Source organism: Esox lucius, chromosome 22 (assembly GCF_011004845.1).
Source record: "Esox lucius isolate fEsoLuc1 chromosome 22, fEsoLuc1.pri, whole genome shotgun sequence".
Taxonomy (NCBI): Eukaryota; Metazoa; Chordata; class Actinopteri; order Esociformes; family Esocidae; genus Esox; species Esox lucius.
The window spans coordinates 13,273,542-13,417,720 of NC_047590.1; the positions used below are offsets into that span (position 1 = coordinate 13,273,542).

General features: G+C 43.2%; 5 protein-coding genes and 1 long non-coding RNA gene across 40 annotated transcripts in view; 3 read left to right on the top strand and 3 right to left on the bottom strand.

The window, feature by feature from the left end:
- Positions 1-9,104: 9,104 nt before the first annotated feature.
- Positions 9,105-33,358, bottom strand: LOC105019790 (poly(rC)-binding protein 3). 22 transcript variants are annotated; one of them, XM_013139846.3, is made up of 15 exons: positions 33,205-33,358; positions 29,765-29,877; positions 27,651-27,775; positions 17,824-17,998; positions 17,643-17,666; positions 17,502-17,543; positions 17,272-17,388; positions 16,997-17,128; positions 16,180-16,308; positions 15,290-15,433; positions 14,164-14,205; positions 13,343-13,421; positions 12,775-12,830; positions 12,372-12,541; positions 9,105-12,038 (listed from the first exon to the last, which is right to left on the bottom strand). In XM_013139846.3, the coding sequence occupies exons 4-15, from the start codon at positions 17,902-17,904 to the stop codon at positions 11,984-11,986; spliced, it is 1,071 nt and encodes a 356-aa protein (XP_012995300.1). In that variant the 5' UTR covers positions 17,905-17,998; positions 27,651-27,775; positions 29,765-29,877; positions 33,205-33,358; the 3' UTR covers positions 9,105-11,983. The 22 variants fall into 22 exon arrangements, with proteins under 22 accessions (XP_012995300.1, XP_019897768.1, XP_034145709.1 ...); XM_020042209.2 differs by lacking the exon at positions 33,205-33,358 and adding an exon at positions 32,918-32,933; XM_034289818.1 differs by lacking the exons at positions 27,651-27,775; positions 29,765-29,877; positions 33,205-33,358 and adding an exon at positions 24,719-24,948 and having other exon boundaries at positions 13,343-13,418; positions 15,359-15,433.
- Positions 33,359-37,580: 4,222 nt separating this feature from the next.
- slc19a1 (solute carrier family 19 member 1) lies at positions 37,581-44,264 on the top strand. Its single transcript, XM_029116571.2, has 5 exons — positions 37,581-37,979; positions 39,682-40,477; positions 41,537-41,729; positions 41,906-42,047; positions 42,143-44,264. The coding sequence occupies exons 1-5, from the start codon at positions 37,719-37,721 to the stop codon at positions 42,338-42,340; spliced, it is 1,590 nt and encodes a 529-aa protein (XP_028972404.1). The 5' UTR covers positions 37,581-37,718; the 3' UTR covers positions 42,341-44,264.
- A 154-nt stretch (positions 44,265-44,418) lies between these two features.
- LOC105019789 (collagen alpha-1(XVIII) chain) lies at positions 44,419-92,043 on the bottom strand. 6 transcript variants are annotated; one of them, XM_020042190.2, is made up of 43 exons: positions 91,762-92,043; positions 62,048-62,592; positions 61,341-61,421; positions 61,151-61,207; positions 60,939-61,014; positions 59,925-59,978; positions 59,227-59,369; positions 59,061-59,078; positions 57,043-57,249; positions 56,901-56,927; positions 56,653-56,715; positions 56,479-56,562; positions 56,328-56,381; positions 56,068-56,211; positions 55,890-55,946; positions 55,208-55,252; positions 54,933-55,010; positions 54,439-54,570; positions 54,218-54,271; positions 54,103-54,129; positions 53,913-54,011; positions 53,763-53,798; positions 53,181-53,264; positions 52,731-52,760; positions 52,581-52,616; positions 52,238-52,297; positions 52,072-52,149; positions 51,931-51,966; positions 50,933-50,986; positions 50,756-50,809; positions 50,519-50,584; positions 50,308-50,344; positions 50,146-50,199; positions 49,993-50,027; positions 49,765-49,890; positions 49,501-49,660; positions 47,700-47,764; positions 47,441-47,569; positions 47,300-47,332; positions 46,903-47,214; positions 46,624-46,821; positions 46,428-46,537; positions 44,419-46,261 (listed from the first exon to the last, which is right to left on the bottom strand). In XM_020042190.2, the coding sequence occupies exons 1-43, from the start codon at positions 91,847-91,849 to the stop codon at positions 46,048-46,050; spliced, it is 4,140 nt and encodes a 1,379-aa protein (XP_019897749.2). In that variant the 5' UTR covers positions 91,850-92,043; the 3' UTR covers positions 44,419-46,047. The 6 variants fall into 6 exon arrangements, with proteins under 6 accessions (XP_019897749.2, XP_019897744.2, XP_019897748.2 ...); XM_020042185.2 differs by lacking the exon at positions 91,762-92,043 and adding an exon at positions 72,758-73,175; XM_020042189.2 differs by lacking the exon at positions 91,762-92,043 and adding an exon at positions 72,131-72,698.
- Positions 92,044-97,476: 5,433 nt separating this feature from the next.
- obsl1a (obscurin like cytoskeletal adaptor 1a) lies at positions 97,477-115,248 on the top strand. The gene is made up of 25 exons (XM_010868188.5): positions 97,477-97,999; positions 99,279-100,752; positions 102,667-102,936; positions 103,110-103,370; positions 103,527-103,832; positions 104,079-104,345; positions 104,501-104,776; positions 105,520-105,634; positions 105,817-105,977; positions 106,761-107,033; positions 107,210-107,485; positions 107,720-107,995; positions 108,140-108,415; positions 108,714-108,989; positions 109,171-109,440; positions 109,669-109,935; positions 110,109-110,378; positions 110,625-110,891; positions 111,438-111,704; positions 112,553-112,665; positions 112,746-112,902; positions 113,162-113,323; positions 113,423-113,527; positions 113,630-113,896; positions 114,080-115,248. The coding sequence occupies exons 2-25, from the start codon at positions 99,294-99,296 to the stop codon at positions 114,349-114,351; spliced, it is 6,909 nt and encodes a 2,302-aa protein (XP_010866490.4). The 5' UTR covers positions 97,477-97,999; positions 99,279-99,293; the 3' UTR covers positions 114,352-115,248.
- A 19,967-nt stretch (positions 115,249-135,215) lies between these two features.
- LOC114830041 lies at positions 135,216-136,489 on the bottom strand. Its single transcript, XR_003777776.2, has 2 exons — positions 136,443-136,489; positions 135,216-135,398 (listed from the first exon to the last, which is right to left on the bottom strand). It is a non-coding gene; the product is annotated as an uncharacterized LOC114830041 (long non-coding RNA).
- Positions 136,490-137,077: 588 nt separating this feature from the next.
- The window catches only part of LOC109614907 (collagen alpha-1(I) chain-like), a 7,565-nt gene continuing 463 nt past the window's right edge, over positions 137,078-144,179 (top strand). Inside the window, exons 1-13 of one of the 9 annotated variants that reach the window (XM_034289680.1) lie at positions 137,078-137,209; positions 137,501-137,619; positions 137,961-138,005; positions 138,852-138,889; positions 139,274-139,697; positions 139,809-139,907; positions 140,041-140,094; positions 140,257-140,310; positions 140,442-140,495; positions 140,591-140,644; positions 140,887-140,931; positions 142,571-142,673; positions 143,732-144,179. The exon at positions 143,732-144,179 is cut by the window's right edge and continues 463 nt beyond it. In XM_034289680.1, coding sequence (XP_034145571.1) covers positions 139,545-139,697; positions 139,809-139,907; positions 140,041-140,094; positions 140,257-140,310; positions 140,442-140,495; positions 140,591-140,644; positions 140,887-140,931; positions 142,571-142,673; positions 143,732-143,772 — 657 coding nt within the window. In that variant the 5' untranslated portion in view covers positions 137,078-137,209; positions 137,501-137,619; positions 137,961-138,005; positions 138,852-138,889; positions 139,274-139,544 and the 3' untranslated portion in view covers positions 143,773-144,179. Of the gene's footprint in view, positions 137,210-137,500; positions 137,620-137,960; positions 138,006-138,284; positions 138,890-138,930; positions 139,698-139,808; positions 139,908-140,012; positions 141,332-142,570 lie in introns of those variants that run through there. The other 8 variants (XM_034289682.1, XR_004575148.1, XR_004575149.1 and 5 more) reach the window with 8 other exon arrangements.

The window sequence follows — 144,179 nt, forward strand, 5'->3', positions numbered from 1 at the left end:
ATAATTGCAAGTGAAGGCTAAACAATTGATTGGGGTTTTGAAAGTAGTCTGGAATTTTCTGTACCTTATGATTTGACCAAGGTAGTATTGGAAATACAATCGCCGATCTGTTTGAATAAAAGGGTTTGAAAAGGCTTATCCTCCTATATACTGTATTGCTGCCTAGTACATAAAATGGTTGACACTTTGGCCAAAATGAAAACAAAAATAGGATGCTGACATCTCTATCAATCAATGGTCCTTATGTCTGAAAGATTTACCACAACTTATCTAAAGAAATGGGTAACAGGGTCACACGTGGACATTATCCACAGTTGGCTCTCGACACCAGATTAAATTTAAACCAAGTTCTTTTTGAATTAGCTGGAGATGCAAGACACAGGATCAATCTAAAATATGTTATGGTCATGGACTGAACACTTGTTTCTCAATTACAGAAGTTAAATAGTATTATCCATGTCATCAACACGACCAGCCATAGCATTATGACCACTGAAAGGTGAAGTGAATAACACTGATCATTTTGATATCATGGCGCCTGTTATTAGGTGGTGATATGTTAAGCAGCAAGTGAATACTCTTTACTCAAGGTTGATGTGTTAGGAGCAGGAAAAATGGGCAAGCGTAAGGATCTCAGCGACTTTGACAAGGGCCAAATTGTGATGGCTAGACGACTGGGTCAGTGTATTTCCATAACTGCAGCCCCTGTGGGGTGTTCCCGGTCTGCAGTGGTCAGTACCTATCAAAAGTGGGCCAAGGAAAAGCGGTGAACCGGCGAAAGGGTCATAAGCGGCCACAACAAATGTATGCACATGGAGAGCGAAGGCTGGCCCGCGTGGTCTGATCCAACCGACATGTTGCTGTATCTCAAATGACTGAAAAAGGTCATGCTGGTACTGATAGAAAGGTGTCAGAACAAACAGCGCATTGCAGTTTGTTGAATATGGGGCTGCGTAGCCGCAGACCAGTCAGGGTGCCCATGCTGACCCCTGTCCACTGCAGAAAGCACCTACAATGGTCATGTGAGCATCAAACCTGGACCAAAAAGCAATGGATGGAGGTGGACTGTCCTGATGAATCACGTTTTACATCACGTGGATGGCCGGGTTGCGTGTGTCGCTTACCTGGAGAACACATGTCACCAGGATGCACTATGGGAAGGAGGCAAGTCAGCAGAGGCAGTGTGATGCTTTGGGCAATGTTCTGCTGGGAAACCTTGGGTCCTGCCATTCATGTGGATGTTACTTTGACACGTACCACCTACCTAAGCATTGTTGCAGACCATGTGCACCCTTAAGATAATGTTGCTTTGTGCCCTGTTGTTTTAGTCCTAGACCAGGCTTAATCTGTGTCTGTGAAATGGGGCGTTTCCAGTTGATGTTCAGAAAAATGTAACTCCATATGCGATTGAATGTGTGCACAGGAGCATACACAGGAGCAGCGCAGCGCAGTTTTCACAAAGTCTTACTTTTAAAGTTCCATCGTACAGCAGGTGGCCTTGGAATGCGTCTCTGTGTTGCCTCAGCAAGTGTCGCAACATGTTTTGGGGTGCCAGAGGAATAAGTGGCAAAAGGTGGCAGTTAAATCAGCAAAAAACACCTTCAGGATGTTCATCCTTGCTGAACAAAGTTGCTGCAAGATCAGGTTCAGCTGGTGAGCATAACAGTGAACAAACCGGGCATGTGGGTATATCTCTTTCATTAGCGTCTGTACCCCTCAGACGTTTCCACTCATTACAGCCGCACCATCATAAGTCTGAGCGATCAGCTTTTCTCCCTGCTTCAGTGGTTCCAGCACACCTTTGATGCTATTAGAGAGGCAGAGTCCAGTTTTATCTTTGACTTCCACAAACTCCAAAAACCTCTCTGTCACTGTATTGTCAGGCAACATGTATTACAACACAACCACCATTTGTGATTTACAGGAGACATCAGTTGTCTCATCTGCCCGTATGGCAGCAAATGATGTCTCGTCCACTTGCTTGGCTGTTTCCTCCCTGAACACTTCATACATACAGTCTAACAGTTCACTTTATACAGTGCTAGATGTCCCTTTGAAGATGGGCATTTAGAAGATGGGCTGAGCGTCTCTGAAGTCTCCAATCGCTCTCACACACAGTCTCGAAAATGCATCTGAATAAGCATCAGGATTCAGGGAGTCCACCGACTAGTTGTGCCCCCGCAGTGCAGTTTCACATTTTCCACACAGTTTAATACATGTTATGATCCGACTGAGAACGTACCTGTAAACATTTACCCTTCCAAGTGAGCCCAATTTAACAGCATTGTCCAGATGACTCCCGCTGCTCTCATGTTTTGCAATCCTCTCAGAAAGATGTTTCTAATCTTTGTAACCCGTCTTCGACCAAATACCATCTCCATCAAATAGCAGACATGGAAAACAGAAGAGTGCTAACCGTTAGCCACCTTTTCTTCATAAAACACTCCATGCTAAACCCGCGGTTACTTTTACCAGCAGTTTGAGTGATGACAATATCCCGTCACTTTACTTCAAGTTTCTCCTCCAAATTAAGGGTTTCAAACCAGTGATCAAGTATGAAATTAACTCATGTTATCTGGCGTTTGTGAAGCTAACAAGCTAGCTAAGACAATCTACCCTCCTCACTCTTCTTGCCGACTAATGTTGGCGCCAGTGTTATGGAAATGTTGAACTAAGGTTAATTTGAGAAATGTCTGTCTTTCCTTTGGTTGGTATGTAAAGTTTTACTTTGATTGTGACACACATGTCTGTATAATATCAAAGGATTATTAGGTATTTGGGCCATGTCCTCCTGCCTAGATAAAGAAGGGTGTCAGTCTTTTGTTCCTCAGGAATGTGGTCCTTGGGGGGAGTAATGTCAGTTGGCCCCTTTAGGTAAACACAACAGTAAACATTATGGCAGGAATGATAAGGTGGGGTGACAGCCCGCCCTTTGGGTAAAACCTATGTGACACAAGACAGATGGGCAACAACTTACCACACCCCTTTTATATGTAATATATATTGTTGAATGACATGTTTTGAGTCAGAGACTCTTTGAACGATTATGTTTGTAAGCAGTTGACGTGTCTCTTATTTGCAAATAATTAATAAACTGTTAATTGTGCCAAGATAATTTTGTCTCTGTTTCTTACTCCTTTAAGAGTGTCGATCGATGGAATTGCCATCACACCAGACAGACAGACAGCCAATAATGTCTGAAATACGAAATTATGGTTTAGTGGGGCTACCGGCTGTCAGGCCCACTTGGCTTCAAATTCGTGTGATTGTGTTATCATGCGTATTAATATTTTCACACGTACAATGTACATTGCACTTTGAGAGGGGGGCTAGCCCCACATTCATACTTAGCCTATGGCCTACTACTGCAAACTCGAATTGGCAGAATGCAGTCTGAAGCAGCAAGGCAGGGACCAGTGAGCATGAAATAAAATCCTAACATAAATGATATGCAATTTAGGAAGATGCTATATTCATAGATAGTAAATTATAAGAAGTAATATTCGAGAAATAAAAATAACATAATTTTGTTGCAGTTCTTTCTGTTGAGAACAGGTGGGGCACAGCCCCTATATGACCAGTCGCCCCTGATTGGGATATATTGCCCTGTGTTGGGAAAAGTACCAAGTATAATATTTTTTGACATTTCAGTGACTTGTCCATTGGAATGATCTGGTACAGTACAAAAGGAGAATAAAGGAACCTTCAGCTGTCTTTAAAGTGCTTGTTAACGTGACATCAAGTCTTAGTTATGATCACATGATATGTCAGTTGATCCCCCACCAAGATATGGACCAAAAAATGTAAAATAACTACAGGAAAATATAAACTAGTTTTTAGCTTCCTTGCCTCTTCAGACAATTATGCAACAGCAGGTGTGCACTTGGTCCTCATTAATATGCATAACCAATATGTGTCAAAACATTGCCACTGAGATTATGGAAATACACATTAATGATCACTTTTGTTTTGATTATTGTACTTATCGAACTCCGGAAATAAAATATTTTGAAGAGGATTGCAAAATTAGGTTAACCTCCCTTTTAAACCTCTCCACTTGCTACATTTTTCTTACTCATATTACATCAAGCAGAGGTGAGTATGGAATCAAATTGGAACGTTCCCTAGAAGAGCTTCACGCCACAACTTCTCTTACATGATGGAAAATATTACCTCAAAGCCATGAGGTGTCGAGAACAGAACAGAGGCAGTGAGGGAAGAACTAGACAGTAAAGTGAGTGCCAGCCCTCTGATTGCATTCGATTCTGATCTGACAATTGCCATAGGAAGCTGAGGCTTCATTTTGATCAAGCTGCTATCATACAAGTGGAGAGCCTCTGACTGACGTAGTGGTTGCCAGTGTCAACAGAGTTTGGCCCAGTGGAGGGACTCTGGTTATTTAGCGCGAACAATGCAGAGTCTAATTTTCATTTAGGGCAACTGATTTCCTTTTCATTACACCTGCGATTACTGTATTCTTCCTTACATTCACTCTTCGTTAAAGTAATTATAGGAGTCAGTTGAACAGTGGGACTTTGCTGCCTTTGTCTCACTGGGTTCTCCTATTGAAGCGTGACTGTGGTGAGTCTGTCTTCTGTGTATGAGGGCCCTTGTTTCCTCCCTTGATGAAGCTTCATTGACTGGTTGTCGACAAAAGCGGTTGCAGAAAGAAAAACACCAGCAAGGCCTGTTCATGAGATATCATCATATTCAATATTCATCAAATCGGCTCGCTTTGCAAATGGATTTTCCAGACACATTAATGTGAAGTGCAGTCAACCATAACTCTATCTTCTCTATCAAAGTCATCTGGTTTCTTTTGGCTTTAAATATTTATCCGTAAGCCTCTCTTTTGTTATACACACAAAAGACGTAGATGTAAAAATATAGTAGATATATTCTATTTAAAGTTCTAATTAAATTCTACTTGACAGATTTTGTGGGACCACCACAGATTGTAGCCTGTAATTAAATTGCTTCGTACTTCACCTTGGGAGAACAGAATAATGACAGCAATCATGATCGTCTACATTACAACATCTGCATCTGTCTACTTCCTACCCAATGCAAATAGAAATATGCTCGGGCAAAGTTCACAGAATATCTTTTAGGCTGCAGCGACCCCACAAATGTCCTGTTGTCCTGGTATTTATACAATGTTGGCATTAAACATTTGGTTGACGCTGTAAGAATGTACCCATCATTATACTCTCGCATTTAGTTGCAGGAGTATCAGTCTCAACGCGTCCAATCGCGTGTCTGGTAGGGAGTAAGTCACTGTCAGGGTGACAGTAACTTTAAAGCTGCGCTGAGGTCACGTGGTCATCTCATTCAATGGTGACACTCTTGCAAGAACACGCTGTTCTGAAAAAGTGAACTTACCTTGTTTAAATTTGACCTCACCCTGTCTCAGACATCACCCCAGCGAGCATGCTTTCAATGAAAATGAGGATCAGGTGTGCAGCAGATTGTTGTAAAGTGGGTAGAATCAGGGGTCTCTCTTATTCCTCTTTCAAACCAATTATTGGTCTGCCAGGCGGGACTTTTTAGCTGGAAGATTTCAAGTGGAAACGGTTGTTTGACAAGATTGGCTCCTACATGTCCCACTGCAGTAAAATGGCTGGCACTAGCAGTAACAAGGCAACAGTAAACATGTCATAAACATCTCTTATGATCGATCCACCATCCTCCTCAGCAAATCAGTGCAGTTATTGTTGATATTATTGATCTCTATATAATGATGCAGAAATCAGTTTAGTTTTGTCAAAATCGTGCCACTGGTGTCTGAGATATCACATGGTTTAGCTAGACGGATGTCCATGAGCATTTGTGCTAGAGCTGACCATTAGTTGAGGTGAAATTGTTGAATAAATCATGAGGTCTGTTGATCATTGGCCTGCTGGAACACCCAATGACTACCCAGTATTAATCTCCTTCCAGACAGAGGCAGAGTTTGGTAAAATCTCTTGGTACTTGACTAAGTCCCTGATGCCATGTATCATAACATGGTTTCATGGGGACTTTGGAAGCAAAACATTATGACGGCTCTCTGTTTTCTATGCCAAACCCATCTCTGTTTTTGGTCTTATCTAACCATAAAACCTGGTTACACTTAAAGATGTTGTTTAGCAAACTCCATGCGCTGACATTTATGTCTTGATAAGAGAGAATTTATTTTGGCAACATGTCCAAATATCTTGTTGATAGGAGAAAATGTCTAATAGTTTTTTTACACATCCAAGATTAAACTGAGAAATATTTCTTTGAATTTTATCTCAGATAAAAATGTGTCTCATATGTTTACTATTAGATCAAGCTGTTGAACAGCAAAGCCATTTTCAAAGCCATTTTTCTGCTCTTCACGAAACCAGCCAGTGAGGGCAGTGAATGTACCAGATTTCCTGACTTTAAGTTAAACAGGGCATGACCATGCAAAATCAACATTTTCAATTGTTTGTTTTAGCACCATCTGACCAACAAGTGTAATTTTGCAAATGCTAGATCTCTTTTGCAATATGCGTAAGTCACCTATTATTAAAATGCAGCCAGTGGTAGGAATAATGTACACACTTACACACACATGCACACGCACACTTAAGAAGATCAATTGTGGTATCTATTGAGGTATTGGTCTTTCTCCTCTAGTAGTCCTCTGACAAGAGCGAAAGAGGAGAGATTGAAAGAGAGATAGAGAGATGAGAGTATAATGAGAGAGAAAGAGTGGGTGGGGATGCGCTATGGATTACAGAGAAAGGGAGAGAGAGAGACAAAGGAGAGAGAGAAAGACCTAGTACAGGAATACCATGAAAGTTTAAGAAACAAAACCAATTAAAAAGGAATCCCCATGAAGATCGAAGGACAAATGTGTAATCAGGAGTTATTAATTAATGAGTTAACTAACAACTGGTCTGAGAGTTGAATTGTATGCATATTCATTTACTTCACTTTGTGAAAGGCAATAATTGATTACAATTTAATTACAAGATGGGGCTCAAATAATAAGTACTCTTCCAGCCATCAGAAAGAGTGATGGAGATAATGAGATGTGATAGAGTGAATCAATGTACAGTAGTAGGTCAATGAGCCATAGTTGACTAAGAATATAGTAGACTGAGAAAACAGAGTGAGAATTAAAGGAAAGCAGGATGTGAAGGACAGAGAGAGAGATAAATGAGAGAAACATAGGGGACAGCGAGAGGGAGAAGTAAGGGAGAGTGAGAGCCAAGTGAGAGTCATTTAAAAAAGGGGATATATAGGAAGCAGAGATGAGGGCTTAGATAAAAGTCTTTTGTAGCATGGGGGATGGGTTGGTGCTGACTGGACAATGCATGCTTCAATTGACAAAGACCTGAAAGTGGATTTAGCTCCAGTGAGTCCCCCGGACCCACCAAATTGTGACCGGATGTGCTTTCTTGAAAATGTCGTCATTTGTTTGGGTTAAAAACACCCATTAAGCATACTTCCACAAGGTGCATGCAGCACTCACCTTTCCTCACTTGGCCAAAATCCAATCCACACCACAAGTCATTGCGCTGTGGGTGAGGGTTTCTGCTTTTATCATGATGGGAATAGAACATGGTAAATATACACCCGAGGACTTTGTGCCAGGTCTGTTCCATAGACTACATTCATTTCTGTTCCTTGATGCCATGGATGGGTGCCAGAGCCAGACTGACGGCAGAGTACACCCAGCGTCGAGAGGCTGTCCTTGACTCTGACTGTGGGAGGCCAGCCAAGTGTTCCTGTGTAGCAAAAACGTTTCTCCTGCTTTTGTGTAAAGATCAATGTCCAAACCCCCCCCCCCCCCCAGATAATAATACGCAGTATTAGATTGTGTACAGTCAAAACCAAGGCCGGTTCAAGGCGTAAGTGACATAAGCAACCGCTTAGGGCCCCAGACCACTAGGGGGCCCCCACTGCCTAATCAAATTTTGCTTAGGGTCCACAAATGGGTAGAGCCTGCACCAGTCAAAATGTTACATGTTACCCCGGCAATGGAAGTCAAGGACCCAAAAATGTAACACTGGTAATTCAGGAGGCCTTGTCACCATGCATGGTTTGCCAGTGAACCAGGGTATGACGTGAGTTGCTGTGATGGTGAGAAAGAGATCACATGCTAACCATGTTATTCTCTCTGGGCGCCTGTCCACGAGCCCTGAACCTCTGGTGCAATGGGATCTTTTTATATTGCCCTCATCTATCACAGCAATTAAGCTGATAGACATACAAAAATACCTGTATTACTGAAACAACTAGCTTGAAACTTAAACCCAAAGGATTTAGTGTCAAAACTTGAGAGAAAAGTGTCTCTCCGCGTTCAAGAATCTTTTGGCGCTCTACACCATTCATTTCTTCCACTGGGGATTTTTAGATATATTTCAAATAAGGTCTGTGTTTCATGTAAGGTTACACCACCTCAGTGTTTTGATAACTGTGTAGATAGGACCAGGTGACTTTTACCAATATATTTGCCTATATTTACTTTAGTCAATACTTACTCCAAATCCCTTATGGGATGAAAAGAACCAATATCACATTTTGCTTCTAGGTTTTATATTTCATAATATTTCAGTGATGATTATGAACGTAACCTCTGTCATGATTTGATGTTTAATGTTCAGTCTGGCATTTGGATGTTTTCCCTGCATCATTGGGACCTCTAGTGGTGCATCCTAGTCATTAAATAATGTGCAACATGACAAACTACAAAATGAGACGCCCCAAAACATACAGCAAAATACGTTTCTCTTGTTATCAACAGGGACATTTTAAGTGTCTACACAGAAATAACCTGTCACATTTGTTAACAAAACTCCCACCTTAAACGAAGCACAGCCCTTATTACAAGTGAATCCAAAATCCCTTATGAGATGAATGAATGTGAAAATACAAAAATAACCAATATCCCATTTTGCTACTAGGTTTTATATTTCAGAATATTTCAGTGATGATTATGAACATAACCTCTGTCAGGATTTTATGTTTAATGTTCAGTCTGGCATTTGTATGTTTTCCCTGCATCATTGGGACCTCTAGTGGTGCATCCTAGTCATTAAATAATGTGCAACATGACACTACAAAATGAGACGCCCCAAAACAATACGTTTCTCTTGTTATCAACAGGGACATTTTAATTGTCTACACAGAAATAACCTGTCACATTTGATCTAATTCCAGATCAAAATGATACAAAGCTACCTCAGGTTTCCACGAAGAAAAAAATCTTTATTTATTTTCATACTTACAAACAATTTCAAAAGTAACCTAAGTAATTAAATTACTTCAAACTAATATAGATCTGCACATTGCAAATAATCAAGCTGAAAATATATAACAAGCTCTGTTACATTTTCCAAACAAGCAAAATATACAGGAGCAAAATAGAAGAGAAAAAACAAAGGTATTTCTTCCATTTTGTTGCTGCCACAGCCCAGAAAGAAACTAAATCGAAAAGCAAAAATTAATTTTAAATATGTGACATACTTTCTGTATATTATATGCACAAGAAAAAAATGTAAATAAATAATTGCACGTCATACCCCTATTATTGCATTAGCTGCATTTGAGTCTGTTTCAGTGGGTGTGTATACTGAGGCATATACACAGGTGGAAATACAGTTCAATACACTGTCACAACATATGGATATTGAAGTTATTGAAATCACACGGACATCACTATTTCAACAATTCAATATTCCTGCCTATTCTGAATGCAATACATGATGAAAAGCTGAACAGTTCTAAAAAGCGAGCTTGCCAAAAAAAAAAACATGAATTTAATATTGTTTAAATGACAAACATTCCATTGAATTACAAGCTATGACATTTTTTTTTTTAAATTAAACGAATAACACAAACCCATAATATCAAGGCTAGCACTACAACTTTAGTTTAACATCAAAATTGTATCATTATTGCAGAATAATAATCCACTATGCATCTTTCTGTACTTCAGTACAACATTTGGTCCATTGACATATCACGTTTATATGATCAAAGCGGTTTAAATTAGACCCAAAGTCAGGCTCAGCACATTGAATCCAAAACTTAGTTAGGCTACATGAAACAAATAAATTTTACAGAATGAAAATGCATACAAAGATGCTATTTATTGTATTTGATACCAGTTTGACAGTGAGTGAATGATCTATGTTGAGAGGATGACATTCAACGGCTGTTCATTTGCATCAATGCTGAATATAACCTCAGCTGAAGCTTGCAAACATGACATGTCACAACCGCCTATACTTAGAATAAACTGGAGAATTGTTGTGAAGGGAATCTTACATTTTCAATCAAAGCAAATATAGCCCAAACCTACCCACCCTGAAATCAAATACAGTACAGAAAAAACAAATATAGCTTAACATGATCAACCAAGAGTTAGACTGCACCAAGAAACCATAAATACAATTGCAACTGTTTAAAAAAAATACTTAAAATGAGCAAAATGACTTGTCATCTAATCTGCTGACGTTGTCATAAAAGCATAAGACATTCAAAACCTATAGCATTAAATAATAAACAATGTTATAATCAAAATAAAATGATGGATGAACAATCGCAAAAGGGGCAGCATGGGAGTAGTCATGTCCGCCCAGGCCCCATGGGTTCCCGCCATGAACCCCAGAACATTCCATGGCCCAAATATATTTGGCTCCGTCCAAACACCTACGGCCACGTCTCAACTATTTCAGATAGCTTCTTCCCCGGGTCTCCTTTCCTTCAACAGCTCTCTCTCACTGTTTCCTTGCCTTAAAGGGTGGTACATTAGAACTTTTTGAATCTCTCAAAGACATGAAGTAAAGAAGACGAGGAAAGGAAGCCATCCAAGACAATTTGGACACAGCAATAGTCTTAAGTCCAACAAATTCCTCACACACTAGAGGCAGTCCAGAGTACAATGAAGTTGAATTGTCTATTGCATTAGCATAGCATAGCTGACTATGTGGTCTCCCACAATAATCTTCGCTAAAAAATCGAGTAAACAATCATTTTAGTTTTCAGTCAGTTAGGATACAGTTTTTAGCCACTGATTATTTTTTTCTTAAGTAATTTCCTATCGTGCTTCTAAACTATTAATAATAGGGTTCTTGGAGGTTGTGAAGGAGAGTTATTCATTTGGGATAGTTGTAGGACTAAATGTGAATGGTAAAAAAATGCTAATGAAAATACTTGCGGAAAAGGTTTGGAGCTCTAACATACCCACACCATATGTAGGAACACTTACACTGAACTGGAATACTCAAATACATACAATACATTATTGAACACATGCAGTAAAAGTCATAATATAAAATATAGGAAATTAACATAGAAAGGAGGGCTCTAGGAGTGATACCATTGGCTCAAAAGGGTCATGTGATGCAGCAAAGAGTTATGGGTAGAGATCGGATTAGTAAGTAGATCATTTTAGGATCCGAATAAGGGTAAAAATAGAATCGTTTCATTTTGTTAAAAATACTTATTTTGAAAATAGCATAATAAAGTAATAATTAGGCTACATCCCACCACAATGTGCCGATAGCATCACAGAGCAGCTAGAAAATGCAATAGTAGCAATTTTTTTTCTATATTTTAACACTTTTACATTTTTTGTACTTTTTTTCAAACTGATATTAAAATCCTATGTTGTAACACTAACAGAGAGAGAGAGAGAGAGAGAGAAAGAGAGAGAGAAAGAGATAATGCAGAATAACACAATTCGATCCTAATGAACATTCAACATGCTTCAACACTTGTCTAAAAGTCTAAAAGCAATGAAAACAAAGACATTTCATATTTTTTTTCATTTCTCTGAAAGCAACTCCCTAATGAGAGAGTTGTCATGGTAGTAAGCTTGGAGGGTCAAGGGAGTTTTTTCAGAGCCAGATCCAGTCATCCAGAGGGCATCATCATCAGGGGTTCAGTAGAGGTCATCAGGCCTGCAAGGGTCAGGGAGAAAAGGGTGCAGCGCATGGTGGAGGCTGGCCAGGCTGGGTCCTCAGGATGTGGTCATGGAGGATGGGTCATTCCACATGGCCGCCACATCTCTGAACCTGCCAAAGAGCACCATGGGATATTAGTTCATGTTAAATAAATCACCAGAAGAGGATAATGTTATTGCATCAAAGGGGAAATGAAGAAGGGTAAAAAAGTAATTTAGGGAGTAAGCCAGTGGTGTAATTGGGGGATAAACCAGTGGTGTACTTGGGTGGTAAACCAGTGGTATAATTGGGTGGTAAACTAGTGGTGTACTTGGGTGGTAAACAAGTGGTGTACTTGGGTGGTAAAAAATGTTTTTCTCAAATATTACAGTACTGACATTAGGTGAGTTATTAACCCCTTCATATTCCTAATTGATGTGTTTTATTTTTTTTTCAGACACTGACCTTGCGTTGATGAGGTACTGGGCCAGGCTGATGTTGGCGGGGGTTCCTGTGATGGTGATCTGGCGCTCCGATGACCCTTCCATGGCGTTAGCAATTTTGATCTGCGCCCCAGACATCTGACGGATCTCGTTGATTTTGGTGCCCTGGCGCCCGATTATGCAGCCTATTAGCTGGGAAGAAGAGGCGGAAGACTTAAAACAGGGGAATAGTGAAATCTGCACAGGTTGAACACACACCCATACACAACACCAAACACACAGTGGCATTTCTATTTTCTCTTCACTTTTCAACCTTTTTTTCTCCAACCTTTTTGACCCACATTATGTATTTATTTCTATGTTGAATTCAGCTGGCTTTAGATGACACAAACCATATGAAAAAAATCTATTGTCCCCATACTCACATCATTGGGAATGGTGAGTTCATGAGTACTGGCCTGGTTACTGGCATCCAGACCTGCTGTACGGGTTAGACAGACAAAAAGGGGAACACGGCATAAAATAGAGTTTGCATGGGAGACCGCGGCCGGCTGAGTGACAGTTAGCTCTGGGGACCTACACTCTGAACCCCGGTAAGAGTTCTGTACGGGTCTTGAGACAGCAGGCGATGGCCTCAACTTCAATCTGTTGAAAAGGGGTTCGTTTTCAAACCTCCAGAGCTATTAACCACCGGCCCAGATAAAACTAACTTGGAGGGACGAAAATCTTTGAAAAAGCAAAGAAAAACATTAAAATAAATAAACTTGATTTAAAAAAAAAAAAGAAAAAAGACAAATAAAACCTCAACGTCAACAACAGCAACCACCAGGTGGCCATGTCATTGGAAGCACGGCACAAAGAAGGACAGGAAGAGAAAGACCAGAGAGATAGAGGAAGAGAAAGAGATAGAGAGGAGGAAGTGTGTGTGTCTCTACAGGTAAAAAAGAGAAGGAGATTTGGTAAAGGGTGGTTCTCGTGTAGGTGGGTACGTACCGGGGAAGGCAGGGGTGGTCTGTCCAAGGGGGGTAAAGGGGGTTTGCTGCATAGCCAACTGGTGGAGCTTGGTCAACTGCTGAGGGGGGTAGGAGGGACAGCAGAGCTATGAGGTCATCGTTAAAACACACACACAAACACACGCACACAGACGCACAGGTCAGGTCTGTCAACAAGAAACGCTACGAGAAGAGAGAGAGGATTTCAGGAGAAGCAGAGACACATAGGTGGTGGAGGAGGAGAGAGAGCGCCGTGTGGCCCGAGAAAGAGAAGAAAATAAACTCATAGAGGACTTGGCCTGAGTCAATGGAGAATGGGTCTCTGTGTGTTTGGGATGAGCTACGCTAATGTACTCTTTCCTTAATGGATTAGTGTCGGCAACACTTGGAGCAAGTGAGGCTTTATAAAACATACCATCTCTATTGGACTAGGTTGAGTTATTCCTTCGAATGGACCTCCTCTTTCCTGAATAAATATTGTATTAATATGATTTCATTTTCATTTTTCTTGATCGCTCAACCGGTCCACTCATTATTCAGAGTGGCGGACAAGGAAAAATATGAATATAATACTAACAACTAGAATAAAAGTTTTCAGATTTTTTTTTTTCTATTCTGTTTTTCTACAGGCCGAGTCCCATGAAGTTTGGCTCCAAACAGACAACAGAGGTTGTGAGTAATTTCAGAATTGAAAGAGACAGAAATTACATTTCAGAAATGGTAGTATTAATATTATGGGTTAATATTAATAGGATAGGACATCGAGAGAATTGAGTGTGGAGGCAGAAGAAAGAAAGACTGCGCCACAGAATTGGAACTCACATCTGGGTGTGGGATGGCGTATTGTCCCTGAATGGTGTAAGCCTGGATGGAAAGGAGAAAAATATACAAGACTATTAGGATACGCTGATGGACGTGTCTCAGTCCATGGGAAGATCTACATTTCATACTCTTCGCATCCCCTCTCTTTGGCTACTTCTTAAATCCCATTGGAGGAGATCGTCAGAGGGGCACGACCTGGGAGAGAGGACGTGAGAAGGTTGGAATTGAGATTTACCCATGCACCTACACTATACATCCACTAGGGGCGCTAGTTGTCTATATCCACGATGCCATGTTTTTCAGCTATATTCCCATATTCATTAATCCCCAAATAATCTCTTCTTGTCAAAATTAAACATACGATGCAAGTCAAAACATATGAGCAACTTTGAAAAACAATGCAGACAACATATCCCTTGTATTGATTTGAATATTGAACATAAAACTGAAAAGCTTGCAAGTCACCATGTGAGATTTAAACAATACTTGCGATGATCAGGCATAAAGAATTGGTGACAGGGATATTATATCTGTTTGGAGGGAGTTGGAAAAGCAATTTCAAGCTTGTATACTAAAGGTAAGTTACTGAGGCTTTAGTAGACGGGCTGTATTAAAAAAAATGTGGTATGCATAAAAGTCATTTTAGCATTCTGTTTAGAATAATAATTCCCCTCCAGACTCCCTTTCTAGTTTTTCAGGCCTTGCATCAATCAGGTCCAGGTACATTCCACTAGCAGACAGCCAGGTGGGAGTAGCTACGGTAAGGGTTGAGGAGTGATGTGATTGGAAGAAAGATTCTAAGGACCCGCTTGTCAGGAGAACGTGATTGGACCTAATTGACATGTGCTCATCAGGGTTCACAGAGTGGTAATGGCAATCAGCATTGGGCCGGATTTCAGCACCAGCCAGCACAGGAAGCGCAGTCCGACATTCAATTCGAGTCGGGGAAGAAAAACAGAACCCAACACCCTCCCGTCCGAACTCGGCATTTTGGATGAAATCCTGCGCTGACTGGCGCTGAAATTTGCCCAGTTCTGCTGGTGGAATTGGTGATGGCAGTGGGGTCATGCTAGTGGTGGTGATGGCGGTGAGGAGGTGTGTGATAAAACCTGGAAGTGAAACTAACAGGCAGTGGCTGGTGCTGCAGTAAGAGGCTGAGGTTGGCGGTGGAGGCCCCCAGCGGGTCGGCTCTTACCTGGCCACCTGAAAAAATGACGGGGGTGGAGGCAGGCTTGGGGCGGTAGGGGATAGTGGCACCTTTCGGTGGGGACTGAGAGAAGGGAGGAAAGGGAGGGGAAGAGGGGTAGAGAGTGTTAGAATAGCGAGGAGGAGAGATGGACAGAAGAAGAGAGAACAAAAAGGGAGGGAAAGAGAAGACAGGAAGTGTTTTTGTATTGACTCAGGGGCAGTGCCTTGGGAGAAAACAGCTGGGCACACTACATTACAGGTGTCCTTTATCGTCCTTTATACATGCTGGGATAACAAGTGCTCAGGTGTCTATAGGGCACGTTGACAACTGGAATCACATTTTACCATTCAGCAATCACATTTTACCATTCAGCAATCACATTTTACCATTCAGCAATCACATTTTACCATTCAGCAATCACATTTTACCATTCAGCCATCACATTTTACCACTCAGCCATCACATTTTACCATTCAGCCATCACATATTACCATTCAGCCATCACATTTTACCATTCAGCCATCACATTTTACCATTCAGCAATCACATTTTACCATTCAGCAATCACATTCAGCAATCACATTTTACCATTCAGCAATCGCATTTTACCATACAGGTATTTCATTGTTATCAGAACAGGAGGACCAGGACATTGATGCGGTCATAAACAAAGACTGACAAAGATGTTAATTCCTCCCTGAGATGTCACGTACTGCCACCTGGTGTATTCTAAATGCCTCCTAATGGCTGGACCAATTAGTTTTTCCACATGCACATGGCACGGTGAGGCTGAATCGGACCCCTCCATCCATCCTTCCATACTCTACCTCCAGCATGACCACACAGATCTGCTTGACACACTGGATGATGGCTTCAGGCGCTCCCGAGATTGTCACTGCTCGTTCCGTGGAGTTGGGGAGCATGTCCCCCGCCACCTGAACCTGAGCACCTGTGGACTGATGTGGGGGGGGGGGGGGTCACCAAGACTCCAGACCGTAACATACACTATACTTAAATCTTGTTCATTTTCTGCCCTCCTCTATTTGCCTTAACTGCACATTTAGTATTGCCATTTCTACTGGATTTACCTTTGCACATCTATACATTCCACTTGTAATATACAGAAACAATGAAGAGACCACTACACCTTTTTATTTCCTTTCCAAAAAAGGAATGTTTTGAGTGAGGAACAGAAGCATTCAATTTGCAGTGGTCTATTAATTTTAACTCTTCTGTTCCTAACTCAAAACCTTACTTTTTGACTTTTTTGGAAAGGAAAGTAAAAGGTGCAGTGGTCTCTTAATTGTTTCCAGAGCTGTACATATACTTAATACTTGTAAATACTTCTGCCCTCTTCTATTTGCACCTCTGGTTAGATGCTAACTGCAATTAGTTGTACTGTACTTGTACTGTTCAAAGACACTAAAGTTGAAACCAATCTAATCTAAACTGTGGGGAGCGGAGAGGAAATGCATGGTCTTTCCATCCTCGGAGGAACTGTTTGTAAACCAGTGAATGTCATGGCTCACGTCATCTTTTTATTTATTTTTTTGGGGGGGGGTTTAGATGATCAAGAACTTATCATTGATCAAACAACGCTGAAATACATGGACCATGGTTATATTGTGTTGTAGGGGCCTTTACCTCTCGCATTTCTTTGATTTTAGAGCCTCCTTTCCCGATGAGGGAGCCACATTGACTGGCTGGGACGACCAGGCGGAGAGTGACAGGAGGCTTGCTGGTGGCTGGACTGTTGCTCATGGAGTTAATTATATCCTGGGAAGACATGAAGCTTTATATTAGCACCCGCTGCACTCATCAACTGGCCAATTCCTACATCAAGATATTAGTGTCCATGACAGACTGTGTACTGGAGTGTAATGCTAAGGAGGTGGAAGGAAATACGCATCGCAACATACTTCTTCAAACTTGTATGCGATCATGGCGAAGGCCTTGAAGATGGCATCTGTGGGTCCGGTGATTGTGACTATCCGTTCTGGACAGTTTCCTTCTGAGATGTTTATGCGGGCTCCACTCTGTGGATCAAACACACGGTTAGATCAGTGAAGTAGATAAAAGTACTGGCTAAAGTGCTAACCACTGAGCATGCTTTGTTTAACCTGGGTAAGGTACATAATGGGATACATACTGCACTTACCTCTTCACGCATCTTCTTCACCGTCTCTCCTTTCTGTAAAGATAGAATCACAGGGGGACAAATGTGGTGGGAAACCAGTCTGGAGATACTGACGTGAACGTGATTTTAAGGATTTACGAACACGAAGGTTACCTTTCCAATGATGCTTCCAACCTCCTGCAATGAAAAAAATGTTCAACAACAATTAGAACGGACAAAATATGTTGCTGGTTTAAACTTGTCTTCTTTCCCTCAGTCATCAGTGGGCATGAATGAATGAATGATGAAAAGGCAAGGAGGTCGGTTGAGAGGATTGGAACGGTCGGTTCTGTACCTTGCCATGCATCAGGAGTCTGATGGTTAGGGTTACGTTGAGGCCTCCTTCGCCTGACTGTTGCACCTTGGGTGGTTCCATGTTGGGATTGGATGTTAAGGAAGGGGCGTGGTCACGTAGAAGAGGAGTCCCAGGGCCAATGAGAGTGTGATGGAACAGCCAGCCAACCAGTCACCTGCAGGAAAAGAAGGAAGACACATCCACTCAATGTCAGACCAACTGCAAGCAGACTAACCAAACAACTGCTGGATAACATTTTAGCATCTTTGATCAATTCTGGTCATATATACCGTTAATGTTCTGTTCAGACAGGCACACATGTTTTATAGTATGGGGGAAGATAGTGGATCAGTCAGAGAGAGAGTGAATAAGTGAGAAAGAGGGGGAATTCGTAAGAAAGTGAATTGGAAAGACACTGAATCTGTTAGAAAGACAATGAGTCGGTCAGAAAGACAGAGAGTTTTTCAGAAACCCGGCGAATCAGTCAGGAAGACAGCAATTTTGTCAGAAAGACAGTGAATCAGAGGTTGGATGGTAGGCCTAACAGAGTAAGAGATTCCACGGAAGGCAACCAGCTGTCCCTCTCCAATCTCCCAGAGGAGGGCAGATTACATAAAAAGCTTTAATCCGGGTTTTAGAAGCCTGCCAGCGGTTCAGGTTTGCCACTGGGGCCAGGGCGCCGACGAAAATAAACCTACTAAGACCAAGTGGAGGGGGCAGGCACGTGAAGCCAGCGGTACCACAGATATCTTGGAAATACTGGTGATGATAGAAGGAAAAACCATACTCTGGTGTACTGTAATATTGCCGCGGGTATGTATTTAGACATCATGTTTATTCGTTGTGAAGGGTTACAGTAGAATCAGTTTGCCTTCAAATAGAGTTTGGCTTTTCAAAGCCATTCTTTATCTGATTGGAAAAGGCAATTTAAATTGTATAGGTGTTACCAGTCAGTACGTCCTGGGTTTTTACATATGGAAATGGTAAGTTCCATTCTGTTGAGTGCCTTGTGGTGTTTATGAATGGCTCATCTACCACCTCCCTTTTCCACTGTAGCACAATAGAATTAGGTCACAGCCCTGTGATTCATCCAGCCCTGTGAAACAGCCATCGAGTCAACTTGTCTTCTGTTTTAACCGCATGAAAAAATAACGACACACTATTCTCAGACCACTGTTAGAGTTTTTACATTGGCCGAAACTTCCAGTACTAATCCCTGAAGTCCAAACAGGCCAACCATGTCTCTTTGTTGAATGACAAATTTGGTTGAATCCCAAATGGTCGACTTATGAATCTAAGCGCACCCAGTCATGTATTGTATGTAAATATGTCGATTAGGACTCATGACTAGAGTTTTCAGTAGTGAGCCATCAGAGAGGTAGGAAGTAAGTGTTTTATTATCGAAATCAGTATCTGTCTTAGACAAGTAATCTTTTCAAGTCAATACTCCAAGTTGCTTTGGCCCAGGGTGAGTTGGCCATGCTTAACTTTATTTGTTAGTGCAGTAATTACATCAAAGAAGCAGGAATAAAGATACAGAAAGAGTGATGCAGAGAGAGAGAGAGAGAGAGGATGTGCTAGAGAGAGAGAGAGAGAGAGAGAGCAGTATTTCTCGTGACATCTGATGTAGATAGTAAGTGGGTCAGAGAGCTGCGTTGAGCTCAGAGCTGCCGGCCTCCTCCTCTGTGGCGCTCTGCTATTGAATTAATCACGCTTTACGCTCGGCTGGACAGCACTGCAGACAAAATGGCTCTTCCTTTCTTCCCCATCTCCCTTGGTCCGCTGCCCTGCCTTCACTCAGCCCGGTACAGAAAAGACTCCAAGAGAAGAAGCCCCACTTAACGTCTCAGTCTTGCCTTTTTATTCCTTAGCCCTTCTATGTAGTGCATACAATGGAGTATTACTCCTGTTATGTAGGCCTTCTGGACTGTGAGTAATCCAGAACACTTTAATAAATAGTTGTCTTCTCTATCTGAAGAAGGAAGGAGAGAGTTTTATGTTAGCACAGTGAAAGCCCCTCCCACACAGGTGAGTTTTTAACTCCCATTACTGATTATCTTGGTAGTCGTTAGAGTAGTCACCAAAGTAAAGACCTTCGGGGGAATTGGCAAACCTTAAAAAGGCATGACAGAAAGACGTCAGGCAGATGTCTTGAAAATTACTGGGGTACAGAATGCAATGCACAAAAGCTCTTACCATTCTGTGTATTTGCTCAAGCTTAGGCCAAAGACAACACATAATCAGCATCTCTAATATTTCCTTCTGGGAGATTGGTTTGAAAATTTTGTTAGAAAATCTCCACAAATTCACACTGATTATTGTGAACATCCCAAAAGCTCATACGGCAAGCCCAAGAGAAATACTGAAATCTGTAGGAATGGGAAAATGGAGGACAGGACATAATCTAGGCCAAAGCTCTGTCATCTGTTCAATTTTAATCCGCCCAGCTACAGATATGTCATAATGACATTCTGATATAAAACCTCCATAAGCAGACACGTGTAAGCCAAGGCCACAGAGATAGACGGAGAACATTCTGAACTGTCTCAAGACATTGTCTCAACGGAAGAAATGCTCTCACACGCTTTAAAACGTTTTCTTGAGGTACTCTCTGATTCCCCATATTAACATTGAATTGGAGCAGAAGGTAACACAAATGCAAATGAACAGAGGCCGAGGACGTTTCACAGACACACACATCGTTGATAGTGTATATTCTCTGTGCTTGGTCGTGTTAGCTGGTAGAGATGGGGTGAAGGATGTAACTTTATAATATGTTACGAGGAGCCAAGAGAATTGCTATGCCAAAGGCATCCATCCAGAAGGCATTAGTACATCCAAAACCTCTAAACTGACTTTTCCTTATAGCTGCAACAAACCACTCACTGAGAGCAACTTGGCTCCAAGAGCATGGTGTCCTCTCACCTTTGACCTCCCCCCCCCACCCTTCAGTAATCCTATGTTGGCCAAGATCCGAGGGTGCTCTGAACAGGATATATACCACAGAGATTGCCACTGGAGGAAACCCCAAATGATGAACTCCATCTGCTTTAATGACTCAAGCAGAACCATCTCCTACATTACTGAGCGTGTCTGTAAAATCACCATTCTGCTTCTAAGATGTTCTAATGCTGAATGTAGAAAGGTGCCTGAGGTCAGCAGCCCATAGAGAAGTAGATACTGATATGAGGTATTGGACTTGAACTTGTGTTGCCCTTGGAAAACCAAATTACCTAACAGCACTCTAAGGACATAGCAGAGACCTAAGTGGTCCAACATGCCTTTGGTAAATAGTCACACACAAGAAAGAATCGAACGGAATACATTTGTATTGTACATGAAGGCCACTGAGATGTGAGCAACAACCCCAGTCTCGTCTGGAGCTAGCTTGGCTTTTGTTTCAGTGAAGTGGGGGAGTTGGGGTCGGGGTGGTGGGGGGGGGGGGGCATCTGTGTTGCTCAACGAACGGCACTCCTCTCCTCTTCCCCGGCTATGACAGTACGCTCTAGAGCTGTCAGTCTAGATCAGCCACCCCCGCACTGAGACCTCAGCCTACATCACAGTCAAAACGGGGGCAACTACTCACTCCTCGCCAGTGCCCTAGCCAGACTAGCAGGAGGAATGGAATGGGGCGCATGCCCCCCCCGTCCCCGTCCCCCCCCCGAAAGAAAACTTGCCTGTATTCCCTAATAAGTATAAAATCACAAAATGGAACGGTTAAATGTGCAATTGTCTCAGATGGGATTAGAACCCGTTTTAACATTGCAGCGCACCCTTTTGTACTGTAAATGTGGTGATAAGAAGAGAGCATGAGGTCGGCCATCTTAGATTTCCCACAAATGTACATGAGATTACAGCTTGTCACTATACGGCTCCGCTAGATAAGCATGCTTTTGTTAACAGATCAGGTCCTGCTAATATGACCGAGAGAAAACACTGATATTTTTTTCTAAATTACTACATTATTTAATATCCATTTTCTTTCTAGTTTTTTACTTTCTTGATAGACGGCAATTATATTAATTTGGCTAAATTCTAACAGAAATATGGATTTGTTATATTTCTGAAAATATTAGGATCATTTGTTATTATTGCTTGAGATGCCAATAACCATCTAAACGTGATCTTTTAAAACCTTTCCTGACCATAACGAACGAAGCATCATTTGGTGCTTCCTTGTTTCAATGACACAGTTCACATTAATTAGAGATAATGCCTAATGACACTGACTGTTCCTGCAGACCAAAAGGACCATTTACAGAGCTAATGTGATTGTGAGGATAATTGGGATAATGATTGTGAGGACTGGATACATCCATCACATTGGCTGTCCGGTTCCTTTACCAACATTCACACAGCGGACAAGGTCAGCCAAACCTAATCCCTCGCAATGCGATCGTTCTACTTCTTATCGGCGTAACGTTACAATGTCATTATAATGCCATAAAGGAACAGTTAATCGATAAGAAAATTTAACAATTTGCCCAAATTTACATTACCACAGTGTTCGCTCAATAGCAAGGAGCATGCAAGACCCCAGAGTGGTCAAACCAACCAACCAACAAGCCAAATTGGTGATTATCAAGAGAATGCAATGATACTTTCACAGCACACACACGGGGTCGAGTCGCCCATTGTGTTTGCCTAATGAGGGGCACACTAAGAGCAATGGCTAAAACAATGGAGCTGGATCAAATCCCATTGTATTTGTAATAACTAAGTATGGGAGTTTGCAATAACGAGGGATCGAGATAATGACCTGGTAACATGTCAGTTGCTGCTGTTCCAAGGCCACTTCACTATGTCTAGAGAAATGCATTAATTATTGAAGACATTTGCCAACTCAAGATTGGTTGAAATCTCCTGCTTCAAGTTTTAAGCCAGGAGACTACCCATAAAGTCTGTTTTAAGAATAGCTCAACACTAGCTCCTATGTGGGTATGTAATACAGCGATAATGCCATTTTTACCACATCCGTTTGTAAAAAAAATAAATAAATATTTGACTATTATCTAAATGACTATTGGAATCAACAGAGGCCTTCCCCAAACAGGATCTATAAGCTTAAATAGAGGTATTACCTTCAAGCAGCGAAAAACAGATGGCGACCACTTTCGACGTTTCGCAAAAGATTGTAAAAAACGTGTATGAAAAATATTCTTTCCCCTCTTGCCTTCGCTCTGCCTGGTCTGAATCGCGACACCCGATTGGTCAGAATGGCTCCGTCACATGGGCGACAAAGAGAACCCGTGACCCCTCTCGAAAATGAAATGACGAAATGAAACAGCACCCTAGCCGAATCATTTCTGGCAGAGCAATACCCAGATAACTCTGACTGTGTTGTGGTCTACTGTAAATAGGCCGTATGAAGAGGCGGGACGGGGGTCACCAACCCCACCCCCCTCCCGGCACCCAAATGGGACAAAGGGAGATGCCCAGTGAGGCACACTGGCATTAAGGCATGCCTACGGAGGGTGCCATGGTCCACATCGCCAGCCTGAGGCACTTAGTCGCACCGTAGCTCTACTGTGGGCCCCCTGGAACCAATCTGGACCCCGACTTGTTCTGTAGTTTCTTATGTGGTAACCTGGCACTGAGCCCCCCACCCCCGATGCTGGTGGTCCGAAAGAACCAGAACCTCAAAGGTGGTACCTGGGTGTCTTGGTCGGAGTGGGGGGGGGGGGCGGGGAGGAGCTCTGGGTGGATGAGGTTTATGGAGGGATGAAGATGCAGAGGTCATACCACCAACGCTTGTCTGTCGTGACATCCAACCACCCTCCAAACACCACTGTTGCCTCCGGCTGGCTTTTAATCTATCGCTGTGTGTGTGTTTGTGTGCGGAATTACTGTGAGCTTTAGAGGCATCCCGTCTAGATTATCCAATCCAGCTCAAATCCAGCCCTGTGTCAGATGGACAGTTGTACAGGATTTAATCCCAGCACGCTGTTATGGCTCGGACCCTGGCAGCACTTACACAACAAGAGTTTTTAGGGGGTGTAGCGCTTGAGGGCGCCGACCAGGGACACAGAAGTACAAGCATTGGATTAGGGCAACAGAATAAACAACGACAGTGGAGTCCTATTCCCACCCTAATTTCAGTTGTTGGCCTTGGGGGGGCTGGTGATCACAACAGATGCTAATATCCAGGTTTAATGTGTCCTGTTCAGCACACATCGTCTATGAGGGTCTGCCTGAGAGGATACCCATGTGTGTAAAGATATGTGCATTATTTGCTCTTAAATTACCCCCCTCCCCAAAAAAAAAACACAGAAGGATACACACAGCCGCCCCGTCTGTCCAATGGCCTATGGGAGTGTACCACAAATAGAGCATTAAATTTGCTCCACATTGAATCATAAGAGGCTGAGAGAGGCAGGCATGAGTGGGGCTGAACACTACTCATGTCACAGGGAATCTGCTTTATATTTAAACAACGCTGCTGGCTCACCTTCAAAACCAAGAGTACATGGTGGCGGCCCCATAGACACAGACTTGAACTTTGCACGGTATCCTCAAGTAATTCCTAAGGAACACCACGTACCAATCGTTTTAGACAGCATCGCCTCCTTGGCCAGTTCTAGCGCTACTGATCTGAGGTGATATCGTGGAAGTGGAAATCTTTCCCAGTCCCAGTCCCAATCTGTCATCAGTGCTCAGGCAAGCAAAGGACATATTTTGGAAAACAATATGTTTGAGAGAATTGGGATGTGGCCAAAGAATACCTCCACTAAAAACAGCGTGTTTCAATCTAAACGCGTACAGCCCCCTACACTAGTAATGCACTCGAGATGGCAAGAGTATTCAAAACGCCTCAAGTTCATGCAAAAGGTTTAGAGCAGGTCAAAGAAGGCCTTCGTAACCAGCAGCATTCACATGGTCAGGCTGAATATCTTACCGGTTAAGATGAAGGGAAAGTTCCAGAGGAGGAGATGGAGGTTCAGTTTGGGACCAGACAAAGACGGAATACAACGGGCACACTGAGCTAAGGGCTGGCATGCCCCCTTGTATATGTAAACTAGCCCTCATAGCCTGCAGCAAGGTGACCAGCCCAGCCTAGACTAGCCCTTGGTGGGAGTCGAACCCTCCCCATACCCAGTACTCCATCAGAAACAGGCAGGGCTGATGCGTGCAGAAGGGCGTGAAGGAGAGGGGGAACGAGGCAGAGGGATCCAAAGGTACAGCCGATCCCAGTGGTGACGGGGTGGGTGGGGGTGGGGGTGGGGGGCGTGATTATCTAACCAATCACCCGCAGCCGATGACGGCTGCATTATATCAATACTCAATTCGTTCTTACAAACTCAACGGAACCGGGCAGCCGGGATCGTGCACAAAAAAACAACAACGATTGATTCCCGACAGGCCACCAGCTGCTTTCACACAGGGGAAAACACAGCGAAGCAAAGCGACGCTGAAGAAGATTCCAGACGCACCCCTGCCACGGCCAGTTCTGGCGTGTTATGCCGTCTTTTCATTCCCAGAGTGCACCGCCCTACCTATCGTCTCAGCAGAGCAAAGCTCCGGTGGGCAGCTTCCTCTCGCTCTAAAAGCCTCCCACCCCATCCTCTCTGAGGCCCCACGGTCCCATAATCCACAACAACAATCACAGCCCTTAATGGAAAATATCGCCTGACCCTCTCCACTGACATGGTCAATACAGACAGTAATGGCCCACGTTGCCTTGGGGCTAAAGCCAATAATGAATGAGGTTGGATGCTTGAAACTGAACTTCCACTGGGTCTGTTTGGCCGTCCCCTCTCAGTTCTGACCTCACAGCATGCAACCTTCTGTTAAGGTTGGTGGTGTCGGTATGAGGAGGTTTGAGTGAAATAGAGGCTTTAGTGTCTAATCGAAAGCAGCATTCGTGGATTCTGTTCAAATCCTCAGTAGATGGTCGTTTTAATAATGTCTCAGTGTTTAAGAATATTTAGTGTATTCTGTCCCTATGCACTGTCCAGCGACAGGAGCACCTTTGAGACCAAGTACAATTCTGTGTGTGCGTGTGTGTAAACATACTTAGCAAATAAAGACAGTGTTCAATTAGACGTTAACACTAAATGCTATACGTAAATACTAACTCTATGGACACAAATCAGACGTCAACAATGATAGGAAATCCTTTAACAATCCAGGGTCAGTCTTCGGAGTATTAGGGCTACAGTGACCTGATATCAGATGTGTGTTAAACAGGTCAGTCACACAGGGAGTTGGGGTGGTATTCAATGAGAAAGATGACGTGGCCTCCCATGCAAAACAACCATCATGGCTACAGGACAGGATTAGAAGCAGCCAGGGCTATTCCGCACAGGGCACAGAGGAGAGAGGGGACTTGGTCTCCCTTTGCATTAAGATGGATAAAGTTATATGTACCATGCTTTAGGGTCTTTCTGTCACTCTCTTCTCTGTCTGTCTCTCTGTGTTTTTCTCATTCCCTCTCTCTCTCTGTCTCTCACTGCCTCTCTGTCTTTCTGTCTCTCGCTCTGCCTCTCTGTCTTTCTGTTTCTCTCTCTGCCTCAGTCCTTCTGTCTCTCTGCCTCTGACTTGTATCTGAGGGTTCCATCCCCTTGGCCTGTGGTACGAGGATCACTGGCTGTGTGCCTTTTCCTGGTAGTGTCTGCATGGGATTGCTAGTTTAATGTGTTGTTTGGTGAAGCAGGGGGCTACAGAAAAGATTTGATCACACTGCCAATACATGAGCGTGATACAGTTGGAACCTGACTAGGCCAGTGGCTTGTGTGAGCACCTCACCCTGTAAACTGAGGCAGCAGGTTTTTATCCCTATGATGCCAGCGCCTTTAAGAAAAGGCCAATATCATAGCAGCTTAGCTGTGTGCGTTTGTGTGTGTTTGTTCGTGTGAGTATGGGGGTACTATGTGTTGTATAGTTAAAGAAATGTTTTCAAATATAATTATTTATATAACTACGCTTGTTCTTTCTTTTCACTTTTGGGTATCTCTCAACCATTGTTTTTGCCATTTCCCTCTTGACATGCATACATTATTTCTATATGACTGCATATAAACTAGTTTTCATCCTTTCATTAAACATTTATTTTTAAAGCAGAAGTACATACATAAAGGTTGATCACCGTGCATCACGGCCTTAGTATTATTTGACAATTATTTCAAAGACTTTTCCAAGGCTTTCAAACCAGAACAAAGTATTGCCTAGATATTTTGCTCCAAGGCTTTGTGTGGCACAATCAACAGCCGAGACGTAATTCTGAGAAACAGGCTGCGTACACAAATGTGCCAGAATATGGCACACGATGCTCGCAACCTCCCACTAGAGCTTTCAGACAACTTCTGGACACTTGTATGTACGCGCACGCACACCCAGTCACTTCAGCGGGCTCGCATGTATGTTGCTGAGTCTTCTTCGCGGATTGCCTGTGAGCTAAAGCTGCCAGTGTGGCGGTGCCAGATGCTGTGACAAAGGACACCAGTTCCCCTGGGTGTCAGAGGGACTGTGGCCCCAGCCCTTGTGTGTGTTTGCATGTGTGTGTGTGTGTGTGTGTGTGTGTGCGCATGCTTACGTGTGCGCGTTGGCCTGTGTGCGTGTTCGCCTGCGTGTGCATGTGTTCGCGTCGACAGTGAAAGCAAGCAGATCGGGGAGAGAGGCAAAGAAAACCACCAGAGCCTCAGAGATTGCCCTTTTCAACCTTGGCATTCCACATTAAGCTCTGCAACAGCTTGGGTGTAGGCCTTTGGACCATACGTCTTTAACTGAGCATAGCCTTAGTGTTAATGTGCCTTTAATAAACAACTAAATGAGAATGGACAGGGGAGGGGATGTGGGGCTTTGGAGGACAGGGGTATTGAGGGACTTACCACAGACAAGCTGGACCACTGAGATCAGGACATGGGCAGTGTCTGCAGGAGGGAGGAAAGGGGTGCTAGCTGGCTGACAGACAGGGTCAGATCATCGACTCCAGCAGGACCAACATCAACCCATTCTAGAGGGAGAAGAACCAGAAGTAATACAATTCCAACCATTAACACATGTCTTACAGTCCAGGTCATCTGGATTCAGCCTGGGTGTTTTGTAAAGGCACTTTGTGACAACTGTTGATGTAAAAAGGGCTTTATATTTAAATTGGATTGATTGATCTGAACTGGAAATGAAGGATTGAAATACAGGGCTGTCGGCAAAATGAAGCTTCACTATCCTCTTCACCTCCACAAGGCTGACTATACAGCACTCTTTCAGTAAGGATGATTATACAGCACTCTTTCAGTAAGGTTGATTATACAGTACTCTTTCAGTAAGGTTGATTATACAGTACTCTTTCAGTAAGCTTGATTATACAGTACTCATTCAGTAAAGTTGAATATACATAACTCTTTTAGCAAGGTTGATTATACAGTACTCTTTCAGTAAGGTTGATTATACAGTACTCATTCAGTAAAGTTGAATATACATAACTCTTTCAGTAAGGTTGATTATACAGTACTCTTTCAGTAAGGTTGATTATATAGCACTCTTTCAGTAAGGTTGATTGTCCAGTACTCTTTCAGTAAGCTTGATTATACAGTACTCATTCAGTAAAGTTGAATATACATAACTCTTTTAGCAAGGTTGATTATACAGTACTCTTTCAGTAAGGTTGATTATACAGTACTCATTCAGTAAAGTTGAATATACATAACTCTTTCAGTAAGGTTGATTATACAGTACTCTTTCAGTAAGGTTGATTATATAGCACTCTTTCAGTAAGGTTGATTGTCCAGTACTCTTTCAGTAAGCTTGATTATACAGTACTCATTCAGTAAAGTTGAATATACATAACTCTTTCAGTAAGGTTGATTATACAGTACTCTTTCAGTAAGGTTGATTATATAGCACTCTTTCAGTAAGGTTGATTGTCCAGTACTCTTTCAGTAAGGTTGATTATACAGTACTCATTCAGTAAAGTTGAATATACATAACTCTTTCAGTAAGGTTGATTATACAGTACTCTTTCAGTAAGGTTGATTATATAGCACTCTTTCAGTAAGGTTGATTGTCCAGTACTCTTTCAGTAAGGTTGATTATACAGTACTCTTTTAGCAAGGTTGGTTATCCAGTATTCTTTCAGTAAGATACTGTACTCTTTCAGTAAGATACTGTACTCTTTCAGTAAGGTTGATTGAGCAAGTCTGTTTCAGTTAGCTTGATTATACAGTACTCATTCAGAAAATATTGATTATGCAGTACTGGTTCAATTCGGCTGATTATACAGTACTCTTTCAGTTGGATTGATTGTACTGTTTCAGTAGGGTTGAATATACTATACTCTTTCTGTGAGGTTGATTATACAGTACTCTTTCAGCCAGGTGTGGTCAGGCACACAGCAGCACCTTACTGTGTACTAGGAGAAAGACAAACTGTCAGACAGAATGATAGACAAGTTATCCTGGATGCCAGGGGGAAGTTCTTCAAAGCTGGAAGGCAGCACAGGCACCATATGTGGACCTAACATCTTAGTGTACGCTATGCTGGCTTTCATCATTAGGAAACTCAATGGAAACTCAAATTAGTAGCTCTACCCTGCAGCAGAAAACAACAGTCTCTGTGTGTTGTTTGAAACATCTGAATGTGAATGTGTGTGTTTGCTAAGGTTTCACAGTATAAATGGGGACAAAAAAAATTCTTAAATTGTGGTTAAATCTGGAAAATACACTAAATGGGGGGATTTAGAAAATCATTGTTTTGAAAAGAGTATCTTTTAGCGTAAGTTTTTAGGTTGACATTTATTATTGTGGTTAGAATCAAAATTAGACTTAGGCTTTGAGATTAGGATTAGCTATTAATGTTATGATTATGATAATGTTAAGTTATAATTAGAGTAAAAGTTTTTTGGGTTATGGTTAGGTTAAGGATAGGGTTAGTAAAATCTTATTTTTAGGAAAATGTAATTTGATGTTCCCATTTGTATAGCAAGGTTTGACTGTTCTCTTCTTACCAAATAAGGGTCCAGGAACGCTAGTTGATTTTCTTCTGCTGGTCATGGGATGCTGTCCTAGCCCACACTTCAGAATACCACAAAAGAATCCTTGCTGGCCACTCCTGATAAACCTGGAGAAAGCGTTAAATGTTTTAGGATAGGAATTCAATGTTCAATATGATCAGATTTGTATTGAACTATGGCTGACCCAGTCAACTGCCGTTATACAGACACTTGAATTGTCTCTAATCCTTGGTTAGACAGGTTACACTGTGAAAGGTCTGTGCATATCATCAAGGGTAATGGCCCATTATATAATGATAACCTCAGAGTCTGAGGATGGTTTAGGACTAGTTGTGGTGTGTTCAACGTTCCAGGCTCCTCAGCATGTTGTGGTTTTTTTTACGACACTGGCTGCCAGTTAACTATGATAACAGTGCCCTCTCTTGGTTGCTCTATCCAAATACAACTTATGGAAGCACTGTATCAAAAATGCTCAGACAGCAAAATTATATTACATCACATCATGCACCTTAGCAAAGACTATATGGGTGAATTAGATCCTTAAATATTTGATAAGCTCTAAAAGGAAATCCAGTGCTGTTTCTGCCCTATTTTAATCCTCCACCTTTAATCCTCTGCATCTCTCCATTCTCTCTTTCCACAGGAGGCAGGATAGAGGAGAACAGCTCAGAATATTGGTTAAAACACGGACAATCGTGACACTGAGTGTTTCTTTGTTAGAGGCCAACGTCCTGTTGCATTGCCTCTGGTAATTATTTCATACATTCCTACAAGACATAAATACACCATGTTTCAGCCTTTGCTTCTGTGCGTATGTGGTCAAAATATGAGGTAACAAACCTGGAAGTCCATGCCCTTCGCAGATTACCTTTTTAAACAACGTCTTTGTCAACCAACAGGGACAATCCATCTGTCCAAGAACCCCTTGTGTACCAAACAGGGACAGACAAAGCCTAGACAAAACGGTACCATGGGTTACATGAACACAAATAAGACGCATCGTCTGAATTATACTTCCAAGCCAACGGGATAACAGACGACGCATGCATCCATCATGATCCCTCCAGATACCTTTGCTTTTTACTAATCTATATCCCCTCTGACAAAGGACAGAGGAATCAGGAAGTGAGTGATGGCTTTCTGTGTGAAGCTGCACTGACGAGAATGTTTCCCAGATCCTACCTATGAACAGTGGGAGGCTCTCTCTCGCCGGCCTCATCAGCCCCTACAAAACATCCTGTTACCAGAGGGGCTTGATTTAGAGAATAAAATGCAACCTCATGAAGTGTGGTTATGTGAAGCCAGTGTGCACTGCTGTATCGTCACTAACTTCCCATCAATGGCTAAGATAAATCATTCCTTCCCTACTACCTTTCTGATGACAGGATCATAGACATTTATCAATGTGCCATCCTACTATACACGAACAGGTGCTAGCTCATACGCACACATTCACACACCCCTGTGTACACACGCCCACACAAACACTTCAAATCTGCCAAATCTTCTCCAAATTCCATACGGCTGCGTTTTATGTTCCATTTGGGGCCTGCCGTTTTATAAGCCATCATCAGTTTTTCTCCCTACACCTGTTAAAAACAGCTTATGTCAGCTATTCATTTAGGAGCCATATGGGAGTATATGGACATGCCAAAAGAATCTAAAGCTTGTACACAGCAGTTATGTTTAAGAGTACCTCTATTGATGCATTGAACCAATCAAATTAGATTTTGACATCTTAAGGCAATGCTGCATGGCGCCAGTGTAAACACGTGCCCACTTGAGAGAGTCATTTAGAGAATAATATTATTCAATCTGTATTTAAAAAAAATCACATTATCGAAATGCATTTCATTCACTTATTAAAAAAACATGAATCATCCCATTGAGAGATGGCTCAGGAAACGATAAGAGCTATTGCCTGAATGAAAGGTTTTGGATATTTTGTGCAAAGCCAAAGTGGTTCTTTGAAATCTTATGAACTCCACAGAAAAGTGTCCTCCTGTACTGAGTGAAAGGACACTCAGAGTTCAAGCACACAACAATAGTAACCCTTTCACCAAAGGGTTACTATTTAAAAGTTCTGCACAGTCACATGCTGTGAAGATCATAGATAACTATCAGTAGTAATCAATGGCTCCTTTTCAATTCATCTGTATGGAGTTGTTCCTTCCCCAACTTTTCAAGCTATCAAGAGACACTGCAGCAATATGTTCTTATTCCAGACAACAGTCACTTGTATATAAATACTCCAGAGGAAATGGCGTGAAGCTTTAGAGGATTTTTTATTTTTTTTTACTTTCCATCATCTAAAACAAATGCATCTAATAAGATTATAGCCTGTAATAACCATTGGTTTATATTTAATTTGATAGATAACCTGAACCTGATTGTTCACCGATGTCTTGAATTCAGTGGGAGAAATGTAAAGGATGCTACTTCATTGTAGCTACTCCCACAATGTATTTCTTCTGATCAGTATTGACTTTTTGGTCTACAGTACGTCAACAGAGCCAGCCTCAACTCTGAACCAGATTCAAAACAGGAAGTCGAACCAGACAGCCAGGAGAGCACATCCTTTCCATCATCAGTGCTGTCCTTCTAAATCCTGTTTACGGTTGGAAAGGAGGGCATGGCTGTGATTTAATTTAACAGGTAATTACACTATGTGGTAAATCAATTATCCTTTGTACAACGTAATGACATTTGTTTGCTACTGGTGCTCCAACAACCTACACAGCATTGAAGCCAAGGGCTTTCTAAGATTTGAATTAGGGATACATATTTGTACATACTGCTGGAGCATGTGTGGAATAATTAGGTCAAAGCTTATGACAACAACAGCCTAAAAGATCAACAAAACATGAGTCAGTGTCTGGGTAAAAACAATTACCACAGTACCCAGTGGCATGAATTTCCCTTTTACTCTAGACCATTCCAATGAGGTGGCCTTGCCATGCAGTGGCAGAGAGCAGGATACTTAAGTTTTCGAAAGTGGAACAGAGAGAAGAGAAAATCACAGAGATAAGGGACTTCTTCTGGAGTGAGCTTAGTCTGGGAAGATGATGAAACCCATGTGGTCTTGCTGGCTGATTTTAATCCCCTGCTTCTTTCTCTACCTCCCTGCCACCCTCTGAGCTGACTTACCAGACCCGTGGTCTGCATGGGAGAAGAAAGGCCAGGCAATCAGGCATCTTAGAACAGCCGCCAAGGGGGGAAAGGGAGGACAGCTTCACAGAATGACTGGCTGTGCGCAATCCGAACTGCCTCGAATCTTTGCTTCCTTGGTTTCCCTCACAAATCACAGATCTGACAGCACTTGATAGGAAACTGCACTGTGTTGTTAACTTATCCTGGGTGGTAAATTCATCAGACTTGGGATGGAAAGGAGCGAAAAGATAGTCCTTTTCTGAATATGAAAGAGTTGTGCTTACCTTGAACGGGGAGAGGGAGGGGTGGAGAGGAGAGTCAGAGGGTCCAGGCAGGGAAGGGTTCTGGGTAGGTCCCAATGGGCTAGTCCAGGAGAAGGATCAAGGGAGGAGAAAAGAGGAGAGGAATGACAGGGAACAGGGAGACAGGGAGGTTAGACGTAAAACGCTACTCTCTCCTTCCTTTCTCTCTCTCTCTCTCTCTTTCACACACAAAGCCAAACACACACTCACACAGCCCCACAGACAGTCAGGAACTAACACTCCCAGAATGGGAGAGAGTGTGTGTTGCCCGTCCAAAGCCACTCAAACACAGAGAGCAAGGAGTAAGACCCATCCCACTCTCTCTTACTGGCTAATAAGAGGCAGCAGTAGAACTGCACGACCTGTGAGAGATGTTGAAGGCAGGGCCAAACTGTGCAATGACTCATTCAGCCAATCAGAGTAATTGCTTCTGGACTCTTAGAACTTCCCTCTCTCTAAAGGACAGATACAGGAAGCTGCACTCAGCCTTTAGGAGTGATTTAAGATGCTGGCCTAGGACACATTAGAGAGATTAGATTCTGATGTACTGAAGACCATAGCGATACCATGATAGGCTATGTTCCCTCACACCACTAGGAAATATCCAGTTGGTTCTGTACGGTATTTTAGATTGATTGTCACGTGCAAATAATCTCAAAAACATAGAAAACGTGTGATATGTTGTATTATTTCTAAGAACAGAAATCTCAGATTCAACAGTAATTTAGCCTTCTCATAAAACATTGTTGACAGGCTGCTCTGTAGATGTACCTCCTGCGTACTGGACAGGAGGAGCTAGCTATAAAATATTCATGCAAAAGGGGAGGGGAAATATAGGCACATGGGGGAAATGTAGGCACGGTTTACCAGCTGATTCAGAATTAGTGTTAATAAAATAGGCATACAGGACATTGACACAGTTGAACCAATGTATGTCCTTATCTGTCGAATTGCTTATAAACCCTGATCTGAGGAGATGTATGGTTACAAAACATATAGTAGTCTATATTTTATTGGGTGAAAGTGTTATAGGAGAATGGTCGTATGCACGCAGTCCTTTCACATCAGGGTCTGGTTTTCAGTGGTGACACAGTCTTTTGGGAAAGCCATGGACACAGACAGGTTGGATGGATACAAAACTTGCAGTAAAGCCCAGAATTAATGACTGATTTTTAAGAAATCAAGAGTTACTGTTATTATAAGGGAAGTGAGTAAGTGTGTCTTTGATTGTATGACTGCGTTTAGATAACTGTGTGACAATCAAATGCCCATAGATATTTTGCTGGGTTCCATTGAGGGCACAGAAGACATCGCATGAAGGGATAAATCAAATGACATTTAGTGGCAAGTGCTGTGACAATCTACTAATCCTCTCCATGTAGCCTGAAAGATTTCTTAAAACTTAAAACCCACCAAAAAGCCATGGTATCACATTGGTCAAGCTGAATTTAGAGAACTATTTATATGTGTAGTAAACAGTTTACAAATTCTGTACCAATCGCATAAAATAATCCAGTTTGAAAAATAAGTAGGCTGTGACATCCCAGCAACTTTGACAAAAACAATATGGGGGTTGTCTCAACACTAGCGTATCATATCACTCTCGGTTGACGTCAACCCCCCCATCATAAAAAATTCAAAGAAGTATTAAAATAATAGACGTTTCCACCAATCGAAAAAGAGATATGCCCGGGAGCTAGACAACCTGCCGTTCCACTTTGTCGACAGTGCCCATTGTTAGGATGAAGACACAAGCACATGCATGGGCATTGCTGATTATAAACATTCACTGACCTTTCCTGTACTTCACTGTTTTAGCGTCCTCTCTCCCTGCCTCTTCCTAGAAAACCATTGGAGGTCAGAAGAGGAAAAAGTAGAGACATTCTGTCAGTTTCGATGGAACGGACATGTTTTACAATTTTATGAGGTAGCAATCGGTCTTCTCAAGGACCATTGATAAAATAAGGGTCTGGGTTGTAGACAAGTAGTCTTTAAGTAATTAAGCAGACACTCTCATCCAGGGTAATGGGTAAACATATGTGTATTTAATTGTTTCCAAATGCCAACACAATCAGAGCAATTGAAGAACCAAAAAAAGCATAGGGACATTAATGCCTTATTAACCGTGTCCCCTTCCCCACGTATTGCATCCCATTGACCTCTTTCTATGTTCTTGTGCGCTGTGTTCACCTTTCCCCTAAATTCTTACCACTCGGCTTCACTTGCCTCCCATGAAAGCGTCAGGATGTGGGTGATCTTGGTTTATAATCTTAAATTAACGTGAGCTTCGTACACCCGCCTTCTCTGTATTTAATGGGCTGATCGGTGCATGTACTTTATATCTGCGAGTGGGATGAGTATCAGGTCTGTCTAGTGTCCCGGCCCCGACAAGTGTCTTTCTCCCCCTCTAGATAAAATTCATGTGGGCGTGTCTCCGGGTCGGATGTGAGGTTTGATGCTTCCTTTCGCAACTGCTTGACTGTGTACACGAGTTTACTCGTGGGATAAATTAGAGGTAGGTTATTTAAAAAAATTATTGACAATAAAACGGTGGTTTTGAAATGTAGCAAAAGTCTTTATATACTGAAGTTCAGACATGTCTCCATTCAACAAGGATGGTAATATTTACTTGCACGATGTAAGCTAGTTAGCTAACGCGGTGGCTAACAAGTAGCATACGTTAGCATTAGCAAGCTATCTATTGCTTTTTACCAAAAGGTCGGTAAAATTAGCTTTGTCATATGGATGGTCAACGTTGGTCGAGCTGGCTGCATTAACAAGTAACTTGTAAAGTTATTAGTTTGTTATTCTAGGGATTGCGATCAGTCTTTTCGCCTGCTCCTTAAATACACCTGAAAATATGGCATGCTTGCATAAAATTGGACATGCTTGTCGAGTGAGTTCGTTGCAGCACTAATTTCTTAACTGTTCTCAAATACATGCAGCATTAGAAATGTATATTTCGTATGAGCCTATGGAATGATTTGCAACTTTGGCGAATATCCTTTTACTAGTAAGGAGACAATTCCGTAATTGTAGTCGAAGAAATTCAAGTGATGTACGTTGTGTGTTGTTTGTCTATTACTGGGATGTGTCAAACCCCTAAAGTTGAATTGTCTCACAGACAGCTGTAAACAAATGTAGGAATTTGGGGTTTTATCTAACCATATTATACGCCCCCACATATTAGCGGCGGTTTCTAGGGGTCGGAGAACATCATCTCAAGTTAAAATGTAATTGCAATAGAAAACGTTACGGTTTGCTTTAAAATATACACTTTCAGTTTGTCCACTATCAGTTATTTTAATAAATGTAGGGAGGTAAAACTATATTTTAATGAGATTTAAAAAATATCTGGAATTTGTTTTGGAGAAGTTACCGGAGGGTAACTACCAAACTTTACAGTATACACTTGAGACGAGACTGATCTGTAATGTTTAACAAAAATAGAAAAATAAATGTAATGTTATTGAACAAAATAGTAAGGCAATAACTGGGACGGTGGCCGATTATGGGTTCGTATCTTTTAGCTGCTTTAACTAAATGGCTGAATGCATTTATTTCCACTGAAATTTCAGAAAAGCTAAATGTCATTGACATAATGACGATGATGTTAATGACGTACTAGCTAATATTTTTGTCAATAATACTACAGCCACAATCAAATCCCCAGAGACCCTTACATATATTAATAGAAAAATCACAGTTTAATCACGATAATCAAGGTACTTTGTTTAACCTCCTATTAATCAACACTTTTCATGCTGTAGTTAATCGGTAGACAGTTATGATGAAACAAACGGGCATTGTTTGCACCTCTGTGTAGTGTCAATGAAAGTGTTGTTTGTCAAATTGTCACCACCTCTGAAATCAAACATGTACTGATCAAACTTTCCCTTCGATTTCTCTGCATGAAAAAGCTTCACAGTTGAGACATAACATGTTTAATCATTACTGTACTACTAATCTTGTGCATATTTGTATTCTACAATAAAGAATAGTGTTTATTGTTTTCTTTACATGTTACATAACTGAAGTAAGAAAAAGAGACTCTCCATGACTGTTTAACATTCTCGTCATCTTACAGGTTCACACTGACCGGTCCAGCAGTAAGCTAACTTGTTTTCAGTTATTGTTAAGCTGTGAAATGGAACAAAGGTTACCATTCCCTCATACCTTATGGACATGGAAAATAACAGCACATAGCACTTCAACTCTTGGTTAGTGTCATTGTGAAAGGGTCCCTTTTAACCCCCTCTAATGTTTAACAGTGGATCCTTTAGGGAAGTTCTATTGGAAGTGTGCTGACAGGAAGCTGTACTTTTTACTGACTGTTTAGACATTCAGACCCCCCCCCCCCCCCCCCCCCCACTGTTCTCTGGTTTCTATGCCGATTCCCATAGCCGGCCCCCCTCCCCCGCTTCACTGTAACATACCACATGGTCATTTAATAGTCAGTTAGACTTGGGACTCAAGTCCACTGTCGAGCCACTGGCATGGTGAGCGATGCTATGGCATGTGGGGACAGGACGGAGGTGGGAGTGACAAAGTCACACCTGAAGGACACCACTCCTGAAGACCCAGAGATGACCCTTCCACCCGAGGAGCCGCCGGGCAGCCCGACCAAGAAGGCCTGGACCTGGCAGCTGTCCGTGGTTTTTCTGTGTTTCTACGGGTTTATGGTGCAGCTGAAACCCGGAGAGCCCTTCATAACGCCCAATCTGCTCAGCACGGAGAAGAACTTCACCAGGGAACAAGTGGGTAATGCGCGTGTGTGTGTGCGTGCGTTTGTGCGTGCGTGTGCGCGCGCTGTCCTATTTCTACATGCGGTGTGTGTATTGAGAAGATACAGTAGATGGGATGGAGGGATAGAAGGTTAGAACATTTAGAAAGTTCTGTCACTTCAACCTGTGGAGCCTATTCATTTTGGGATATATTAAAGGCAATGTCACGGTGTGCTATATGGATACTCGTACAATTAAAGTCCTACTCTAACCTGTCCGCCTGGAAGAGATTCAGTGAAGAAGGCCGTTATTATTTTTCAATGTTTCTTCCGTTTAGCAGACACTCTTATCCGGGGCGACTTAGTCAGGGCTTCCAATGGACTTTAATAAGGCCGCCACTGCGTGAGTGCGGTAACCCTCCTTGGTATGTTCAAAGTTCACATTCCTACGGACTAGGTCAGAGCTGCACGCTCACATTTTTACTTTTTTTGCAGAATCATTGCAGGTGTCTTTGCATGGCAGTGTAGCTTTAGTGGAGATTCTGGATCAGTGAGGGTTCCCACTCCCCTGTGAAGGTGGGTTAGCGTTGTTGTATTGGCAAATGGTCTCACCATTAGCAACAGGGTTATGTCAACGGGTTGGCTATGGTTCTGGCTTTTTGCTGTTATTCTCCAGCATTTAGATTCAGGCAATTCTGCTCATGTGCATGATTCTCTAGATTATTTGCATGTTTGCGTCTCACTCCGTTGCCACCCAGTCCCTGTGGTGATGACATCGTTTCAGTGTAGTCCAGGTGTCCTCACACATGAACCTGTTTTGCAACAAAGTTGTTTTAGAACTTGTAACATTTGGGCTTAGCAAACCTAAGCAAAACACCAACAGCCAGTCTATTTTTGGCAGCATATCAAACACGCAAGACACACACAGTCAAGTTGTTACTTCATGTTTATGCCAGGACAATCATTTGCTAAGAAGTCAGACAGACTGGTTTCAGCACCTGGTCATATAAAGTGAACATGTCCGCTATCAAACTCTTCATACTGACTGCCCAGAGCTGAAAATTGTTTCGGTAAAGCTTGTCTATCAGGTGTTTATGGCATTTCGGACATTAGCGAGTCCGTTCAATGTATTTTTTATTTTTTGCCGCTTGGGTACAAAATGGCTGCGTAACCATAACGATGCATATGCGTCCTCACAAATGTAGCCACTATGCAATGTGTGTGGACTGGACCTTTTATCGGCTACAGCAGAGTCCTGAGTTCAAAGAAAACATGTTGTAGATCCAGGATTAGCTTACAAAACAGGACTGCCACCTGGATGTTTCTGAAGGGCCGACATACAAATCTGTTGCTATTTGAACATGCAGCTGATATTGAAATCCACTAAATCCAGTATCTCCCTTAGCATATCAGTGTTGAAACAGTTCAGCACCTCGGGACTAAGGAGCAAATGTCAGCTGACTTTTCACACATGAGAATTTAAGGCTTAAGCGCAGATTAAGGACAATCTAGCATGTTGGTTAAAACAGGTCAGGGATATTAGCAAAATGCATAACTGCACCCGTACCACAGCCCCATCGGGCACGGGAAGTGTCAGTCACGGGTTGTCAAGTGACTATTTCTGAATATGGAACTCCTGTGTGCACCTGCTGTCGCATTACAACTGTTTTCCAACCAGAATTAGTTTCTTCATCCCTCTCCTTCCAGTCATCGTTGTCCCCGCTCTCTTCCTACAGGTGACCAATGAGATCAACCCGGTCCTGTCCTACTCGTACATGGCGGTTCTGGTGCCGGTCTTCCTCCTCACAGACTTCCTGCGCTACAAACCCGTCCTGATCCTCTCCAGCCTCAGCCACGTGTCCATCTGGCTCCTCCTCCTCCTGGGTTCCTCGCTCCTGGAGATGCAGTTCATGGAGTTCTTCTACGGCATCACTATGGCGGCGCGCGTGGCCTACTCCTCCTACATCTTCTCCCTGGTCGCCCCGGAAATGTACCAGCGCGTGGCCAGCTACTCTCGCTCCTCCGTCCTCATGGGGGTGTTTTCCAGCTCCGTGCTTGGCCAGCTGCTGATATCCGTGGGCAGGCTGTCCTTCTCCACCCTCAGTGCCATCTCCCTGGGCTTCGTGTCCTTCGGCCTGCTGTTGTCCACCTGCCTACCCTGGCCCAAGAGGTCCTTGTTCTTCAACAGGGCCGCTCGCGCAGCCCAGAGGAACCTCCTGGAGCAGGCTGCGGCCCAGTCGGAGCGGGACCGGATGAAGCAGGACGAAGGGGGCACGGGCGACACTCCGGCCCTGGCTCCTCTCGGCTCCGGCTCCTCCTGGCGGGACTCTGTGTTCGTTCAGATGCTGAAGGAGCTCAGGAACATGCCACGGAGGCCTAGCCTGAGGCTGTGGAGTTTGTGGTGGGTGTTCAACTCCACTGGCTACTACCTGGTCCTTTTCTACGTCCACATCCTGTGGAACAAAGTGTACCCCGCAACGGAAAACAAACATGTCTACAATGGAGGAGTGGAAGCTGCCTCCACGCTACTGGGTGAGGCCCTAAAGACCCCTGGCCAAGTCAATGTACGGCCCCCAATACTGCCACCAGTGTGGTAGTGGTCTTGGTTGGAAGGTATATGAAGGCTCCTACAGCAGTTTGCCTAGGGAGGGAAAGCAACATGCTAACCTGCATCTTGGTGTATATATATTTTTTTAACATAGAAATAATTTGTGTCAGTTACAGCCTTTCCATTCACAAAAGATTTGTAGCGGCCATCTTGGATGATAGCCTACTGTCATTGCATTAACAAGATGTTGGGTTGTGTGCTGGTGCCAAAACCAGTGGGCATATTTGCTATTGAATAATGCATAGAAAATATTCCTTTATTTAATTCGGTAAACGTGGAGATTTGAAGGTAAACTCAACTGATGATGTAGATGCAAAAAGCCAACAGCATAGTTGGTCGGGTTTCTCAACCATTCAGAACATAACAGTTCACATGCAGTTCACAAGTTCACCTTAGGTTCAGCTTGATGCTAACCTGTGCACATGCATCACACACTGTTTGACTGTATGATAAAATTGTAAATCTGAATATGTTACTGTGTGATAATGTCTTGCATCTCAGTATGAAGCGCTTTTTGTGTACACTACTGTGATCGACAAGTCTGTTAGATGGAAACGCCACTGGTGGGAAAATGTCCATATTTTCTTTCTGCAAGTTTTAGTAACCTAGCTATACACTGACACACATCTGTGATAATTTAAAGCACTCAGTCTTTTTATGGTGGCAAATATGTAATGGATGAAGCAGTGACGCACAGACCATATTACAATGGTTTAGAGACCAATTACTTGGGAGATGACACAGAAAAATATGCTCCTTGTAATATAATATAATTATTTTTATTGATGTCAAATAATGTTAACTAACTTAGCATTCTTCTTTGTTCGCCTTGGTTATAACATCTCAAATACCGATTCAACACACACACACACACACACAATGCATTCATTAAATAAAGTTTCCCTGAATCTTAAGCACTGTCACGTATTACCGTACTCAGCTTTTCCTGGTCTCCTCTTTCCGCCTCGTTAACCCAATCCCAGGGGCCATCACGTCGTTTGCGGCCGGCTTTGTGAAGATCCGCTGGAACGTGTGGTCAGAGCTGGTGATCGGCGTGGTCACGGCCCTGCAGGCCGGCCTGCTGCTCCTCATGGGGAACACTACCAACATCTGGGTCTGCTACGTGTCCTACACCCTCTTCAAAGGCTTCTACCAGTTCCTGGTACCCATCGCCATGTGCGTTTCTTTGATTTACTTCATATAAATGATTGAATACCGCATATGTTTTCTTCAGATGCGGGGGCAGTGTGAATCAGAAAAAGGTTCAGTACACTGCACTATCAAATGGAACTGAAATGTCACCATCCTTTGTGCTCCAGGTGTAATGTGTCTGACTGCCCTGGTGTTTTTAGTTTCCAGATCGCGTCGTCCCTCACCAAGGAGCTGTGTGCCCTGGTGTTTGGGGTCAACACGTTCCTGTCCACCATTCTGAAAACCATCATCACCCTCATCATCTCTGACAAAAGGGGTTTAGGATTGGATGTGCATACACAGGTAAGACACACCCACAAAACGACCTCACCCTTCCACGCTAATGGGAATCGTTAATCGTTTCATTGTCTAACAATTGCTACTCTGTCCTCCGATAGTTCCTGATCTACTTCTTCTACTTCACCCTGCTTACTGTCATCTACCTGGCCTGCGCCACCTGGGTCATTGTCCATCACTATAGGAACCAATCCAGTGGCGAGGCCACAGACCAAGCCACGCCTACCGAGCTCTGTTCCATTCAGACAAACCCCTCTGAGACAGAGCCTCTATCCAATGGGAGAAATGTTAAGGCTTGAACGGTGTGATGTACTGTTTTCACACGCGACCGCACAAGGACCGATAAGACGAGGTGTGGTAAATTCACGGGGGACGTCTATGGAAGTGACCAGTATTGCGATTGGCTTTACTTCTCTTCAGTTCCAGACATCTGAATTTGGACCAGCCTCAGATAATTGGAGTTGTTAATGGTTTCTTATTCCAGGAATATTCAAAATGGTGTCATTCACTGGTGACAGGATTATGGGTTTAGTTCAACATATGCTGTATTTTCACTGAGGCACTTATGTAAAACTGACTGACAAACCAAGTGAATTGACAAATTAGCTTAATATTCTGTCTTCTTAGAGGGGACCAATAGGAAATGAGCTACACTACAGAAACCGTCTGTAATTAATTTAACTTTACTATTTCCTCTACTGGTGGAACAATGCCCTGTTATATTCAGGAAATGATTCAACGTTTGCAATCATTAGGAACACCATTGTGATGAAAAATTGCTGCAGATGTATTGCAGTGTTTTTTTTAATCTGTGTATATCTTTAGCATTGAGAGGGCTCATGATTACTATGTGATCTCAGTGTATCTGCATTTGATTAAGGCGACACATCAAGCAATGCATTTTCTGGGGGCTAAATCTTCCCAATGATTCCCATTGAAAACGTTTGCCTAAATTGAGTGCTTAGTGTGTTTGCTACACTTGCATTTTGTTACGGTTAATCAGCTGTAGGTAATGAACTGTGCCGATGTAGGTTGTCTTAGGGCCTTCAAACAAGCCGTGTTGGTGCACCTGCTTTTGCTGCTAGGGATTCAGTCATTGATTTAGCTTTTTAGTTTTGGTCGGCAAGTACATTTTAGCCACTATTTTGTCGACATTTTGGTTTTCATGCCGATTTTTTTCTTTCCTCCCTCCACTATAATAATAATATTCTTGACAATCATCTTTCTAATAGGAAGCCCACGTGAATGTTCATATCTATCCTAAAATGTGATTTTAAACGACCCCAAATTACTTTTACAAATGACTGTTATTTGAAAATGATTGTCTCAGTATCTTTAGCCAAGTTAAAAGATTTTGCTGTGAGCTATTCTGGATTTTATTTTCGACATTGTTTTTGTTTTAATCGAACATTAACTCAATAGGGTTTCCTTGAATGTTTGTTTGAAAGTCTGAAAAGAAAAGCTAATCTTTTAGGCAGGTGTTTTTTTCCTTTGGATTCCTAACAACTCTAATTTGTTTCTAGAATGGCAGACATGACTAAATCTGGATTAGACTTACATTTAATTTTAATTGTCTTTTGTTTAAATGGGTAGTTTTGTAGGCTGTAGACGTCCAGTCAATTGGCATCGGCTCGCAAAAGTACCTTCTTTATTAAAACATGTAGGTGAAACAAAAGGGTATCCACAAGCTCATCAGACTCTCAAGAAGTAGATCAAGGGCCTCACACCCAAAGTCCTGAACTATTGAAATACCACCAAATGCCGGTCCCCTTAAGGACCAGCGTCTTCGGATTCTTCCATGTTTTCACAGACAGCCTGGTTCTGCTCTTTTGTCCAACTAGTTGCAGAATGCTGATTGATGAAAAGACTCAGATATTGGCCAATGATTGGCCTCTGTAAAGACTGCTTAAGTGATTAAATATGGCCCATTATTAGTGGATTGCCTATAGGCATATAGGATGGATTATAGGTGTGTGTGAACAATGCAGTATATCAAGTCCAGTGTGCCAAAAACACAAGATATGCAACTTGGAATGTTAGTCTGATTGAAATGGCCGTATCTAAAGGTAGGATTCAACCCGTAGTGACAATGTCAAATATTTGTCACAGGTTTTTACAATGGTATAATAAAAGGCATGTGATGCATTGTACCTACTGGCTATGCTGGGCGCTGAAGCTAACTAGCTCAGTATTATTTCAATAAAGGATAAGTTTTGTAATTGAGAATTTTTCATTTTTATAATGTCATAGTCACTGACTTCAATCAATGCTGTTTATACACTTAGGGTGAATGACTGTGAACCTGTTTTGTTGCTACTAACAGCTCCCTGTGAAATTGATGTTGAAATTGTATAAAAAAAATAGTTTTCAAAACAAATTGCGTGGCATTTGTTTTTAATTTGCAAAATATTTTGGTGACAATGAGAGAAACGGCGCAGTACATGTCATCTAAGGAAATACCTTAGGTTCATACACACTACATGTTTATTCTGACAGATGCAATAATGCTTTGGTCTTTGGATTTTGGTCTCAGCGTTTGACCTTCTGTAAAAAAATGCTTCTTGTCATCCGAACGTACTGTTGAACAGACAACACGTTTTAGAACACCTCGGAGGTATCTGCAATGCAAAAATGATAGTTGTGTGTTTTGCATTGTCATTTCATTTTCAATACATAATGTCCTGATTCTTGGCCCAAACTGTTCCTTTAACACTAGGTGACATCGATCTGAACAGATCCCTGGAGTCCTTTACTGAAAAGTGTGTTAATCACAAAATAAATAGGCCTGCTTCTATCCTCAAAACATTTTGATATGGTTTTCCCTTGATGTCCAATCGCAAAATAAAACAGTACAACCTTTAAGACAATGTTAGTGCTTAAAAAACTGGTTAAATGTACAGAATAAAACTTAAGTGAATAAAAAAATTACAACATTGGATAATAAACAAATACATTTCATGTACATAACCATGCGACAATTAGCTTGAAATCTTTGAGGACATAGAATGAATGCCCTGTCTCAGTGAGTGGTTTAATGGCATACTGGAAAGGCCAGGCATTTTGCTCGAGGGTAAGACCCCAACTGACTAAGTGAAACAAACTCTAGTATAAAACCTCTTTTAGTCTGACCTCTAACACCTACTGAACACCTGTTTTCACGTCAAACGACTTGATCTGATATCCACACTGTAGCATTGGACTGGAAATAAAAGGGGAATCAAGACGCTGAATGCCACATAGCCTGCTTGTCTGCTGCAGTGTTGGATGTGGAGGTGGTAGGGAGGGGGCCTGTTTGGCCAGCTGGGATCAGGGTGGACGGATGGAGGGGGGGGTGGTGGAGGGTGGATTGGAGCTTAGGGGTCTTATTTTTTTAGCCTGGTTGTAGCTCTTGACAAATTCCGTCAAGTATTTTGAAATGGATAATGTGGATCGCCAGCTGGCCAGTGTACTGGATAAGACTGATGTTCTCTGGCTGTTATATACAAAGCACCATAGAGAGCGCGTTATCTGTTTTTCCCTTTGGATCCCTAACAACTCTAATTTGTTTCTAGAATGTTAGATATGACTAAATCTGGATTGGATTTACACATTTTATTTGAATTATCTTTTGTTTAAACTGATATTTATATTTGTAATATTTAATATCTCTGCCCATATTCCCCATTTCTGCACTCTTTGGAATTGCTGCCAGTTTTCATTTTCATGTGTATTTTTGCTTTATATCTTTTTAATTCTTACTGTGTAAAGGTCACGTGCCATGTCACAAGAATGGCACAGTTCAGAGTGACGCGTGTTAATCGGTGCATTTGACAAATATAAGATTGAGTTTTGTAGGCCGTAACTTCCAGTCTTTGTGTGAAGTCGGTTGACATTGGCTTGCGAAAGTAACGTCACCATAGTGTGTGTGTGTGTGTGTCGTATGGCCTATCTTTTGAAGTAGTACGTTTCCCTCATCAAGCCCATCTCTTGAGCTGGGTGAGGTGTGTTAGTGTGTGGTTAGCCAGTCCTATCTCTTGGCCTGTCCGAAGTAGCTGTTCTCGATGCAGAGTACGGCGTAGGAGTTCTGGCAGCTGCTGGCGCTCTGTTGGAGGAGCTGGCCATCTTGAAGAGAGGAGGCCATGCCTGTTAAAGCACGCTCTCCTACTCGCCACGCCTCACAGTAGTTGTCCACCTGTTGCTGCCCCCTGCTGGTGGAACCGTGCCATATCATTTTATCTGGCCTAGGGGAGGAGAGGATGGAACCAGATGTCAACATATTTTAGCATTTATTTACATTCCCTGTCTCAGCTGTTATACTGCATAACTCATCAATGTATTCTCAGGGACTCTACGAAAATGGGCTTGGATGGTTTGGTCAGTTACACGTAGAAGAATAGGCTGAGTCACCATGTACTGTCTGTGAGGATGTCTTTTCCTTCGAAGGAGTAGATTGAGATGTTGTCCTTCACTCTGACTTCACTGAAGACGGCCTCCCAACTGTCAAACAGGACCTCATCCTATGCAGGGGAAATACTGAAGGTCAATGCCAACACAATGACTTCTAACATAACAAGTCTTGAATCTCCGAACCCCAGGCGTGTACCTTCAAGTTGACAATGGGCACGCTGCCCCTGTCTGACTTGCGGACGATGCTGTGAAGGTCCTGGAGCTTGGAGGACAGGAAAGCCCTGAAGGTTCCCTTCAGCCCTATGGCCCGAGCCTGGTTGAAGCACAGGAGGTCTGCCCCCCTGATACCCCGCATGTTACCCCCGTGAGGGGTGTTCAGGGCGATCAGGTGAATCTGGAGAAAGAAAGAAAGAAGTAACATCCAGGGTCTCCTGAGGTTCTTAAATAATTACTTGGTTTGGGGGGCGAAACTCACGCTGGGTCCCACCGTGTGTCGGTGGGTGTGGGTCAGAGGGGGGCTTGGTCTGTGTGGTGGGGTGACAGGGTAACGGGTGTCCGGGTAAACTGGCCTAACGGGGTCAGGCCCGGGGAAGCGGTCCGTATAACTGGGGTACCGCGGGTCGGGGTGTGTTGGGTACCGCGGGTCGGGGTGTGTCGGGTAATGCGGGTCGGGGTACACGGGGTGCTGTCCCTCGGGCTGGGGCTGACGGGGGTCTGGGTGGGGGGAGTGTTCCTCCGGCTGATGGTAGACCACCCGGGGAGGGTCAACCGCTGCCACCGCGTTACCCTGCGCGATCCAATAACACGTCATTCACTTGTGATCAGTAACTACACAGCTAATCCACTCACCGTCAGGAGGTGTACCCTTTTACCTGGTCAGGTGGTAAAGCTATGTATGGTCCAAGCTGAAAAGGGAAAGGCAGGACGTCCATGTCAGTCATGGGAAAATGAACACACCCGAATGTTGTGGCGTTTCATGAAACTGAACGGTTTGCTTTCTTTAAACACTGCACCTGGATTTGCCGGAATCCGTCTCGTACTCGCATGTAGAGGTCTGCTTGGTCCAGCAGATATACCAGAGTCCCCTCAGCCTGTCGCCTGGCAGTGGCTGTCATCGTATCGTAGGACCTCAGCATCATCACCTGTACAATCACGGATGGCAAGTGCCTTTGTGATGTCATATCCTGTGAGTTGTTTGTGTCATCACGCAGAGGCCCACGCCTATAACCAATCGCTATATCACTGTAGGAATGGAGTGGTTAACAGGCTCACCCCGGAGGAGAGTCCATTGGCCCCAGGAGGACCCGGAGGGCCTGGAGGTCCCGGGATGGTGATGGCTGTGACGGCAAAAGATGGTCAGAAAATGTTAGCTGACGTACAGTACAGGCCAAAAGTTTGGACACACCTTCTCATTCAATGCGTTTCCTTTATTTTCATGACTATTTACATTGTAGATTCTCACGGAAGGCATCCAAACTATGAATGAACACGTGGAATTATGTACTTAAAAAAAGTGTGACATAACTGAAAACACCTCCACATTTTATATTCTAGTTTCTTCAAAGTAGCCACCCTTTGCTCTGATTGCCAAGAGTGTGCAAAGCAGTATTCCCTTGATGAGCTTCAAGAGGTAGTCACCTGAAATGGTTTTCCAACAGTCTTGAAGGAGTTCCCAGAGATGCTTAGCACTTGTTGGCCCTTTTGCTTTCACTCTGCGGTCCAGCTCACCCCAAACCATCTCGATTGGGTTCAGATCCGGTGACTGTGGAGGCCAGGTCATCTGGCACAGCAATCCATCACTCTCCTTCTTGGTCAAATAGCCCTTAAACAGCCTGGAGGTGTGTTTGGGGTCATTGTCCTGTTGAAAAACAAATGATGGTCCAACTAAACGCAAACCGGATGGGATGGCATGTCGCTGCAGGATGCTGTGGTAGCAGTGCTGGTTCAGTATGCCTTCAATTTTGAATAAATCCTTAACAGTGTCACAAGCAAAGCACCCCCACACCATCACACCTCCTCTTCCATGCTTCACGGTAGGAACCAGGCATGTAGAATCCATCCATTCACCTTTTCTGCGTCGCACAAAGACACAGCGGTTGGAACCAAAGATCTCAAATTTGGACTCATCAGACCAAAGCACAGATTTCCACTGGTCTAATGTCCATTCCTTGTGTTTCTTGGCTCAAACAAATCTCTTCTGCTTGTTGCCTTTCCTTAGCAGTGGTTTCCTAGCAGCTACTTGACCATGAAAGCTTGATTCGCGCAGTCTCCTCTTAACAGTTGTCCTAGAGATGTGTCTGCTGCTAGAACTCTGTGTGGCATTCAGCTGGTCTCTAATCTGAGCTGCTGTTAACCTGCGATTTCTGAGGCTGGTGACTCGGATGAACTTATCCTCAGCAGCAGAGGTGACTCTTGGTCTTCCTTTCTTGGGGCGGTCCTCATGTGAGCCAGTTTCGTTGTAGAACTTGATGGTTTTTGCGACTGCACTTGGGGACACAATCAAAGTTTTCGCAATTTTCTGGACTGACCTTCATTTGTTAAAGTAATGATGGCCACTCGTTTCTCTTTACTTAGCTGATTGGTTTTTGCCATAATATGAATTCTAACTTTTGTCCAATAGGGCTGTCGGCTGTGTATCAACCTGACTTCTGCACAACACAACTGATGGTCCCAACCCCATTAATAACGGAAAACAATTCCACTAATTAACCCTGACAAGGCACACCTGTGAAGTGAAAACCATTTCAGGTGACTACCTCATGAAGCTCATCAAGAGAACACCAAGGATTTGCAGCGCTATCAAAAAAGCAAAGGGTGGCTACTTTGAGGAATCTAAAATATAAGACGTTTTCAGTTATTTCACACTTTTTTCTTAAGTACATAATTCCATATGTGTTCATTCATAGTTTTGATGCCTTCAGTGAGAGTCTACAATGCAAATAGTCATGAAAATAAAGAAAACGCATTGAATGAGAAGGTGTGTCCAAACGTTTGGCCTGTACTGTATAAGATGTACCTCACAATTGACTGGAATGCACATTATCATGAGTAATTCCATGTGGGTACAACTCACTCTGTGATGGCCTGTAAGCCCCAGGTAAGGAGGACGGTCCTGGAGGACCCGGAGCCCCCGGCGGACCTGGCTCCCCCTGTCTGCCTTCATATCCTCTTCCTGGGTTACCTGGCGGACCCTGGGGCCCCGGAGGACCAATGATGGAGTCTCCTTTTGGCCCCTGGAAAGAGATCACACACACACACACCACAACATTTGTACCATTGGCTTGAATGAAGTAACTGGTAACACTGGAAAAGGTGATTTTGTTGTTGCTGTTCTTACTGGAGGTCCTGGAGGGCCAGGTTGACCCCCCAGTCCACTGTAGCCTCCTCCATAATAACCCCCTTCTGCTGGCTCGCCCTTCTCTCCCTTCGTCCCAAAGTCTCCTTTCTCTCCCTTCATTTCATTCTGAGGACACACACACGTGCGCGCACACATACACACTCAGCCGTGACCTAATGTCAACCAAAACAGGAATCGCAGGTTGACAGCGTGTAGCACCCCACTTACCTTAAAGGCGTAGATGTCAAAGTTTGTGGTGAGACCTGAAAAAAAATATATATATTTTGAATTCGCCCATGTCATATACTAGTACACCTTTGGTTAACAATAGTGAAAAAAAGCTACAAGTGTCCAACTGTTGTTGGGCTGGTTTTACTGTACCTGGTTGGCCAGGTATTCCTGGTACTCCACGATCACCTTTCTCTCCTTTGGATTCTGATTGGTGGAGGACGAGTGTCAACAAATTTCAGTGAACAGATGACATTGTTTAACATGTTAACATGCTGTACGGGTGTGACCAATGAGAATGAGGGGTTCACTTACGAGGATATGACTGCGAGATATCGTCATACCTCGGAGTCTGAAATAAAAGAAACGTGTTTAGAAACTTGATTGAAGTTAAAACAACCTCGAAAATGCATAAATGTCTAGATGTAACAATTTGTGAATGTGGTGAAACAGCAGTCAGTAACCAAAACCACTCCACAGTTTCTAACTGCTTTACAACGCCAAAGTCCTGGATCTGTCTACTCACACTGAACCTGTCCCGAGGTACTAACTGCCCTGGGGGTCCAGGTGGGCCAGGTGGTCCGGGAGCACCCTGAAGACATGGATCAATCTGGGTTAAACTGAAGCCTGGCCCGGGTCAAGACAGAGCCAACGTGGTGGTCTACCAATAGATTATATGATTCCATGATGTCTTGAAAGTATGAATCCACCCTAAAACCATCTACTGCACTGATCAGTCCAAACCGTGCAGTCACATACTTACTGGGTATCCATGTCCTCCACTGTCTCCTTTGACACCATTCAACCCAGGACGACCCTAGAACCCAGACACTGGTTCAGTTTCGGCAGCGGAACCTTGGTTTGTAAAGATTGTATGGGAAATAGCACATTTTTGCTGAAGGACGCTGCATGGAGCTTTTAGCGTAACAGAGGTACGTACCGGTCTACCTGGCATGCCAATATCTCCTTTCATGCCAGCAGGACCAGCCGGACCCTATGAGGACAGAAGACATTAGTACATCGTTATCACTAGTAAAGAATGAAAACGTATTATATTTATATGGCGCTTTTCAAGGACCCAAAGACACTTTACAAAATGAACATGAAACAGAAACAAAGGAAAAAAATATACCATGAAAAAACAAAGAAAATTGAGAGAAGGGGATTGGGCATGGCTAGGGGGTAGTTAATGTTGAACAGATGAGTCTTGAGGTGTTGCTGGAAGATGGGGATAGTCTCAGAGTCACAGATGGTTTTAGGGAGAGTGTTCCTGGGCTTAGGAGCAACCCTTGAGAATGCCCTGTCACCAAAACCTTTGAGCTTGGACTTGGGGATAATGAGGTGGCCCACAGTACCAGTACCGGAACAGAGTGAGTGTGTAGGTTGATATGGAAAAAGGTCAGAGAGGTAGGCAGGGGCGGTTTTGTTTAGGGCTTTATATGTCAGTATGAGGATCTTGTAGTCAATGCGTTGGGAGATAGGAAGCCAGTGTAACTCACGGTTAGGCGTGATATGCTGCCGGGACTTGGTGTGAGTGTGTAGTCAGGCTGTAGAGTTTTGAACCATTTGGATCTTATGGAGGGATTTAGATTTGATGCTGGTGAGTAGGGAGTTGCAGTAGTCAAGACGGGAGGTTATGAATGCATGTATTAAGGTTTCAGCAGCAGGACGGGAGAGGGAAGGTCTGAGATTGGCGATGTTGCGAAGATGGAAAAATGAAGATTTTGCAGTCTGTTTAATGTGTTGATCAAAGGAGTGTAGAGTTTAGAATGACTCCAAGGTTACGTGTGTGGGGGGAATGGAGAAACAACGGGTTCATCGATGCTGAGAGTGAAAGTGCCAGTTCTGGGGAGTGTGGATTTGGTTCCAATGAGTACTAGTTCTGTTTTGGCTAATCGTAACAAGTGTATGTGGTTGTAAAAACAGACAGCTACTTACAGCAGGGCCCTCAGGTCCAGGCAGTCCTCGCTCTCCCTGCATACTCAGAGAAGTCAAAGGTTATAACCATTGAATGTGGCAGAGCAACTGGGTTCTCAGTAACGCCAACCAACTGTACAACTACTGAGAGATGTTTCTCACCGGCTGACCCCGCAGGCCTCCCAGGAACATTGGTCTGCCATCAGGTCCCAGAATAGTAACAGGTTCTCCTTTCTCCCCCTGAAAGGACACAGCATCAGGAAACATCCAAACGGTTTGCAATATTCTCTGTGTAGAAAACAGTGAATACATGAAGTTGTGACTCAACCTTAGCTCCATAGCCGGGCAGTCCGGGCGCTCCATTGTCTCCCTTTGGCCCCATAGGCCCCTTTAGAAAGAGGGCGGTTAGTAGAAATTCCCTGTGTGTTATGTACAGTCATCAGTGAGGGGTACTCTGCGGCTCAGTTGGAAAGATGGTGGGTTTGATTCCTGGGACCACCCATCTTAAATCAATTACATGTATTTTATTATGTCCTTTACACATCAGCTGTTGTCACCAATTGCTTATACAGCTATCCATAGTAATGAAAAAAGCAACATGCTTTATTGTAACATCACTGTCATTCTCTCCACTTCACAGTATTCATTAACAGTGTAGCGCTGATACATACTGGGAGTCCTGGTGGGCCGGGAAAACCTGGTCCTCTCTGAAGAAAAGTTCACAAAGGTGAGGATTAGTGAGATTTAAATCTGAAATGATAAAACATCCTAAAACTACACTTAGAAACATAGTGGATGTGCCTGATGTGACAGATGCCTACCTGCTCGTGACCCCCATAAACTCCAATATACTAAAATGACAGAGACAAATACATTGGTGGTGTTACCGGAGGTCAGTAGTGTTAAAGAAAGTCTGTGGTATTACTGAAGGTCAGTAGTATAATCAAAGGTCAGTGATATTACCGAAGGTCAGTGGTATTACCAAAGGTCAGTGGTATTACCAAAGGTCAGTGGTATTACCAAAGGTCAGTGGTATTACCAAAGGTCAGTGGTGTTCCCGAAGGTCAGTGGTGTTCCCGAAGGTCAGTGGTATTACCAAAGGTCAGTGGTGTTCCCGAAGGTCAGTGGTGTTCCCGAAGGTCAGTGTTGTTACTGAAGGTCAGTGGTGTTACTGAAGGTCAGTGGTTTTCCCGAAGGTCAGTGGTGTTAACTAAATGTGCAAACATCACTTCAATACAGAGCTGACTAGACTGTACAGTAGACACACTTACGCTGTCTGAGGTCTGATATATCTGTCCTGGTGGGCCAGGGGGTCCTGGAGGTCCAGGGGGTCCCCCTTCACGTCCTGGAAGACCCTAGACCACAACAAACAAAAACAACAGAAGTGTACACTTAATAGACAACCACAAACTATGGGTGGAGGAATGAACCAGGTAACAATGTAAAAGTCAGATAACATTCAAGTACCAGGTGACAGTCAGGTACAAGCCAGGTAAAAGCCCGGCAGCTCTCAGGATTTGGCTCAGTTTGTTCCGGCACTTATTTGGCAGGCATCCGGTAACTGTTTCCCATGATCTTTTCCCATCCCATGATCTTTTCCCATCCCTCTATGGCCTTTCCAGTGTAAACATTTGACTGAAGTGATCAGAGTTGAATGAAGTTGCCTACTCCAGCAGCTGTAACCATAGCAACGGCTGACGAGATTGTGAAAGGAAGTTTTAAAAGCCATTTGTGTCACCGATGCGTTTCATTCGCATCGATTTGCTTCACTGAGTTGAGTTGCTGGAGCAGGTAAAAAGATCTGCAGTCAGGTAACATTCAGGTAACATTCAGGTAACATTCAGGTGACTCACCCTCTCCCCCTTGTCTCCTCTCTCTCCTTTTTCTCCCTGTTTACACAACACACAACAACCACAAATACAACACAGTTGCTCACTCCCATAAAGCCAAAGTAACATTACAAAGCAGTCTGGGGAAGTGGCTACATGATACTGATTGTGTACCCATTTTCCTGGGAATCCATCCATTCCTGGTATTCCGTCCCGTCCTCTCGGCCCCTCGCTACCCTTCTCTCCTGGAATGCCAGGGAATCCGGCCTTCCCCTGAGGGATGTCAGCAGGGATGTCACCATTAGAAAGACATGGCCACCAATCATACTTTGGGAAATATTCACAGGGATTTAATGGTTCTTACTGGAAGGCCAGGGTTTCCAGGTGGTCCCTGAAAAACAATGGACATGTGACAATGTGTAAGAGGATATGATGGTAAAACCAATACTAATAAGAACGAATAACATTGTCTAGTTCACCTCTGGTCCTGGAATGCCTAAAACCTCAGGAACATTGGTACCATCCTCGTCACGCTACACAGAGAGGACACACGTACACTTGAAAAAGACCATCACCCCAAACCATACACAGTCCAATACATCCAGTACATCTGGGCACAGTATAGTTCAAGGCATGTTTGAGGAACGAAGTGGAGTTATACATTGTGGAGTTTGCGTGGTGGCATTAGTTCTGAACTCACATAACGGACAGGGTATGGAGGTCCAGGGGGTCCCGGGGGTCCTGGGGGCCCGACAGGTCCAATAGGCCCAGGGAGCCCGGCCAAGCCCACCTGCCCTTCCTGACCAGGCAATCCGTTTTCTCCTTGGGAACCCTGGTCATCAGGAGGAAGGAGATGAGACACATGAGGAAACAGATTGCAACAGTGAGTGTGTCCATGTGTGTGTGTGTGTGTGCAAATTGTCAGCCCTTCAGACATCTACACAACAACAAAAAGGAGACACACATTTAAGCCAAATCAAGTTCCATTACAAGCCATTCGTTAATAAAATAATACAAAAACAATGATTGCACATTAGGAAAATCTTTGTTGCATCAAGTTATTTAGGATGTTATTTCAGAAGCAAGTGTGTAATTGTGTAGATCAAACACAGAGGATTACGTTTTTCCGTAGGTGATTACCCCACAGTTGAAGAGCGCTACAGCATGCAGTCAAAACTAAAGCATCAGTAATACCTGTGACCCATCACCCTCTGAACTAAACAAGCGGGTGAAATAGCTGGAGAAGGACGAGAAGGCAGACGAAGTGTCTTGCTAGAATGAGAAAAGCATAGGGATGAAAATCTGTACGCCAAGAACGTGATCATGACCCCCTAATACCGTGGCCTATATTGTGTTGAGACAGATTATTGACGTTAAGATGTCCAACTACCAGCAGCAGTGAGGAAAGAAAAAACTTATTTGGATCCATGATTCGGAGGTGAGGTGTTAGGGTGTATTTCAGATCTCACCTTCTCTCCACTGGGACCTGGAAGACCTAGTTCTCCAGCTTTTCCCTGTAAATATGGCAAAGAGAGAGAGTGAGAAAAGACCATTAGGTCAGACAGGATGCTTATACATAATTCAGCTACAGACTGGTGACAAATTAAAGGAAAAACCTGAATATATGAGTGGAGGATCCTAACGAATGCAGATGCTTCCATACAGGTTTACTGCATGGTACAATTAAGCAGTTAACATGCTATCATGCTCTGTGCTGAGCAGCCCACTTGACCTGGATTTTGGATCAAGATGGCAAGAGGAAAGGATCTCAATGACTTTGAAAGAGGGTTCATTTTCTGGGCATGGATGGTACAGAATGGTTTGATGAGGAAGAAAATGATGTGAATCCTATGGTGTGGTGTTTGCAGTCACCATATCTCAACCCAATTGAACACCTATGGGAGATTTTTGACCATAGGTGAAGGAAAATTACGTGGAGGTATGGTGCTCCATCCCTAGAGTTCCAGAGACTCGTAGAATCTACTCCAAGGTGCATGGAAGAGGTTCTGGTGACTCGTGGTGGCCCAAAACCTAACTGAGAAACTTAATGATTTATTTTTTTATGTTGGCGTTTAATTTATCACCTGTGTGATATCCAGTAGAACTAGTTGAACGGAACTAAAACACCTTCTCTAGTCTGCAGTCTCTCACCTTCACTACGCTGCTGGGTCCTGGAGGTCCGGGTTTGCCAGGTGGACCGGGAGGGCCCTGAAGGACAGGATAAAACATAATTCAGCAAATCAAGTCTTCAATAGAAATTCTGTAGTAGCTTTGGCTCCAATTAACTAGTCCCAAAATACATCAATATGTAAACTAAAGAAGGTCTCACTGGTAGGCCCGGGCTCCCATCCTTTCCGGGAAGTCCAGGGGCCCCGAAGGAGCCTGTTGCATTGCTCCCAACATTCATGACTGGGGGGCCTGGGGGGCCAGGGGGACCTGGTTTCCCAGGGAGGCCAGGTGGACCTTGAAGAGTCTGGAGAAACATCCAACAAAAACGTCATGTACTGTAGGTTATAGAGTATAAAGCAAAGTGGAACGTTGTTTTTCCAAACCCCACAGAAAATGTCAGTATAAGCTACATCAAAATACCCGCATTTTCTCGATATCTGGGAACCCTCCTGAGCCTTCCATATCCCAAAAGGTCTAGGGAAAAATGTAGAAATATTAGTAGGGTTATATTGTATATTTAATTCAGATCCCCAGAAATGAATAGGGTGATGCTGTGGGAGGGTGGACTCACCGGGTGGTCACCTGACCCTGGCCCTGGGGGTCCAGGTAGCCCTGGGAGTCCCCTGGGTCCAGGATGACCATCGCCCTTGTGCCCCTAGAGAGGTTTGGAGGGAGGACACTCAGTATTGAACCTGTGCACACTGACAAAAATGGTCAACCGTTTTAAATGGCTTCCTGTCCTTACCTTCTGTCCTTTGAGTCCTGTGATTCCTGGTGTTCCTGGGAAACCTCTGGGTCCAGGGGGTCCCTGAATAGTGAATAGACCGAGAGAAGACATACGGCTTAGTGAGACTGACACGGACAGACCGCCGCTACTCAGCAGCCTTGAACAGTAATTATGTCTCACAAGCACGGTATCGCTCGTCATGAAATAAATGATTAGGGAAAAGAGTCGTGATGGTCAATGGGAAGAAACATCAGAGTTACACTCACTTCTTTGCCATCCTCTCCTGGATCCCCCTGAGCAATGAGATGAGATTTTGTTATACTAAACAGAAGGTGAACTAGGAACTGAGACTAGGAAAGGGACAATGTTCTGCAAATATTATAATTTCAAAGTCCCTCTACAACTCACCGCCTCTCCCTCTGGCCCCGGGGGACCTGATGGGCCTTGGACCCCAGGCGGGCCCCTCGGTCCAACTGGGCCTGCCACCTGCTGCACCACAGAGCCGTCCCCTAGTCTCACCACCTGAGCAGCGGGGCCCTGAGGGCCAGGTGGACCGGGGGGACCAGGCACACCACGATCCCCTTTGGAGCCTGGGTAACCGAACCCAGAACTGCCCTGGGGGGAGAAAATAATCAAACAATCAATAACTAGGTAGGAGAATCAATCAACTACCTAACTGAATCACTCCTATTACTAGGTCTATCTATCTATCTACAGTGGGGAGAACAAGTATTTCATACACTGCCGATTTGGCAGGTTTTCCCACTTACAAAGCATGTAGAAGTCTAATTATCTAATTAATTATTATCATAGGTACTCTTCAACTGTGAGTGACGGAATCAAAAAATAAATTCTCCAGAAAAATCACATTGTATGATTTTTAAGTAATTAATTTGCATTTTATTGCATGACATAAGTATTTGATACATCAGAAAAGCAGAACTTAATATTTGGTACAGAAACCTTTGTTTACAATTACAGAGATCATACGTTTCCTGTAGTTCTTGACCAGGTTTGCACACACCGCAGCAGGGATTTTGGCCCACTCCTCCATACAGACCTTCTCCAGATCCTTCAGGTTTCAGGGCTGTCGCTGGGCAATACAGACTTTCAGCTACCTTCAAAGACTTTCTATTGGGTTCAGGTCTGGAGACTGGCTAGGCCACTCCAGGACCTTGAGATGCTTCTTACGTAGCCACTCCTTAGTTGCCCTGGCTGGGTGTTTCAGGTCGTTGTCATGCTGGAAGACCCAGCCACGACCCATCTTCAATGCTCTTACTGAGGGAAGGAGGTTGTTGGCCAAGATCTCGCGATACATGACCCCATCCATCCTCCCCTCAATACGGTGCATTCGTCCTGTCCCCTTTGCAGAAAAGCATCCCCAAATAATTGTTTCCACCTCCATGCTTCACGGTTGGGATGGTGTTCTTGGGGTTGTACTCATCCTTCTTCTTCCTCGAAACACGGCGAGTGGAGTTTAGACCAAAAAGCACTATTTTTGTCTCATCAGACCACATGACATTCTCCCATTCATCCTCTGGATCATCCAGATGGTCATTGGCAAACTTCTGAAGGGCCTGGACATGCGCTGGCTTGAGCAGGGGGACCTTGCGTGCATGCGCTGCAGGATTTTAATCCTGTGTTACTAATGGTTTTCTTTGAGACTGTGGTCCCAGCTCTCTTCAGGTCATTGACCAGGTCCTGCAGTGTAGTTCTGGGCTGATCCCTCACCTTCCTCATGATCACTGATGCCCCACGAGGTGAGATCTTGCATGAAGCCAAAGACCGAGGGAGATTGACCGTCATCTTGAACTTCTTCAATTTTGTTATAGGTGTGCCAACAGCTGTTGCCTTCTCACCAAGCTGCTTGCCTATTGTCCCATCCCAGCTTTGTGCAGGTCTACAATTTTATCCCTGATGTCCTTACACAGCTCTCTGGTCTTTGCCATTGTGGAGAGGTTGTTTGATTGAATGTGTGGACAGGTGTCTTTTATTCAGGTATCAAGTTCAAACAGGTGCAGTTAATACAGGTAATGAGTGGAGAACAGGAGGGCTTCTTAAAGAAAAACTAACAGGTCTGTGAGAGCCGGAATTCTTACTGGTTGGTAGGTGATCAAATACTTATGTAATGCAATAACATGATAACACAATAAATAAAAAATCATACCATGTGATTTTCTGGATCTTTGTTTTAGATTCCGTCACTCACAGTTGAAGTGTACCTATGATAAAAATTACAGACCTCTACATGCTTTGTAAGTAGGAAAACCTGCAAAATCGGCAGTGTATCAAATACTTGTTCTCCCCACTCTATCTATCTAATCGAATTATTTCAATAACTAGGTAGGTTATACAAACAACTACCTAACTAATCTAATCATTTCAAAGACCAGGTGGGAGATGCATGCCAAAGAAGAAAAACCTACCTTCAAGCCTTTGTCTCCCTAAAATAAAAGACCAGAAAAATTTTGAAGTTTGAAAATAATACAAATCAAATTATTAATTTACTCTGAAGCATGTGTGTAATCTCTGAATCGGTTATAGTTAGCTCTAATCAGCAGACATCAGCAGTGTGTGCTAAAAGATATGTACCTTTTCTCCACGTTCTCCTCCACCTGATGAGGAACCAGAGCTGGAGCTAGACCCAGCGTCCCCCTTTGGCCCGGTGGGGCCCCTGTCTCCTAAGCTGCCCTTTTCCCCACGGTCCCCCTTCTCCCCTTTAGAACCAGCAGGGCCTACCCCAGACAGAGATGGAGAGGTGGGTAGCACAACAGACATCCGTTACAGCATTGTGGTCATCATCAACATGAGGCTTCTTATCGTCATCACCATAAGCATCATCACCATTAGCATCATCACCATTAGCATCTTCCACAAGTCATTGTCATCATCATCACTCCTCACCATTCACGTGCCAAACCCTCAGTTAGATAATCAGATCCTCAGTGTGCACCATCTCTCAATTAGCTCCCATAAACAACAAAACAGTCTATTCATGCTCATGTTTGACCACAGATTCACCCCTCACCCACATGCTTACACCAACATGCTAGCCACTATCCACAGAGGATGCCAAGGGGACATGCTGAGATTGACAGGCTGCCATCCCATCAACTCAGTCCAGGTGAGCTGCTCTGAAATCAGACAGGGACTGGTAAACTGAATAAACTGTCCCAAATATTTAGGAGTGGTTGTCAGGGAACTTCACTGGACCGAGTTTACATGAGACAAATGGATGAACGGAGGGACAGATAGGCAGAGAGACAGGTTCTAAGTTCCCAGGGACCCACCTTGTTGACCTTGTAATTGTGACTCTTTTAAGGTTAGACGGTTCCTTTCAGCTACTGTCAATCAACACAAACACACCTTTTTACCTGCATGCCATCCAAAAGGTACGATATTAAACCCTTCTAAGTGAAATTCTGAACGTGAAAGAAATATGGAGCCACTCTTGGAGGAAGATATAAGTAATTTGTTAAACGCTCTCACCCAGCTCCATTTACAGTTTGTGCGTTCATGTACTCAGAATGAATACGTACATCTAAAGATGGGTTACAGGTTTTCAGCCACTAGTTGTAAAAGTGCCACTGTCGAACCAAAACAGGTCCCCTAAAATTGTATGCTGTGACATGCCGATATGTGCCCCATGTCATCAGAACCACTAGCGATCCCACTTGGACTTTCATGACTGATTTGTGACAATGATTTCACTAACAGATGTATGTGCATATAAACCACATATTACCCATCCATCCCAAAATGGAAGGTTTAAAATAATAGTTCTGGCATGCAGCAGCATGTTTAATGACGTACCAATCACCAGTCAATGCAACTAAAAAAAGAAAAACCAATGTAAACATGAATGAAAGTGAGTTTACTTTCTTCACTAGAGGATGCTAGTGAGTGAGTTTACTTTCTCCACTAGAGGATGCTAGTGAGTGAGTTTACTTTCTCCACTAGAGGATGCTAGTGAGTGAGTTTACTTTCTCCACTAGAGGATGCTAGTGAGTGAGTTTACTTTCTCCACTAGAGGATGCTAGTGTGTAGTGTATCCTAACAAGTGACATGACTCAAGCCCGGACAAGTACAGCAGTATTACTCTAGGAACATATTTCCATGACACTTAGTTTCATAATTACATGGATATATTCTATTGGCATTGCAGCTATTTATACAAGGAAACTGATCACTTCCTCTTTCTCTGTTTGTTCATGTCAAACAATAAAAATGTAATTTACTGCAGTGCAGTTATTTAGTTTCAAACCACAGGACAAAAAAAAGTAAATTTAACTAATTCCACTGACCTGTCTGTGACAGCCTGTCGCTCAGTGAGGGGCTCAGTGGGGGCTCTGGCATTGGTCGGAAAGACGGAGCGGTGGTCTGTCAGGAGGGACGAGGGATGAGAGGGGAAGGTCACACAGGATAGACAGACCCTGTTTCAATACGTCCACAGGGAATCCCTCACTTTATTAAGACAGAGTAGACAAAGAGGACAAGGTAGGATACAAATAGCTACCTTTACAGTTTGGCCTGTCTCCATTCTGTCTCCATCCCCACTAAAAGATCCTGATACCTGAAAAAAGGAGTTGGATAGTGAAAGAGACAGAGGCAAACCAAGTAACAACGTTTTTTCTTCTAACAAACATTAATTGACGTCAATAATTGTTCTGCTTAAGTGCGGCTGATTCCACAGGCTGACCACTTACACCCTCAGAGTCATCTTCATCTTCACAGAGTAGCTCAGCTGCTTGAGGGTTGCCCAGCACTTTCAGTTCAGCGATCGCTCCCTGCACAATAAACACACACACACACACACACACACACAATTACCCCACAGAACATATGTCTGGCATTCTGTTTTTCTGTTGGCTGTCAAAAAGGAGAAAATGTCATCCCGGTAATTGGGTCAAGGACCCATAATGTGTCTGACAGGCCAGTGCGACCTAATCCAAATACATGGCCTTGCTGAAACACCAGTCAGGGCTCCAGATCACTCCTCTGGGCCCGAGTTGGACTAATGCATATCTGTAAATCAGTGTTTTAAACAGCAGGTGTGAGCGAGCTGAAACCCAAACCCACACGTCAGTCGAGGTAAATCTCTCACTAATCCCTCCCTCGGGGGTCTGACAGGTATTTGTCCGGGTCTCTGGCAACAGGGAAACCAGCCAGTCACAACTCATTGGCCTAGCCGAAACCCCCGCTAACCATCGCCTTTAATTAAATTCCGTTAGCGGTCCTGCCACCAAAACTTTCACCCTGCCACCCTGAGCACGATCACTCGGCCTTTCTGACCACGCCAGGGTCACATGGGGTTCGATGCGACGGGAGGTTCTATGGTGAAAACGAGGGAACAGCATGGTGAATGAGGAATGTGTGTCGGCTGTGGAGATGTGGCCGTTGCTCTATACCGTACCTCAAACCTGTCAGTGTCCGCAGCTCCCGCCTGACCCACAAAGATCCCCGCTCCCCTGTCCAGTTCCATGTCGTCCGGCGAGCGCTCGAACTTCACCGTCTTCCCCGAGGTGTCGCACCCCATAAACAATGTCACCTTGTCATCCGACACCGACAGAGAGAACCTGGTCCAGGACACTTGGTCCAGGGCGGGCACGGTAAAGGTAGCGGCCAGGGACGAGGCTTCCGATTCGGGCTCCGTGTAATAGAACAACACCTTCTGATCTCTGCCGTTAGCGTCGGGGGGGCTCAGCTTCACCCCCACATACATGAACTTCTGGGAGGCGTCTGTGATGGAAAAGAGGACCCCGGGGCTTGTAGGCATGATGTGGAAGACCAGGGAGAAGTCTCTGTAGAAAGGGCTGGGCAGGTGGGCCAGGGCCAGCTGGCCAGCTGCCTGAGCACCGTCCGCCCCTCCGAAGTAGTACACGGGTTTCCCTCCCGGACCGCTCCGGGAGTCGTCAGGAGGTAGGTCTCCGATGAGTTGCAGTAGAGTCACTCCAGGCACTGCAGCGGGAGGAAATAGGACAGGAAGTGAGGATACAAACAGGAAGCTATGAGTTTATTGGAGCCCATAGAGACAGTCTCATATGTCTTTCCTTGCCGTTTTGGTGTCTGTAGTCATTTTATGACTGTAATTCACTGGGAAAACCCTCCTGATGACCTGGCTGAGGTGTAATTCACTGGGAGAACCCTCCGGAGGCTTTAGCAAACTAAGGCAGAAGTTACACACGGTTTACTACATTAAAATGGCGGACGCCCATACTAGAATGTTTTATCCCCCTTAAGACCTCTAACCATCTCAACAGAGAAGCCCCATTGGCCACATCAGGAAATAAACCCCTATCCCTTACTTAGCTGGTATCTGCTGGTGAAATCCACCCTGCCCTATGATCTGCCCACTAAAATCCTCTCCATTTAGCCATCTTGAAGTGCCTATATGGCTTATTCTGAATCAGAGCAATTTTCTCCAGTTCACTCTGCTGGATTAGGCTAATCTATTCACCTATATACTCAGTCATTTGAATTTAAAAGCAACTAATTATAACAGGATAGCACATTCACGATTTTACAATTAATTAACCTCTAACACGCTGACTTGTGACCTAGCCAGGGTCAGCAAAGGGATGGAGCAGAGTAAAAAATGATGTTATGGTTTTTCACCCAACGTTGAAAGTATGTTAGTTCATATTTTATTGTAATCGCTTGTGGACCTACTGTATGGCCTAACTTTTAAGCACAGCAGTCAGTCTGCTTGATTAGGCTAGTTATTGGGGTAAAGGCCAAAATAATGTATGCAGAGATTCAAGGTTCAAAGGGCAAAGACGATCAAATCAACTTGGGATGTTGTGGCATGGAAAAATGTCTGATTATAGTTCAGTTCCCATAGACTAAGATATTCAAGAGGGAAATGGGGACTGAATACATGAGACAGACCATTTCATGACAGAGCATCACTGGGGAACTACAATGATCTGACAGAAACATTTCTTTCCATGGCTGGGAAATCATAGAATAATGACAGTTGTTTAGAGAAAAGAAGTGTACAATAGAAATGTCTCATGAACCGGGGAGGCCACCAAACCCTCCAGTGACTTGAATAACAGCGGAAGTCTTTTAGCCTCTGAAAATCTAGACTAAACCACAAGTGGTTTCACAGTAGCTAGCTAGTGTTGTCAAAATAACCAAACAGAAGTATGCAGATAAGACATTTCATGTGTTTTACTAAAAATACAATTCAAAAGAGGATCATGCATTATACTACTATCATATTTCCAGATGTGAACTGTCATTTATTGCCCTCTTAGTCAGTACTCTGGAGCAACCCATGCGAAATAACCAATACACAAATGACTAAAGGCTAACTACATTGGAAGTGAATTGGCACCAGAACATCTGGCTAAGCCTGAACATATGTTTTCACACAGCAACACCGCAAAGTCTTAGGATCTCAATGGTTTTACTAACTCCCACACTACATAGCTAAGCCGAGCCAGGCTCTCGCTGGACGGAGGCCACAATTGTTACGTTAACTATATACTACCCTATGTCAATCAGAGATTAGCCGAAGATACTGTGGGATTTCAGTCAATTAACGGGAGGGAGAGAGGGCATGGCAGCTTCCTATTGGCTGCACCTGCTATTGGTCCATCGAACAGGGCTCTAGAGCAGTCGTAGCTGTGACCTAGTTCATGTCTCCCAAACATCATGACCAATGATAATGAAGAGGTAGGGGAAAAAAAAGACAAATATGGATTGGCTCGATTAACTGACTAACATGGACGTCACGTTGGAGAATACACACACACACACACACACACACACACTTCACAAAACAATACAAATCAGCTGGGGCCAAACTGGATTGAACGGAAATTCTCCATCACATGCAGGCAGATGGTGCAAGGAGAGAACGTGGGAACGGGATCCCCGACCACCACCGCAGGCCAGGCTGCTTCCCTTCCTCTGACATGTCTCCATGGCTCTTCCCAAACTGACATGTCTCTGTGATTCTCCACGCTCGCACGATTCTCCACGCTATGAGTGCAGCGCTCAGACGTTCAGCAGCCCTGCAGTAACAGGAATATGACCTTGCTGCATTCCAGGAATTCCCATTACCCTGTAGGAGTTTAAGGGAATTTATATATCATCTCTGTAATATTGCAGATGCTACCTATTCACGTTTTCACCACTTCAAGATTGGGGAGAGTCTGATCGACTTGGAATCTGACAACAAGAGATATTTGAACAAAGCGACCATCTTATTCTGTGTACCGAATAGGCTATTTAACACTAGCACCGGCCACAGCACGTAGCCCACAAAACAAATTTGAAAATGAAAGATTCCACTGTTATGGATGTAAACTTTGCATGCAAATTCCCAGCTTTAATGTTTCACAGAATTTACAAACAATGTTTTGGATGATTCTGCCGTACACCTTGGCTGGTGTACATACCAAAGAGAGCAGCTTTTTAAACCCAAGAGAGCAGGTTTTTAAACCCAAGAGAGCAGCTTTTTAAACATGCATTTTGTGAGTAACTAAAATGTAAAAAAGATAAACCTCACATTTTGGACTCTTTGCATAATATGTTGTAAATCCTTGCCATACCTAAGCAATGAAAGTTAAAATGAGAGTTAAAAAGCAAGCGGTTTTGATAGCATGGGTGAAATATTGACAGCAACATTAAGTTTTTTGAGGACCTATTTTGGCTCAATAGCAACACCTTTACAACCAGTGGCCAACAATCCTTACAGTATCTTCCATACAGTATGTACAGGTTCATCTAAAAAAATTGAATATTGTGGAAATGTTTTTGTCTGTTATTCAAATCAAAAAGTGACACCTTCATATATTGTAGATTCATTGCACATAAAGTGAAACATTTCAAGCCTTTTCTGTTTCAGTCTTGATGATTACGGCTTACAGCTCATGGAAATAAAAATCCAAAAGTTTACAATAAAAATAATACAGAAATAATACAGAAACGTCAACCTGAGAAGAGTTCTAATCTGCTAATTAACTCAAAACATATGCAAAGGTTTCCTAAGTATAGTAATTTATGCAATCAATACTTGATCGGGGCTCCTTTTGCACGAATTACTGCATCAATCCGGCATGGTATGGAGTCAATCAGTCTGCAGCACAGCTGAAGTGTTATGGAAGCCCAAGATGCTTTGATAGCGGCCTTCAGCTCATCTGTGTTGTTGGGTCAGGTGGTCTTGACAATACTCCATAGATTCTCTATGGCGTTCAGGTCAAGCGAGTTGGCTGGCCAATCAAGCACAGTAAAACCATGGGCAGCAAACCAGTTACCAGACATTTTGGCAATGTGGGCAAGTGTCAAGTCCTGCTGGAAAAGCAAATCAGAATCTCCATAAAGCTTGTCAGCAGATGGAAGCATTAAGTGCTCTAAAATCTCCTGGTAGACGGCTGCATTGACTCTGGACTTGATAAAACACAGTGGACCAACACCTGCAGATGACATGGCACCCAAATAATCACTGACTGGAAACTTCACACTGGTCTTCAAGCAACTTGTATTCTGTGCCTCTCCACTCTTCCTCCAGACTCTGGGACCTTGATTTCCAAATGAACTGCAAAATGTACTTTCATCTGGAGAGAGGACTTTGGACCACCGAGCAACGGTCCAGTTCTTTTTCTCCTTCGCCCAGGAAAGACGTTTGATGTTGTCTCTGGTTCAGGAGTGGCTTGACACTAGGAATGGGACACTTGTAGCCCATTTCCTGGACACGTCTATGCGTGGTGGCTCTTGATGCACTGACACCAGTGTCAGTCCACTCCTTGTGAAGCTCCCCCAAGTTCTTGAATCGGCTTTGCTTGACAATCCTCAAGGCTGCGGTCATTCCTGTTGCTTGTGCAACTTTTCCTACCACACTTTTCCCTTCCAGTCAACTTTCCATGAACATGCTTTGACACAGCAATATGCAAACAGCCAGCCCTTTCAGCAATGACCTTCTGTGGTTTACCCTCCTCGTGGAGGGTGTCAATGAGTGTTGTCTGGACAAATGTCAAGTCAGCAGTCTTCCCCATGATTATGGTTGAGTGTACTGAAGGCTCAGGGAGTTAGTTAGCTGATTAGAGCTCTTCTCAGGTCAACATGTCTGTATTGTAAATTCTTTTTTCTAATATTTTGAGATACTGGATTTTTGATTTCCATAAGCTTAAACAAAAAAGGCTTGAATTGTTCCACTTTGTGCAATTAATCTAGAGTATATGATGGTGTCACTTTATGATTTAAATTATGAAAAAAATAACCTTTCCATGATATTCAAATTTCTGGAGATGCACCTGTCAATAAATGCACATGGAGAAAATATAAAGCCTTGTTTGTGTTAGACAAAACAGATTGTTGGATGTTTTTGGGTAAACTGCATGGATAGCCTTTGTGAGGTAAGGCTTTCGCTAAAGTAGATTTCATTGCTCTATTTTGTTGCAGTGACTATAAAATAAAGGCCTATTGCAGACATTGTTGCTGTGGTCGTTTCATGGAAAATGTCAAATAATCTACTTCCGTATGTTTTTCACATAAAATAAACAAGCATTTCGTCCAGTTCTGTTTGCTTTTGTCTCTTATCTTTCTAGATGCTAAAAGGCATTACTCCTGATGTTAGATATCTTAAAACATTAATTCGAATATTTACATTGTTTATATACTTTTAGTAAGTCCATACAGCGATTGGTTGCAAATACAATGTCGGAAACCAAAGAGCTTTAAAGTACAGATCCTCAGCTTATCAACAGTCCAGCCAGTCAAAACATAATGGATTGGCTAGGGACTAAATGGATCTTTTCTGATATTAATAGGCCAAATTTCTGCATACTGCCCCTTTAATATTCTGTTAAGTCACACCCAAATAACGTTATGTGTGCTATATTTGTATTTGTGGCAAAGTATATATTTGAGAATAAAACCCTTCAAAAACACGACCTCACATCTTAAACTGACCAATAAACATCTAACAGTGCTGAGCAGGGAAAACAGCTGTCCAATCCTGTTAACCATTTTAAAAGGATTGATGTACTCCCACACCATTCCAACATAGAAAAGTTGCTTTAAAACATATCTAATTAAAACATTTAAGAAGGAAAACTATGTAACTTATATTGTAAGCAAGTGTGTAGGTCAATGGTGAAATTCATTTTGCATAGATCAATTTAAAAAACAGAGCAGTTTATTTTGACATGGAGGGTTGGTATGCAACATTAACCCTGAAGAAAACATAGCTACCGCTGACATCTTATGAGTGGTTTCTGTCATGCACAAAAATGGCTGCCATTTTGCATCACCTAGGAAATCAACGGTTGGTGATGGTGAATTTGAATATGATCACGATTTATTCATATAAATCGTTATATGAATTCAACAAAGAAGAGAAACATCAGGAGGCCCTGTACAGTAGCTAAACAAGTCCTGTTGGCCAGTTGATACACCAACCTGCAGTCATTTACTAACATAAGAATGCATTACACAATGCAAATGAGTCAACCTACCTTAACCTTCATCCTTAAAGGCTATAATCTGGGATTCAAAGCTTTGATTCAGCCAAAACCTTTTCTGTTCTACTGGTTTATAACAATATCAAAATGCCCTCAACACAAATATTGTCTCTTAAATTCTATTCTGATCCTCACTCTCTTTTGAATAAACATACGTAAAGTGTGACAGAGAACAATCAACTTCCTGATAGAACGCACCTCATTGTAATTTATTTTCCCCCTAAGACCGAGGTGAAGAGATATTTTAGTTCTCAGCATTTTTGGGAAGGAGAACGAGTTAGCCTGAAAACACTTTGTGCAAACATCTACAGTAAACTATTTTCCTAATTCAGTTAACCATAAAAGTGAAAACAATGCATCCAACTACCAGATTCAAAGAGGACCATGACAAAAAACAACTGTAAGAACATAAGAACACACTGTAAATATAAGGACATGACTAGCCATACATAAATCAGTCATCAATATTTACTGGCGCTAACTTGAAATACTTAAAACCAGTGCTGTAATGCCCATTAAAGACCATTGTTAAACAGCTTCAACTTTAAACACAAGCCATAAAGAAACCAGAGACAAAGATGTCAGTTAGACAGAATGGTTAAACCCATTAACCTCTGCAGCTTTATCAAATCTCAGAGGACCAGACCAAATGGACCCTGAGAACTACATTAAGGGGAGAGCAGAGCCAGAACCAAAAGCCCAACAGTTAACAACATGCAATGACACAGCTGGACCAAGTCCACAGTCAATTAAGGTTGACTGATGCCAGAACAGGAATTCAGGGCACTCAACTAAGAGGACATAACACAACCCAGCCTTATACATTTCTTTAATAGCTTTCTGTAGAAACTTCTCAGTAGCATGACTGAATTGGTTGAAAGCCAGAAAACACCAGTTTTGCAGTTTGAGCTAGAGTTTTGTTGGATTGGTCATAGATAATGTTGAATTGGCACAACAGCTTGCCTTTTACTGGCAAGGGGCAATGTTTCAGAGATTTTGACCATACATGGAGTACTAACAATACTGACATGGGTTTAGACAGCTACGGACTTATAAAATTGACTTACATAAAACATATGGCAAAAGTTAGACGTTGTTGGTTTCCAAACATAGTGTATGGTACGATAATATAAAAGGTCCCATGTTGCTCAGTTGGTAGAGCATGGTGCTTGCAACACCAGAGGTTGTGGGTTTGATTACCACAGGGGACCAGGACCAGGTTGGAAATATATGCCCTTACTATAAGAAAAAGGCTGTCAGCAAAATGCTTAAAATGTAAATGCCTGCCATGTGTTTTCCAGTGACATGAACTTACATGAACTCCAATGTAAAGATCTGGTAATCCCCTTATCTCAAAAGTCTCTTTCTTCTAACGGATAATTGTATAATTATTTCGCCTACTTTTCACAATCTATTTTCAACTATCACCGACAGACTCTGTAAAATGGCGGGAGTGACCCATGACCCCTAGTGAGGATTCCATACCCCCTGTCTGGTCTGAATCAGATGTCCCCTTGTTGGAAGGGGGCAGGCAATGACACCCTCGCCCTTTTTCCCCAAACGAGAGGCCACAATCGCCACACTCTTCCACTGAGCCTTTTTCATGAACCTCCACCCGCAGACACTTGGCATACTGTCCTAAACAGTCTCTGGTTGGATGAGATGCCCTCATTGTTCAGCCTGCTGTGCTGATCTCAGCTGAGAAGGCAATCTCCACTCCCCCCTGACGCTTGCTACATTCCAATCCTCACAATCACAGATCCAGACGTTTACGCAGTCCAACATTAACACGACACAGTACATATGTTGTATTGTATACCCACCAAGACTAATTTCACTGAGGTGGATATTGGTAGACATTGTGGCAGACCGTAGTCTTGACAAACCATTCCGTTAACTTGTTTCAGACCCTGTTGGCTGCCAACTCCAGTCTGTGTTTGTTCTCTTTTTTTTTAGCTGATAAGAACAGATATCATCCAAGTTCAACCTTCAAGGTTAACATAATGACAATCTAGACGAGATATGGGCATTGTAGCATTGACACAGAATACGAATATCTTGTTCTGCCTAATTTTGTTTCTTTGTGTAGTTGTAAAACTGGGAGATAGAAATGTCTTGTGTAATTTAGTTCAGAGTGATGATAAGGACGCAATACTGTGACGTGGCTGTTTATATTAAAAAAGTAACAAATGGCTTATGCACAACAACTATTTATATATAGTAGTTTATATTTATTTATATATAGTAGTTTATATTTATATATAGTAGTTTATATTTATTTTACAATTTCTAAATTAGTGCATTTTATGCAGGCGTAATACATATAAAGAAGAATATCAAAAGCCTGAGTTAAATAACTCAAGTTTAACGCTGAGAAATAAGAGTTTTTTGCTTATTTTATTTCCTACACAAAATCACCCACAAAGTCCCTTCAATATTAAGCAGTGAACAAAATGTAACATTGTTTTAGTATTCACCTAGTTGGCCTATTAGAACACACTGTACATCAGAAGATTTGATGAATGTCCACTTGATCAGCGTTTCAACAGCCTCCTTCTTCACCCACTGTCTGCGTTCCTTTGAAATTTGCTGCATGCATCAGTCCATCACCTTTCTAGACACCAATCCATCCATCACTCCTCCCCTCCATCTCCACCTCTAATACACACCGGACAAACTTGGCAAACTCAGCGATCCAGGATATTATAAAAAAAAAGCCGTAAGGACAGTTCCCATAAAACTGAATAACGACGTATCGACTTCATAACGACTTTAAAAAAACACTTAAATTTGCATCGTAAATGACACTGGATGAACTGAGGAAAATAGAAGTGCACTGTACAGTACTTGTGAATATGAGATAGCATCTGTGTGTGTGTGTCTGGGCGCAAGTCTGGGAATGCACCCCAGAGGACAACAACATGCTGAAAACTAGTGCAAACTACAGTGGCATACATGTTCAGCTCCTTGCAACAAGGAAACAGTGTATATTCTATGTCAGGTCCCATACTGAGCTTCCCCATCATATACTAGGACTAAAGAGAAAGTAAAGTATACAAAGATAGACTATAGTGCTATACAACTTTTTTAAATGCAGAGATAATGGCCTAACCCCTTTTTTTTATAGGACTTGGTTTATGTTAAAATGGAAAGATTATCTTAACCTCCTATACTACTTGGAAGAAGGAAACCTTATTCTGAAAATAAAACTGATGTATTACATAATGTGCTAACAAGCCTGAACACTCAGAAATCCCATGGGAATACAACTGTGACAAACACGGCTTGAAATGTTTTATATACTGTGACTGCGATCAAAGACTATTAACTCTCCTGTGAATAGCGGGGCTGTCATAGCAAGCTGAGATATAACACAAGCACTGCTTATAGAAGTCCCTTTATGTTCAACTCCAGAGACCTTACTCTTACCCCAGGTGTTCTCATATCTAATAACTGTATCTACAGCCCCCATTGCAATGGCGCCCAATGGATTTGGGCAACTGAAGATTGAGAAACATTTTCCTTCTAGGCCTTTACGCCAAATTATTCTGCTTTTGTTCTCACCGGTCATCCAAAACAGCATATTTCGGAAAGACAAAAAACATTGGGAAGAAAGAGCAGGAAATGCATTCTCCGAAATAGTGTGTCAGGGTACCACATTAATCTCATGGCTTGTGTCCTTTCTGGGCAGCAAAAGTTAACGTCAATAAACATCATGCGAATCCTCTCAGTGGTGATCTACGTGCTACAGTGTCAGTCATGCTTGTGTGTTCATGCCAAACATCTGAGCGGCAGCCATCGGGCAGAAGAGATCGCAAGACAAGGTGCAAAAATTAAGTCTGAAACATACACACCCGTTGCCCAAGTGTTTAACAGTGGCTATGACATGATAATATTGCACGCCCGTGTCACTACACACACACACACACACACGCGCGCATGCACACGCACGCATAGCTGTCGTGACCAGACATCAGGATTCAAAATGTATCTGCAATCGGATGCATTCTAACCCGCAGTTTTACCTTTCGCATTACTAACTGACACGCACGGCGGACACTGCAACCCCGCCTCCTGATCGAGGTCGGGCAGGAAATGACACTCTACGGGGAGTCGCCCGTCATCCAGGGCTGTCCAGCAGCTGTCTTGCAGGACATGGCAGAAGCTGCAGCAGGGCAGGAGGGGCGCCTTGGCGGGCATCTTGCCAGGTGGAGGGCACCTGGGCACCAAGAGGAGGCAGAGGAACCATTCAGCGCCGTGGTGGCACCCCGCCTCGGGCAGCCACGCCCACTCCCTCAGGACGGCCCCCACCTCCTCCACAGTGGTGTGGTTAAGGAAGTTGGGCAGCGAGAAATGATGCTTTGATCTGCCGGACGTGCAGATTGGCCAATCAGAGGGTACGGGGTGGCACGTTCCATTTTGGTCGCGAGCGGTGATGTCAGAGAGGTTAGTCTTTAGTTCCCTCGGTTTTGCCTTGAGCACCCCTGTGAGGTCGACCTCTGCAACCCCCGTTTGGTTAGTCGGGAGAACCGTGCTCTCCCCCTTTTCAAGCCCTGACCCTACAGGCGAAACAGTGCCCAATCCATCCCCAGACCCTGCATCAGATGACCCTGACCCCATGTCAGACCCTGACCCGTCATTCTCGTTATTACCCGTCTGCATGGTAGGGCTCGCCACTCCTCCGTCAGTCCAAGCCGTTGGGGTCGCGTCCGCCACGTCTGCCCCGACACCAGCCAGGTTCTCCTCACCCGCCTCTGGCTGCCCTCCCGTCCGCGCTTCGGTGGGCGGCGGAGTAGTGGCCGGGGCTCGGGTGGTAGGATCGGGGTCCGCGCTCCAGAACCAAGCATCCAGGCGACCAGAGCTGACTGCCAGGAGAAGAGGAAGGCCTAACCACAGCTTCATGTTAGACATCCCGCTTCAGCCCACATTCATCCAGAATCTTCAGTTCGGAGAGTACAGCTGGATGCGGTGTGCACTGCGTTCTCTCTGCGTTCTAACTGTTCCTATGCCTACCAGCTGGACACTCAAGCCCCCTCTATCCACGAGGCACCCTGCTAGCACACACTGACACACCCTCTAGCAGACCTCACTGGTTCTCTTCATGCACTGGCCCATTGCAGGATCATATTGCGCGCACGCATGCACACACACACACAAAAACAAAAGCAGAAGTGTGCACCCACCCTAAAAGGGAGAAACCCACATGAGGTGGGATTACTGTGTCAGGGAGGTATTTCATTGGTGAGTTCCTCACCAAGTGGCTCCTCCCATTACATGTGCACAGACAAAAGGCTATCGGTGAAAATGAGGAGTGATGAGGAGAACTGACTACATAGCAGTGAAATATTATAAAAATATTAAAACAAGGATATCCACACAAGCCATAGATTCACCCACAGAAAGACAACGCATGCCCTCACCGAAAAAAGAACCAATCTGTATTGTTTGAATTGTCTACAGGACACTACATCATTCCTAAAGTCTGAGTGGATGAACTATCAATCAAGTTAACAGGAATTATGAACAGAGCTGACTTGAGGAAGTTTGAAAAGCGCCATGGCCCCTTATATTCCCACCGGGTGGGAAAGGGCATTGGGCCAGTCCATCTACATGACCTGCAGGGCCACTGGGTACGTCCCTCAATGCAGCTCACTAGTACTCAGACAGAAGTTGCAAAACTGTGAGGAACACAGCTGGAGGAGCAGCTAGCGCAGGAGAACACCAGCGGAATTCAGGGGCCCTTGGGTTTCAAGTGTTGGGCCCGACGACAGATTTCATCCTACCATTCCAAAACACCAAATGGAAGACTTGCGGGATGTGAATGGGAGGGGGGGGTTGAAGTATCCACTACCAGCATTAGAAGGCTGATTCAGTTGAGTAACTGTCCCCTGCAGACACCTCTTGCAAATACATTACATAACTCTCCCTACTGCTCTATATATTTAATAAAAACACCTTGATTCAATGTAAATACATTGTACGGTTTCTGCATAACATAACACGTCAGTTTAATTGCTAGAACTGAGAAAAGAGTGTGAGCATGTGACTAAGACAGAGGGAGGGATGAACAGAATGAGGGTGAACAGCTGAGGAGAGAGAGGTTCAGGATAGCCGTATCCAATTCAACAAACGCCTTAAGCCCTTGGCCCCCGGGGGCCAAACGGTCGGCCCATTGCCTCATCGGAGAAAAACCTCATTGCCTTGCTCTTTGGTTCCCACAGCCGAGCTCGGTCCTGGGTTCCCCCTTACGCTGGCGTACCCCCTCATTTCCTCACCCTCCTGCTCTGTTCAGCTGCTGCGCATTCCTTCTTGCAGACCTCCCATGCTCCTCCCGTGTCCCAACTGGAAGCATCGACGTCGTAGTCTGTTGACAGTGCTCACTACTGTACTGTATCTCTCGTCACCATTCATGAGCAAATCAATATGCAGTGTTTTCCAGAATTATTGGCACCCTAGGTAAATATAGTCCATAGGTAAATGTGAAAGACCACACCTATACCCTTCTGATTACATACTTGGAAATGTGGACCTCTCAGCTAAATTCCAACCACTTTCATTGACATAGTTAAAACAATTCAACAAAATCACAGAAAAGAATAATCCCGATTTATTTTAGTGTTAGATCAAGCTGATAAACAAAAATTTGATCTCCCTTCATCCCTACTTTCTTGGTAGGTACCTCAGTGAGACGCTTAACTAGTATGGAGGGATGAAGTCCAATACTATTCCCTTATGTTTCCCTTCAGTCCCTTCATGCTGTAGCAAGTGTATTAAAAGCTGCGTTTAGACAGCCAGCCAAATTCTGATACTCTCTTTTCACTAATTGGTCTTTTGAACAATCAGATCAACTCTGAACATGATCTGACAAAACAGATCTTATGCAATTGCTTGACATACCAATTATAGAAAAAAATATTATTGGAATTTGGACTGCCTGTGTAAACGCAGAAAGATGCATGTAAAAAGTGTAGCAAGACAATCTCCATACTAAACATGACTAGCACAGCACTGTGTGAGTAGTACTGTTTGGATATCCTTGTTGGGCGGTTCTTTGCTTCTGTACATAGCACCCCATCTAGCCTAAAGGACATCCAAAAGCTGCCCTTTAGTACAGAGATCAGTGCTTACAAATAACAACATCCACGAACCAATATGTCGATTTTAGCATCCTGAAACCAGCCAGACACGTCCTCCGTGCCCCACGTCTTGTTCTCCGACCTGATGTTTCATCAGTGTGATTCCACCACGCGAGCGAACCTGAGCCGAGGCATTGGAAGGGCAAATAAACAACATGGAGGGGTACATGCTCCGACAACCAGGAGGTCATGACAGGTGCTGTTGTTTACAGCCACGCTTGTGAGCACTGCACCATTAGACAGACTGCTGTTGACACAAATCTGCATGCAAAACAAACACAGGTACGAGCGCACCCATTTGTTGGGGCTGTGGACGTTTGCTTTTGCATGTTTGGAAAAATTTTCATTTTAGGCAGACGTGATGTGATGTGTCCTGTTTGAACGGTACGACTGGCCGAAACACAACAAAAAAGGGAGAGGCATGACCCAGAAGCACGGGTGGTCCCGCTTCAAAGAGACAGTGTGTTGGGGACCAAGACAGCTGACCACTGAGGTGACGAAGGCCAGCCCTGAGGTCACTGCCAGAGGGTCGGAAGAATGGGGGGCAAAGTGGGTGGCAATCTGGTTTTGACGTGCAATGCAGACGGAGTGTGTGTGTGGCATGTCTTCCATGTGTGTGTTACAGAAATGAAATGTGCGTGATCTGTTGTTAAACGCTTGGGATGTCGTAAGTGTGTGTCTTAAGTGTGTTTGCTCGGTAATTGTGGCCAAATAGCCAGGTCTGAGAACAAGCTCAGCTTATCACAAAAATATCTTGTTAATGTACTGTATATTGAGCCTTATGCATGGACACGCAGGCCCCACCCCCCTGCGGTTTGCCAAGTAGTCCTCCAGAGGATTGTGGTGACAGCCAAGATACGTGATTTGTCATGGTTTCGAAGAAATTGGGATTTACAGCGAGAGACTGGATCATTGGTAAATAAAACCACCACAGCTGGACTGAATACAACCCTCTCCCACAACCCATCCAGAAGTGGACCGAACACAACCCTCTCCCACAACCCACCCAGAGCTGAAACCAAAACAAACTCTCCCACACCCACGCCATCCAGAAGTGGACCCAACAGAACATACTCCCACACCCCCTCACCAAGCCATTCAGAGCTTCCCTTCTGATTTCCACTATAGATAACATAGCTACCAATTCCAAATTGTAGATCAACAGCCAGCAACAAGTCACCCGCTGGCACAAATATGCTTGCAAGATGTTACTCTGCCAAAAGGTCCCCCCAAAGTCAAGATTTTATTAGCTCTTGCGCCCTTTCACAGAACTTGCCAAACCACTAGGATATTTCTACAGTGGATATAAAAAGTCTACACACCCCGGTGAAAATGCCAGGTTCTTGTGATGTAAAAGAATGAGACAAAGATAAATCATGTCAGAAATGTTTCCACTTTTATTGTGACCTATAATGTGAACAATTCAATTGAAAATCAAACTGAAATCTTCAAGGGGGAAAAATGAAAAATAAAAACCTTACAATAACCTGGTTACATAAGTGTACACACCCTATTATAACTGGGGATGTGGCTGTGTTCAGAATTAACCAATCACATTCAAACTCATGTTAAATAGAAGTCATAGCACACCTGCCATAATTTAAAGTGACTCTGATTAATCCCAAATAAAGTTCAGCTGTTCTAGTAGGATTTACCTGACATTTTCCTAGTTGCCTCAAAGAGCAAAAGCCATGGTTCCAAAGCATCAGAGTGATCTCATTGTTGAAAGATATCAGTTAGGAGAAGGGTACAAAATAATTTCCAAAGCATTAGATATACCATGGAAGACAGTCATCATCAAGTGGAGAAAATATCGCACAACAGAGTCATTACTAAGAACTGGACGTCCCTCCAAAATTAATGAAAAGACAAGAAGAAAACAGGTCAGGGAGGCTTCCAAGAGGCTTACAGCAACATTAAAGGAACTGCAGGAATTTATGGCAAGTACTGGCTGTGTGCAACATGTGACAACAATCTGTCATATTCTTCATATGAATGGGCTATGGGGTAGGGTGGCAAGACGGAAGCCTTTTCTTACAAAGAAAAACATCCAAGCCCGGCTGAAGTTTGCAAAAACAAACAAGTCCCCCAAAAACATGTGTTATGGTCTGATGAAACCAAGGTTGAACTTTTTGTTCCAAAAGGTATGTTTGGCGCAAAAACAACACTGCATATCAGCCAAAGAACACCATATCCACAGTGAAGCATGGTGGTGGCAGCATCATGCTTTGAGGCTGTTTTTCTTCAGCTGGAACTGGGGCCTTAGTCAGGTTGGAGGGAATTATGAACAGTTCCAAATACCAGGAGATTTTGGCAAAAACCTTCAGGCATCCGTTAGAAAGCTGAAGATGAAGTTCAATTTTCAGCACAACAACGACCCAAAGCACACACCCAAATCCACAAAAGCATGGCTTCACCAGAAGATTAACGTTTTGGAATGGCCCAGCCAGAGCCCAGACCTGAATCCAATTGAACATCTGTGGGGTGATCTGAAGAGGGCTGTGCACAGATGTCCTCGCAACCTGACAGATTTGGAGTGCTTTTGCAAAGAAGAGTGGGCAAATATTGCCACGTCAAGATGTGCCATGCTAATAGACTCCTACCCAAAAAGACTGAGTGCTGTAATAAAATGAGGTGCTTCAACAAGTATTAGTTTAAGGTTGTGCACACGTATGCAACCAGGTTATTGTGAGTTTTTTTATTTAAAATGTTTTCCCCTCAAAGATTTCAGTTTGTTTATCAACTGAATTTTTCACATTATAGGTCACATTGGAAAAAGTTCTGACATGATTTATCTTTGTCTCATTCTTTTACATCACAAGAACCTGGCATTTTAACAGTGTGTAGACTTTTTATATCCACTGTACATTATGTAATGCACAAGACTGGCGAAACCCACGGATCTTGTAAATACTAACCTACATCAAGATATGTCACCACGTTTCTACGTTTGTTTATTTAGCTAACTAGTCTTTATTTTGTAATGTATTAGACATTTGATTGTGTACAATACGTTGCTTCAAATAAATAAATGTTATCGCTCACAAGAAATCTGAAACAAGTGTTAAGGCAAGTGCAATGGAAACGGTAAGTGAGTCCATCATGAAAGAGCTTGGTTTCAGACTGTATATCTAGAAGTACACAGCCAACAGTGAGCCAGAGAGATGCCTCTGTGTTCCAGTTTGCACTCCCCTTGTGCGCTTGCCAACACTGACATCCAAGGTTTTGGTTTAGGTGGTGGTTTCCAACAAAGCGTTTTAACTTGTGTTGCTTCCTCTTTGGGGTTTCAGGATGGGTATCAGTAAAAGCACCTAGTTACAACTGCTGATGTAAAAAGGGCTGTATAAAATAAGCATGATGAATTTGAGTGATTTAATTCTTAGAAAATAACACAGTTGAAGGTCTTCATAAATTAAACTTTGTTATTATATTTTTATACATACACACGTTCATATTTTAACTATTTTACATTACCCTCTATGTTCATGGGAGCACAGAACAAATGTCAGTCAACCATTTCAACTGTAATTAATTTAATCTTTCAATGCTCCCATTGCCAGCATCCTCAGGCCTAACTTCAGTGTCTGACAGATTTTGCCTTCAGCATCATTCATTCTTTAGTAACAGCATACACCCGTTTTGGGTTGGTAATTACTGCAGAGCACGTTTGGCTCATCATTTGCTTCCTATGCTTTGTGAATAATGGGTTTTGAAAAGCATACGTTCTGTGGACTCAAACCTACAACCTTGGCACTCCACTATGGGTTTACTCTCGTAATGTTAGACACAAAATCAGTGTCTAGAAGTAAAGAATAGTACTATGCTTATTTTTAAGATGGCACAATCAACATACACTGCTAGAAATGTAACACTATTTGAGGAAATTTTTGCTTGAAATAAGTGAAATAATTTGCCAACAAAAAGAGACAAATTACATGACATTTAAGGCATATTTTCTAAAACCATATAAAGACATTTTTCACAGTGTATCAAGAGGAAGTTTCAAGTGCATACATAAATAACCATTTCAAACTCACATAACACATTTATCCATCAAAAAGGACAAAGGACACTCCACATATTTTGCAACATTCAATATCAACAGTGATGCAGTCATCTCTTGATAAAGGGATGAGTGAATGCATTTGTTTGGCTGAATTGAGTAGTACGTCCATAGTTTTTTCTAATTCTTCTTTGACAGTAGTCAGTAATTAGGTTAAGCATCTTCTGCAATTGTATTCCTCAAATTCTCTTTCCTCAACATTTTGTGAAGAAGGCTTGAAAAATATCCAAAATGAATCCTGAGAGGATTGTATACACTCACCTAAAGGATTATTAGGAACACCATACTAATACTGTGTTTGACCCCCTTTCGCCTTCAGAACTGCCTTAATTCTACGTGGCACTGATTCAACAAGGTGCTGAAAGCATTCTTCAGAAATGTTGGCCCATATTGATAGGATAGCATCTTGCAGTTGATGGAGATTTGTGGGATGCACATCCAGGGCACGAAGCTCCCGTTCCACCACATCCCAAAGATGCTCTATTGGGTTGAGATCTGGTGACTGTGGGGGCCATTTCAGTACAGTGAACTCATTGTCATGTTCATACTCATTGTGCATTATCCTGCTGGAAGTAGCCATCAGAGGATGGGTACATGGTGGTCATAAAGGGATGGAAATGTTCAGAAACAATGCTCAGGTAGGCTGTGGCATTTAAACGATGCCCAATTGGCACTAAGGAGCCTAAAGTGTGCCAAGAAAACATCCCCCCACCATTACACCACCACCACCAGCCTGCACAGTGGTAACAAGGCATGATGGATCCATGTTCTCATTCTGTTTACGCCAAATTCTGACTCATCTGAATCTGAATGACATCTGAATGTCTCAACAGAAATCGAGACTCATCAGACCAGGCAACATTCTTCCAGTCTTCAACTGTCCACTTTTGGTGAGCTCGTGCAAATTGTAGCCTCTTTTTTCTATTTGTAGTGGAGATGAGTGGTACCCGGTGGGGTCTTCTGCTGTTGTAGCCCATCCGCCTCAAGGTTGTGCGTGTTGTGGCTTCACAAATTCTTTGCTGCATACCTCGGTTGTAACGAGTGGTTATTTCAGTCAAAGTTGCTCTTCTATCAGCTTGAATCAGTCGGCTCATTCTCCTCTGACCTCTAGCATCAACAAGGCATTTTCGCCCACAGGACCTCCGCATACTGGATGTTTTTCCCTTTTCACACCATTCTTTGTAAACCCTAGAAATGGTTGTGCGTGAAAATTCCAGTAACTGAGCAGATTGTGAAATACTCAGACCGGCTCGCCTGGCACCAACAACCATGCCATGCTCAAAATTGCTTAAATCACCTTCCTTTCCCATTCTGACATTCAGTTTGGAGTTCAGGAGATTGTCTTGACCAGGACCACACCCCTAAATGCATTGAAGCAACTGCCATGTGATCGGTTGATTAGATAATTGCATTAATGAGAAATTGAAAAGGTGTTCCTAATAATCCTTTAGGTGATTGTATACTTAATGTTGTTTATTTGCACATTCAACAATATAAGTAATATGGTGATAATAACCCCTGGTTAATCCAAGGACAAGATAGAGCTACTGAAGTTCAGCTACTAGTAACTCCGAGGACAGGGATGGTCTAAATTAGACAGGCATATTTGCTCTACGTAACATATTTCTATCTGAACGTTGCAAGATGTTGTATCCAGACGAATGATCCCATTGTCTCCCTATAATCTGTGGCTGTTCCCCTGTGCTCCGAAGAGCCTTGTTACCCCCCCCCCCCCCCACATCAACTACTACATTGCCTACAGCTACTGCAATCATCATGTTGCTGAATCTTTTCTGCTGAGAACCTGGGCTGGCTGTAATCTGCAACACAGATGTATTATGTATGCTAGCGCTGCCAACGCTCTAAGATGAAAGGCTGCAGCTGGGGTGTGGACCGGGCAGTGTCTCTCTTCAGCTGGAGTGTGGACCGGGCAGTGTCCCTCTTCAGCTGGAGTGTGGACCGGGCAGTGTCCCTCTTCAGCTGGCGTGTGGACCTGGCAGTGTCCCTCTTCAGCTGGCGTGTGGACCTGGCAGTGCCCCTCTTCAGCTGGGGTGTAGACCTGGCAGTGCCCCTCTTCAGCTGGGGTGTAGACCTGGCAGTGCCCCTCTTCAGGTCCCCCTTCTGAGTTTGGCTGCCGGTCAAAGGGGCAAGTAACAGGCAGAACCACTTGTAGCACCTACCTTCACAGTGGTGTTAACTAACTCAAGTACCTAAGAACTGAGTCTACTACTCTACTAGTACGTCTAAACGAAAAAATTGTCCAATTCAAACATACTACTCAGGAGAACGTATTCATTTAAATAAACATACCTATGTTTACTCAGAATAGGCGTTCAGTTGTTTTCCTTTAAACAACTTTGATGAAGCATGTTTAGTTGACAGAGGGGGGTTAGTTGGTCTAGGATGCTGCATCAGGTGTGTAAAAGTCCACCCTTATTTTTCCCCCAATATGCTATCAAATAGAGTAAATAAAAGCCTGAAAAGGTGTGTCTAAAAATAGGTATAAAAATCTGTTTTCAGCACTGGAATGGTGTGGGGGTAACCTGAAAACTATGTTGAGGCTGTTTACAAGCCGTAACAAAAAACTTCACCTCAACAAGACACTATCTTTGGCATGATAAATTCACTGACTTTTTAATTAATTAATTACACATTCTAAGAAAGATTGGATATAATAAATAGCAGGACAAATATACAAACCCGATTCCAAAAAAGTTGGGAAACTGTACAATTGTGAATAAAAACAGAACGCAATGATGTGGAAGTTTCAAATTTCAATATTTTATTCAGAATACAACATAGATGACATATCAAATATTTAAACTGAGAAAATGTATCACTTTAAGGGAAAAATAAGTTGCTTTTAAATTTCATGGCATCAACACATCTCAAAAAAGTTGGGACATGGCCATGTTAACCACTGTGTGGCATCCCCTCTTCTTTTTATAACAGACTGCAAACGTCTGGGGACTGAGGAGACAAGTTGCTCAAGTTTATGAATAGGAATGTTGTCCCATTCTTGTCTAATACAAGCTTCTAGTTGCTCAACTGTCTTAGGTCTTCTTTGTCGCACCTTCCTCTTTATGATGCGCCAAATGTTTTTTATGGGTGAAAGATCTGGACTGCAGGCTGATCATTTCAGTACCCGGATCCTTCTTCTATGCAGCCATGACATTGTAATTAATGCAGTATGTGGTCTAGCATTGTCATGTTGGAAAATGCAAGGTCTTTCCTGAAAGAGACGACGTCTGGATGGGAGCATATGTTGTTCTAGAACTTGGATATAACTGTCAGCATTGATGGTGCCTTTCCAGATGTGTAGGCTGCCCATGCCACACGCACTCATGCAACCCCATACCATCAGAGATGCAGGCTTCTGAACTGAGCGCTGATAACAACTTGGGTTGTCCTTGTCCTCTTAAGTCCAGATGACATGGCGTCCCAGTTTTCCAAAATGGACTTAAAATTTTGATTTGTGTGACCACAGAACACTTTTCCACTTTGCCACAGTCCATTTTAAATGATCCTTGGCCCAGAGAAAATGCCTGCGCTTCTGGATCCTGTTTAGATACGGCTTCTTTTTTTACCTATAGATTTTAGCCGGCAATGGCGAATGGCACGGTGGATTGTGTTCACCGACAATGTTTTCTGGAAGTATTCCTGAGCCCATGTTATGATTTCCATTACAGTATCATTCCTGTATGTGATACAGTGCCGTCTGAGGGCATCCAGTATGGCCTTGACCCTTACGCACAGAGATTGTTCCAGATTCTCTGAATCTTTGGATGATATTATGCACTGTAGATGATGATAACCTCAAACTCTTTGCAATTTTTCTCTGAAAAACTCCTTTCTGATATTGCTCCACTATATTTCGCCGCAGCATTGGGGGAATTGGTGATCCTCTGCCCATCTTGACTTCTGAGAGACACTGCCACTGAGAGGCTCTTTTTATCCCCAATCATGTTGCCAATTGACATAATAAGTAGCAAATTGGTCCTCCAGCTGTTCCTTATCTGTACATTTACCTTTTCCAGACTCTTATTGCTACCTGTCCCAACTTTTTTTGGAATGTCTAGCTCTCATTAAATCCAAAATGAGCCAATATTTGGCATGACATTACAAATTGTCTCACTTTCAACGTTCGATATGTTATGATTATTCCATTCCTTTTTACTCACAATTTATACAGTGTCCCAACTTTTTTGGAATCGGGTTGGTACACCGATCAGCCATAACATTATGACCACTGACAGGTGAAGTGAATTACACTGATAATCTCATTATCATGGCACCTGTCAGTGGGTGGAATATACTAGGCAGCAACTGAACATTCTGTCTTCAAGTTGATGAGTTAGAAGCAAGAAAAATGGGCAAGCGTAAGGATCTGAGCAACTTTGACAAGGGCCAAACTTTGACAAGCATCTCCAAAACATCAGCCCTTGTGGGGTGTTCCAGGTCTGCATTGGTCAGTACCTTTCAAAAGTGGTCCAAGGAAGGAAAAGCAGTAACCCGGCGACAGGGTCATGGGCGGCCAAGGCTCATTGACATGTGGGGAGTGAAGGCTGGCCAGTATGGTCTGATCAGACGAGCTACTTTATCTCAAACTGCTGAAAAAGTTAATGCTGGTACTAATGTGTCAGAACACACAGTGCATTGCAGTTTGTTTCGTATAGGGCTTCGTAGCCGCAGACCAGTCAGGGTGTCCATGCTGACCCGTCCACTGCCGAAAGCACCTACAATGGGCACGTGAGCATCAGAACTGGACAATGGAGCAATGGAAGATGGTGGCCTGGATTGATTAATCACGTTTTCTTTTACATCACGTGGATGTCCGTGTGCGTGTGTGTCACTTACCTGGAGAACACATGATGGATCCATGTTCTCATTCTGTTTACACCAAATTCTGACTCTACCATCTGACTGTCTCAACAGACATCGAGACTCATCAGACCAGGCAACATTCTTCCAGTCTTCAACTGTCCAATTTTGGTGAGCTCGTGCAAATTGTAGCCTCTTTTTTCTATTTGTAGTGGAGATGAGTGGTACCCGGTGGGGTGTTCTGCTGTTGTAGCCCATCCGCCTCAAGGTTGTGCGTGTTGTGGCTTCACAAATGCTTTGCTGCATACCTCGGTTGTAACGAGTGGTTATTTCAGTCAAAGTTGCTCTTCTATCAGCTTGAAATTGCTTAAATCACCTTTCTTTCCCATTCTGACATTCAGTTTGGAGTTCAGGAGATTGTCTTGACCAGGACCACACCCCTAAATGCATTGAAGCAACTGCCATGTGATTGGTTGATTAGATAATTGCATTAATGAGAAATTGAACAGGTGTTCCTAATAATCCTTTAGGTGAGTGTATGTTGTACTTAATAATGAGAACTGGATTAACCAAGAAATTTATAATACACCACCAGCAGAGGGCACCATCGCATTTATGATCGCAGTTCAACTCATAGAAAAAGATTGACAACTCCCTGGTAACGAATTGGCTGAATATTCTGATTGGCCCCAGAAACCTATGGGTCGGACTGAAAACTAAACACATGGGTATAATGACATTTTTAAAAGGTGTTAGTGTCTCTGATACTCTGACTGGTTAAAATGAATCCAGCTGCTGAAGTTCTGTACAATAGCTTTTTAGATCATGTCAATAATTGCAATGGGAGAGGTACATATACAAAACGGTATACTGGAGTGCACTGGAGAATTGACTTGTCAGGCAATCCCTATGGGATAAGTGAAAAGGCATGAAATGCTGCCATCTACTGTCGAGAGGATGACACACACTGAGGCGTTGAGATGAAAGTACTATTGTTCAATAAATATTACCTAAATATTTTATGTGCATTTGAATTTGAATTAAAACCATAGAAACATGGATTCATGCTTTAATAGTTGAAATAACTTTCATGGTGCTCCCTCATTGCACTTTTAGTTTTCTACTTCACAGCAGATGTGTTCTTTGTAAAGAATTTTTTTTTATATTCATTCACTCATGAGTTCTAATAATCATATTTATCATATAATAATTCATATTTATGAAGACTTAAGAGATTGGGGCTAGGGAGAAGGGACTGAATTGGAACTGGGCAGAAACTGAATTTACTACTGAGTGTCCTTAACTAGATTCAGGCTTCATGGACCACTGTCCTGAAGCACATTCAAGAGTGATGAAGAATAAAACAGAGGCCCTTCAAGCTCTGTTGCAGAAACAAAAATCTCATGTGACACTACTTGCCTCTCTTCACCCTTCTCCACCCCACCCACTGTGGTATTTCAAAGTGGGGTTTTGGCAGAGAGCGAAGCAAGGCGTATTCAGAGAAGAGTGTTTGAGGCACTTTACTTTTCCCTTACCAACTATCAATGCCTGATTCATTAGAGAAGACAAAAGAGAAACACAGTTTGAGTGAAGCAAAACAATAGACTGTCTGTTGTCGACTATCTAAATTAGAGTAGGACACTCGTTGGTTTCAGACTACAGCAGAAATAAATCTGGTCAGATCTGTGATCATAATGTAGGATTACAAAAAAAAACACCCTATGAATACTTTATATTAATCTTTTCTGCTGACAATTCAAAAAGGCATAATTTCCCTAACTTGGCAGTGATTTTGTTCTTAGAGGTGTACGAACATTTGACCTGGCTCTAAAACTCTGCAGTGAAATTATATGAAAGAAGAAAATAATGTTTTAATAAAACAGCAGCTAAAAGAAAAGTGCAACGTTAAAACACTGTTATAATGATGGGAGGGTGGATGTTAGATGTCGGTTTCACTCTGAAATGATTTTCAGGGCGCCTCTGCTGCCAATAAATCCCCCTTCTTTTAAACTTTCTGTATATATTTTATTATTTATTAGGAGAAACTACATGTCAGATAGTGGTCTTCATTTTGACAGTCTTCAAATACATTTATTCCTTAAATTGAACAGCCTGGCTGTTCACATGTTCCAGTCAAGGTGGCTCTATTATCACATTCTCCTCGTTGTCTGAAGCAGTGGGGAGAGGCCACGAGCAGATATAAGACAGAGAGATGGGAGAAATGGTGAGGGAGCGACGGTTTAACCACCGAGCAGCCAGTGGAGATCAAACACAGATTCACAGCTGAGCTCAACCGAGCACCAGACACACACACAAACAAACAGGGAAGTCACTAAGATCGAAGGGGCCTGAAAGCTGTTGAACCTAATGACAAAGTTGCTCAATTAACAACCCTGCAGTGTAGCAGTTAAAGCATGCTACAATCAATTCCTTCCACCAGATTCCCATTTGTGTTTCACTGAGAGATGAGTAAAATAGAAATAGGGCTTATCCTTTGGACCACATATTACATCTCATACACACACACACACACACATTATTTCTGTCAAACGATTAAAATAATGAATCGGGATTAATCACATAAACGCCTGAAGTTAATTACGATTAATTGCAATTTTAGAATGTGTTCAAATTTGGTCCTAAATAAAAATACATCTGTTTAGGAAGCAGTGCATTATCTTAATGATATTATGTTTTATTGTAAACTATGGACATTGCTTGATTTTAAATTAAATAAGTGCAGAAGCTGTCTCTTTCCAAGTTGGTCTATTAGAACAGGGTATGTCATGGCTCTTAAATGTCTCCCCTCAAATTATCCCAACAACGATCTAATTGTATCCTGTGTAAATCAATCAATCAATCAAATGTATTTATAAAGAAGTATGACTAGATGGATAAGGACAGGCACAGCAACGGGGCCCCCAAACCAGGTACTCCGCAGGTGTGGACCAGGACCTCATGTCCTCCTAATGTTTAAAACGGGAGAAGACTGGGAAAATTCAGAAAATGCATTCATCATATCAACAACGATTTATAGTGGAGAAGGAGAACTTTGTGGGGAAGGAGAACTGACCCAATCCCCCAGCACAACAGTATAGCAGCGTAAGACCTAGGAACTGAGACGGGGCGTCCGGCGACACTGTGGACTTACTAAATCTACATAGATCTATGATCCAATAGTTCTCCCATCTTTTACCATTGTGCTCTTGATCAAAGCACACATTTCAATAACAATTATGTTGGGATTCTGTTTAAAACTCCCATCAGCCCTTCTATAAGGAAAGCTGCAGGCATGTTATCCAACACTGAATCACACCTGTGATTTTCGAGGAACTTTGATTATTAGGCTAAATTGTGGATAGAATGGGGGGCAAAGACTGAAATGGGATAGAGGTGCCCTTTAATTAGGTTGTTTGAAGGAAAGGTTGTTTGAAGTTTGTTTAATTAGGAAAGACTGTAATCAATAATAGAGGACTGTTAGTTTAGAACAGAGGATGACCTAAACATTGTTTCTTGCCTACAATTAGGGACAAATGATGTAACCACAAAAAGCCAAGGAGCAAGTGGAGCTTAAGATACAGTGCTTAAGAAGAGAATAGGCCTGTGTTGTATGGTTTAACAATTAATCTACTACTCTGTTTGATCTAACACATACTTGGACATTTTTAAGTTAAACTTCATATCATCTCTCTCCTGCATTGGTGTAGTCTACTGCTCATCTGACGGATGTAGTTAGAGCAAGGCACTGGATGTGACATTCAAGCCAAAGTGAATAGGGCCATAAACCTGCAGCTTAAACGTGGTATCGCATTCCTCTGCAGCCTGGTTACTATAGTGTGACAGCACATTCATTACATTCCCATAGTCAGTAGCCTGATCTGCCCTCTGTTTGTGCTGTCTTGGCATCAATTACCATTATAGTGGACAAATGGCATGACAGCACCAAAAGATCTGGGACCAGGCTAGAGACTTCATAATCAGGGAGGGAAACAAGGAGAGGAGGAAGAGGCTACAGGAAATCCAGGCGTTCCCGTACTGCAGCTCCACACAAGCCGTTTATCTCCATGTGGGTTCCCTCTATAAGGACTAGACATTTAATTTATGAAATACAGAGAGAACCAACCAATCAATGACTTAGCTAGTGTCGTTTCTCTCACCAAAAATTTGAATTCTACCTTTAATGTTAAAATACGCTGCTTAGCATGGCAGTTGTTTAATAGTCAAACATGTGAAGTCTGATCCTGACTCTTCTTCATGACGCTTGTACCCGACATATTGCACACCTAACAAGACCAGGTTGTGAGGAGCAGGGAAGGTGATGCAAGCCCCAGCCTGCAGTCTCCCCTGTCCCCACCTTCACCGCCCATCACCCGTGGCACCACCTCAAAGAAGCGTGGCCAGTCTAACTGCAGCTGGGAAAACATGGCATTCCGTGCCATCAAACAGAACCTATTCTATTCATAGATTGATTTGAAAAAAGGAGAGCTGAAATGAGGTTAAAGAAAGGCAGTGTGATAACTTCTTGGGGCATACCTGTGTGGTATTAGAACACCTGTGTCTCTGTGGTTTATAGCCTTATGAGACTGGAGCTGCACTACATACAGGCAAACAGGCTAGTTCAGGATCAGTTGTTAGTTTCCACCCAAATGGCTGACAAGACTGTTTTACTACTTGATGATGGTTCCTCACCCTCAAAGAAGTCAATGGGCCAAGATTTCTGTATGCATGGGAGTGATGTGTGCATGTAAGCCTACGTTTTGAATTGCCTTAAAATAACTTGAAACATGTGGGATTTTGATTATTATTGGGTTTTTCAAATAATATCGCTTTCATTGATATTTTAGCTGACTAAAGTGAGACTTCTGATCCCAGACCTGTGGAACATGGCAACATCTACCTCAAAGTCAAGATGGGTTTGGTCAAGGAGGTTGGTTACACAAGGGCAAAAGTAATGATTAGCTTAAGAGTTGGGGGGGATGGGTATTCCATGGCTAAGAACTGTCTTCAGAAACACTTAGGAGATGAGTACTGCCGCCCATTGGACAGGGCCAGGTGTGGTGTGGAACTCCCAGCAGCCTCTGTTCTGGTTTCATTCTCATCATCTGTCCATAAACTGTTCATCAGTGTTGTGCAGATATGCCATGAGGATTGACTTGGAATTAGACCGTTACTGTAGCAGCACCAAAGCCAGTCCATTACTGTTCTGCTTCCTGACCCTGTTATTGAACCAGAGCCCGAGCCCAACATCAATTTCCTGTCATTGGAGCTCTTTGATGAGTCATATGGTGACACAGGTAAAGTTGGTTGACGGGGTCAGATCCCTTTCATTTGCCCCTTGACACACCCGACTCAAGCTGCAATTTTCCAAAGTGTCACAAGACATCATGACAGACCTCTGTGGGGGTTGCTGAAGTAGGCAGGGACCAGAACGACTAGAATGTCCTTCCTTTCTCTAGCTCAGAACTGAACCCGACATGGTTTCCAGCCAAAGCCCAGAGGGTGTATTCATTAGTGCAACTGCAGCTTGTAAGTTGACCGCCAGCACAGAATACAGAACTATGGCATTTTCTGGTTAAAGGGGTACTGCAGGTTATTTAAACATTCAACATCACATTCCAGGCCACTGTCTGGTCCTAAAGCCCAGCTGAACAACCAGCAGCTATTAAAAAGGCACTGTCTTCAGAAGAATGCTCATTTATTTTTTGACACTTTCGTGGTAGTTTGTCAAAAAAAAGCTACTTTACTATAGCTGCGGTTATAAAAGAGGATTGTTTTTTTCTTGACATTCATTCAGCACTGATATCTGCAACGTAGTTCCACCAGGCCGACCCACCCACAGATCGACGGACCCAAAATCATTCTCTCACACAATGTGAGACAGGTAGGGTTACGACGGGGTTTGGGACATTGTGTCCATACTGTTTGAGGAACAGCTTGCGTAGACAAGAAGAATATTGATGTGTAACAATTGTCATTACACCATCGAAGCATGGTGTGAGCATACCTTGTATGCTTCTTTTCCATTCAGGAACATCCAGCAAGGAAAGAAACACCAGACAACAGTTGTTACTATTGAAACATCTAAACACATACAGCTCCGGAAAAAATGAAGATACCACTGCACCTTTTTCTCTCCTTTCCAAAAGAGTTGAAAAGGAATGTTTTGAGTGAGGAACAGGAGCGCTCAATTTGCAGTGGTCTCTTAATTTTATCCATTATATAAAAATGAGGCAAAGATTCCAAATAAACATTGCTAAAAATAATGGTACTATGAAGTGGAATTTCAAATACAAACACATTATGATGTGCTTTGGATTATTCTGTAAGCCCTCACAAGGGACAAAGCGTTCCAACACTGTTGACCTCTATGCGAGTCATCTGGGTTGAGGGACAATGTGGTCACTGACACTGCTGCCGAGAGAGAAAAACAAAGACAGATGAAGTCAGAAGCCACAAAATGAACTGGCATCTCTTTCCCCCGGAAAGACTGTCCTGGTCAATCCATCCTCGAAAAAGGGAAAGTCTGAGCCCACTGTTAATCACTAGCCTAGAGGGACACGCGCGTACGCACACGCACACAACAATACACAAGCGGACACGGGACCACACACTTGCACTCTGTCCGTTTCGTTAAAGGTTCACTTTGCACTCAATAAGTCTGCATATTGGATGTTAGATTTCCAGAAATTAAACAATGTTTATTAATTTGGGAATTAAAGGGCCTTAGCCACTGACCTCCCAGTTATAGAAACAATGGAGAATCCGGTGTGTAATAAAAATGCGGGTCAGGCACACACACACATATATATATACATACATACATATACATATATATATATATATATATATATACACAAACACACACACACACACACACACACACACACATATATATATATACATACATACATACATATATATACATATATATACATACATATACATATTATACATACAGGCTTGCCCCTTGAAGAAAAATATAGCATATGAATGCCGCATGAATTAAATTATGTTAAAACGAATCCCAAAACATAAGCTTGTTTTACATCAACTTTGCATTTAAATGAACTGCATAGTCTCAAAACATGGTTAAAACTTTGATTTTGATATATTTTATGTTCAGAATTTCATAGTACGTTTCCCCATACCCAACATAGGATGACGGCTTTGTTATTGTTCCGATTAATATTCTGTCAAGGAGGTTGAAATACAAAGTATAGGCTTATATTTCAGGCAACTTTAATACTGCACTTCAAGTTCAAACACAATGAATGTGCTACTGGCATTGAGGTTTGAATATTTTCGATTATATAAAGGTTCAGAGACAAGTCCGGACACAAATTTCCACAAGCACCAAACTTCATTCCTCCCTCGAGTGATAGATTCAATATTACTATAACAATAGCTGGACAGCCCCGCTACAATAAAGTTAATTGCAGGGATAATAAAAAAATTGAGATATCCAAGATAATCAGGTTAACTACAAACAACTATGCAACAGTAGCTTATAGGTAAATCAACACACAAGTCACGTGCGACGCTCACATTATGCTTACATATTGCCCCTATTCGTTGCTTAAATTAACACATATATGTAGGAAAGAATCGCAACATTTTCGACTGACAGATATTTTACCTGGTCTTTGCGACTCTGTCAGTGTGTCAATCAGTAGGAGGATTCCGATGCAGAAATGCGGACTCAACCAGCTGTCAAGACGAGTCATGCTTCTCCGCAAATTATTTCCACAAGTGCTTTGAAATAATTTGGAAAGCTATTAGCAAATAGATCTTAAACACATTTGTGCATCTCCGTCTGAATCCTAGAACAGTGCCATTTGATAAACTGGATGGGAGGTATGGGACAAAGGCTATGCACAAGGAGGGTTCTACCTGCGCACCTTGTGTACCAAAACTGAATTGAGAGTAGAATCTCAATGCAAAAGCTTCAGTCACGAACCGGTGGCAAAGTAGAACCTAATAGGACCAGCCCCCTAGCACCTAGAGCGTCATCCAAACTTCAGTGATTGATAGGTCCAATCTAAATGGCATGTAAATTAGGCGCTAATTACGTTTGGGCCTCTTTTATGATTTGATTATATTTAAATACTTTTTCAAATTAGGTCGGCCACCCGGAGCGTTGAGAGAATTCCCGGTGAGCATTTCAAACTGTGGGCGGCTGGGCCGGTGGGCTAATTTAAATATGTCTGCTGTTGTTTTTTTTTTTTACCAATACCCACGCCGTTTGACAGGGGGCAAGGACTGGAGGATGCCTGGGTCGGCCCACTGGGCTATCATCGACTCCCTAGGCCCGGCCCTTTCTTCCATTGTTCACATGGCAGGCTCTAACTGCCAGTCCCGCCCCTTGCCCCTTTCCCACCACACAAGTTCACATTGACTGAGAAAAGTTAACGTGGGCTCTGAGCAGTATGGTGAAAGAATGGATAAGCAGGATAAAAAAAAACCCAAGTGGGACTGAGATGCTGTTGCGAGACAAAAAAGTAAAGCAATTAGAGTCTGATACAGCCAAATTATTTATTGGATGCTACTAGTGCTGCTGCTATTGCTGCAAATAAACACACCCTGATTGATTATGGAGACGTGGATGGTGATGTGGATGCCGCAGCAAATGGCCTGGTTGAAACATTTTATTATAGCGCTTGTTAGCGCGATCGACGTTGGTGCAGCGGATGCCGTAGACAATGATGGAGAGCCAGAGCCTACCGGATCGTTACATAGAACACAAAATGTCCACACAATGTAAAGTGTTGGTCCCTTTTCATAAGGTAAATTAATAATAAAAATCCCAGAAATGTACCATATACGACATAAAAAGATTAGGGGCTAAAGAATGTCCTTCTATGAACTGTAGACTACTCAGTTAAATATTTGAAATAGTTGCAATAGCGTTAATATTTTCATTGCGTACCAGACAGTTTGTTGATTATTGCAGCTAGAAAACAGAAAATGTCTACATGAAATAATGCATTCCAACCTGGTCTTGGGAATACGTAACAGGATATGGTACTTCAAAATTGCAGTTGGTGTTAGGCGGTATGCAGTGGCATATGGCGGTGCTATTGCACCTGGGCCTGTGAGGGCAGGGATCCGTGCATGGGCCCTTTGATTGCTCCCAGCCTTGGCCCTTCATACAGCAGCTGGCAAACCTGCCTGCCATAGTCTATTTAGAAATTAAGCCATTGTTTTGAACTCTTTTTTTTTTATAGCATTTACAAAAATATTTTACTGTATTGATGTTAATATATTTGATTTACATATCAAATCTCACTGAACAGTTAAAATGTAATGTTTATTCTAGTTCAAAAATTTGCTTTTTGTTGGCTTACTTTTCTTCTCATTTGTCAAAATGTATTTATATGATGCAGGTAAAAATCTATCAACATATACAGTTGGCCTGCTATATGTTCAGACATGTTGACACAGTAGCACCTGCCCTAAACGCTGCATTCCATACACAGGACAGTGAAAGCTGCTCATTGCTGATCATAGACAGTGAGTCTTAATACTGATCATTGACAGTGAGTCTTATTGCTGTTCATAAACAGTTAGTCTTATTGATGATCATAGGCAGTGAGTGCACAGTGCAGTGAGCAGTGAGTTTTTACCTCCAGGACTACATCAAATGACCCATACTGTAAAAGCTTCACCTGGAAACCAATATATTGTTAAGACACATGACCAGTCTAATGCCTCCTCAACAGTGAGTATCTTAAAGACTGACTTTATTAATGTCGTAAAATAACAAATATTTTACATATACATGGACCGGTGACAAATTAAAGGAGAAACCTGAATAAATGAGTGTAGGAACATAACGAATGTAGATATTTCAATTTAAATGTACTGCATGACACAATTAAGCAAATAGCATTCTACCAGGCATGTATAAAAATGCTGACCAGGCCAGGCTGACCGCGATATTGACCCCAGTACTTTACTGAGAAACTTTTTTTAGTTTTTAGTTTAATTTGTGACCCATCTGTTTACATGTATGAAGTATATCATTTGTTATCCTAAAACACATTCCATGAGTGTGTGCCTATGTATAATTGTACACTATGTAACTTGTGTGGAGGTTGAGTAGATCAGCCTTGAACAGCTACAATGTCAGTGTGGTGTGGTCAGATCTTGTGACCAGTAGGTCGGGGAAGGTGTTTCTTTGCCAGTAGAGGGCAACACAACCTATGGCTTGGCTTGAGCTGGTAAAATGCATTTGGAAAATAAATGGTTCCGGGGGGATATTTTTGAGGTTCCTCAAACTAAATCTGTGGGGGACACTATTTACTTGAAAGTTTAAGAGATTTGATCAAAGAAACCCTTTATTCGTTCCTTGAATAACCATTCACATAAGATTTTGGAGTCACCTTTTCAAAGGTATGTTTCTCAAATGGTTCTTTGAGGAGAAATAAAAAGGATTCATTTGAAATGCCCATTGACATGTTTCCTTGAAGAATTAGGAGTTCCCCTATAGTTTCAATGTAAGGAACCCCTTAAATATCCCCCAAAAACCTTTTCCTTTTGAAATGTAAAATGATAGAATGGTTGAGTCAACCCAAGGGGAGGTGCATGAAACAGGACCCAAATAACTGACAGACAATTACTCTCAATGTCCTCACACGGAAGGTGCTGTGGTTGCTAACTGTTCAGGAATTGCAAAACGCTGCCAATTTTCCTGTCATTTATATAGGAAAGGAGGGCCAAGCAATCTTCCACTAAATGTCAAGGTCACGTAATCTAAGGCTGCTGCCAGAACATGCCTGCCTTCTCTGAAAGACAAACTTTGTACAATGACATGGAGGAATCTTTTCATTTAACACGACTAGTTTACTCCTGTAGTAGGTCAGGTAGCTTGCACCTACGGAGTGATATGTGTCGTCTCGAACTCTGAATCCCGGGGTTCCTCATTTCGACATCAATCTTGTCCACACACGTAGACAGACAGATCCACTCGTCTTTCACAGGGATTTCACCTGACTCCTCAGCTATGAAGCCTGCAGGGGTGTATCTAGTCTTTGTGTTCCTAAGGCCTTCATTTCAGATCCAGATTCCATCTGTCTTTTGCACCACAGCACTGCCTGTCAAAGCATAGGATGTGCATTTCTTTTAAAGTGCCGCTTATCCTGTGACTGCGTATGAATGTTGCATTTACAATAGTCACTAGTGTGTTGCTAATTCCTGTCTTTTGAGCTACATAAGTGTCCTTGATAAAAACGTAGTGACTGTGGAAGAATCTCACAACAGGAGGCCTGTTCAGAGAAGTGTAGGCAATCATTAAATGAATGTGAGGAGACATTCTTTTGTGTCTTTTTTGTGCTCTTTAAACGTCTGTTGTGGGACATAGCATGTCAGGGCCATTATAAAATGTGAAAATCGGCTTAAAAATCAAAATAATAACTTTTGCCGTTGGTTCAGAAGCTTTTTGACTGATGGCCTCACATTCTCCTCCAGAATTATGGTAAAACATGGAATTAATGGATTGCAGGTGCTGCTCATTCTTGTATGTAGGGAGCACCAGTCATGGCTACCAATAAAACAGTAAATTTAAAGACCTAATGTTGATTTAGGATGAATTGGCTCATCATGATTGACCTGTAAGAAGATTAACCCTCACATGTTGCTGTTTGATGTTGAAATACAGTCTCAGGTAAGAATCTGACCCTACGCTCATGAGATCCTATGACAGTCCTACTAATCAGGCAGCTGGTTCGAGATTAATGTTACTGGGCCATATACTGTAAACTATAGTAAATCTTTTGTCAGCTTTATTTTTCTTTTTGACCTAACAATGGTAAAAGGATATACAGTATCTCACAGTATCTCACTACTTTACATTGTAGCAAAATGTCATATCTTCAGTGTTGTCACATGAAAAGATATTATCAAATATTTGAGGGGTGTACTCACTTTTGTGAGATACTATACATTGTTTATTACAAATCTCTCACCTTAATCAACACACCAGCAGGTTGTGGTATATGACAAACCTAGTACCAGAGCAAAAAGCTGTTCTGATGCACAACGCAACATACCGAACCAAGGTTTATTGGTCATGTAGCATGTTCTTTGGCATATTCTTTGGATCTGTGAAACCTAGGAAATAAGTGAGACCAGACCTAATAATGCTTGAGTAACCCAAATTTAGATGCTGACCAATAGGATTAACATGGAAAGTGTTATCTGGTGTGTCACTCGACAACACTTCATCCTAATGAAATTAGTGGAGTGGATCCAGAAGCAGTGTGGGCTGCTGGAGGTCATCTGCCTAAAATCATGACGAATGTAGCAGCGTTTGAAAGTGGCTGCGGCGGACATCCACTAACACCTGAGAATGTGGACGCTGGAATGTCAATGCTGTGATGGACCCTGTCACCCACCACCGGTGGCTTATGTCCCCATAGCAACTGAACATGTAAACAGACAGGTATGTCCATGTCGTATTTCATGGATCCATCTGCAGTGCATTAGACAGGTATTTAATGTCTTCATGCTGTGAGCTCATTTCTGTTCACTGGGTTTCCATGAACCAAAACCATTGGTATTGCTTTTGCTGGGATTTGGACGTCACTGTCCCTGGTGGACACTCTGGCAGCGGTGACAAGTGTTTGTGCAGGAAGGTAATGGGTTCTGACCAATAACATTCCTATAAGCACTCTCTTATCTCAGCCTGATTACTCTGAGAGAGGCTCTCTGGCTGGGGGCTTGGATGCTTGGGGCACTGGGGTCTTGGATGACTGGGGTCCTGGGGGCTGGGGTGGATTGCTACTAGAACTCTCTATCACAGAGTCTGATGGGGTAGCAAGGCTGTTAATATAGCATTGTGGTGACTTAATTGTTCATTGTGGATACTAATGATTGGTGTAACTTGTAATATGTGGAGCGTTTTGTCGTCTCAACAACGTACCCAATGAACAGTTCCTCAATAAGCTCCTTATAGGGCCTAGTTAGATGCTTCCTAAGCCATTGAGTGTATGATGGCCAACTAAACAATGGATAGCTACACTTTAAATCCATGTTTACTGTAAAGCTAGCGTCCCTGATGTCAGGAGTCACGGTGTGAGTAGGAATTTGAGTTGGTAGAAATGCCCTTCTCTTTCTTCCCTGTAGAGATTTAGCTGAGGATCTCTCGTGAGCTGAGGGACCCATCAGAGAGCAACGCTCAGGGCTTCTATACTTAGCTCCAATTGGGCCACTGAATGGAGGGCCAAGACTTATCTGACAGACTGTCATTGAAACCTGTGGTATTTTTAGAGCCGGTTAGCACTGGCTGAGCTGCAGCTGCCCCAGAGTTTAAGGGTTGTCCCTCTCCCCTTCGATCTCTCTCTCTCTCTGTGACAATGACACTCAGGGCGCCTCAGAACCACTGTGGTGGTGTTGACTCATAGACCAGGCACTCGGTGCGCCGTGTGGTCATTCATCAGGAGCTCCAGCAGCCCCCCGCCAGCCTGAACTTCCAGAAACCACGGGAAGTGGGGGACAGAAAACAGGAAAAACCGCGAGAGAAGTTGTACGGATCAGCATATTGCAGTTTGTCAGATCACCCAGCTCCCGTTTAGACCAGGACATGGTTGGTAAAATCTAAGACTCTTTGAAGACGTCAGAGACATTCTTGGTGAAGTGAAAGAGCGGGACTGGCAACTTACACTTTAGAGCAGGAAGTAAATTATCTCAAAGAGACATCCTCTACTGGGCAGAGCAGACGACAGCCATTTTAAGTAGCGCTGCGCCGCACTTGCACCTGTGTCCAAGCTTGTTCTAATCAAAGGGGGTGATGTCGTTTTAAAACACTGAAGAGTGGCTGTCGTTGGTGGTCTGTATGGTCAGTGTGGAACAGAGGAAGTGTCACGCTGGAATCACTGGTAGGTTTCTGATTCTAAGTGTTTTTATTAGTTTTTGATTTGAAAATGAGTACTGGTTTTGAATATTGAATAAGTTGTATTAAACCATCTGGGTTTGTTCACTGTGTGCCACCTATTTTGTTCAATAAATTTGTCATTTTAGATGACAACAGGAGGACTGCCTGGAGGGAAAGACCGGAGCACCTCATTGATAAAAGACACCTAGACACACCAGACACCTAGATGCCACATTTTAGACAGAATGTTCACAAAATCTTCTTACGCTAGAAAACAGCTCCAATGATCAAACCTACTGCTGGTACAAACTTACAGTCTTGGAGAACACAAATTAAAGTCAATCACAATACCATTTTGAAGAATTAGCTAAACCTGCTACAGAGACACTAGTATAGGAACAATGACATACTATTTTGGGCATTTTGATTCTGTGAATGTGTCTCTGGCAAGATAGCACATTAAAAGGTTCAAAAATACCAGGGGGTAGAATTTTTGGTCTACTGATTTCCCTTTAGTAGATAATTACACTTATGTTTGAGAGTTAACCATATTACTAAATACATTTTGGTGATATCTGACACAAGAACCCCATGCTTGGTGTGCGTCTTTATTTGGACAGACTATTTTAAATACTCTCCTGACTGAGCTACAGCACCAGCTGGGTGGACTGTGGACTGTTCTGACTGAATGACTGGCTACTGTCAGTACAAAGCTACACTTCCTCTCAGAGACATTATCATAGGGTGTTTTACTGGGTGATCTGTGTGCCATAGAGTATAGGATAATTGGGTGGTGAAACAGCCCTAGGACACTGAGAATGCTTTTGGAACTGTTTATAATATCCTCCTGTTACATACATACATACATACATACATACATACATACATACATACATACATACATACATACATACATACATACATACATACATACATACATACATACATACATACATACATACATACATACATACATACTGTACAGTGTATGTGTATATATATATACACATACACTGTACAGTACTGTGCAAAAGTCATAGGCGCCTGAAAGTCAAACTAAAGCCATGTATTTGGGTAGTAAGTGTTTATTTGTGGGGGGAAAATATAGACAAAATCTATTAAATTGTCCACTAGATAACCTTAAAAATGAATGGCTTTAATACTGGACCTATCCAAAGTGATGCAGTAACTTTATTGTTACTGGATAGCCTTCTTCTAGATTGGTTTGCTCTAGAGACGAACAAGAAACTCCTTATCCAGAATGTATTTGTTTCGCCCCTCAGACCGAGTAAGACAACATGGACATATTCGGCGGTGCTCCTCGCGTGCTGGGCTACTTGCGTCCCGTGGTGGCGCAGTGTGGCGATGACGCCGTCCTGCAATGCAAGATCGGAGGAGACCCCCGGCCCGAGGTGATCTGGGAGAAGAAGAACGTACAGATCCTGTCGGAGGGACGCTACAGGCTGTCGGAAGAGGGCAAGGCCTACTTCCTGCACATCACTGGGGTCAGGCTGGAGGACGCAGGCCAGTACATCTGCAAGGCCAGTAACAGCGTCGGGGAGACGTGTGCCCCAGCCACTTTGAAGGTGGAGAGTCAGGAACAACAGGGGGCGCAGAAACAGACTACAGTATTAAATGGGGTGCAGCAGATCAGGCTAGTAAATGGAGAGTCGGCGGGGGCACAGAACGGGGAAAGTAGAAGGCAACATAGCAGTGAATCGGGAGGGCAAAAAAAACAGAACGGAGAAAATGGACTCCTAGAAAATGGGGAGAATAGAGGCAAAGAGAACAAAGCGGTGGAACTGCAGAACGGCACGGTAGAACAACAGAATGGAGCGGTAGAACAACACTACAGAGCAGTAGAACAAAAGACTGGAGCAGTGGACCAACAGAACGCAGCAGCAGAACAAAAGAACAGAGCGATAGAACAAAAGAACGGGGCTGTGGACCAACAGAACACAGCAGCAGAACGAAAGAACAGAGCAATAGAACAAAAGAACGGAGCTGTCAGTGCGAGCCAGGTAAAGTCGCAGCCATATGATGAGGAGCCCCTGCTGTCCGACGACAGGCCTCGCTTCCTCATCAAGCCCCTCTCCCTGAGGGTGGACCGCGGTGAAGACGCAGCCTTTTCCTGCAAGCTATCCGGGAACCCTCTACCCCAGGTGGAGTGGGAGAAGGACGGGAAGAAGCTGAGCGACATCTTCGAGAGCGCCCACTTCAACATCAACAGCCAGGAAGGAGGCTGGTTCCAGCTGAGGCTCTTCCGGACTAGGCTACCCGATGGGGGCGTGTACACCTGCAGGGCCCATAACAGCCACGGTTCGGCACTGGCCGGTGCAGTTTTGCTCGTGGAGCCCATCCCTGAAAGGCAGGAGAGTGGGGTGTCTAACTCTAACGGGCAAAGCGTCAGCCAGGCATCGCCACGCAGTACGAGGCACAGGACTGTCCGTCACGGTTCGTCAAGACTGCCGGACGAGCCCAGTCTGAACTCGTCCAAGGTGAAGAAGTTTGCGGTGTCTGAGGGGAAGCACGCTAAGTTCCGCTGCTTCGTGACAGGAAAACCCAAGCCCGAGATCATCTGGAAGAAAGACGGAGTTCCTCTTGAGGCCGGGAGGCGTCACCTCCTGTTTGAGGACAGAGAAGGTTACTATACACTCAAGGTGATGTACTGCAAACAGCAGGACACGGGCCTCTACGTGTGTGCTGCTTCCAACGCCCTGGGGCACACCCTCAGTGCCGTTCACCTGACTGTCAAAGGTAAGCACTGGATCAGACCTTTCTCTTCACACAATTCATTTTTCCTTACTCTTCCGTTGTACCATACATTTTTCTATCCCTCTTTAATAATTATCAATCAATCAATCAAATTGATTTATAAAGGCCTTTTTACAACAGCCGTTGTCACAAAGTGCTTTTACAGAGACACCTGGCCTTAGACCCCAAGGAGCAAACAACAGTAGTGTTGAATTTCAGTGGCTAGGAAAAACTCCCTAAGAAGGCCGAATTTTAGGAAGAAACCTAGAGAGGACCCAGGCACAGAGGGGTGACCAGTCCTCTTCTGGCTGTGCCGGGTGAGATATTAAGAGTCCAATTGGAACATTTCTCTGGGCTAAATCCAGAGTCTATTTGATTTTAGACTAGGTCAAAAGTATGACCAGGTGGATAAGGACAGGGACAGCAACGGGGCCCCCAAACCAGGTACCAGGTGTGGACCAGGACCTCATCTCCTCCTAAAATTTAAAACTGGGGAAGACTGAGAAAAGTTAGGCAGTCCAATTATGGTTGACCTTCATCATGCTATTCAGGTACAATTACTTATACTTCATAGAGATAACATAGAGATGGAGTTTGATCTTCAGCTGTCTCAGCAATTTGCTCTATATAAAGAACATTAGACTGTGGAAAGGTATTGCTAACGAAAATAACATTTGAGTCACTCCCGGTTATTGTGATCATCATACAAAAATCCCAGGGAAGTGTCACCATAACACACATGCTGACAAAGCTAGCTACATCTGTTAAATGGTATTAGTCAGTGCAAGCATTCACATCCCTTATCTGGCAGATAGTTATTCAAGCAATAAGGCACCACAGTATGGTATATGCTCAATATACTACAACTTAGAGCTGTCCTTAGGCACAAAGCATTTCAGACTGCCTGGATTTAGCACTGTGCCATGTTATATTGGCAATATACCACCAACCCTCAATAAACCAATGGAATTGGAACAATAAAGTGATGTGACATCATACCTCTGGTACATGGTCTCACATATCATGGATTTGATCCAATCTGTATTAAGGCTTTGAGCCACCTGGTTTATAATTTAAAAGTTAGGCACAAGGAATTGTGGTATATCAGCCCTTAATTGGCCTTATACCAAAAACTCCTGAGGGACCTGCTATTATTAACTGGTTATTAACACAACAACTTTCAGCCAATCAACATTCAGAGTTTGAACAAACAGTTAATAATGCTAATTTCGATTAGTGTAGTCTTCCAATCCTAGGCTCCTCCTTGGTATCTCCCTCCTCCCCTAGCTTGCCTTCCCCCCTTACCTCCTGCATACCACCCTGCTACTAACCCCATGGGGCCTATATTTAGATGCTGAATCATGTTGTGTATGTCTCCTGTCAATGACAAAATGTTGAACCTAAGACAACTATTCAGCTGTGTTGTTGAGCATTTTGACCCAGGCCAAAGTCACAGCAATGTCAAAGATTGGAATCATCTAGAAATGTAGCTGAATAATGTATGTTAAAATGCTGCAATCAATCACTGAGCATGTCATACTGTATGCCAGGGGTGTCAAACCGGTTCCACGGAGGGCCGAGTGTCTGCAGGTCTTTGGGTTTTCCTTTAAATTGGTTCCCAGGTCAGACCTGAACAACCAGGTGGGGGTAGAAATTAACCAATTAGTGAACTAATTAATCAATCAGGTACAAGGTGAGAGCGAAAACCTGCAGACACTCGGCCCTCCGTGGAACCGGTTTGACACCTGTGCTGTATGCAGTGGCTCAAGAAATGCCTTGTACCTGAACCCAAGGAATTGAAAGAGTGTGAATGTCCTTAGCGGGCTCTACAGGCACAACACAGAGATATTTTCCAGGCTGAATGCAAACAATCCATTAGACAACCTGCTCATTACCTCCTTTCCGAACCCTGGGCAGACCCGGCGGTGCGTTTCAAGCGTTCGCTGCAGGACGTGGAGGTGAGAGAGGGGGCCACGGCTGTGTTAGAGTGCGAAGTACCCAACGACGGCATCCCCGCTGCCTGGTACCTGGAGGACCAGAGACTGCAGCCGGGTGGGAAGTACGGCATGGAGCAGAAAGGCACGAGACGTAGGCTCACCATCGCAGGCGTAGGAGCGGACGACGACGGAGTCTACCTATGTGAGATGCCAGACGGAGGGAAGAGTATCGCGGAGCTGGCCGTCAAAGGTAGGTAGACATCTTACGGTAGCGCCTCAGTCATTAATATGTTCCGTCAATACAGTCTAGGAGAGATGTCAAATTGTTTGAGCATCACAAGAACTGAAACGACTTTCAATCCAAATGATATAGGGCTTTACAAACATACAGTACATGACAACTCATCTCTATGTCATCCCCAGGCACAATTGTTAAAAAACTTCCTCGCAAAGTGGACGTGTTGGAAGGGGAGAACGCAGCATTCTGTGTGGAGGTGGAGGAGGACGACATGGACGTCCACTGGTTCAAAGACGGTCTGAAGCTACACGAGAGCCACCAGACCATCCTCAAGTCATTCGGTAAAACCCACGTCCTGGTCTTTGTCAGCGTCTCCCACGTGGACACCGGGGTCGTGACCTTCGTCGTGGGAAGATCCAAGACCTCTTCACGGCTCAGGGTCAAAGGTGAAGTAGGTCCATCCAGTGTCAAGGTGGCAGTAGGGTGGAAATTCCACCTATCACGTAAATCTGCAAGAGACACATCGGCCAGCTGACTGAAACGTTGTGTCAACGTTATTGTCAAGCGTTGCTTACCGTTCTCCTGTCTATGTTACTGTCCAGCTGCCAGACACTGTCCTCCCGCCTGTCCGGTGGGAGTGAAGATGGACCTGGACGGGCCCAGCAGTGTGCTCCTCTCCTGGGAACCGACCCCTGCCAGCCAGACCACCACACGCTCCGTCTATGTCCTGGAGAGACAGGAGGTGGGCTCCCAGGAGTGGTTGAGGTGTCAGACGTCCGACGCGGCCACCTCCACAGAGGTGACGGGCGATAGCGTGCCCTGCGAGGGGAATTATCGATTCCGCGTCTGTTGCGTCAATAAGTACGGCCGTAGTGGACACGTGGAGTTCCCTAAAGCCGTTCATCTTGGTGAGTCCGTCCTCTATCCTTACAATTTTTCCATTTCAAGAGTTGGAAAATCTTTGACAGGAAAGCAGCACCTTCCAACTTCATACAAAACTGTTTATTATTTCCCCAACTTTACTGTAGGGTAACGTAACATACACATTTTATGTGAATGTTTAGACTCTTACAAAATGCATACAGCACTACTGGTATCTTTAAAGCACAGCACAAGACTGAGAAGCTCCAAATATTATCTCAACCCTCATCCAGTACCGGGCCCCAAGATCAGGGCACCTCTCCAAAGCTGCGAGGTGACAGAAGGGGAGGACGCCCTGTTCACCATCGATCTGTCAGTGATGGTAACGGGCACCTGGTTCCTGAACAGTACCCAGCTCCAGGACAGCCAAAGCTATTCTATCCAACAGGCCAAGACACAGCACTCCCTGGTCATCCACAGTGCCAGGATGGAAGACAATGAAGCAGAAGTCACCTTTATTGCCAACGGAGTCAGAGACTCTGCAGTTCTCAAGGTTCAGAGTAGGTATTCTGAGAACGCTGCGTTGTGAATAACATGATATGAGCTCCAAGCCTTAGACTAGCTGTATTCTATGTTTCTAAAGTATTGTTTTGACTGCATGAACTGTGTACTTTTACTGCTTGCACTTGTTTCACCACTAATGATTCCATTACAGCTGCAGAGGTGAAGTTCAGCCCCTTGTCAGAGTCAGACTGTCATAAAAGGGTGGAGACTGGTGACCCCGTGGTGCTGTACTGCGAGGTGTCCCGCCCCTCAGCCACGGTAGCCTGGTTTAAGGATGGGGTGAAGCTGCAGGTGACGGAGGGCCTCAACATCCAATCAGAGGGCAACATGAGGAGGATTGTTATCCAATCTGCTGAGGTCACTGACTCAGGCGTGTACACATGCGAGACGACAAGTGATGCCATCAAATTCAATGTGAAGGTTGAAGGTGAGTTGATGTGTGTCATGCTTGTTTGGCATGTAGACCATTTCCATGCATTGAACAACCAGGACTGTTAAATTTTCAACATAAACATTCTACAATTGGAGTTTCTGTTTTGGTCAATCATTTGTTACAGAACACATGGGTTCTGATTGCCCAATCATCTGACTTCTTTCACTCTGGAATTCACTCAGGCTGCTCATAATGGAAGTTTTTTTCAAATGGAAGTCAAAGGTGGATAGCAGATTCAATGTCTCCTCTGAGGGAATTATTATGCTTTTCTGTATTTCTGACATGCCAGTCAACTCTGTTTTTGTTGTTGTTGACAGAAATCTTCTGGTAGCGTAAGCTAGTGTCTTCTGTTCAAAAACAAATTCACTTTGAAAATGTTCTTCATCCCATCCCCCCTTCGTCACTGTCTGATTGTTCAAATTTGCACCTAAAAAAACATCTGGAAAGCATGCCGTAACATTCCACAACACAATTAACCCAGTAGGCCTTTTCATCCAAACTAGAAGGCATCCCTATCCATGATCATCCCCTCTCACTCCCCAACTCAGTTAAATAATTGATACCGGGGTGTTGAAGTTCATGCAGTCCCCCTGGAGACTGCTGAGCTAGAGAATTGTAACAATCTGACTGTTTTAATTCCATAGCATTTAAAATAAAATCACTGTAAAGCACATTGAATTGCTTCTATGTATGAATTGTGCTATATAAATAAACTTGCTTGCTTGCTTCCATATAAGGTCCCCCTGTGCAATTCAGTGACATCCCTGAGGAGGAGCTTCAGAAGTCTGCCACAGAGCTGGATCCTGTGGTGCTCACCTGTAAAGTCTCCAGAGAGGATGCCAACACTACCTGGTACACTGCTAACATACACACAGCAAAAAAAAAAGAAAAGACAATGGTCCCCAGCTATCAAATTCAATTGTGTTTGTCAAATGCTTTGTAAACAGCGGGTGTGGAATCATTGCTTCCTTTTATAAAAATGTAGTTAACAAGGGAAAGACATAGGAACAGACAATAAAAAAGAAATGTTCCAGGTATAAAGACGGGCTAGAGGTCCAGGCCAGCGACAACATCACAATCCAGGCAGAGGGCACCCTGAGGAGACTGATCATCCGCTGTGCTGAGACCACAGACGCAGGAACCTATAGATGTCAATCTGGAGACAATGGCCTCTCATTCACTGTTAACATCAAAGGTATTTACTTTATGCTTGTGTCAGGTCCTGGCTGGGGTGCCTCTAGGCATCTCTCTGTGCCCTGGGGCCACAGCCAGGGGGCTGCCTGTGGGGATGCCTGTAGGCATCTCTGCGCTGCTGTTTCTGCTATCCCCAATCAGAGGCAGCTGCACCTTGTTGACTCTGATAAGGGACCCTATTTAAGTTCAGTTGTTTTTTTATTTAGTTTGTGGATTATTGTTTGTGCCAGCTATTTGTTTGTTTGTTTGTTTGTTTGTGTGTGTAGTTTTAGCACAGTTCTCGGTTTGCCTCTCCTTCTGTTACTGGAAGAAGGTTAATAAAATCATGTTACCTGTACTCGCTCTGCGGCTCGTGTCCTGTCCCTCAACCATGACAGCTAGCCAATATGTTTTTATGTCAGGTAGCCAATGAAGTCAGTGTTATTTTGTTTTATCTATTGGACTGATGTAGCTACCTTAACGTATTTTGGGTGCTGGTATTGTTCCTATATTTAAGTGCAGGAACACCACAATACTTTTCAGCATATATTCTATAAAAGTACCTCAAGCAGTAGAACAATTGAGATCTCTGTCAGTTCTTGAAAGCTCTTGCAGAAGTCCCTAATCAGACGAGATAGAAGGTTATAGTGCCTGCAAGCTTCAAACGTACACTATATGACTTTACTGACGATGACAATGCTGGCACCCAGGTAAGTGTTTGCCGTCCCCAAATAAGCACTTAAGGGAAACCTGTCCTTATAATGCAACTGAATAATACTAATTATTTTCCTTTCCTGAAACCCAGAACCTCCGGTAATGATCGTGGAACCCAAGGAGGATGTGGTCATTGAAGCTCCCGTCTCCGAGCAGGTGGTCCTGCAGTGTGAGCTGTCCCGCTCCGCCGGTGAAGTCCACTGGTTTAAGGACGGCCTGGAGGTCCTGGAAACGGACAACGTTCAACTGACAACTGAAGGACCATACAGAAGGCTGACCGTCCTCCACGGGTCACCAGAAGATTCCGGAGAGTATGTCTGCGACACCAACGGGGACTCTGTGTTTTTCCAGCTCACCGTAACAGGTAAAACAATGCCAGGGTTCATCCTTGGTTCGTAACCGATGTTCGCTGGTCTACTAACAAACCAATTCATCTTTTCAGACAACTCATTCATTTATGACCCTTCAATTTATATCCTCATGAACCTTCAATTTATATCCTTCTATTTATATTTTCAAATCCCCATTTTCCTGTGTCAGAGCCTCCGGTGCGGATCGTCTCCCCCACCGAGTCTGAGCTAGAGCTGACCAGTCTGGCCTCTGAGAGGCTGGAGCTCAGCTGTAATGTCTCCCACCCTGACGCCCGGGTACGGTGGTACCGAGACGGACTGGAGGTGGAGGAGAGTGCCTCTCTCACCCTGGAGGTCCAAGGAGGCCGCAGGACACTGGTCATACCCATGACCACCGTGAATGACACGGGAGAGTATGTATGTGACACAGAGGACGACTCTGTCACGTGGCTGGTCACCATTACAGGTACGTGGTGATACCTGGATTTAAGTCGTCAGCTATGTGAGGGTCTTGTAATTCAGGCTTTGATTTTAGGATTTTTATTCAAGTCAAACTAATTGACATGATATTAATAAGCTGTTCGTTCCTAAAAAGAATAGACATTTTATTGGACTATATTATGTGTTTTTGTGAGTTGTGCTTTAATGCTGATATTCTGACCATATAATGGAAAATGGAAATGCTATATTTTCCTCTTAGAACCTCCTGTGAAGTTTGCCCGGCCCAAGAACATGTCTGACAAAATTGACCATATTTCTGGAGAGCCAATTGTCCTGGAGATTGAAGTGTCTCGGACCAGCGCGGAGGTGATCTGGATGAAGGATGGACGGAAGATAGAGGAGAGCAGCGATGTCTCCGTCGTTGTGGATGGACTCATCTGCCGCCTCACCATCCAAAGGGCTACTCCAGAAGATTCTGGGAAATACACATGTCTTGGCTCAGATGATATCATCCACTTCCAGGTCAAGGTGTCAGGTAAGGATGGCTCATCAATATCAATAGATCGTTTAGATCTAGTCCAGTTAAATTAAATTGAGAGATTGTTTAAAATTAATATGTACATATTGTACAACAGACTAACAAGGGTTTTCATGTCCTAAAATATCTGTATTTCAATAGAACCACCAGTGAGCATAGTGAATAGATCAGAGGTGAAGACGGAGGTCAAGTCTCTGCTCTGTGATGACATCGAGTTGGAGTGTGAACTCTCCAGGGCTAACGTCGTCGCTAAATGGTACAAGGATGGCCACCGATTCGATGGGGACGAGCGGTTCTGTGAAGAAGAAGAAGGCAATTTCCGCTCCCTGGTGATCCTCAACGCAGAGCTGGAAGATTCCGGAGACTATTTTCTGGATGTCGGAGATGACAACATTACTTTCCATGTCACTGTGCAAGGTAAAGTATCACCCAATGACAAGTCACCTCCTAATGTTTACAAATCAGTGACTGGTGGAGACCTAAGAGAATTGGCGAGACATCTTTTCCATCAGATGGCTGTCCATGTCACCGTGTAAAGAATAAAAACGCCTACCTAATGCCGTTTTGATAGATACAAACAAATCAACATGGTGAAAATAATTAGTCCTGGCCCTGTCAAAGGTAAAGGTGCTGCTATTTATGTGTTGGATACACCTGTCAAATCGGCGTCCCTTTTGAACTAAAGCTAAATGTCGTTCTCTTCCTACATATTCAGAGCCTCCGGTGACCATCCTGGGGAACTCGGAGAACCCAGGCTACCAGGAGATGGTTGCGGGAGATGACCTGATCGTAGCCTGTGAGGTATCGAGGGCCAACGCCCCTGTCCAGTGGTACTGTAACGACAGACCGTTGACAAGTGATGACCGGACCTACATTGAGAGCTATGGCACTCTAAGGAAACTAATCCTTTCTGACGTTCAGCCGTCCGACTCTGGGAAGTACACGTGTGACGCCATCGGTGACAAGTTGGTCACCATGGTGAAGATACAAGGTAACTGACTGCCCTGTATACAACAGTGTTTACATGAGTACTGTGAATAAGTCCATGTACACAGTGGAACAGAGGTTCATGTTGAAAAAGGACCTTCTCTCGTTCTAATTCTAGTCTTTGTTCACTCTCACTATCATACTCTAACTCCATGTTTCTACGTTCTTCCATCCTTTGCTCTTAGACTCCCCTGTCACCTTTGTAAACAAACAGGAAGTGAACCTTGTCACGGGTTACGAGGCAGAGAGCGTGACACTGACAGGGGTCGTGTCGAAGGAGAACGCTGCCGTTCGCTGGCTCAAGGACTGGGAGCCTGTCATCGGGGACCGCTTCCACGTGGGCGTTGACGGCGCCACACGTTTCCTTACCATTGACCCTCTGAGACGGTCAGACAGTGGAGAATACACAGTGGACGCCAACACAGACGAGATGCACTTCAGTCTGCTGGTCAAAGGTGGTTAACTTCTGTAGTCCCGTTCTGTTGGTGGTTGAATAGCTGTAGATATGGAGGAAACTGTATTTCCCAATAAGAAAAGATGAGAAAGAAGGGACATTTTCATGTTTTGATTTGTTATAAATGACTGACGCCAGTCTTGACTAAAGCACAATGAGGTTAAGGAATTATGATTAACATTTTATAGAGGTGTTAGATTTCACCAATCTCTCTCTCCCCTGGTCCCAGGGATGAGAGTGAAGTTTGCCAAGTCGCTCCACGACACCTTAGCCCACGCGGACGGCATGGTGACCATGCGCTGCGAGGTTTGCAAGCCCAAGGCGGACGTACAGTGGCTGAAGGATGGCGTGGAGATTGTGCCCAGCCGAAGATTCACTATCCGCGCCGACGGCGTGGAGCGAAGCCTGACCATCCACAGGCTAGTCAGGGAAGACGCGGGGGAGTACGCTTGTGAGTCCAAGGACGACCGCACCGCCGCCAGGCTCAGAGTGGAGAGTGAGTACTATAGCCCTACAAATGGGGTGTGCAGGTTTTTCATTCCGGGACCTGGTCCTGTCATCCACATTTTGTGTAAACAGGATTTCGTCAGGCCCTTGTTAGCTGAACCAAGTGTGTTTGACTGGTGTAAGCCACCTCCTAAAATCCCCCCCCCCCCTTCACCCGTGCAGTGCCCCGTGTGGTGGAGTTTCTGACGGATCTCCACAACACCATGGTGCTGGAGGGAGAGGACGCCATCTTTAAGTGCGTGCTGTCACCGGAGGACGTGCAGCTGAAGTGGATGATGGACGGCGAGCCCATTGTCATGGGCGACCGTTTCCAGTCGACACAGAACGGCCTGTGTCACAGTCTGGTGATCAAGAGCTGTCAGATACTGGACTCCTCCAAAATAACCGCTGAGGCAGAGGGGAACGTGTCCAAGGCTACCCTCAAAGTGCAGGGTGAGTCCCCAGGACACGGGGATCATACGTGCCAGATACTTAAAAAATACTTCAAGGTGCATTTGATTTTGCTCAGCCACTTGTATTGGAGTGTTCTGAGTTTAACTGTCAAAGTTAAATAATCCCTCAAACATACACCCAAGAACAGTTTTGGTGAATTTCACGAAATATGTTGTAGATGGAAAATGTATGGCCGGTGAGCCATTTTTCTAACAGTAAACCTGTTCCCCTTCCTGCACTGTCCAGAGGCTCAGGTGACCTTCACCAAGAAAACGGAGGCGGTGATGGCCGATGAGTACGGAGACGCGACATTGGAAACTGAGGTCAGTCTGGAGACGGCTGAGGTCCAATGGATGAGGCAGGGCGTTGTCATCCAGCCTGGACCGCGACACATCCTGAGCCTGAATGGTCGGAAACGCACACTGACCATTTGTAACCTCACCCTCTCTGACCGAGGAACGTACCGCTGTGAAACTCTGCACGACCGCACGCAGGTCAAACTCAACGTGGAGCGTAAGTCCAACTTACATTTACACAATGTCATCGGTTAGAAGAATCACAAATGTCTCCAGGACGATGTTGCAGTCGTTTTGTATAGCAGCAGATGAAACAACATGTCCAACCCCATCCCACACAAAAAAACATTTTTGAAAGAAAAGATATACTGTACATACAGAAAATCATACAGAAGACATGCCATATCATATATTTCAAAACATAAGTATGTGTTCCAAATACATTGAATTACAACACGTCACATGTCACAAATACACAAAATGCTTTTTTGTAGAGGTGGCAACTCCTTTGTCTTTAAATGTAGTTGCTGTCAACAAGTTAAAATTAATATTGACCTTCACAATCAGGTATGGTACCACCAGCAGTCAGATATTAAAATAACCACGAGTAAAGCCCTGCTGGTGAGGAACGTTGATGATGAAATATTTTTTGAGTTACTATACTAGCCTATAGACAATAGAGTAATGCGTGGCTAGAAATGTCCCTTGGCTATAGGTATGTTATTATTTCGCCATACGTCAACTTATGTATCTCCACTGACAGCCCGTAAAATTACCATCCGCAAGGGTCTGGTTGACATGGAGACCTTTGAGCGGGAGACGGCCTCGTTCGAGGTGGAGCTGTCTCACGCTGACGTGGAGGGCATCTGGCAAAAAGACGGAATCCGGATCAAACCTAACAACAACTGGCGGGTGAGCAGCAATGGGCTGGTCCATGGCCTCACGCTGTCCAACCTCACCCTGGAGGACACAGGCACCATCGCCTTCTCTGCAGAGGGCCTCCGGACCTCCGCAAGGCTCATTGTTAAAGGTGATGTCAAAAGTCACCCAATCAGGGGTCTTGATTCAATGTAGCTATAGTTTGGCCATATGCCAGAGGTTTAGTGGGACAGCGTATTTAAAATGTATGGCAATTTACCTGTGTTAACAGCATATGCTGGCTCATTCTAAAATGACTTTAAAGGGGTCGTTAGAAAGATCTTCAACACACGAATACCAAACAGTGTGAGTCATAAAGGATATTGGGTAAAAAGGCTATTTGACATGGAATACTTCCCAAATGTGTCTTTCCCATCAAAACAAAAAAGGTTTTTTATTGTTGGCATATTCATACTCAGTAGATATGGCATCTTTCCAAATAAAGTAAAAATAAAGTTATGGAGAAAACTATGATAGGCATCACTTCCAAGCAATGGAGGAATACAAAGGCTGAAATAGTCCTGAAAAGTGAGCTGTTGGCCATATTTCTCCTCAACACGTAGCCATCTAGCTACCTACCTAGTAAGCTACACAAATGTCCGATGCCACTAGCCTAGGACACAAGTGTTTTTGCTCTGGTAGGAATAAACCACAGGCTATAAAAATGGCTATTATAACAGGCTATTATAACATTAGCTAGAACACCATACTAGATACCCACAATGCACAGGATTCTGCTCCCAAGGCTATCTAGAGGTATAAACACATTTTCCCCTTGTAGATGTTAGAGAGCTGAACATATTGCTTCACTAACATGTCAATGGCTCAACGTGCGATGCTATTCAAAGAAACTAATGTAAAAATGTGTTGATAAGCACAATAGAAAATATACACATTGTCAAAAACAATCAACAAAATGACAAAAAAACAAAGGCTCTCTATCGCTCTCTCTATATATAGAGACCCCAGTGTCAATTGTGAAGAAGTTGGCAGACCTGAGGCTTGAGAAGGACTCTCCAGCCACACTGGAGTGTGAGCTGTCCAGACAAAATGTGGAGGTCAACTGGCTTAAGGTAAATGGAATAAAATGAGAACGAGAGGTAGGAAGAGTACCACAATACATGTGTTTCCCTCTCTCCTGTCTTGGCTGTAGAATGGGACGGACCTGAAGCCAGGGAAGACCCATCACCGCATCTACTCCATGGGGAGAAAGCGTTTCTGCCAAATCCTGCAGTGTGCTCTCTCTGATTCAGGCACCTACACCTGCGATGCAGGAGACACCAGCACGTCCTGTAAACTGGAGGTCTATGGTAACATGCTTCCCATTCCGGTGAATTTAAACACCATCTCACTAGCCTCCACCAATGCTACTCTTCACTGACCTCTAGTGTTGAGTGCTAGAGATACATGTTGACTGGAAGCACACACAGCCGGCCTGGTGTTATGTGCTACTGCCACCTAGTGGTAACAGCTGTCTGACTGGAATGCTTTCCACGTCCCGTTTACGCGGGCACACTGTGTAACTAGTGTCGGCGTTGTTGAAACAAACTCACCGTCTCCCCTGCACAGAGCCTGAGCTGCTGGTGCTTCATGGGCTGGAGGACCTGTATGTCCTAGAGGACCAGAATGCGGTCTTCATGTGCGAGGTGTCCATGGAGGACGTGGCCGGAGAGTGGTACAAGGACGGACACAAAATACGGCCCAGCAGCACCATCAAGATACGCACCGAGGGTCCGCAGACACTCCAGTCAGCCAGTCCTTCAGACGCTTACTCTTTGAATGGATGATAGTGTTGGGTGTTCATTAACATTCCTGCGTTTCTCCCTCCAGGGACCAAACACTTCCTCCTTATGTGCAGCGTAAAAGCGGAGGACTCAGGGGAGATCCGTTTTGTGGCCAGACAGACAGAGTCGACTGCCTACCTAGAGGTGGAAGGTATAGCTTTAGCTGTTGTTCTGGGTGACATAGCTGGTGTAATCGGACCTCGGATCAGTTCTCATCTCCGACTTATTTGGGCTTTGCTCACGTTCCCCACAGAGGCACCCGTGTCTATTGTGAAGCCCCTGAGAGATCGCACGGCTCTGGAGAAGCACCGCGTGGTTCTGGACTGCACCGTGTCCACACCGCGCTGTGAGGTCACATGGTACCGGGGCGAGACTGAGCTGGTATCCTCAGAAAGGCTACAGATCCACAGTGACGGTTGTTATCATAAACTGACCATACACGAGGCCACTGTAGAGGACGAGGGCAGCTACACCATAGAGGTTGACCAGCACAGGTCCACAGCCAGACTCTTGGTTGAAGGTGAGTTCATGTTGATGGACGTATTGTTAATTTTATTTTCCTACTGTGACACACCGTCTCGTCTGTCTTTCTTCACATGCCTCGTTCCGCTTCACACACATTGTTCCTTTTTGTGGAAAAAGAGTCCAGTCTCATTTAGCCCTCCTCACACTCCCCCTCTCTCGTTTCTCTTTGCTCCGCCAGCTCAGTCCCTGGTGATAGAGGAAGAACTGGAGGATGTGGAGGTGACAGCACCAGACCAGGCCTGTTTCCAGTGTAAAGTGTCCGTGGCCATCAACAGGCCACCACTGTGGACTCTGAATGGGGAGACTCTAACATCAAGCCCTGAGGTGCGCCTGGAGAACCATGGGACAGTCAACAAACTGACACTGAAAAAGACCAGACCAGACATGAGCGGGACAGTCACCTTTGCTATGGGCAAGGCCAAAAGCAGCGCCAAGCTTAAAGTGATGTGACAACAGAGAGATGGGTAGCTTTGACTCTCATACAGTGCAGCATCGAAAGTCTGTGAATGTTTAGAAATGTTTAGAAGGTATTGTAAATGACAACGGAATGTCTGATCAAGAAAAGGGCTAAAGTGATGTGTTACGCACAAAACAACAGTTTTAGGATCAAATGTGCTGTTTAACTCAGAATGATTGTGGCGGTGACTTAAGCTTATCTTAAATCAGTCATAAAGGGCAGAAAGTAACTTCAGAGAGAAAGTTAAAGGTGAAGTTAGTGCAACATTTGGATGTTTGGGGGCACTAGGGTGTTTAGTATAAAGCAGCGTATGTCCTGGTGTGAGTTGTCAAAAAAGTGAGCAGAACCTTGTAGTTCACAAACCCAGCCCTTATTATCCCCACCAAATTGAAATCCAGAACCCTGATAGAATCTGTAGGCTGATACATGTTTTCATGTTCATTTTAAATTATTTGGTTTATTCCATTCCGTGGCCTACAGCCTACAGATTCTAGTTTTACAATAAGATGAGGCAATAACACAATTGGCTGTGCACATTTACAGTTTTAACGCAGTCCCACCCCCGACAAAACACTATGCCGGTTTCAGCTAGTGTATATCTGCCAAAATGTAACCTTATAAATGATGTATGATGCATGGGTGTGGATGAATGGGTATGGGTACAAACAGACTATACACATCTGTTACACGTATTTATTTGGAAAATATATTGATTGGAAAATAGCAATTTTTTGTACAATAAAAATAATTGCTCACTTGATAAATAAACTTTTCTATGGATTTTGATATATTTTGAACATTTAACAGACATCCATAGTTTGAATGAAGGGTTATTTCATCGGTCAGCCTCTTAGGGCTTTGCGCATGTATTTTACACAGCAAAAAAAAAAGTATTATCAAGTGTATTTTTCTTGATTTCTGGTAAAAAATCTAACAATCCTTAAAAGAAAGATTTTTCTTAACAAGCTAAAGTTGTATTAAATCATACCGCTTGTTTTAAGAAAATAGGCCTTGTATATTAAGTAATTTGTCTTGTAACATTCACAGGTAATTTCACTTATTTCAAGCAAATATCTCCTTAAATATAGTAAAAAATGTTGCAGTGTAGAGCTTAAAGTACAGTATGTTTTCCCTTCTGATTATGCTTCAATTTGAAAACTAGTCCTTTTGTGTCACTGAGGACACCATACCCCAACAGAAAAGCACTAGTTATTCTATTATTTGTATTTATGTAAGATTTTCCTATTACATACAGTTCCATATGATTACTGCTAGGTTACAGCTATTCAATCATAAGTCACCTGAATATTTCATAATAAAGTGCCTCTTAAAAGTATTCACCCCTCTTGGATGTTTGCAAATGTGTAACAAAATGAATATGTAAACGGATTTAATTAAGAGTTTTTGCCACTGATTTACACAAAAAGTAAATAATGTAAAGTGAAATAAAGGGAATAAAACCTGCAAATGTACATTAATTACAAATATAAAAACAAGTATTTGTCCCTTTATCAATACTTGTTAGAGGTACTTTTGGCAGCAATTACACCCATAAGTCTATTCACATAAGTCTCTCAGCATACCAGCAAAGCGCATCTGAATCTATTCTTCATTGCAACATTGCTCAAGCTTTGTCAAGTTGAATTCAAGGACTTCTCCCTATTTTTCTTCAAGGACCTCTCTGTATTTTCTCTATTCATGCTTCCCCTCAATCCTGACCAGTCTTCCATTTCCTGCCCCTGAGACGCATTCCTGTAGCATGATGCTGACTCCACTATGCTTCAAAGTGGGGATGATGGTCTCAGAATGACGTGCAGTGTTAAACATTATCCATAGCATTGAGGCCAAAAAGCTCTGTTTTATTTAATGTTCTCTGACATAGAATGTTATCTGACTTGGTCTCAGAGTTTACCATGTGCCTTCTTCCAATCTCTAGTTTCTTATAACAATGGCTTTCTATTTGCCACTCTTCTATTAAGGCTTTTGTGAAGCAACCGGGCTATTGTTGCAGAAACCATTGTCTTCCAGATCACCCAACTCCTGAAGTGTTGCCAAAGGCCTCTTGGTAACCTCCCAGACTAATGCCCTTCCCGTCGAGATACTAAACTTTGAGGACGCCCCGTTCTAGACAGCCATATTCTATTTCTTGAATTCTCAATAATGAACTTATTGAGAAATATTGCCCAGGGAGATATTCAATGCTTTAGAAAAGTTCTCCTATCCTACCCAACTGGTGGTTTTGAAGAACTTTTCTATGGATTTGTTTTCAGTGGTCTTTTGACTTCATGTTGTACTTTTTGTTAGGAATTGTACCAACTGTGGGACCTCCCAGAGACAGGTGTATGTAACCTGAAGTCATGTAAAACACTTTAATTGCACACAGGTGGACAACTGAATTAATTACAACTTCTTAAGACAATTAGTTGTACCAGAGTCTATTCAGGTGCATTATAGAAACGGGGTGAATACTTACGCAATAAAAATGTTTTTCTGTTTTATATTTGTAATTAATTTTGAACAATTTTGATATTTTCTTTGCTTTGGCATTATGGAGTGTTTTGCATTGATCAGTGGCAAAAACTCGATCAAATCCATTTTGATTTAATGTTTTAACACAAAATGTGGAAAAATCCAAGGGGGTGAATTATTTTGAATTTATCGATATCGGCAAACAATATTAATTAGTCTGCTCCTTATAGCACTATTTGCCCAGCATACACATGAAAAAAATAGATCAGATTCCAAAGTCAATGAAGGCACAACCTACAAAAATGAGTTGTGAGAACAGTACTATACAAAGACCTGTCAGACAACCAGGCCTCCAACTCTGGACATATCTGAGACAGTTACCACCGCCCTCTGCTGGACACCCGTAGTACCGTCGATGTGCTGTTGCCAGCAATTAGAAGGCCACTCCAGTCAAATGAACTCTTAATTGAAATTCCCAAGCTCATCAAAAACACACAGTTTTAAAAAAGTGATCTCACCTTGTCTAACACTGACTTCACTCTGTGTGAGACATATCACCACCAAGGAAAATCAGAGTGAGATTCAGGGGTTCAGCAGGGCATTTGGGGGCGGGACGCATTGCTCTCCCTTTTTGGGCTAGAATCGTATGTCACCCCTATTTATGTGGTGTCCAGGTTTTTAAAGGTGTACGCCAGTCACTCTGAAAAGTTCCATCTGGCAAACAAATCATTGGTCTAGAAAACAAATGGGGGCCCATCCGGACTCTCCCTGAAGGTACCAGTTGTTTCTTTTGGGGGACGTTGGTGCAACACAGATATGTGAGGGCGTGTTTTTGCGCCACAATACGTAATTTCTTCCTGACATGTTTCTTCAAAAACCTAAACAGAATCACACAAAAGTTACATTCTAGTGAGATCTCCTACCTCATTGTAGTTGAAGCAGTTACCAAGAGAGGACACATTAGGGCACTGTTACTCCCCCGGCCTTCAGAAGATATGCTCTCTTGAGGTGGCTGGGTTGGAAATCTGAAGTTTGACTCATCCTGATGTATTCAACATAAGTTCAACTATGAGGGTATGGACGATTAATTAATTGGCCAGTTTACCATTGAGTGTGTACACTCAACTAAAGGATTATTAGGAACACCTTTTCAATTTCTCATTAATGTAATTACGGTCTGAGTATTTCACAATCTGCTCAGTTACTGGGATTTTCACGCACAACCATTTCTAGGGTTCACAAAGAATGGTGTGAAAAGGGAAAAACATCCAGTATGCGGCAGTCCTGTGGGTGAAAATGCCTTGTTGATGCTAGAGGTCAGAGGAGAATGGGCCGACTGATTCAAGCTGATAAAAGAGCAACTTTGACTGAAATAACCACTCATTACAACTGAGGTATGCAGCAAAGCATTTGTGAAGCCACAACACGCACAACCTTGAGGCGGATGGGCTACAACAGCAGAAGACCCCACCAGGTACCACTCATCTCCACTACAAATAAGAAAAAGAAGCTACAATTTGCACGAGCTCACCAAAATTGGACAGTTGAAGACTGGAAGAATGTTGCTGGTCTGATGAGTCTCAATTTCTGTTGAGACATTCAGATGGTAGAGTCATAATTTGGCGTAAACAGAATGAGAACATGGATCCATCATGCCTTGTTACCACTGTGCAGGCTGGTGGTGGTGGTGTAATGGTGGGGGATGATTTCTTGGCACACTTTAGGCCCCTTAGTGCCAATTGGGCATCGTTTAAATGCCACGGCCTACCTGAGCACTGTTTCTGTTCATGTCCATCCCTTTATGACCACCATGTACCCATCCTCTGATGGCTACTTCCAGCAGGATAATGCACCATGTCACAAAGCTCCAATCATTTCAAATTGGTTTCTTGAACATGACAATGAGTTCACTGTACTGAAATGGCCCTCACAGTCACCAGATCTCAACCCAATAGAGCATCTTTGGGATGTGGTGGAATGGGAGCTTCGTGCCCTGGATGTGCATCCCACAAATCTCCATCAACTGCAAGATGCTATCCTATCAATATGGGCCGACATTTCTAAAGAATGCTTTCAGCACCTTGTTGAATCAATGCCACGTAGAATTAAGGCAGTTCTGAAGGCGAAAGGGGGTCAAACACAGTATTAGCATGGTGTTCCTAATAATCCTTTAGGTGAGTGTATGTCACCATGTGTGTATATTGCTTCAATTTTGTGATGCCCTGGTGTCATGTAACTCAGTGGTTCCCAAACCTCTCCTGGGGCCCCCAAAGCCATTCCATCTATTAGATGTATCCCAGAGCTAGCACACCTGAATCAACTTATTACCTAATTAACAAACCCTTACCTGTTGAATCAGGTGAGCTAGTTCAGGGCAAAAGCTTAACTGTGAGATGGCTGGGGGGGGACCCAGGAGAGGTTTGGGAACCACTGATGTAACTGGTTAAGAATGTCCTCAGGCATTTTGGAGGGAATCACCAGTCTTGTGCCTTTTAGCAGTAGACCTTATGCCACGGTGAGGTGGCCTGAGGCAGCCCAATATGGTTTTAAACTATGATTGTGTCTGACCTCTGCTGGCCAACCCTGTTCACAGTACTACTTCACTATGCTGAGGAGTTTGTCGGCTTCCTGTTCTTGTTGTATCTCGCAGTCATGTCTCTAATAGGAAGAGCAGAAAGGATAGCGTGCACATATTCTTCGACTAGCTGTTCCTCGTATAATTCGCGCCAGTTCTCTGTGGAAGGGTTTAGGAGCAAGTGCTCTGGACTATGAGACAGCCGTGGCCAGGCTCTTACCAGGCACAGGAGAAATAAAGAATTGGAAGTGCATGAGTATGATTCTAAAACATTGGATTCTTGTGAGACCTATTAAGACATTTCTGAACTTTTGTTTGTGGTGGCAAGGAGTTGTTTTTCAATCTGTGCATAGCAACGCTCAGTTTAGAGAGTGCCCTGGGAAGCATATGCAATGGGACGCCAGTCTGTCGCCTTTTCTCTGTAGCAGGAGCGCTCCAAGGGCGTAGGCGGCAGCATCAGCTGAGACCTTGGTGTCTGCCGCTGGGTCATAGAGTGCTAATCCAGGAGGAGTTGTGAGGGCACTCTTGAATGCCTGGTCTTGCTGGGAGGCCCAGAACCATGAGCTGTTCTTGTTCAGTAGCTCTCTGAGGGGTCTGGATGTCTCTCTGAGGTGAGGGATGTATTTCCCCAGATGGTTGACGATGCCCATGAACCTCCATACTTCGCTTATGTTGTTGGGGCTGATATTTGGGCAAATTTGGGCAGCACCCTTGTCTGGGTCAGCTTGGGCACCATTTCCGTTGATGATCTGGCCCAGGAAATTCACTTGCTGTTTGGAGAACTCACATTTCTTGTTCAGTGTCAGTCCTGCCTGTTCCAGGCACTGAAGGACATGTTTGTCTTGGGATGCCCCATACACTGGAATATCGTCAATTTGGTAGGCGACACCATCAAGGCCCTCCAACAGTTGTGATATTCTATGCTGGAAGTGCTCTGGGGCTGATGAGATATGGGAGCCTCCAGAAGCAATAAAAAACAAGTCTTTAGACAAGGGGATTTGCATCTAGCTTGGAAAAATTTTCAACTGGCCCAGTGTGTGTTCTACACATGGTAGCACGTGCCGTTCCCTATGGACACTTTTTTAGGTTGGTTATGTTAGAAATCGGCGGTTTCGTATAGTGGTCAAATAATGTAGAACCCGTATCAAATCTCAAGTTTATTGGAAAATTGCAGCACAGATGTCATTCAGTGAACGTTCCATTATCTTCTCACTGCAATGTTGGTTACCAGCTAGCCTATACATTAAGGGCGTTTCTAACTAAGACCATGTCTTTAGAAGTCAACCCCCCATGCCATATGACCATCGTAAACATTCCTACAGAGAGATAATCTAAACAGAGAGGTTTCTGTTGTTCTCATTATCTAGGCACATGCACTTCCATTGAAATGTACATTCATATTGTAATTGTTAATGCTCAGATTCCACAGTTAAGTCCACACAGATTCACACAGCACCGTCGGGCTTGAGAACAACTACCATCTCAGCACACCCTTCTGTTGCTTCTTCCACTCTTGTGATATCTTCCTCCACCATGCGGCTAAGTTCCTGTTTGACCTTCATAAGGAGGGGGAGAGCTACTTGTCTGGGGGTGGACAATGCGAATGGCTAAGCATCAGGTTTGAGTTTGATGTGGTAGTCACTGTCCAGTTTTCCTATACCTTGGAACAGTTCGGAGAATGTTTCTTTCATCTCTTGTTGCAGATCCAGTGACGCAGTTTGTAGATGTTACCGACCAGTCCTTGTCTCCAATCCAAGTGCTGTAACAGCCAGGCGTCCAGTAGGGCCATGCGAAGGCCACGTGTCACATATATCTCCTGTCGATTTGAGCGTTCTACATTTATTAATTTGGCCAGGAAATGACCTTATTAAGTAATATTCAAATTTTCTGAGATACAGAATTTGGGATTTTCATTAGTTGTCAGTTATAATCATCACAATTAAAAGAAATAAACATTTGATATATATCAGTCAGTGTGTAATGAATTAATATAATATACAAGTTTCACTTTTTGAATGGAATTACTGAAATAAATCAACTTTTTGATGATATTCTAATTATATGACCAGCACCTGTAGAGTTCTTAGATAAAACTGGTCATTTTGGCATTCACAAAGGATAACACAGATTCTCCTGACGTGGCTGCTAAAGCAGCTAGAATGGAGACAACTAGAGCTGTGTCATGGTAACCTGCATTTGAGTTATGATGGACAACACCTTGGAATATACATCTGACTTCTACGTTCTGTTACACTGGCCTGCCAAGAAATAGTTCATAACTGACTGTCTGGCGTTTGGAGGAGTAGAACATTCGTCTGTCTGATGTGTCGTTTACCTGCTGTACGCGGCTAGTGTACGCCCGTCAAGCTCTCCTAGACATCCGCATCTCTGTTGTGGATTCACTCGCGGACTTTCACATCGTGGACGTGGAATGCCCCCTTCACAAACCATACGAGCCTCCCCGAACCATCTTCCTGCGACCACTAAACACCGTGCGGAGAAAGCGAAGGAGGAAACGAGGAAGCCGCGGAGGTCACATCACGAAACTGAAAGCTTATTTACAAGCTGACATTTCATTTGGACACAGATCTGCAACATGGGACGCGGTGTACCGATGTCTTCGTCCTTGTTTCCCTTTACATCCGAGTCATGTCACTAGGGTTGATCTCCGTAGTGTTGGCCTCCGCTCCGGGCGGAATGGAGTATATCAGGAAATCTGCGCTCATTGAGAAAAGCGCCGCCATCTCACGTGACTATTCCTCCACCTAAGTTGGCGCTAATAAACGCCCGCTCTGTGGTGAATAAGACCTTTTTATTAAACGACGACTTCTACTCCTCACACAACTTGGATTTTATGTTCATCACAGAATCATGGATACAGGTCGGTGATTTAACTCCCTTCTCAGAACTGGTTCTAGCAAACTGTAAATTTTTTAACTCTCCTCGTCCTAGTGGACGCGGGGGTGGGATTATAACTATTTTAAATAACTCTCTTTCCTTACGCTGCCGGCTGGTCCCTGCAACGGCCTTTCCCAGCTTTGAATCTCAGCTTCTCCACCTAGATTGGAATGGTTCCATCTGTATAGGGGTGATATACCGCCCTCCACACTCCACTAAGGATTTTATACAGCAATTTACTGAGTTAATTGGCAACATTGCCACAAGCTATGATCACTTTCTTTTGGTGGGCAATTTTAATATTCATGTCTGCTGTCATTCCCTGTCGCAGGAGTTTCTTGACTTAATAGATGCTTTTAATCTATGTTATGTCGTGGTTCTATTCTCCACAGTTCAGCATAAACTTCGACTTGTGCTTTGCTGAACTATGCTCTCACTTGCACTTGGACCAACCATTATCTGACCTGGATGCAGATCAGCATGTTAGCCTTTTAAATTCTGCTTGGCTTAAAGTAGCAAATGTGACTGCTCCTCTTAAGCCTCATAAGCCCAAACCAAAATCAGATATGTGGCAAAATTCTGACACTCGTCACCAAAGACAAACTTGTAGAAAGGCTGAACGCAAATGGAAACGGGACAGGCTAATTGTCTCCTTCCACATGTTCAAAGACTCTCTTATAGCATACCAGAACGTGGCTAAATCAGCTAAAGCCGTATACTTCTCAAACTTAATTGAGTCCAATCACTCTAACCCTAAGGTCTTGTTTTCTGTCATTCAATCGGTTTTAAATCCATCTGTTAAATTGTCTGTTGCCTCAGATGCTCTATGTCACAGGTGTCAAACCGGTTCCACGGAGGGCCGAGTGTCTGCAGGTTTTCGCTCTCATCTTGTACCTGATTAATTAGTTCACTAATTGGTTAATTTCTACCCCCACCTGGTTGTTCAGGTCTGACCTGGGAACCAATTTAAAGGAAAACCCAAAGACCTGCAGACACTCGGCCCTCCGTGGAACCGGTTTGACACCCCTGCTCAGTGTGAAGACTTCCAGAGATTTTTTATGAACAAAATCACTAAATTAAGGCTTAGTATTTGCCCTAAATTAACCCCCCTATTATGTCGCTTACCTCCTGTGTTTGGGAGGCTTTTGATTCTATTAACCTCCAGACACTGAAGGATGTGAGCGCCAAGCTGATATCATTCAGCCGAGATTTTTAAAATTAATCATCAACTCGGTGGGTCCAGGTATGGTATCTCTTATTAACAAGTGTCTAAACACAGGCTCTGTTCCGGCCAATCTTAAAATGGCTACGGTCACTCCTCTGCTCAAGAAGCCTTCACTGGATCCTTCTGTTTTAAAAAATTACCGGCCCATCTCTGTCTTACCTTTCATTTCCAAGTTATTGGAGAAAATTGTGTTGGATCAACTCCAACACTTTTTGTCAAATAACTGTGAGGTTTTTCAATCTGAGTTTAGGACTGCTCACAGCACTGAGTCCGCTCTCCTGCGAGTGCTAAACGACATTTATATCTCTACTGACTCTGGAGACACTGTGGTTTTAGTTCTCTTAGGTCTTTCGGCGGCTTTTGACACCGTTGACCACCCAACTCTGTTAGCTAGACTGGAGACATGGGTGGGCATAAAAGGCTTTTGTCATGGTTCCAGTCTTACCTTTCTGACAGAAAATTCTTAGTAAAGATGGGCAACTTCTCCAGCTCCATGGCACCTCTGAGCTGTGGTCTTCCACGGGGCTCCATTTTGGCTCCCTCTCTATTTTCTCTCTACATGCTACCGCTGGGCGCAATCTTTAGGAAACACTGTGTATCATTTCACTTTAATGCGGACGACACTCAAATTTACATTCCAATTAGCGAAATAATCCTGCAGCATTAAATTCTGTTCTGCTATGCTTAGAGGAGGTGAAGGCATGGCTGGCTCAAAATGTACTCTCTCTAAATGATGATAAGACCGAGGTCATTGTTTTCAGCCCGAGTGAGAGGTCCCAGTGTACAAGCCCAGACTTGGGGAGTCTATCTCCCTTTAAATCTACCGGAGTGCGGAAGAGTGTTCTTGTTGACCAGTCCTTAAAGTTTGATAAACACATCTGTAATCAGTTCCGATTTCTACCAACTTCGTTTACTATATAAAATCAAAGGCTTTCTCACTCCAATAACTCTGGAAATGGCGGTTCATGCTTTCATCACGTGTCAGTTGGACTATTGCCACTCCCTATATTGCGGTATATCAGATTCAGTTAGTCCAAAATGCTGCGGCCAGACTTATCCTTAACTGTCGCAAATATGATCATATCTCTCCTATCCTCAGATCTTTACACTGGCTACCAGTTCGGCAGAGAATAGATTTTAAAATCCTCCTCTTTGTCTACAAATCTTTACACAACATAGCTCCGGTTTATCTCTCTGAACTTATTCATCCGTACATTCCGTCCAGAAGTCTCAGATCCCACAACCAGGCGTTGCTGGTAGTCCCTCGTGTCAGACTAAAGCGTAGAGGGGAGCGTGCTTTTGCGGTGGCAGTGCCTCGTCTGTGGAACACCCTTCCCCTAGAGATCAGAACGGCTCCAAACCTCTGTGCTTTTAAATCTTTGGTTAAAACATACCTGTTCTCTTTAACATATTGATGAATTTTATTGGGCTGTATTTACTATTTTACATTTGTGTCTTTGTTTTAAAGTTAATCTTAGTCTAGATGTTCTCTATATGTTTATGGGTTGTTTTGCGGCTTTTATTTTTTATATGTAAAACACTTTGGTCGGTCTAGCGGCTGTTTAAATGTGCTATATAAATAAATGAACTTGAACTTCTTGAACTGATGTTTTCTTATTGATGAATGTATTAAGTCCCCATGTTTAGATAAGAAAAGGAATGTCGTTTGTGCTATGGTAAAGGAAGTATGAGATGCTGAGGTAAATGTAAATCTTTAGCAGGATGGGGGTAGATGCAGTACAATGGGTCTTAGGACAGGATAGAGGAAGATACACAACAGGGGGTACGATGGATAAGGAACATAGGTTGTTTTTATGGTATGACCATGCAGATTCTTATTCCAACCCATTCATCTATAAGTATTGAATGTATTTCTAAATGCTTTAGAGACTCCTCAGATGATTATCCTGTAAGCTTTTGACGCATCATCTCTCTATTTGAAAACAAACTATTAATTGTGCCAAGAGAATTTTGCCACTGTCCTTACTCCTTTCAAAGTTCTGATCAAAGGAATTACCATCACAGTCATTATTTATGTAGCTGAATTCTCCCAAAAGAACTCTTGCACATGGATTTCTAGATCTTTCTGGAGAATGACACTAGTTCAAACTGAAACAACTGCTGCAGAGAGTTCAAGTCTTGGTGTAGTTGTGACTTCATCTGGCTTGTAGGTAAGTACACTCACCGTATCCGGAGTCACTTGCATCCGCAAAATGGTGAAGCTCATACCTTTTAACGTTGCCGAAACCAGGAGGCAAGAAGCATCTTTTGATTTGCATTTCAGTAAACTTGGGTAGGTCTCTGATTCAGGACTCCCACTGACGTCTTAGATTTTCCGGAAGTCTCTCATCCCAGCTGAACTTCTCTCAGAACATTTGCTGGATTATTTGTTTCCCCAGAAGGACGAAGGATGCTATGAACCCCAGGGGATCATACGTAGAGGCTACGATAGATAGCACACCTATTCTACGATAGTGATGGAACACAACTCCAAGAGCTCTTTCCATATGTGGTAAAATCAAGGCCATGTCTAGATCTTTGATTGCAGGGCATTCTTGTTCTGGGATGGTTGCCATTACATTCTCACTGTTGGAAACGACCTTGTGGAATAATAATAAACTCACCTGTATTGACTGGCAGTTAGGAGATCTTCTCACCGGAGTAAAAGCCTCAAACTTTGAAGGCTTACTACTGTGGTTCTTGAGGTCATAGTCGAGAGCTTAAGCTTGACTTGTTCTTCGTTTGCTTCAGTCTCACCTTGTTTCAGTGATGCAGTTATGTGACAGAATGCTTCTCTTGTCAGAAATTTGACAAATTCGCTGAAGGAGGGGAATTGGTTACTCTTTACTTAGATAACCTTCGGAATCCATCTTGCTACTACAGTAGCCCATCCGGTAGCTTTGAATAAATGTTCCAATTTCCAATGTCTTGATTTGGACCATGGGAGCCTCGCAACTACAGAGAAAATTGGCGTACTCTCTGAGCTCAAAGGAGTCCTTAGATCCTATCTTGGGCCACACTTGAAGCTTGTCTCTTTATGATTTCTCCTCCAAAATCTCCCAAGCAGCAATATAGGAAGATTTAGTTCTGAGTAGGAAATAGCCATTGAGCACTTTCTTAGCTTGTCCACATATCTACAGAGGTAGTATATCTTCTCCTTGTCTTAAATGTTCTTCTGGTCGATCAGTGCTTCAAAAGGAGTTTCCAGTCTTTGTATTTCAATGGATCGCCACTGAATACTGAAGGTTCAGGTATTGGAATTCTGTTTGCACCTGTCAGCACCTTTAACAAGCTTTGTTGTACATTAATTTGAGGAGGTGGTTATAGCTTGTTGTACGGGAGACATATACAGGGACATAGGACTTGTGGGAGCAGGCACTTTGTTATCTGCTACCATCTCATGTTCTCGTATATCTTTCTGTTCTTTTTCAATGGCCCCTTGATTGTACAGATGCTTTCTCGCTTGTGCTGCATTCAGACATTTCTCTGCCTCCAAATGCTGTATCTTTCTCAGTTTTTCCTCCAGAGTCCATTGTAGAGCATGCTCTGCTTCCAGTTCCAGTATAATTTTAGCTTCCTTTTCCTCTCTGTATTCTTTGTTTAACCTCTTCTGCTTCTCGTTCTAAACGACACAGCTATTTTAGTTTTAGCTTCTGTGTAACGGTCCCAGCCTGAGGGGACTGTTCCACTTCATGTTTTCTGTTTGTCCTTGTCTTGTCCTTGTATGGTCTTTCCTGTTCTTGTTTCAGTTAATCAGTATATTCCTTTTACCTGTGTTTAGTCCCCACCTGTTTCTGTTCTCCTCGTTAGTCTGTGTATTTAGTTCAGCCGTTTTCTCCCTGTCACTCATTGTGCTTGTCATGTTTTTTGAGCGCCTTAAACCCTGAGTATTTCGTAGTGCCTGGCACTCCGTTTTGCTTTTGTTCATTAAAAAGGAAATGCCTCAAAATTCTGCGCCTGCCTCCGTCTCCCTCTATGAAATGTGACATTCTGCTTCTAGGTGCCGTATTTCCAATTGTTCTCTTGTTCTTGTAAAAATAAAAAATAAATTCTGAACACCTGCTTGAATGCTCTGAGGCAACCTTCACGATAGAAACAACAGAACCTGATTTACAGGTGCTTGAGTTGAAGAGAGAGTCTGCTTCAGTCCAATCTTCAAGCTCTGGATACAATAAATGTAGAAATCTCTACACATAGATCCACTCTTTGATGCGTGTCCTGGTCTGGAGTTCGGCCTTTACGTAGTTCACCATAAACATGTCACCAATGATATCATTAAGCAGATCATCAGATAAAGACTCTGTTAATTGTGATAATGGCTTCTTAGAAGATTTCACTTGTGTTCCCCATTTGTCATAAATATCCGGCTCTGGGAAAAATTAAGAGACCACTCCTAATTTTTCTTATATCAACATCTCTACATTTATGGCAGTCATTCCATTCCAGTGTCTGTTAGATTCCAACACAGGCACACCTCATGTTATGTAATGAGGTACTGATTAGGTGATTACCTGAACCAAATCTAATTTAACAATGAAAAGTATAAAAAACACTGCTGTGGTCATCACTATTCTCTTGCAATAGGACCAGCTGGATCACAAAAACTGTGCAAGTAGTACCACAAAGGTAATTTTAATAAAATAATTACTATCCAGAATGAAAAAGAGTTGAAAAGAAAAGCTTTGAGTAAGTAAAAGAAGGGTTCAATTTTGGCTTTACTGGCAGAGGGATACAGTGAGCTTATTATAAACCTATATAATCTATTTTCTCTTTGTATTCATTAGAAAACTTGTTAAAAATGTCCTATATATATACACTTTGCCATCTTTAAAATGAATTATACACTGAAATATATTGCATTCTGAAAGTTTCCTCATTATAATATGATTATGATGTCATTGTTAGTGCTGCTGGCAGAATACTAGTAAAATGTAGTAAATTACTTTACCTATGGGGAAATGCTATGGGCTGAAATATGTGCCACCAGAAACTGAATTTGAATCATTTATATTTGAATTTGAATTGCTAAACTTGAATAATTCCATTGAAAAACTGAATTTGAATCACATAATTTGATATTGTATTGTTTAATTTGAATAATTGCATTGAAAAACTCTGAATTGTCATCATCATCTTCTTCTGCTTATCCAGGGCCGGGTCGCGGGGGCAGCAGTCTAAGCAGGGATGCCCAGACTTCCCTCTCCCCAGACACTTCCTCCAGCTCTTCCGGGGGGACACCGAGGCGTTCCCAGGCCAGCCGGGAGACATAGTCCCTCCAGCGTGTCCTAGATCTTCCCCGGGGTCTCCTCCCGGTGGGACGGGACCGGAACACCCTCCCAGGAAGGCGTTCCGGAGGCATCCGAAACAGATGCCCAAGCCACCTCAGCTGACCCCTCTCGATGTGGAGGAGCAGCGGCTCTACTCTGAGCTCCTCCCGGGTGACCGAGCTTCTCACCCTATCTCTAAGGGATCGCCCAGCCACCCTACGGAGAAAGCTCATTTCGGCCGCCTGTATCCGGGATCTTGTCCTTTCGGTCATGACCCAAAGCTCATGACCATAGGTGAGAGTAGGAACGTAGATTGACCGGTAAATCGAGAGCTTCGCCTTGCGGCTCAGCTCTTTCTTCACCACGACAGACCGATACATCAACCGCATTACTGCAGAAGCTGCACCGATCCGTCTGTCAATCTCCCGTTCCTTCCTTCCCTCACTCGTGAACAGGACCCCTAGATACTTAAACTCCTCCACTTGAGGCAGGCACTCTCCACCAACCTGAAGTGGGCAAGCCACCCTTTTCCGACTGAGGACCATGGCCTCGGATTTGGAGGTACTGATTTTCATCCCCACTGCTTCACACTCGGCTGCAAACCGTCCAAGTGCATGCTGAAGGTCCTGGCTTGAAGGGGCCAACACGACGACATCATCCGCAAAGAGCAGAGATGAAATCGTGTGGTCCCGTAACCTGACACCCTCCGGCCCCTGGCTACGCCTAGAAATTCTGTCCATAAAAATTACGAACAGAACCGGTGACAAAGGGCAGCCCTGCCGGAGTCCAACATGCACAGGGAACAAGTCTGACTTACTGCCGGCAATGCGGACCAAGCTCCTGCTTCGGTCGTACAGGGACCTGACAGCCCTTAGCAAGGGACCCAGGACCCCATTCAAGGGAGTCTTGGGTGGAGCAAGGGTTCAAAAACCCCTTAATGATGAAAAATTATTTGTGTCCTGTGACGTCGCCCGGCATGGCGCAGCCGGGGCCCCACCCTGGAGCCAGGCCCGGGGTTGGGGCTCATTCGCGAGCGCCTGGTGGCCGGGCCTTTCCCCATGGGGCCGCCCTCCAGTGAACTCACCACCCACAGGAGGGACCATAAGGGGCCAGTGCACAGAGGATCGGGCGGCAGTCGAAGGCAGGGGCCTAGACAACCCGATCCCTGGACACGGAAACTAGCTCTAGGGACGTGGAATCTCACCTCGCTGGCGGGGAAGGAGCCTGAGATCGTGCGTGAGGTTGAGAGGTTCCGACTAGAGGTAGTCGGGATCACCTCTACGCACGGCTTGGGCTCCGGAACCACACTCCTTGAGAGAGGATGGACTCTTCACCACTCTGGAGTTGCCCATGGTGAGAGGCGGCGGGCTGGTGTGGGTTTGCTTATAGCTCCCCAGCTCTGCCGCCATGTGTTGGAGTTTACCCCGGTGAACGAGAGGGTCGTTTCCCTGCGCCTACGGGTTGGGGATAGGTCTCTCACTGTTGTTTGTGCCTACGGGCCGAACGGCAGTGTAGAGTACCCGACCTTCTTGGAGTCTCTGGGAGGGGTGCTGGAAAGTGCTCCGACTGGGGACTCTATCGTTCTACAGGGGGACTTCAACGCCCACGTGGGCAACGACAGTGACACCTGGAGGGGCGTGATTGGGAGGAACGGCCCCCCTGATCTGAACCCGAGCGTTGTTCAGTTCTTGGACTTCTGTGCTAGTCACAGTTTGTCCATAACAAACACCATGTTCAAGCATAAGGGTGTCCATCAGTGCACGTGGCTTTGTTGTGTCTTTGTGACTTTGTTGTCGTTTCATCTGACCTGCGGCCGTATGTCTTGGACACTCGGGTGAAGAGAGGGGCGGAGCTGTCAACTGATCACCACCTGGTTGTGAGTTGGATCCGATGGCGGGGGAGGAAGCTGGACAGACTCGGCAGGCCCAAGCGTACTGTAAGGGTCTGCTGGGAACATCTGGCAGAGTCTCCTGTCAGAGAGATCTTTAACTCCCACCTCCGGCAGAGCTTCGACTGGATCCCGAGGGAGGTTGGAGATATTGAGTCCGAGTGGACCATGTTCTCCACCGCCATTGTCGAAGCGGCCGCTCGGAGCTGTGGCCGTAAGGTCTCCGGTGCCTGTCGAGGCGGCAATCCCCGAACCCGGTGGTGGACACCGGAAGTAAGGGATGCCGTCAAGCTGAAGAAGGAGTCCTATCAGGCCTGGTTGGCTTGTGGGACTCCTGAGGCAGCTGACGGGTACCGGCAGCCTGGGTGGTTGTGGAGGCATAAACTTGGGCCTGGGAGGAGTTCGGTGAGGCCATGGAGAAGGACTATCGGCTGGCCTCGAAGAGATTCTGGCAAACCATCCGGCGCCTCAGGAGAGGGAAACAGTGCCCTACCAACGCTGTTTACAGTAGAGGTGGGCAGCTGTTGACCTCAACTGGGGATGTCGTCGGGCGGTGGAAGGAGTACTTCGAGGATCTCCTCAATCCCGTCGTCACGTCTTCCATTGAGGAAGCAGAGGATGAGGGCTCAGAGGTGGACTCGTCCATCACCCGAGCTGAAGTCACTGAGGTGGTCAAGAAACTCCTCGGTGGCAAGGCACCGGGGGTGGATGAGATCCGCTCTGAGTACCTCAAGTCTCTGGATGTTGTGGGGCTGTCTTGGTTGACACGCCTGTGCAACATCGCGTGGCAGTCGGGGACAGTGCCTCTGGGATGGCAGACCGGGGTGGTGGTCCCTCTTTTTAAGAAGGGGGACCGGAGGGTGTGTTCCAACTATAGGGGGATCACACTTCTCAGCCTCCCCGGGAAAGTCTATGCCAGGGTTCTGGAGAGGAGAATACGGCCGATAGTAGAACCTCGGATTCAGGAGGAACAGTGTGGTTTTCGTCCGGGCTGTGGAACACTGGACCAGCTCTATACCCTCTACAGGGTGATGGAGGGTTCATGGGAGTTTGCCCAACCAATCCACATGTGTTTTGTGGATTTGGAGAAGGCATTCGACTGTGTCCCTCGCGGCATCCTGTGGACGGTGCTTCGGGAATCTGAATTGTATAATTTGAAATTGAATTTATTCCTTTGGATCAAATACGGTAATTACAATTTCACATATCTACGATCTAACAATCTTTTGTTTAAATGTTGTTAATGATATAGCTGTTTTTATAGATATAGCTGTTTTTATAGAGCTCTGGTAACATCTTTGCCTGGTGTTTATTATTTCTAAGCGTTTGCCCCTTCCTCCAGTGAAAATGTTGTTGCAAACGTAGCTAGTGCTAGCCGCCGCCAAGTAGACTGGTCATGTCTTCAGCATGATTATTTCCGATAACTACTCCTTGTGATTGTCATTGACACCGTCAGGGTACTGCTTACTGGGAGGGAGGGAGGGAGGGAGGGAGGGAGGGAGGGAGGGAGGGAGGGTAGTAAGCGTCTGTGTCGCTGTGTTTGGCAGGTGTTAGCATAATGTAAGGCCATAAACTTCCGGGCAATTACACCATAGCACTAGCCCTACTCATTTGAACTGAATGCATAGCTAATTCCGGTTGACTTCAACACAAAAATAGCACATTTACTCTTCGAAAGAAAGCTGGCTGTTCTCCGTATTTGCAGGGAAAATAAAAAGGGATGGTTTTTAAAACTAGCAATCCAGTAGTGCTTTCATTATTTTGTTGAGAGCATTATCTAGCTAGCGCTACAGTAAATATGGGCTAGTAGCTATAAAACCGTGCTTGCCACTATATAATAACATCATACTTGGTCAACTTAGTGTAAAAACAGTCATGTTTACATTAAATGTAATAGTGCATATGGTATTGTGGTCTATAAATATAGTGCCTGTTGTATTAATGTTGTTTTATATTGATATAGCTAGCCATTTACTTGAATAACTTTTTGCAATACATTTTCTTTGGAATATGGAAAACATCCCACTTTGTAATTTTTTATTTTGTAATTAAGTTTCCATGTAGATTTCATTATCATTGTAAGTACTTATGTACCTCTGTGCTGGTACAGGTAAACCAAATATTTAACATGATTGTTTGCTTTCTGTCTCTGAAAAGGTGAACATCCAGAGGCAGATGACACCGTAGACTATCCAGGTCACCTGTCCCCCAGCACGTTTCTCCAGTGGCTCACAGGACAGGGCCACATTCCTGTCTTACCAGAAGAAAACTTCAGTCTTTGTGCAGTTCAATCACACCTGTGACATCCTGTATGGTTCACATACAGTTTGCCACCCAACAGTCGCTGCATGTAGTAATACAATCCTCCTGCCTGTTAAGCATATGCAAACTTCTGAGTTCAAACAAGTGATGACAGAGGCCTTCCATCTAGGGCAGGCATTTCATCAGGTTTAAGTGAAATGTTGCAGTTTCAAATATGCATATACAGGTGCTGGTCATAAAATTAGATTATCATCAAAAAGTTCATTTATTTCAGTAATTCCATTCAAAAAGTGAAACTTGCATAATGTATGCATTCATTCCACACAGACTATATTTCAAGTGTTTATTTCTTTTAATTTTGATGATTATAACCGACAACTAATGAAAATCCCAAATTCAGTATCTCTGAAAATTAGAATATTACTTAAGACCAATACAAAAAAAGGATTTTTAGAAATGTTGGCCAACTGAAAAGTATGAACATGTACAGCACTCAATACTTAGTTGGGGCTCCTTTTGCCTGAATTACTGCAGCAATGCGGCATGGCGTCGATCAGTCTGTGGCACTGCTCAGGTGTTATGAGAGCCCAGGTTGCTCTGATAGTGGCTTTCAGCTCTTCTGCATTGTTGGGTCTGGCGTATCGCATCTTTCTCTTCACAATACCCCATAGATTTTCTATAGGGTTAAGGTCAGGCGAGTTTGCTGGCCAATTAAGAACAGGGATAACATGGTCCTTAAACCAGGTACTGGTAGCTTTGGCACTGTGTGCAGGTGCCAAGTCCTGTTGGAAAATGAAATCTGCATCTCCATAAAGTTGGTCAGCAGCAGGAAGCATGAGGTGCTCTAAAACTTCCTGGTAGATGGCTGCGTTGACCTTGGACCTCAGAAAACACAGTGGACCAACACCAGCAGATGACATGGCACCGCAAACCATCACAGACTGGGGAAACTTTACACTGGACTTCAAGCAACGTGGATTCTGTGCCTCTCCTCTCTTCCTCCAGACTCTGGGACCTTGATTTCCAAAAGAAATGCAACATTTTCTTTAATCAGAGAACATAACTTTGGACCACTCAGCAGCAGTCCAGTCCTTTTTGTCTTTAGCCCAGGCGAGATGCTTCTGACGCTGTGTCTTGTTAAAGAGTGGCTTGACACAAGGAATGCGACAGCTGAAACCCATGTCTTGCATACGTCTGTGCGTGGTGGTTCTGGAAGCACTGACTCCAGCTGCAGTCCACTCTTTGTGAGTCTTCCCCACATTTTTGAATGGGTTTTGTTTCACAATCCTCTGGAGGGTGCGGTTATCCCTATCCCTAATACTTTTTTCTACCACATATTTTCCTTCCCTTCGCCTCTCTTAATGTGCTTGGACACAGAGCTCTGTGAACAGCCAGCCTCTTTAGCAATGACCTTTTGTGTCTTGCCCTCTTTGTGCAAGGTGTCAATGGTTGTCTTTTGGACAGCTGTCAAGTCAGCAGTCTTCCCCATGATAGTCTAGTTCTGTAGGCTACACAGCGAGACCATCTAAAGGCCTTTGCAGGTGTTTTGAGTTAATTAGCTGATTAGTGTGGCACCAGGTGTCTTCAATATTGAACCTTTTCACAATATTCAAATTTTCTGAGATACTGAATTTGGGGTTTTCATAAGTTGTCAGTTATAATCATCAAAATTAAAAGAAATAAACACTTGAAATAGATCAGTCTGTGTGGAATGAATGTAAACATACAAGTTTCACTTTTGGAATGGAATTAAAATAAACTTTTTGATTATATTCTAATTTTATGACCAGTACCTGTACATTCAGACTCCAATAGTAATAGATAAGATATTTGTGCAGTCTTATTTCATTTTTTGTCTAATCCAGTTCGTATATGTTAACCCAATTCACTGTTCATGGGTGTATTAAATGACCCAGTGTGCATTAAATGACCCAGTGTGCATGGCTAATTGATTTGATATTTTAGAAAGTATACATCATTGTTAGCCACATTGAATGTTACACTTCAAAAAGCATTTCCATCGCACCATTACAATGTTTGTCAGAGAAGATGTCCTTCACTACGTTCTTTCCCGCTTTCCTGTGGTTGTGTCAGCAAGACAGAAGTCCGATTTAAAAAAATTGCTGTGAATGGAAGGTGGACTATAAGGTGCCTGGATACATGGGGTCCTAGACTGGACTTAAGCAATCATGAATTATTAAAAGCCTTTAGTCCTCTGATTGGCACAGGCATGACTGTCAATGATGGTGAAGTAGGTACAATGCATGTGGAAGTGTGGTCAAATAAATGTATTTTCCAAAACTATTTGAATGAGAAAGGGGATCAATGGCAACGCGTAGAGATTCAATGTCCTCGGTCTTCAATGGACATTCCATTTCTGGCATGGTAACACCTGTGTTGGCAGAGTTATGAGAGAGCCCTGAGCTCTCCCAATCAAAATCCTCAATTTGGATTCCCTAAAACCAACAGAAGATAGTATTAATGAATTGTTAACATATATCATCTAGTAATGCAACCCATTTCATCAGCTGGAGCTATTCTTTTCGGATGTCACTGAGAATCACTGACATACTATGTATTAGATTACATTATTTCATACATTAATAGTAGGGTATTAATATCTATTGTGGAACTAATAATATTCCAAATAGGAGATGTGAGCTACAGAGAGGTAGCTGGTAACATAATCTAGAAGTGGTGAAGGTTGAAAGTAGTAGGTTATCAATGCCAAAAAATGTAATTGCTTTATCATAAACAGATTCAATCATCACTGATTGCTATGGATTTCATGTCAAGTTCATATCAAATGTGATGGATGAGGAACCACCAAAATTAAGGAATAGTAGCAAACCAATTATATTTGTTATGTGACTACAAGCCAACTAGTTATGAATGTAACAATATTGCCAGATATGTTTCCTATACCATGTTAACAGTAAAAACTAATTTGTAACTGGTTGGATCATGCCCATAATCACTATAACGTTAAGTTTCACCTTGCTAAACATTGTGCAGATCACAGCATAAGTTGGTCAAAAATTAATCTCCAAAAGAACAGCTGGGTTGTTTTAAGTCACAGGTGGGACTGGCAAGTTAGCTAGCACGATGCCTTCTATTTCTAGATCTTACTAAGTTTACCGGTACTTATCTGAGCTAACGACATGATCACTGTCACTAGTTATAAAGAAATCATTGACTTTCACTCTGTGCTATTCACTGACAGTTTAAAAAAAAAAAAAAGGGGGGTTGTTATTGTACGCACAGCTGTTTGTAGACTAGCTCCAGCGCTCCTAGCTGCGTTGCTAAAATAATAGCAGAAACAATGCTAACGTGCTAGTCATAAATATAGAACAATGGTGCTAGCTAGTCGTCTAATGTAATTGTAAACATTATTTGTGTATGCTCGCGGACTAAACAAAACGTTTCTACAAAACAGCTATAACATTAACGACAGTTAAACAAAAGATCGTTAGATCGTAGATATGTGAAATTGTAATTACCGTATTTGTCCCAGCCGAATCCATGGTGGTCACGCCAGACTGGGCGTTCTGGGTCAAGGCCGGCCACTGGCAAGGCAAGAGCTTCTTCCTTGTTTCATGTACTATGCTCCAAAACGTAGGTGCTGATTGGCCCAAGAGGAGTCCTGTGCGCCAATGAACGCTATCTATCGATCTGCGCTCGATTGCTCTTCCTTCATCCTCCAACTACCCGGATGTCTGTCTCAGTAACTTGAAATTGAATTTGAGAACTGAATTTGAATTGTGAGAAGTGAATGTGAAGATATATAGAGAGTTTAATTTTCAGTGAGGATCACATTTTATTGGACTTCGGATCCAAACGAATGAATTCAATTTCAAATTATACAATTCAGATTCAGTTTTTCAATGCAATTATTCAAATTAAACAATACAATTTCAAATTATGTGATTCAAATTCAGTTTTTCAATGGAATAATTCAAGTTTTGCAATTCAAATTCAAATATAAATGATTCAAATTTAGTTTCTGGTGGCACATATTTCAGCCCATAAAATGCGCTCTTGCCAATAGAGCTCTACACTTTAACTGATTGTAAACAGTGATATCTACAATCAGGCATCATTCCATTGATGGTTCAGTCATTCACATAACTGACTGGCCGTTGGGACTCAAATGTTCACTTAGTTTACATAATTATATGATTGTATGATGAGAAACATTCAATTGTGCATGTCTCTCTATGTAGGGGAATGTGCTAAATTAGGCCATACTGTAAAAGCAGAGCCCCAGGTAAGACCTTTGGGATGTTACCTCCAACTAAATATAGTGGCACTCATTCATGTGTTTGTCATGTGTTGTATTTTCTATGGAACCCATGAAGAGTAGCTGCTGCTGAATTACCAAATAAACAAACATGAAATGATAAAGAAATAATGTGGTAAAAGTGAATAAAATGAAAAGGGAAACCGTATCAAACTTACTATTTTCCAAATATCTGTATGAAAGTATAGAAATGTACAAGTAACTTGTTTTGTTAACTGTAAAATGTTATCTAAATTAGTGTGTATATGGTTTTTATAGTGCAACCTCAAGTGTGGGCGAACTGTAGACTGCTCTTGCAACAACCCTGCTGCATGTGATTTTAGGGCCCTATGGGAATCACTGGAGCTCCCGGGTTCCCAGGTGGTCCAGGTATGAAGGTGAGTAGCCTACATAATGATGATTAAACTCACTTTGGTGACAAACTCCCTCTTCAAACCATTGGTTTGTCAAGACTAACATTCTGAACTGTAATTCCAACCAAGAATGTCCGGTTACTGTAATTTTTCTCACTTTTCAATGTGCCTCAAGATGGAACTTTAATTAAAGAAAGTGTTTGTGAATTTGGCTCCTAATAGAAATATTGAATGTGAATTACATTTCAATAGCATTTACAATGCAGTTAAAATGTATGTTAAATTTACAAATGTACTTTATCCTGAACTGCTGCTTAGATGTTAGAGTAATGACCCGAAGACATACTACTTGTTTATTTCTGCAGGGTCCAGCAGGAACAGATGGAGCTGCAGGAGTCAAAGGACCATCAGTAAGTACCATTAACAATTTTTGTTTGTATTTTTAATTCCATACTCACAGGTGGACTATTACCATAAAATTGCCTTTGTGGGGTGTTTGCAAATCTCGTTTTATGTCCACCAAAAATAAAATAAAATTAACAGTACATGAAGTGGAGTTGACCCAACAAATTGAGAGTTTTAGACTGTGTTGTAAGGATAACACTAAACGTAGTATCCCAGATTTGCATATTGGAATGATTGCACACAGACTAGTCGGATTGAGGGATGGATCCAAGCGCAGAGCGCAGGACTCCTTTATTAGGGAGAAAACATGGCAGTGCAAAAGGAACAGGCTGTAGCGAACAGGCAATGGGTCGATAACTGGCGAAGCGCGTAGGTAGGAGGCTGAAGTACAAGCGGGGTAATCCAGAGAGGCGGTCAACAGGCAGGCGAAAGTCCGTATACCAAAACAGGCTGTTTTCAGAACTAGGCTCAGACAGTACCACGCTTGGGAATAGGGGGCTCAGTAGAGTTGCAAACACAAACAATACCTCATGAGGACTGGCAGCACAGACAGCACTCATATAGGGTTTAAACGAGACACCGGTGCAAACGATTATGGGGAATGGATAGGCTACGTTCAAGACAACGAAGGGAAACAGGGCATATTCCAGACCTCACACACATTCTGTGTAATGTCTAGCCCTGAGACTGTTAAACTCGGGTAGCGAAATCTCAAGGTAATTTCCTGGTTGCTAAAATTCTATACAGTTCACTCAATTTCAGTTCAAGTAAGAAAACAAGCATTAGATATTGTAGGAAATTCTTACTCCATCTAAAGTGTAATAACATTTTGTTTTACATTTTTTTGAAAGCCGGTTGACCAAAACTGAAAGTCAAACTTACTAGCGATGTGAGTATATAATAATTTGTAAATAATATTTTTGTTCGGTTTCTCTCATATTTTTTCTATTTACCAGGACATAACAAATGTACCTGAATGTCCATTAAAATTAACGTCATATCACTGTATTGGGGAGAATCAGTTTGAATGCAAACTGATATTGCTGCAATTCACCTAGGAGATTCATTTGCATACTGATTAATGAAGTATATCAGACACATTTAACCTCTTTGTAAGTTTGTTTCAGAATGTTATGAAACATACTTGGTTATGAGTTGCATGTGATAACGCTAGCATCATTTGAAATAATTAATTTGAAATAAATAATTTTGCATTGTCAGTCAACATGAAATGTATACAATCTTGAAACACCTTTATTTTGTTTTTTCACAGGGTGATGCAGGTGTTCCTGAAATCAATGGAGAGGCTGGATTAAAAGGATAATCTGTAAGACATGCAAACTAACAAATGTGTGCTGTTACATGTTGTTAGTGAACACAATGGTAAAACAAACCGCATAGGCTGGAAATGTTCTATGTGAACCCCTACAATAATGATTTAAATTAGGGTAACTGAAGTCAGGTTTTGTAATCAATGAATTATATTGAGTTATGATTACAGACCCCTAACTCTTCTCTGCATTCAGAAGTAAACCATTCTGGTAATGCTTATGTTTAAACTGTACATAAAATATAAATTGAACAACAAACATTTTTCAAATTATTTTAATTACTTCAAAAAAGTATCCTGTTTCTTGCAACAGGGACTGTCAGGCCTACTGGGCACACAGGGACCAGAGGGAAAGCAAGGACCAATGGTATGTTGATGTGAGGCCCCAAATATATATTTACAATCAAAGATAGAATCTATAGTTGAGCCAAACAAAAACCCTTGTCACCCCTCTACTATTTCCACCCTCCTCTGCTAGGGGGAAGGAGGAGATGATGGAGGACCAGGAGCAGCTGGGCCCACTGGTACCAGAGGTCCAGCTGGAACAATGGGTGGAATAGGACCAAAAGGCTTTACTGTGAGTAGTCAGCATGATATGTGTGTGATTAGTAAATGAGCATTGAATTAACCTTGCAATGTTTGGGCGGATCAACACCGGTATGCTGTTCATTTCTTTGAAAAGGGGTACGGGTCATTAGTCGTCTTCACAGGGAGACCCTGGTAAGCCAGGAGATGTGAGGACCCCCAGAGTTGCAGGACAGAAGGTAAGTACCCTACCTTCATTAGATCTAAGGGGTGGAACTGCCCCTCAGACTAGTTAACTGCCCCTCAGACTAGTTAACTTTCCAGTTCCCATACAATGCCTTCTCTTGCTGTAAGCTTGCTGTTTAATTCACCCTGACCATTGAGGCCTGTTTCTCTTACAGGGGGTTAATGGCAAAGACGGAGAGATGGGTGCTGGTGGAGTGGCCGGTCCAGCCGTAAGTGTATCTCATTAATAATCTGTTTAAGTTGAATGATAGATACACTCTGCTTCAATATCAAATACTGAGTGGGGTTATGGTGAACAGTTGCTGGTTGTCCTAACGAAGATAGTACTTGACTTTGTCAGGGAGTTGCGGGGAAGAGAGGAGAGCAAGGTCCGCCTGGTGTGAATGGCTACCAGGTATGCCTTTGATTTACCTTGTACTTGTATGAATAAGATGATGGTAGTAAACAATGAATGGTCATTTTGGTTTATTGTTTTGTGATTAATGTCAGGGTCTGCCTGGAGCTGCTGGACCACCTGGGGAGTCTGGGAAGCCAGGGTCTGAGGTACAGTAGGACATCACGTTGCAGTGACAAAAAATATTTTACAGTTAACTGACAGTTTATTGCTGTTAAATCCAGAAAATAATATTTCTATAGATTTAAATGGATCTACTTAAGGCATGTATACGTTTTCCTTCGCATGCTATTACTGCATTTTTCAACCTGACTTACCAGTTTTGTTTTTATTATGATAAGCTCACATTAAGTGTGTTGACTGAATGTTCTTTCGTATTTGTCGTTTCCAGAGTATCGCTGGAGAAGGAGGGGCAGCCGGACCTACTGGGCTACAGGTACATTATCTTCATAACTGCTCCATTAATTTTTTCAGTTAAAATACATACTGTAGGGTTAATTCGGGTAATCAGGGATTTTATTTGCAATTTTATTCCGATATCTGTAACACGTTAGATCAACACATTATACCTTTCTGAAATCCCTAAGTGGTTTTCTAACCACACCAGAGGAAATAATGTAGATATTATACTAAGGAGACATGCCACAGCTATTAGTGTTCTTTGTACCCAACAAAAATAATCTGCCTGAATTTTATAATTTGGGACAGGTCACATTGTAATTTAGGACACTTGTATTAGGCTTTTAAAAAAGCCTAAATCTCTACGTATACCAAGATCAATATCACTAATTTGTATAAAAAATTATGAAAAGATGACAAGGTCAGGAAGATGAATAAGAAATATCAAAGTATTCATAGAAATTGCTTTATGATTTTCTTTTTTAATTTATTAAAGATACAAAGTATTTTACTGGATATTTCTACATGGAATTAGTTGATCTACCATGTTAATGCATTTAAATTAATTCTATTAAAAGTGTATACAAGTTTTTTTAACCTATTAATATACAAGCAACAGAGATTAACTGATTATTAAGGTTATTCATTTAAATTCTCAGTTCTATTTAAAAATTGGTGCTACTAAGTGAACAAACAGTCCTCGCATGTGAGAGACCCATCATCTATCACGCCATTATCTTCTGCACGTTTTGTGATATGGCTGCAGATCGCACAGGACAGCCGCTCTTCTGCTCTTTTGGGATCGTCTCTGTTCCCATAGGCACATGAATGTGGCTGGAGAGCTAACTGATATAGTAGTGAGCTGGTTAGCAAAGTATGCTACCAGAAAACATGCTAGCTAGTTTGGTTACTACGCAGACAATCAGTTTAAACAGACAAGAACTAAATAAAAATTATTGATGTGACCAAATAACCGTGTATGCAACTTAAGGAAGTCGCAAAATGCATATTTCCCCCATTTAAAGACTGTTCCAGATTACTTAAAGAATTTGTCCCACATTATCAATCATATGTTGATCATGTGGGACAGCACAAAAATGCTTAAAAAAAAAAAAACGAAACCACATTTTCAACATTTTAAAGCATTTTTTGTTGCTTGACTAGATCACAATCATCATTTGACAACAAGAAGCAACATTGTCTTATTTATGACAGATTTATACCCTTAACATTAATCTTGTCAGAATCCTGTCATTGACCTTTTCATGCATTCTCCAGGGGAGCATCTGATTTAACATTAACCCTGTCCTATTCTGTGAGATCACCCCCATGATGTCATGTGATTTCAGTCATATGACATCCATACCAAACCTATAGTAAAAGTCCTGTTGAAAAGATTTAATTAGAACAGGAAATAAACACACTGGCGCTTAGGTGTCCTACATTACCCAATGTTCCAGATTACCCGAATTCACCTTATATAAAGGTAACCCTGAGGCTCTGCTTTTATACAGAAAAAATTGAACCCTTGCACATAAAATTCATGGTGACATATGTATAATTTATTCCGTTTGGAATGAGTTATCCCTAATCTTAGTAAAATAAGTTTGATAATGTACTGTGCTGTAAAGACATTGCTGGTAAACAGAAAGCTAACAGGTCTGATTGTATGGTAGGGTGAGAGTGGCACTCCAGGAGAGAGAGGCGAAGTGGGACCTAATGGGCTGCCAGGTCCCAACGGGACTTCAGGAGGACCGGGACCAGAAGGCCCAAAGGCAGGTACCTCATCATAGATATTCACTCATTCATTTAACCAGGTTGTCCCATTAAAGACAGTTAGCGAGACCTACTGAATATTTACATTGCAATGATTAGCCTTAGATATCCAAGGTATTTCCCATTAAAATTAGGTTATTGTATGTATGTTCTCCCTACCAGGGTGGGGCTGGGACTAAAGGAGCTGTCAGAGACGTAGGAGGCATAGGCCTACAGGGGGTGCCAGGGGAGGGGTAGCCGGTCCCACAGGTTCTAGGAGTAAGTTATCTTCTTAACTGCTTTATTAATCACTTGACGCCCATTTCAGTTAAAATAGATACAGTATATAAAGGTAACCCTGATGCTTTGCAGAGTTATTTTATATAAAAAGTCAGGGCAACAAATGTATAATTATTTTGGATTGTAATGAGTTACTCATCCCTAATCTTAGTAAAATAAGTTTGATAATGTACAGTGCTGTAAAGACATTGCTGGTAAACAGAAAGCTAACAGGTCTCCAGGACCTCCAGGTGAAAAGGGAGAGCCTGGAGTTGATGGACCAGAGGTAATAATTGAGAGTGCTGCCTTAGCACTAGTTATATTTCATAGCTGTTTTGTTTACCTCCGAGGTGGCCAACTTCTCTCCAATCGTGGGGTCTTCCTACGGTGCATTTAGAAAATATTCAGACCCAGTCAATTTTACATATTTTACAGGCGAAAACCAGGCACTTCTCATCAACTGGCCAATACCATCCCTTATGTATAGGTGTGCCAAGCGTATAGGTGTGTACCGTCATGCCCATTGTTGGTTTACCAAGAAAATGTGAGTCTGTAATCACTGGCAGAAGTGCTTCAATAAAGTGCTGCTTAAAGGGGTCTGAAAACGTATGTAAATAAAAAATAATTTATTTTGTTATATACAAATAGGTATGAACTTTTTTCTGCTCATTCGTTATGGATTACAGATTGATTGGGGGAAAAAAAAATTCATTACAGAACATAAGGGTGTAACGTAATGAAATTCTGAGAAGTGAACCGGTCTGAATGCTTTCCGAATGCCCTTAATGTAATTATTTTACTAGTGCCAAGCCACCTCGGACCCTGCCCCGGCCCCTGCCAGTAAGAGGAAGAGGTGTCAGAGCTGCCCACCCAATAAGGACTGTAAAACCCACACGGTGTGCAGCAGGTGTAAGAAGTACGTCTGCAGAGGCTGTGCACATATGTGCTGTCCCACGCCTACTGTCCCACGCCTACTGTCCCACGCCTACTGTCCCACGCGTACAGTCCCACCTGTGTCGATTGTGGGTTTACAGAAGAAGGGACGATCTGACCCGCGGGACACAGGGTGTGTGGAGAATGCCAAGCGATGCAAGGACTAATTATACTTATACATGCTAGAACTGCATTTTACAACCTGACTTCCCAGTTTTGTTTTAATTATGACAAGGTGTTGACTGCATGTTTTCTCACTGTTTGATTTTGGTACTTGTCGTTTCCAGGAGAATGAGGGGCAGCCGGTCCCACAGGTTC

What these genes read in the sequence shown, in the direction of transcription:
- LOC105019790 (XM_013139846.3), bottom strand. Translation starts at nt 17,904, where the DNA reads ATGGAACCACCCAAGGTGCAACAGTCAGGCGAAGGAGGCCTCAACGTA. An exon ending in TGCAGCACCAGCCACTGCCT is followed by an intron (nt 14,206 to 15,289) that starts GTTAGTTTCACT and finishes CTTTCCATCCAG; the next exon opens with GCTTACACCATTCAGGGACA. An exon ending in GACCACCCCTGCCTTCCCCG is followed by an intron (nt 12,831 to 13,342) that starts GTACGTACCCAC and finishes TAACCCGTACAG; the next exon opens with CAGGTCTGGATGCCAGTAAC.
- slc19a1 (XM_029116571.2), top strand. Translation starts at nt 37,719, where the DNA reads ATGGTGAGCGATGCTATGGCATGTGGGGACAGGACGGAGGTGGGAGTG. An exon ending in TTCCTGGTACCCATCGCCAT is followed by an intron (nt 41,730 to 41,905) that starts GTGCGTTTCTTT and finishes TGGTGTTTTTAG; the next exon opens with TTTCCAGATCGCGTCGTCCC. An exon ending in GATTGGATGTGCATACACAG is followed by an intron (nt 42,048 to 42,142) that starts GTAAGACACACC and finishes GTCCTCCGATAG; the next exon opens with TTCCTGATCTACTTCTTCTA.
- LOC105019789 (XM_020042185.2), bottom strand. Translation starts at nt 73,016, where the DNA reads ATGTCTAACATGAAGCTGTGGTTAGGCCTTCCTCTTCTCCTGGCAGTC. An exon ending in CGGGGCCAGAGGGAGAGGCG is followed by an intron (nt 56,928 to 57,042) that starts GTGAGTTGTAGA and finishes CTCATTGCTCAG; the next exon opens with GGGGATCCAGGAGAGGATGG. An exon ending in AGGAATACCTGGCCAACCAG is followed by an intron (nt 50,028 to 50,145) that starts GTACAGTAAAAC and finishes ATTTTTTTTCAG; the next exon opens with GTCTCACCACAAACTTTGAC.
- obsl1a (XM_010868188.5), top strand. Translation starts at nt 99,294, where the DNA reads ATGGACATATTCGGCGGTGCTCCTCGCGTGCTGGGCTACTTGCGTCCC. An exon ending in CGCAAGGCTCATTGTTAAAG is followed by an intron (nt 111,705 to 112,552) that starts GTGATGTCAAAA and finishes CTCTATATATAG; the next exon opens with AGACCCCAGTGTCAATTGTG. An exon ending in TGGAGGTCAACTGGCTTAAG is followed by an intron (nt 112,666 to 112,745) that starts GTAAATGGAATA and finishes TCTTGGCTGTAG; the next exon opens with AATGGGACGGACCTGAAGCC.